The sequence below is a fragment of the Helicoverpa zea genome, chromosome 21 (genome assembly GCF_022581195.2).
Source record: "Helicoverpa zea isolate HzStark_Cry1AcR chromosome 21, ilHelZeax1.1, whole genome shotgun sequence".
NCBI classification, from domain to species: domain Eukaryota; kingdom Metazoa; phylum Arthropoda; class Insecta; order Lepidoptera; family Noctuidae; genus Helicoverpa; species Helicoverpa zea.
The window spans coordinates 7,000,697-7,137,044 of record NC_061472.1 but is presented as its reverse complement, the minus strand read 5'-3'; the positions used below and the strand labels follow the sequence as shown (position 1 = coordinate 7,137,044).

The following is a 136,348-nucleotide window of genomic DNA, read 5'->3' as shown; positions in this document are numbered from 1 at the left end:
TATTGTTTTGAAAGATTGTTATTGTTATTTATAGACCATTTTTTTCATACCACTTGTTGTTTATGTATATTAGATGTTTCTCATTTAATAAAACATAATATATTATGAATAACTACGTATTGCTATAATATTTTTATTGTTCTGTTTTGCCGAGAGTTTTTTTTTTTAATTATAATTAAAAATATTTAATAATAGATAACAGTTTCATAAAAGTAAAAAAAACGTCACTTTGAGACAGTCTATCTCTTTTCAACTCCCTTATGAAACTTCTTATGTACCTACCCACTGTACTACGCCTATGTAATCCCTTATGTATGTATTTCAAATAAAGTAAGGACACATTTTTGTTCAATCGCGTCCAATAATGAAGCTGGGGAAATTGCGATGAAACTCTACTGCCATTAAAACTGTAATCTAAGTCCTCATAAAAAGTAACGATCACTTTGAAATAAAAATAAAAACTAGCGAAAAACCTCGTCGCTGTAATTATGATGCTCAAGTGAAGTTAAAGGATGTACTTAGTTGCCAAGAGGACGTTAGTGCAGCGTGGGTGCGTTGTTGTGAAAACACTCGTTGTTGGTTGAGGGGAGAAGAGGGGAGGCTGCGGGGAGCGAGGGTGCTCCCTAACCCACCCCAACCTCATAGAACTCAACCCCTGCTAGATCTGTTTATTGCTAAAGTCAACGATGCTTTAGATATTAACATATTGTAAATGTAATTATATACTTGCAGGAATATAATAACAACCTCCTCAATATTTAAAAAGCTGGCTGAAAATGAAAACCGGAAAAAGGTTCTTTTAAATATAGAATGTTAAAGATTATCTATTTCTTTCTGGTTCTTATCGAATTTATGGAAAAGGAAAAAAAATCCTAGAACATTTGTGGAAAGAAAGCTTTTTTTTTCGGTAAGTTAAAATCATCTAAATTCTTTAGCCGTTGTGTCAATATTTCATTGTAAATAGGAATGTGATTTCAAGGAAAAAAAGTTTTCATCGAAACTGAAAATAAAATATTAACGTAGATGCTAGGTGTTAAGTATAAATTAAGTGTGTTAAATACAACATAATATAGGATTTTTTAGCAGTATTTGATAAAAGTTAGATATTTTAAAATTGAATCAGTCTGCCGTGCTTAAATAAAAATAATTTCATAGGGAGAAGATAGGCAAAAACGTATCAAAAGTTATTCGTTACAATACGATGTTGGTATAACGTTTTCATAAATGTAACAAGATCAGATGATGTTATAGGTTAATATAAAACAAACAAAATGCGCAGTAGAACGCGCGGCGAGAGTTTTCAAACCACCCCCGGCACGGTGTACTGGCGGGAAAGCGTGGAAAACGCGCGCATGGGGTGGCGGGCCGGGCTCATTCCGTGGTGAGGCGCCGCTCAATCGATACACCGCTTTTGTACGACTAAATCAACAATTTTCCTCTAAAACATCATAAATTCAACCAAACAGTTCCTTATGATTTTTGTTGTAAATATCATTTCATGTGCCAGTGATTTAGTTAAGCATCCACAATGTGTTCTGAACCATAAACAAGTGCGTCGCAAAACCGCTTCAGTCTAGGTAAGTAATAATTATTAGCACGTTGAGATGACCTAGTTATCGCCATCGGGTACAACCTATGTCTGTGTTGGATTTTCGTGTACATTTCATAGTAGTGGTCAGCTTTTAGATCGAACTGAAAGTACGTTTTAGCTTTCTACGCAGTAAACGAATGAAAGTATGATTGTTTCTTATCAGTTTATTGTTTATTATATTACCGGTACATAAATAAAAATTTCTAATAACCGATAAAGCGCAAATACATTTTATGTTTAATAGAATTGACTTCACGTTTGAGTGAAAACTACTACTACGTGCTTTCACGTAGTTTGTGTTGTGGGTTGTCGCACAATTTTCGCGAGTCATCCGAGTTAGGAGTTTTTAAACATGTTGCTGGATTATCCTAAGACAAAAAAGTAACAATACTTATATTACACGGTAGTTTCATTTCATAATCGTTAAAGGCTGTTTTATTTTTTCTAAACTTAATTTCAATTATTTAATATTGTCGCATTGTCCAATCACTGCACGCGAGCTCGTTAAGTCCACCCCCTCGGAATAAGTTCTGAAATCGTGAGTGTCATTGACCGTGAGCCTGTGGCACGCTGCCACTGCCACCCTTGTCTCCTCGCGTGCCAAATCCGTCACCTCCGGCGCTTGGGATAGGGGCGACCAGCCAAAACGACTGCTCTTGGGATCTCCAATTATCTCCAATTGTTCTTTAATTTCCTGTCGACTGATTTGTAAAAGGCCCTCGATACTTTGGTTATTTTTAAGCCATATAGTGAGATTTTTCAATTCATTGCATTCTTATCGAATTAAAAATGAAGATTGTGTGTATTGGACAGACAAAATGAATCATATGTGATCGTAAAATTAATTATTTAATACTACAGTCTGCAGCGTTGATTTACTTTCGTTCTGAAACAAGGTGATTAAATTGCATTTTTGCTTTCACTCTTGATCATTTGTTAATTTATTTTAACATATAGGACTGGTTGGTCACGAATGGTCGAAAGTCAGCGGCCCTTCGCGACGAAAGCTGTTTACCTACAGACGACGGTAACCAGTCAAACATCGATAGAACCAAGTATGACGACTATAACCACGAGAGAAAAGCTTGGCTAGGGTGACCATTAACTATTCCTACTATTACCGGATGAGTGAAACATTGGAAAACGGAAAATTGAAGTTCTCTAGCGTTTTAATGGGCTGCAAGAGATTTTACAACTGGTTATACTGCGTAGATTTTAATGCTGTCATCATAAAATTGAAGTTTCCCTATAAACGGTAGATGCAGTAGAATTTATGAGCATAATGAAGCATGGGAATTTAATTACTAGAAATGCAATAAACATTTGAATTATGATACCGCCATTAAAGTTTGTCTCGGAATTAGACTTTGATTGCTTTCTTCTTTCTAATCTCTTTGTGAAAAAAGATGACTTGCAGTCTTTGGGAGTCTCGACAAAAACGGAAAGGTGGTTTGTTTAGCCTGAAGGTACTTAACTGAAGTACCGTTAACCGTTCGGTAGGGACACTTTCACTGTCTGGCCGCACGCCCCGATCATCTGATAACTGTCAGTTTTGACATAAATACAATACGAAGGTAACTGCCTACGTTCCGGCAGTACTTATCGGTCAAGCGTGTTAATCCTGTAATTAACTATTCAAATAAATCTTAAGAGGTTTAGTAGAAGTTGTGGGCGAGCATTTTCACTAAATATTTTATGTACTTTAAGTGTAAATTAATTTGGATTGACATTACACATTATTCGGTTCATTTGTCGTTTGTCACGAACTAGCTGTTTCTAGCGGTTATATCCGTATCTGGAGGGAAATACTTGTCGCATCCGGATAAAAAACAAGGCTATGGAATATCTGTGTACCTTTCATTTACAGTGCGGTAGTTTTGGCTTGAAGACGCGACAGACTGATCTAGTTGCTTTTGAATATAGGTATAATATACAATAAAGTAAGTAAGGATATTGAAAACGTAGGATGAAAGTACCTAGGTACATACCTACGGAAGAAAATAATATTCTTACCGAATCCCAATCTACAAACAGTTGCCTGAGGATATTGTCTGTACCATCTCTACTCCCTAGTTTAGTTAGCATCCGAATTCGCAAATTTTCCAAGGGCGTCCCCTCCGCATTAGATAAGGGTGCACTTTATTGGCGACGGTTCAATTGCTATGGTGCCTATTTCAATAATTTATGAGCTTGCATGATATGTGAAATTAAAAAAAAGCTTTAGGCACTATAGTGACGAGACGTTTAAAATTAAATCGCTCATCTTATGCGCAAATAAAATCACGTAGGTAATATATGTAACTGAACCAATTAATAACTGCTACATTTAAATATTACGATTACTTCAGAATATAAGAAAGATATTTATTTATGGGATAATAAGTCGTAGGTACTGTATGTTGTTAACTGATCACTTCTCATAAGTAACGTGTTTTGTACTATTTTCAACGATATTGAAAATCCAGTTTGTGTATTGTCATTACTTTGATCGTATTTACATACAATCTTATAAATTTTCCGATTTCCGAGAAAATTGGTTATTGCTTAAGGAGTTTATATTGCGAATACTGAATCAATTTCAATACCGTTTTAATTAATGTCTGGAAACTATCTTCATTGCCCAGAAGCGCTGTAAACTAGCAAGCACAAGTAAGCGGAAGTTCGGAACGTGTTATATGAAGTTAGATTTGATTTGCAAGTACACAGTACCTACTTAATAGCAACTTTGATGACGGTCAACCGTTTGAAATAGAGCAAATCGCGCCGGTCGCCGACCGCTAGGCGGCGCATTGTAAATTATTAAGTGTCCCACTATCTCCGGTCTTGTCTATGGTAAATGTTGTACGGCATAGAGACATAGAACATTGTATGTACGGTACGGTATATTATGGAAATGCGTCATGTAACAGAGATACTTTAAAACACCATGAAAATGGTAGTAAATGCGGCGTCGAACCTCTTAACTTAATGGTTGGTGATCAATAGCCTATTTTGTTGAAAGACTTTTCAAACGGGTAATACTATAAATATCTTCTTTTTAGTAACCACTGGAAATACCATGTTCAACGGAAATTGGATTTTCGCAAAATCAAATGAGGTCAACAATTAATTAGATTTTAACGTCTCAGAACGGATATTCAGTTAGTTATAAAACGTGTTAATGTAACACTAACGAGTGTTTACGACCACTGCAACATTTAATTTCTTTGAAGCAAGTTTAGCGCTATTACTGTGACCCAAATGCTATTATGACATGCTGCACTTTTCCATAAAAACATTAACTATCGTGTAATACTTTGATAGGTTCTTGTAATAGTTATGTTATGACGAATATAACTTTAAAATACCGTTATTTTGCCACAAATACCTGTTCGTTTGTGAATTATTGTTGCGGTCGATGAAAGTATAGGAGCTTCCCAATGGAATTCTGTGAATCTAAAGATAACACTACTTGGTTTATGGCTTTGCAGTATTGTTCGAAAGAGTTGTGGCTTGTGCCAACTGATATCTAGGAATATTATTAATAGCAAGATCTGAAATGGCTCGTCTGGCGGTATTTTAAGGTAGTAGGCAATATTTAACATTTTGATTAATTTACAAAATAGTGATTGTTTTACTTTTCCGCTAGTGGTTGCTTCTTGTAAAAGAGCCACTTGTCTAATTGCGTCTAGCTAGATAGGTAATTACTACCAAAGTACCCAGTTAACACTTCGATAATGATCTCCTAGATAAGCTTCATGTTTATAATTAAGGAACTAATTGCTTACTATTATTTCAGCATTGATTCCTTTACGAACTTAGCTGTTAATTAAGTGTTATCTTTGATATATTATCATTTATGTTTTCCACAAATTCTTTGAGTATTTTGCGGAATGAAGCATAAACCAGGAATGATGCTGAAACAGGCTTTATCTGGACTGCCTAAAGATTTCGCGTCATACTAATTGACGAATTTTTAAGTCGTTCATGAGTTTTCAGTGAGCTTGTAATGATTAAGAGTGCACAACAAACATTCTATCGCTTATAGAGATAATAGGTATAGTTGAGTAGTTATGGTTGAGCAGTTATTAGTAGTTATGAGTTTCTAATAGTGTCATTTCTGAGAAACATCCAGGGGCCCGATTCTCCTAATTTTACTTAAGCAACATACGATTCACGTTCGACTGCGATCCAATCCCGACTCGATTACGATTGAAACGTATGTGGCATTCCGCTATTTTTTTTTTAAATAAACGTTTTGTATCCTTTTCTGTCATTCAATAATGAATCATTTCATCTGCAAATGATTAACTATTGCAATATGATTGTAGAGCAAACTGCCTTATAGACCAAAATCACCAAAATAGCAGACCAATCGCAAACCAATCGAATGTCTTTGGAATACGATTGGTCATATATTAGTAGCAGAATGCCCGATATGGTTAAAACTGCTATTGCGATTCGATTTCTATTCGATTTTGACATTATTAACTTAGGAGAATCGGGCCCCTGAAGTCTGGATTTATGATCGACTGGTCGCTGTTATTAATCTGATGTTCCATTTATTATATACGATATGACGACTTATCTTCTGATTATTGTAGCTATGTATCCTTGTCATGAAAATATACAATAGAAAACAAAAATCTGTGAAAATAGAATGCCTCTCAAACGAATTGTCAACACGAAAACCTCACAAGAACACCTATAATTTCACTTTCATCTCATTTCATTACAATGTTCACGACCTTATCAAATCTAATTGGCACTTTTCTCTTTCCAGAGATTGTCTTCACAAAATTGGTAGGCGTCATCATCGGATTGTGTCGGACTTTGTATGTAAGTGAAATTATATCGGATGCGAGGGTAGTGCGACATTAGTGGAACGTGAAAACAAGATGGCGACCGCGGCCCCAGCAGCTTCGTGCATGAGCACGGAACATGGATGTGTCATGTTCGACTGCCTCGTGCATCTTTGGGAATGGTGAGTGTTTTTTCTTTACATAAGAAGTAATTTAGGTTTTGTTCCGTCGAACTTGTTTTTGCAAAAACGTATAGTTTATATTAATGGCAACTGGTAGTCTAAAATGATTAGGTCTCAAAAATGCAAATCAAACATTACCGATGTTCCTGCAAAAATGTTCCTAACTTGAATCATTTTCTTTGGAAGTTCTACAATCTCTAAAGTATGCACAACAAGAATATTTTAAGAGGCTTCTTGTGTATTTTTGTAAGATTTTATTATTCTCAAACTTGATCGCACTGGGTTTTTGGGCTTTAAAATTACTGTTTTCGTGAAGGACTTTTGGCAACCCGGGCAGCCCACTACCCGTCGTAACACATGAAACATGTTTCAAGTTTTATATAACTTAATCTCTTCAAATATTTGTGTAAGGCAGCACACGTAGTAACAACCGAACAATAGGCATGATGACAGTAATCAAAAATCATTAAAATAATATATTTATTAAATTAAACTTGAAGCTTGGAATATAAAACGCGCATTGTTTTCTTTATTAATAATGTGATTAATATGTATTTTTATAAAATAAAATTACGAAATAAGGCAATCCGCCATGATATCTTGAACACCAATCAGAGCTCGTGACGTCATCTCTGAAAACAACTCGCGCGAAAGCGCGAGAAAGTCACATTTCGTTATTGTGAACTTCCACTGCGATCTTTGTTTTTAATTAATTAATTGTTTATAACACGAGTTATGGAGCCCGGATTTATCAAGGCAAACAGCGCTAATTTGCCTAGAATTGATATCATAATGCTGGGAAAGTTTTTGGCATCAAATAAAGATTTTTGTTCAGCTGAATTTAGAAATGTTAAAACTTCCATGTAAGTATACTAGTTTAATTAAACAACAATGAGAGATGAAACCTAACCTCGAAATAGTTATTTACATTATAAACTATGCTAGAATCTAGAGAACTATGTAATAACTTACATCAAAGTGATCTTCACAAAAATAAAGTTGTACCCTGGGCAATATTGCTTTTGAATCTCGCTTTGCAAGTTTAAGCCACTTGTTTCGTATTTTTTTATTGTGAGGAACGTACACAAATAACTTATCAGGAGTTGTTTTAGATGTGTTCTTACACTGGGGGACCCCACAACACCTATGCCCTTTCGAATTCATATTTAATAACACAAAAAACTTAATTATTGCACGAGCGTTGTTTACTTGCGTCTTGTAATTTCAGTCGTGACGTCACAAGTGACGACATGACACTGACAAGCGTTTTCGCGCCGGATTCAAAGTGGACAGAGAAAAATGCAATTATTTGATAAAAAAACTTCGCATTTTCTTAAAATTAATAATTTTTCATATAAAGTAGACGTATACCTACATCATACAAAGGAATTTAAAAATTTGTCATCATGCCTATTGAACACGTGTAACACTACTTATTCAATGATATAGGTGAAGATATCATAACACTATTGTAACACATACTATTTCTTTTTTTGTAACCATTTGTATTGAATAAGCAGAATAAAATGTTGATGATAGCCAATCATTCATTACGTAGGAAACAAAATTGTGAGGTGTATATTACTTACCCATTAATGAATTTGATCGACACCTTAATCTAAATTTAATTGACATCAAACCCGACTGATGTTTCGTATCCAATAAAAAAAAAAAACCCAAGGACTGTAATAATTAGGATGCATTGAAAGTAACTGCACATACGAATTAAAGTTTTTTAAAACACGTCATTAGTTCTACCACGCGGTGGCTATGAAACGACTTTTCCTATTAAAGAAGTAAAGGTTGGATCATTAAAGCTTGCTATCCGGTCTGTTAATGGCAGAAACTTGCTACCATAGACGATGACTACAGCTCTTAAATGATGTGGTTCTATGAAAAAACGTATAAAACTTCCTATGTGATATCTCTATAACGTGGTGCAGAATACGTCGAAAGCAGATAAAGAAAGTTAAAGGTCTCGCGCATGTAAATATTTCATAAGCTTTTCCCGTTACTTTCTGTTTACATATTTCATATGTGTCGATATTTCCATTTACACACAGCATCCCGGCGGAGAATATTCACATAAATTCTCATTGTAGAGATATGTTTAGGAAAGCTGAAAGCTAAAAATACTCAGACGTAGTTATCGATCGTTATCAGAGGAACGTATTTTCCTGGCAATGGTGACTGCCGCCTATTGTGTCTTCGTATGAGATATTAAAGTTTAGTGAAGTGGTTTCGTTGGCTGTGAGCTAGCAGTCTTGTCAGCTGGCTCTTGTTTACCCAGCACTTGTGTCGGGAACTGTCGTCTGTCGCTTCTTCCACCACAAAGCCACAGCTCTTTCAACCGCGTACTAAATAGAACTACATCTCACAACGTTCCTTTGTTTTGTTACGCTTACATAGGCTTTGGGCGGTAATTAATTCTTGTTTGTTTATTTTGTTTCTGTTATATTCAGAATAATACAATCAAATACAAAATGAAAGGAATTATATTTTGGTTTTCACAAAAGCTTTGAAAGCTTTTATCATATTTTGCAACGAATCTCGGAGAGTATGTATCTACATTTACTTAAATGCATATTTTAAATCTGTAAGCTTACCTCTATTACATTTTACTGAAAAATACGATGTCATTACTTCACGCGATTCCATTTTCGAAGGTTTCCTAAAATAAACGTCCGTTTCCTGTGTAATAATTCAAACTAAAAGTTTCTATTGTTAGTGCGTCAGCTATTCTGTGTCCATGGTGTCACACCACACTGTCTAGCTTTAGTGTAAAGCGAGTAATGAAAAGTCTAGACGCATTGTTAGAAAGAGCAGACTTCGCGCAGCCGGTCTAGAGTTGTGTGCAGGAAATTCTAGCGTCTACATTTGGACAGGGTGGTTTTAGATGAGAAATAGGCTTTCGGGTCCATTTGATGAATGTAATTTTGATGCTGAAGAAATTAAAAGATTTCCTAGTTCTGTTACGGAATTGTGATACTTACGTTTATTCGCTGTTTCGACTTTGGAAGTGACGATTTTCACGATAAACTTAGGTATGTAGTAATATGTCTGACGACATGCGATTAAGAATAAAGGTAACCTTTAACAACTTTGTACTTACATAAAGTGAATACTTTAAACCAAGGCCATGCGAAACCATAGAAAATGAGCTAGTGTGATATATTCCGCGTTGCATTTTATTCCAATTACTATTTAACAGCCTCATCGAGACCATAAAATGACATTATTAACTAACTCGTTATAACAACATTGCACAAACCCATTAAGCCTGATACGTTTATTTCCATCGTTAATTGTGCAAAACAGGTCGATGTGTTTCTTTTATAACGCAGTAATAATGTCACAATCTATGGCGTTCATCTAATCTTAGATCAAACGTCGTTTCGGGGAAAGTAAATGATTAAATAGTTTAAATCGATACCTTTCCAGCTCAGGTGTAGTGCACTAGTATCCGATTCCTACGAAAATGGAGGTTCGCGAAATTGTAATTTCATGTTCAATTTGAATTATCGTCTGTGAGATGCTATCCGGGTGCAGCATTTGATACCTACCTACCCCACGGTACCTACGAACTTTATATTTTCTACGCATGTTGGTCTTTATATTTTCTACGCATCTTCATGAGACGTGAACAAAGCTGTATTTTCTCAAGAGTGCTTCAGTAAGCAGACTTCTTTGCTAAGAAAGCAAAAGCTTCTTGTTTCTTTTATTTCTATTGTGGAAGTGCACATCCTGAGTGCTCCCCCTCCCAAAGGTCAAATTAAATTTTCTAAGACTGTCCTACTTCGTTGACAAAAGCTCTCATATTTGTATGTTTCAAAGAAAATATACATTTATTTTTGAGCTGAATTGCTGGCACGCTCTCCATCAGTACATCATAAACATAATATGTATTAAATTGCTTTCATTCGATATACCATTAGACAGAACCGTAATGCGTACATTGTCTCATTCGATCAATACCGGAATCTATTATATATTTATGTAAGTAAGTATTTTTAGTTTGGCTTTTGGGTTTCTGTCGGAGCCCTAAATAAACGTAGTTGGAAATTTGGAACTCGACGCTAGCCGCAAATGGCAGTATAAATGTGCTTCAATTAGGAGATTGGATCATGGCAAGCAAGCCCTTCATTACATACACGTATCGTACAAAATACTGCACGTGCGCCTTATAAGACACTAATTACATGATAAAACTTGAGTGCATTTACTTGCGTACAGATACGACGACAAAGAATTCCAGTTTTTAGGTCAAATGCTGTTGAAAATACTACTGTATCAGATTTGATTTGAGAGCCTCTACGCGGGCTTCAGCAACGAATCTTTTCAGGTAACTTTAGTAAAGTAAAGTAAAGTAAAGTAATCTTTATTGTGTTGATTGTGTTGGTTACAGGTGTTAGATATAATGATATACATACAGTACAACAATCAGCCCGTTTGGGCATACAATAATTAAGGCCCATTCGGGCAGGTACATTATTATTTATTACAAAATTATATAAATTACAAACTAATTACTTATTTTCTAAAAAATCCTTAATAGTATAATAACATTTTTGTGCCAACCATTGCTTCATTTTTACTTTAAATAATCTTAATGGAAGTTCTCTAATAGTTCGGGGTATTTTATTATATATTTTTACACACATGAACATACAATTTCTGTGGTACAGAGTAGTTCTTAGTTAAGTAGTTTTTAGCTTTGATGTTGCAAGAAATATGAATAATAAAGAGTAGTAGCGAATGAAAATACCTAACTTATAATAAAGCTTTTGAAGAGTGCCCTTGTTTAAGTGTGACTTACATTATTTTAGGAGTTGGTGTAAATATTGGTACATGAGATGTTTTTGGAAGTGTTAATGTTACATAGAAAGAACTATTTGTATTTCGATGTCATCAACTCGGACACGTTTATGACGAATCTCTTGGCACGTCGTAACCCACAAAAGCTTGGATTTGATGCATATATAATCGATATGCTGGCATGACGCACCACGAACAATCCAAGTAGGGTCATTACTATTCATCAGAGAAAGGGGTCAGGCGCTGGTTCGATTTCCATTGGCTCACTCTTATGCTGATCACGCGCTGACATCTGGCGAAAATTGGTACCCAAAGCTGACGCACTCCATTCACTCAGATCATGTCCGTTATTAACCGGCTCACGGACAATGTACGAGCCTTTTAGGCTTTAATATATTCTGACTTGAAGGTCTTATAGACATGGTTCTGTGAGAATCCGGCTAACTTCCACTTCAAATCAAATAAGACCTAAAAATATATTGTGACAAGTATCGCCCCCTTTTGTGTTCTGGTTACTCAAAATAGCAATGTCATCAGTGAAAACTGTCGACGTGACTGTCACCTATTTATCAAGCTGATTTACTTATTTGCCGCTCCTTTCTAATCGCCTCTTTGATCAATACGAAACAAATCTACTAACAAGGAATTTTATGCACGTCCGCATAGTTTACGACGGGATTGTTTTTCTTCAAGGTAATTTGGTTTTTATTCACGAAAAAAGGTGTAGAAATCCGAAAGTGAATCACTTTCACTGTTCTCACTTTGTGTCTTTCGCATAAGTAGATCATTTTCTTGTAATTTGAAGGTTGGTAGAGAAACGTAAAGGTAATAATTAGTAATGCTATCAAAAAGAAAATAACACAGATGTGTGTGAAAATTATAGTATTCCCAGAGAAGGCAAGTTTTTCAATCAGTCAACATTATGTTTCTGTGGGCAGTACCACCCAGTTCTGAGGCAACTAATTAATGTTAAAGCGATAGTAATAACACAGTAGGTGCGAGAACTGGAAGGGACTGCGAGAAACAATGAAAGCTTACGGATACGAGCCACCCGATGGCACACTTTTTGCTTCTTATAGTTCTTTGTTTTCATTTCATTTGCATTAACGAAAGATAAACATCATAGCTACTTAGGAAACATGCGTAGTTTTAGATAAGATGTCTTTTTCGATAACTTTGGAATAAAGAAGTCGGTTATAGAAGAAAACTGAAATAATTTGCAAAATCGTAGAGCAAACAATTTTTGGTTGGGAATACGTTGTTTATCGTATTTAATATTCGGATATTAATGTTATCCATGCCGTCCGTGATTAAAGATGCTTTAAGACATACAATACGTTATAACTAGCTTGTGCCTACAAGTACTTTTTTGCGAACATTATATCATTTCAGTTTTTGTGCCGAATGTTTTAAGCTTGCCTTTGAAGTGCACAAAAAACAATAAACAAATGAACACAGTGATACATTTTGACGTTACACAATGGAACTTTGCAGCCGGATACATCGAAAGTGTGCCGATGCCGATATCGAATAGATTTTCACTTGTTTTGGGAAACAAAGCCGCCTCTGTCGATCGCTCATGGGCCACTGAGCTAATTGGTAAAAGTGAAGCTTTTCTTTACCCAGAACTACGGCCCGAGTTCACCGACAGCAAAAATGTCCGTTATTCTTCAAACAACTGCGTACTTTGCAAATTGAACGTGAAAATTAGTAGTTAACAGGGGCTTTAAGAAACTGACGTTTGTGTTGTCGGTGTATTTAGGCCTAAGAAAGCCAAATAGAACTGTAACCGCGTTTTTGTGCTATGAATCATGCTTGAAGGTACTGCAACTATAACCAATGCCTTGTCCTAAGGTTTGCGTAACTATTTGGTGTTTGTTAACCGACTTCCCAAAAAGGAGGAGGTTATCAATTCGGCCGGTATATTTTTTTTTTTTTTTTTTTCTATGTATGTACATCGATTACTCCGAGGTTTATAGACCGATTTACGTGATTCTTTTTTTGTTCGACTCGGAATAGCTGCCAGTTGGTCCCATAGTCATCAGGTCAGGATCTGATGATGGAAACCCTGAGAAATCGAGGGCAACCTTCGAAAGTTGTAGGCATACATAGGGTAAAAACTTGACACTCAGGTGTACGCCTAAAAGCACTATTCAACAGTGAAGATTTGGAGCTGATCTGATGATGGAAACCAGAGAGGGTCGAGGGAACTCGACAACTGAATATGTAAACTACCTCGTGTTTGGGCTTAAATTATTTGTATTGACAAGACCTTTGCAACAGTGAAGGTTTGGAGCTGACCTGATGATGGAGACCAGAGAAAGTCGAGGGAACTCGACAACTGAATATGTAAAATACCTCGTATTTGGACTTATATTCTTTGTATTGATGAGAACTTCCCACTTGTATGGATAGTGACAACTATTCGTATCACTGAAAAGCTTTAAATAAAAAACTTTTTTACAAAAAAATTAAACCGACTTCCCAAGACACTAAAAAGCAAAAAAAAAACTATTTTTAGGTGCATCGGCCTAGAAGTCGGTGGCAAAATTAACTTAGTAACATCCATAAGACACCGACTTCTAGGCCGATGCACCTAAAAATAGTTTTTTTTTTGCTTTTTAGTGTCTTGGGAAGTCGGTTTAATTTTTTTGTAAAAAAGTTTTTTTTCAAGTAACCGTTACGTGATTATTGAGTTAACTGATTCGGAACTTATTTTGGAACATTTTGAGAAAGTATTCGTATATTTTTTTAGTTTTGTAAACTGCAGTTAGATGACACAAAAAAGGTTAGAAGTAAATATTGCGGTCGCAGTGTATTTTTATGTAGGTAAAATACAATATGCTAAAATATCTTTAGGAAAAATCTTGAGGCGTAAAACTTTTACGTAGGTAGACACTATCTATGATATCTACCTAAATGAGATGGAACCGGTTTGTTATTATCAACACTAGACGGTATTAAAACCTCTTGTTTAACTTGTGTGACTCGTTGTGACCGTTAACGAACCCAGTATTCAAATTTAATTTATTAACATTTTCTTTCCGAACTGTAACCCTTCGCGACTCGTGTATAGAGCCTTCGACACAAATCTCTGTCTTTTTCACTCCACAGGAATTCAAATTACCTTATTGGCACGCCGTCGGACACAGGTAAAACCTGTATTATACTGTTAAAATGGAGACCCTCAACTTTGTGAGTTATTTCATTTGTTTGGAGGACAGTTTTCATTAGTTGCTTTATAGATGTGGCAGTGATGACGTCTGTGGCCGTCTCTGTCTGACGCATACGTAGTCCATAGCACTGTCTCATGGTCCTCCTCCCACTCAGCGTGGTGGTTGCCGCGATGCGAGTACGTTACTACTCCAACAGTCGACGGCGGACGGCCGCGAGCGTTCTCCTAAACAATCACAAATCGAAATTAATTTAATTTAAAATGCGCTAACACAAAACAATAAAAGTGATAAACATAAATGAAAAGTAGTTGATACGTACGAAAAAAATGAAACAAAACTAATAGGAAACAGTGAACTGCAGATGGCAGATAGCAATCGGATTAAAAGTTTTTGTGTTTAGTGAAAAGTGTCAGTAGTGTTTCAATAACTTAGTGTTATTTAAAAGATTGTAGTAAATGAAGCAATACCTGTAGACCTCCGAGGCCGAAGAGTGTTTGATGCCGCCAGCGAATAAGGTACGCTAAACCGGATATTGTACTAGTTACTAGACAGTTGTTTGACTAGTTTAGTATAATTATACTCGGTATGTATTAAGAGGCTTTAGAAAAAGGATTTTGAACTTTTTATCTTTGTTAAGTTTTTGATAATTTTCTCCGAGGCGAGGCGGCTCGAATCCATCTCAAGTTTAGTCACGCGACGGTTAAATATTTGTAGATGAGATAAACATTGGTGGTGGAGTGGCCCAGTGCACGCCACCCCTGTGCGCCAGGTGTCTCGCCAACAGGTGGACTCGCTTCACTTACACGTTTGTTTTTAACATTATACCTCACCATAAACATTTGAAAGATCCTCAACAGATCACAGGATACAGTCAGAATAGCTGCACTCTTCAATGTTTTGAATGTTATTTACAACATTAAACTAAATAAAGATATAAAGATTAGCATTGAACAGAAATTAGTGCAACTGATACGATTTAAGAATGACCTACTTTACAATTAACTGAATATCAAAGGTTATCATCGTATTCGATGAAAAGTTTTAGAACGAGTTGATAAACATTAACACAGTAGAAATCTAATGGTTGCCACCAATTAACCAACATTCCATAATTCGTAATGGATTTTTTCTATCTTAGTCCAACAAAAGTATGGCAATAATGGTATTCATGAGCACATGGCCAATTGGTTATGGAATTTGTTTTGACCAAAACTCGAACAAATTTCATGGTTTACACTTTTTGCATTGCCGGATACACGTGAGGCTTCATTACCCGTATTCAAAAGAGATTCTTTATTCTGCTCATGAGTCATTCTATGTGACAATTCAGCGGTCATGTAGGCAAAATTATTTGCAAACATTTTGGGCACATCAAATCATCATCAAATATGGCCAGGGCGATGTGTCATCGACTGCGAAGTGCGGGACACATCATTTCTCATATTCTACCTCGTAGAGGCCTTTTCTTGCACCGACTTGTCTTTAAAGCAGGTAGGTAGTTGAACGGACCTTTCGCACGCAAAGATTTTTTTGTCCACAGACCTTTGTTTGGTTGAATGGCTGTGGGATATTCAACGCTTAAGATTTGTTTAGGAAGCACTTGTTACTACGAAGCTGCTCAACATTTGCATTATAACGCTATGGCTTTTCTAAGAATAAGTATGAGAACAATTAATTTAAGAAGTCCTTTACGATTGCAATCTTTTACCAATACGGTTCATGCTTCGCAACTAACATGGACTAGATTCTTCCTTATTAAAAACAGGCACACGAAATTATAAAAGCGAAAAAGCACTATTGAAAGGATTGAGGGTAGAAATATAAGCAAGGTCAGCCCCTGATTAAGACCCAATAAGAAAACCTACTATGAGAACAGAAAAGCTGCAAAGAAACAAAACATCGAGCAAAACAAAGCCAACTTACAGTTCCTAGCAAAATACTATCCCTAAAAAGGCATGAACATAAAACGACACATCCAGAAAAACTTGGTCTGTATGACAGAACATATTTTATGGAAGACAATTTCATAAATCACTTTAGCGGATGAGCCTTATAAAGGATTTATCAAAGAGAGGCAATATAGGAGGCACTTCCGTGGTTCACAGCTGAGGTAAGGTATGGGTTGTAGTGGCATGCCCCTCTCCCTTGCGTCGCACCCCGCAGGGTGAGTGCCCGGCGCGCGCGCCCGCACACCGCCTTCCACAACGATCACTGTTCAACAAAAAACTTTCTTTCCTTTCCAGTTTTGTTGCGTTTGTTCCAATAGTCATTTGAATACCTCCAGGGCACCAATTTAGTTAATGATTCAAATTAGTTTTTGATACAAATTGATTTGCCCTTGTTGGTTTGAAATGCTTATCTTTTTTGTTAGTATTGATCTGGTTTGGTTTTTTTTCGGTGCAGTTGCCGATGCAAATGTTTGTTTCCTTGAAAAGGACTTGCTTATTCAAGGTCTGATTGATCTTGTCTATCATGACAATGATCAAGGAAGTGACACTAATTTACAACCACTTAATCATTACAATTATAATAAAATATGCAGCGATTCCTTGGCCACAGAATGTCTAGTTCTCTTTACTGTAAATGATTTTTAATAAGCTGTGCTATAGATCTCAGCAAATATTCCATTCCAATATGGGTGTGAGGCCGCTGTGAGCAATCTGTTCTTCGACATTTAACCGATGGCACATTGCGCAGATTATTGCGAAGCACTCTGAAGCGTGAAAGGACTATTGGAATGCAACGGACGTCTCCGTTCTATCCAACCTTTATGTATCTTATCTTAAATTGAATTCTTGCTTGTTTGATTTATATCGTCTAGCTAGGCTGTATTGAAATGTCATGTCAAAGAGGCACAATAAACTAAATAGGTATTTTTGTTATATGACATGTCCTAAATAGAGAGACATTACCAGATTGATTTCCCAATAAAAAAAATACCTGGCTGTAGGTATACCTAGGTATGTCATATTTGTTTCTTTAGCTTATTCAGTCTCTTGTTTATGTGATACATAATTTGTTTCCGAGTTTTACGTTGGCAAATAATTAAACTCAACAATGTCCACGGTATAAAGGTCTGCTCTATCATTTAAACGGAAAGTGGATACTAGACTCGTTTCCTAGTAAAAGCTAAATATTTGAGGTCAACTGGAATAAGATATTTCCTCTTTCTAAGCGCGGCTGTGCTGTAGGAGATTAGCTTCCTGCTTCGATGTCGGATTTAACACTTTATTTCTTAGAACGAAATGCGATCTCGACCCTTTTAGAGCGTTTCGCTTGACGTGGCGATAAACAGATATAAGATCTCTGCACAATGCACATAGCTATATGAAACTTTATCTACATATACTTGTGTACCTACACGACTATTGCTATTACCCTTATCACAGAAAACAGTTTTACAGCATGTTTCTCGTAGTACTACGAGTTACTTTAAACGTCTAGCTCGATAATCTCTAACGAGCGTTGCACTCAGAATTTCCAGACACGCCAACATTTAATGCATGGAAGTTTAGTTTGTGAAATATATAATTTAGAAGAGAAGACTGGCTCTGAGTGTGGAAAATTAGTTGATTGTCCTTATACACAAGTTCACAAAACGCAATATTTAAAATTAAAACTTTAAATATGGTTGGAGATAAATCTGGCCTCATCAACGTGGTATGCAGCTAGTGACCGGTCGATAGGTGCTACAGGCTGCGTCGTTTACGTAACACCTGCAGCCGGAGGGCCAAGCCGTAGAGCCGTTTATCTCGACACTACAGGGCTTGTTCCCATTTACTCCAAACCCATTGTTTTAGTGTTAGCAAAGTGCTCATACATTCCTTCCACTTGGGACCAAAATTTGCAGAATAAAATAAATTGAAATATGCCTCCAAAGTCCTTCTACATGGCTCTAAAAAATTGTGTGTATCATCAGCAAAATATTAAAATTACGCCTCTGTACTTAAAATCTTGGAGAGGGAAGGATTTTATTATTTTTAATTAAAAAATGTTTTTTTTTTTTCACTTTGGACCCGTTGGGAAGGAATTTGTGGAGCAGGTGGGAACAAGCCGACTACGGCTGCCTACAGTTACCAAGTTTGCCTTACACCCACTAAGCAAGGCTGTTTACATTACAAACTGGGTCCCTAACATTAAGCCGGCTAAAACACACGTGACGGATGCTGCCCGATAAGGATTGTGTCAGAATGTTGCGGGAACTTTGTACCTACATTGTACACCTAGCTTTATATTGCTGGTCGTTTTTATAGAGGCAGTGATTAAGGGTTTAGTTTATATATTATCTGCAGTGGTCGTGAGTAGTTGTTTTTGTATATGAATATTTACGTTACCTGATTTTTGCATTGAGACTGGCTGACAGTCTTAACAAATTAAATGACATAGCATTTTTTATAAATAGGTACTTACCTACAAAAGTTCTACCAATTTTTAAAGGTTAATTTAAAGTCATTTTATTAAGGCAAAGGTATTGTGGTAAAATGAGTAGTTAAGCGTTATGGTCTGGGTAATCCTGACCTGCAATCGCTCGTTTAGCTAAAGCCACTTAAGAATTTAGAGGTGTAGTGTTTCGTGGAAGAATACCCAAGGGTTGGGTCACTTCATAATAATAATAAAGAGCACATTATGTTAAGATGTTTTGCTGAGATAACTAAGTACACAAAATGCTGAGTAAGTTTCGTCGGACAAAGTACCTGAAGTTTATGAGTTATTAAAGTTAATTTGTTTTGTTTAGTACGTTAGTATTCGCGTCAGTGTGAATGCCATAGTTCGCACGGAGGTTAGAAATGTCTCGGTTGTTTTTATGATCTATTTATAGCATTGCTTTGCTAACAACTGCCTATGTTTAGTATTTGCACGTTAATTCTCAAATAATTCTGATTAAAAGTATCAATTGTGTTCATAAAATTTGGTTTAATTACAACTATTACTACTTGACTTGATTAGGTACTTATTCCTTTAATTATTCTAACAAAACACAAATTGCTTAATATCTCCTATAAAAATACCGCAACAAAGATAGAACACGACCATTACGAAAAAGCGTTTTAATAAAGGAATTTTTGTAATCAGCGCCACAGAGTTGAAAACAGTTTAACCAAAGGCTGTTCGAAATGTAGATAAAGCACATTTGAGTTCCTATCTACCGTTTCTATTACTCGGAGTAGTGTATGTGACAATGACTTTCATCTCTCACGATTCTGTGTCACTCTGTTGGGCTGACGTGACGATGTTATCTACGAGAGCACGTAACCAAGGCTACCGGCTAAAGCAGTTAATTCATATATAATATCTACAGCCAGTTCTACTAGCCCGTGAAGATAAAACTGACGACTTCAGTACGAAATCTCACTACTACGAAACCAGTTAATTAAACACCCATTCTTATGCAAATAACAATGAAATGTTTAGTTTTAAACAAAGTAGATTACTTTTTGTTACTTCCTACATTATCTTAACTTGAAGCTTTAATGATAAGAATCTTTCGAAACAGTAAATAATTTTCAGGCCAGTAAAAGTTGGCATTTTATACCGGTTTTACACAAGTTTATCAAATATTACGAAATTTTTGTTACATAAGGTTCCCGCTATATAATTACCTGCCTACAAGAAATGTAATGAAGGCAGTCGGTCTCTGGTGAGACTATAACTTTCTTCTCTCACGACTTTTGTCTCAATTCGCGGCGTGTTACTTAAATTAAATACGCAATTACACATGCCTGCACGTATGTAATGTATTTAAATTATATGAATTTACATTTTATTTTAAATTGTAAGGTGCTCTAGTTTCCTAGTTTTTCCTGTATCGTGAAAGTTTCGAATCAAAATTGGACTAAGAGCTTTAAGTATATTCTTAAAGGTACGTACAGCCCGTTATTTAATAATAACTGATCAGCTTATAAACAAAATTGTAGCTAAAACATCCGCATGCAATATATTCGTGAGGATCCACAAAATTTTCGAGTATTTTCAATTTCAAAATGCAATGTAAATCTAAGCGAGCTTTCTCAACGCTGTGGAAATTGTGGAATACATTATAGTCGAGACGTGTGAATCTCAGCCTGGCAGGTGGTACGTATTCTCTATGAAATAAGCAAGACGTCTGTAATGTCCCTAATGTGATATTAAGTAGAGTGATAGCGACATTTTCTCGTTATAATAAAAATGGCCGTTACGGTAATCATCTCCGCACGTGAACGATGTCAAGTAGGAAAACAGTCAAGATTAACAATGTTCTTGACAGTATTTTAATATCACAAATTGTGGGAAGGTTGAGAAATATTAAAATAAAACACATTAATTTTATTTACGATGCTAACTGTACCTTCCGCTACATTAAGGAAAACGTTTTGTTCTTTCGCAGCATTATCTTTACATACATAGAATTGTCGTGAAAAATTACGACAAATTACCTTAATTCTTTGGAATGTTGCTATTGTCATAAAATATTGTATAAGCGAGCAATGATGGAGTGTTTAAATTGTGTGGCGTTTACGCGCATCTGCCACCTCTAAAGTACCTTGTATTGAATTATTACGAGACACTGGTTAGCCTCAACGTGCTCCGAATACGAATTACTATTCTTATCTTTGTTTACGTCAATTGAAGTCTTTGTTATTACTAACTCAGTTGTATGATCCATTCATATACTTGTTCTACCTGTAGACTATCTATATGATTAGGTATTATTAGTATCTATGAATAGTTGGCGGTTGTAACTAGACAGAGCACAGTCACGTTTTTGCAATTTATGACCACCGTGTGCAATTTTGAAGTCTATATTTTAGGTACCGAAAATATTGTTTTATTATCACGCTTCGAGTGCTAATAAAATGTTCGAATACATTTTATACATACTATTGATATGTTCGTATAATGCTGTAACATTTCGTGGGAATTGGCTCTGGTGTTTGGTATTATTGGCATGTAAAATGTACCTAACACTGTATCATATTGTTAGGGTTGTTCTGAAAAAAATATGTTTAAAACTTAATCATTCTTTTTTTCATCGTGGTCTACAAGTCTTTTCTCTTTAAGAGAACGAGCAAAAAGTAAATTAGGTAACTATGTGTGGAATTTTATTTCTAGCTCATAATTAATTTTCTTAAATTAATAAAGTGTCCGTCCCAATATTCTCGTTAAGTCATGTCATGTACTGCTGCAAATCAAACCACGATTAGAACTACGAGTGTTGCCAAGTAGGTCATAACTGCATTTTGTCACAATGTAGGGTAAAACTGTTATGTATTAACCGCATGCGATTTGGCTGCAGAATGTAAACACGAACTGCTCATTGTTAAGTTTATTATTTTGTTGCCGGTTATTATGGCACGAGTGGTTTGCTGGGATGAGATCACGGAACCTTCTTAGTACATACTCATAAACATTTACATTAAGTTTCTATGTTATAATGGTTAGTTGGCCAAATTATTTTTAACTAGCTTTGTTCCGTAGTTCCCTTGCGTCCCGTGGGAACTCCAGCCCGTAAACAGATAAAATATAGCCTATGTTACTCGGGGATAACGTAGCTTTCTAACAGTGAAAGAATTTTACAAATCGGCCAAGTAGTTTCAGAGCCTTTAAAACAAATGTTTCCTCAAATACCTACCACAAGTGTCATAGTAAAGTTTAACCGCAGTTTAAAGTACCTTTGCCAACATACTTATGATAATTTTGTTCACCAAAAATGATCTTCTAGTTTTGTTGTTTTGTTACGGTAACCGTTAAAGTTGATGTAAGTTTAATATCTTCATCAAACGCACTAGACGGTTACATTTCCGGCGGAAAGCGGGGTGGGCAGACTGCGAGGAGACCGTTTGAATACAATACTACTCTACTTAGGGTGCTATAGTATTGCCATTGTATGATTGTCGAGTAAAGGAGTTTCCGTTGCACTACGTTTTTTCCTTACTGACACTATGTGAAGTAGCAAGTAAATGTTTTGGTGTAATTAAATGCGTTGCAATTGGCAATTATTTTAGAAATAAACAGTTCAAATTAAGAAAAAGTAAATAACTAATCATTTGATTCAAAAACTGTTTTGGTGGAAGGCCCGCTCAAATAAATTACTTAGGTATGAAATAATGTGTGATAATGTATGGAGAATGAGCTCGTAAGTTGGACAAACGCCCAAACGTCCAGTGCGAGGGTACTGTTAGAATAATTTAAGTTGCCTACACAAGCTATCTTACATTACTTTCCTTCACCGGCTTCCGTCTACAGATGTAATCTCACTCACATAGGGTGCGCTAAACTTAGCTGGGAACGCCAAGTCAAATTCATTAGTAATTGAAACCCCAAGTCCAGCCATGCCCTACGACAGGCTAAATTGATTGATTGATTGAAACATTACGCTATAATAATAGATTGTTTCACCAACAAGCGATTGTTATCATTAGTTACTTTGGTAACGTTCCTTTAAGGCGTGTACTCGTTTAACTGTCGGTTTCAATAAACTATCCGTGGATTACAGATTGACATTAGCTTCATATCAATATAATTCTATCTCAATCTCCAATGAACGGATAGATCGGTTATTAAAATCCTAAGTAAATCAATCATTGTTGTTAAAAAGCACGCCCTGGTAGGCGCGTGGCGAGATCATTTTGTAATGAATTATGTATTACATAGCTTGGCAAACTTGTCCTTGCATACCAGTCGCCTACATAAGCTTAGTACGAGAGAAGTAATTATTTCAGACTAAGGACTGATATAATTGTGCACGTTGATAGATCTCGACTTCTGTGTGATTTTGATCTTATCCGATCTAATATTGATCAACAGACTTATATCTTTAAGGATAAGGTCTTTAATAATTTAGTTAGGAATACGTAAATTAGTTTTCAAAGTGACTTTTAAATTTTGAGTGCCAGGTTCAAACCATAAACTTTCTTCAAATACAGTTTAAATCTGAGCTAAAGGCAGTACTTTTTAAAACCAAGTTTTCAATAGTCTTCAACAGGACATCCAAAGCGTGACAAATTCCGCCCTATCCATTGAGTTAAACACCACTGTCGATCTATTTAAATTCGACAGCAGTTAGCACGTTCTGCGAGCCCTTCAGTAAACGTGACTGGCTTATTGCCACCTCTAACTGGTCCCTACTGATCAGTATTGATCCCTCTGTATAAATAAACCGTCGAAGTTGTGGTGGCCTACAGGTAAAGAACCAACTTCTCAAATGTGTGGATTCGATACCAGGTCAGGCAAGTACCAATGCAACATTTCTAAGTTTGTATGAATGTTCTAAGTGTATCTTGAACAACAATGACCGAGTTTCGGAGGATAAATTAATGTCCCGATTGTCATTTGAATATCTTTGGCAGTCGTCAAGAGGTCGTTACAGGTAGCCAGTAAGTCTGACAATCAGTCCTACCTAGGGGTATTGGGTGGTTCGGGTAACTAGGTTGAGGAGGTCAGATAGGCAGTCGCTCATTGTAAAATACTGGTACTCAGCCGCATCCGGTTAGACTGGAAGCCAACTCCAACATAGGGGGGAAAAGGCTAGGCAGATGATTTTGTATAAACAGACCATCGACCAGTCAATCTTGTAATCGGGACATTTAAAACAGAGTGCACTGTGGCATGTTTACTTGAGGCTAATGGATTGCATGTGCATTAAATATGTTGGTATGCAATGTGAGGATATGTCATGGCGTATATTCGCTAATGCTTAGTAAAGTCATATTACAAATTCGATATGCGAGGTCTATAAGTCTGATGCGTAGACTGGATACTTATAACTGCAGTGGTTTTTAATCATGAAGCATTTTAATCTATGGGACGATAAGGTGACCTTTTTGGTCCTAAAGTGGCCTTTCAGTTGAGATATCTACTGATGAGAAGCTGAATAGCAGATGTGGTATAATTGTGTATTTATGTAAGTTGTAGAGATTCGTTATCTTAATACCTATTTATGTTGTTTCTATTTTCGTATTTTTTAGCTTAGCACCAAGCCACAGGTGAAAGATATCAGTATAATTTAGTTTCTATATTTATCTAGCAATAGCTGCTTATTCACAAGTAACAGGTGTGTTCGATCGGGTATAGTCGTGATGCGAGGTTCGGGTCTTTTATTATTCAATACCACTACCACGGACCACGATTTCAAGTAAATATCTACTATAAATTGAATATGACTTATCTATTATTTGATCGTCACTGACTTAAATATCGTAGAACAAATATTTTTCGAGGCTACGGGATTTTCCGAAAGAGTTACCGCGGCCCTGATACAAACTTAAAGGGCTTAAGAAAGAACATGGTGGGTTAAAATCAGTAAGAGTCTCATAATTCCTCATGATGCCCCCACAGTGGGATGATTTCATTTGATGATTTCACATTAAAAAAAAAACAAGTATTTGTTCTTGTAAACAGTGCTACTGGGTCCAGTGTCCAAAATCAACTACCTTTATATTAGGAAGCTAATAATGAATTGAGTATTGAGGACCTATTCAACCGAATAAATAAATAAAAATAAGTTTATTAATGGGCACTTGTATTATTCGTCGAGATTCAATAAATCATGTTTGTTAACACCATAGAGTGACATCATAGAGGTGAGGTTGGTACGCGCTGCATCGCGAGCATAAAAGAGGTGATCCCACGCAGATCTATTCAAATAACAAACACCATACTCATTTATTATAAATAACCTATTGCCAATATTAAATTAACATAGAATCAAGTTCAACGTCTCTCTTTTATGCTCATTTTAGGAAAGTCAGTGTCGATAGATCCTTGTTATTAGTTCAATGCAATATTGAAATATCAAGGTATCAATCTCTTATTACGAGTATGAAAATCGAATTTTGATTTGAATTCTTTTGTTTTAAGCTTTTGTTAAAAAATTGTATCGTAACGCTCGTGTAATTCAGAGCCCTACTAGAACGTTATTGATAGAATAAAGCTTTTTAGCTGTCCCTTTTAGATATTAGTGCAAAATGAAACAAATAACGAATGAAATTATGTAAATTTACATTTAGATCTATCCTATTTTAACACCTGTTCTGTTGATGAAGTAAGGTCATTTACCTAATCCACAATGTGACCCACGTAGTTTGGTAATTTGTCGCTTGTTGATGAATTTGGTTATTATTATTATTGAAAGTATTAGGAACTCGTACGTATCATGAATTTGAAATAACTTGCTCATCAACATTAAATTGATGTTGAACATTTTACCTTTTTTCCTTCTATGACTAAAAAAATTAACATTTCTTAGTTTTAATTGTAAGGAGATATTTATGCTCTACCTATCTTCTTCGTCTTCGATCTCATGAACCAGTTTACCAAACGTCGCTAGTTCGGTATGCTAATGGTTTTGATAAAACTCACATAAACGTCGACGCATCCGTTTCGATAATGCTGTGTAACTTATAGAACTTAGTAAAATACTAAATAATTATGTCGCTAAAATAAAATAAAATATACTTTAAGGACGATTTATGAATTCCTTCTAGCCACACACGATGCGACGAGAAGACTTGTAGAATTTCTGAGTTTAATAGCTATGCTAATTCCCTGGTCAGAAGCACTCTTGTATGTAGTACCTATAGGTATGTGTATTTTACTCCGATCTTACTTCAGAGCATCCAAGACAATTTTATTAAGCTTCTAAATTAACAATATAAATTGAAGCATCTAGGTACTTAGAGAGTAAGAAATAAGTAATTGTCTACCTTTTTTTATTTCGTAAGTGAGATAAAAAAGGATATCTTTTTCTTATCTCAATGATAATGTCAGTAACTTATGCCAAAGTTTCGCAATGTTTCTTTAAATAAGCTCAAGGTGGACTTGCACCTAATTAAACTGATTCAATGGCTTGATTACCAGCACGGAACAGATAAAAAGAAATTGCATTACTAAGAAAATTGTGAAACGTTACCTCATTACGTAACTTTAATTAGTCAACACGCTTATTGAAGGAGCTAATGGATTAGTCCCACATTCATTGACAAGAAACCATAAAATGTCAGCTTTTAAACGTATTTTGAGCAATACCAACTTTTTAATTGTACTTACAATATAATCTGCGGATTATATAACATCATGTAGGCATCATAATGATACGGTATTAAAGTAGCATTTAATTTTATATTACGTCATTTGTAATGGATTAATAATATTATACTTCATTCGAATCGTATTACGAGTTTTTAATGCGCCACTAACCTGAAATACAGTTAACCTCATTACCACTGCAATCAAGTTACACACATTTGTGACAAACAATGATTCCAACGAAAGTAAATACTGTTCGATTTACAAAAAGACCGCTGATGGTATTGTACCTGTCTTTTGTTTTTCTTAAACAAACATTCACCGTTAATTTCTGGTTTGTCCCATTGTTTTTGGTTTAGTGAACCCGGTGGAGGCAGACTTGGCTTTTTTGTTTGAAGTTCCGACCTGTAACGCAGTAACTCTACACTGGCGGCCGCCGGGCGGGGGCACAATCGCACAACAAAACATCACTTATTGTAGCCGCACTGGGCATCTCTTTGTCAAGTTTTCATGCTCTGCCGGCCGTTCCGTGTTCACTAATGTTATTACTCTTTAACTTCTCTTTAACAACGTTTAGGCGAAAGGTGTGTAATTGCTTAATTACCGCTCACTTACAGCGCCCTTAATGGATCTTAAGTGACTCCGTCTACTGAATTTCACGAGTCTATCAAAACGGCCAACGCTGAGGCGGAGGGGAAATTTTAAATGAAGTAGTGCTATTTACCTGAGTCAGGTTTATTATTTCAAAACGTGAACAATTTAGACGACACACATCAGACCAGTCTGTGAAAAAGAATTTACAAAATGCCGAGACTAATAATTGCGAAACATTGCGAATAGCCCAGGTTTCACTGCAAGTTTTTACTTTAGAAAATTTGAAGAATGTCAGAATTTTTCCACGCTGCCTGGACTTAAAGAAAGTGGTTAGTGTGCCGTGAATATTAGCATAAAATTATAATTGTTTAATCCGTTAAATTACTGGTTTCAATAGACTGCATTTTTTGATTAAGTATTACTAAACCCTGACCGAGATTTACCTATCCAGTAACAGTTTTGTTATGCTTTGGGGATAGCACTAAGGATCTGGCAATAGTTCCTTTCAATTTGCGAAGATATGCCAAAATGTTGTACCTAAGTGGAAATTGTGTCATATTTCCGCGAAAAGCCATCCGATACTTTGTTGTGGATGTGAGAAAATTTCTTACACCGCACAGTTGTACGCAAAGAAACTTCTTGTTCATAGTCACGGTACTCAGGTTACAGGTTACCACGGACATGTGAATTATCTAACCACGTAGGGTCCTACCACCCACTAGGGTTGCCACTTTTCGCATATACAACAAAATTAATAGCAATATTGGATGGATATTTTATTAGATATCCTAATTAATAGGTATGATGCGCATCTTACTTCATCAGAACAACAAAGCTAGAAAAACATTCACAGAGTAACATAAACATCTGTCTCTTCGCTATGATTAAAACAGTTTCCGTTAGGCACGCAAGCCATTAGCCGAGCGAGTCCACACACATGTATCTATAGTAATTACCATCGTTAATTGGAAGGCAGAGAACCGGACCTATGCAGCATCCAGTTTGAACGGAAATGTGGCAACCCTTAGCGCGGGTCGATGGAGGCTGTGTAGAAAGGAGCACGCGGTTCCAAGGACGACGACGTGCGCGCCGGTTGTTCACCTCGCGCGCAAGAATGCGCGGGAACGCCGCGGGAACCCAGTGCTTGCGGTGCGGGACCGGCTCGGCCAATCGACACTGCCTCAGCATTCCACTGCGTTCAATCTTATACCTTAATATCTCACATACCTACTCCAACTGTCAATGGAATTTCGCTGGTAACACTCGGCCGTCGCGTTGTCGCCAACATTTGTCAATTGGAAACGGATGCGCCAGCGCAGACGCTCCCCAGTGACAGCTTTGATCTTCCCCACACCTTTTTTCTCGTCAATCTTTTTCTGTTACGATGTGTTGTTTGTTTCAAACGTCGTATTCATGGGATGAAGTCATTCATAGAGTTTTATTTGTTGTTTTACTGGCTTTGAAAGGCTGCACGGCCGCCAAGTGCAAGTCGCGATTATGAATGAATAATAAGTAGGTGCCCACTAGTTTCATAGAACTTGAACTAGTCATTACATTGGATGCATTTTATGATTTATTATAAGCAGCAACTATAGCTTATATTTTCAAGGAAATGCGATATGTTGGAATATTATTATTTTTTAATATGATACTGGAATGTAAATATGTGTGGGATGATATCATTTTTCAGCTCTTTGACATTTATTTATAGACTTAAATGCTTGCCAAGCATACTTACTAGTCACTAGTACATAGTAAAGTATCTACTTCTGTGCATAATATGACACGTAGGTATCATTTCTCGTAAGATAAGTTTCACATACCGAGATATTTGATTTCATGCTGTAAGTATGTATCTTATAACAAAAGAATGTTGAAATGTACCTAAGCCAAGATAATGAAGGATATTTTTTAAATTCTTTATTTAAATCTGACGTTTGAAAATTCTTAGCAAAATGGCGTTCAGTCCCGGCATTTACAATGTCAATAGGTCATTGGCCTTTTAAGAAACAACAAGAACATTGTATTTGAATTTACATTTGGTTAATATCATCGTCATGTTAGTCATAATTACTTATTTATTTCTTTTTGTTTTATTTATTGCAAAACTGAGCTTTTTCGTCGGTCCATTGCAATTGTGTCTTCATAACATAGAACAATACCTATTCTTATACCCACATAGAAAAACAAACTGTATCTACTTAAATAACCTGTAAGAATATAAAAAAAAAATATGCAACCTTGATTGAAAACTAATATTCTTTAGCCATTAACGCAGTAAGCAATTTGCATGCATTTAACAGCACTTCGACTTAACCATAATTTTGCGACCACAAGCTTGCAGGATGTGGTCTATTTTAACTGCAAGGCATTGGAAACACTGCATTATCTAGCCCAACCAGTCACTAGCTAATGATTGTCTTGTTAATTATTTCCTTTGAGGCGATACCCACTGCATACACCACGGCGATCCGTATGTATTAACTTAGGCGTCGACTGCCTTATAAATATGGCTTCATCAATGATGTCATTCGATACTCTTTTAGATACAGTATCAATTTGATTTGCTGGCATTTCGGTATAATGTGGGTCAGTTGAAGGTTTTGTATTTCTAGACGTTATTTTATTTATTTAAATCGTATACCGTCTTAGTCATTGTCTAAAGGGAAATTCTATTAAAACCCGGACTCTGCAGGTAAAGTGACACTGAGTCACAGATTTCTACTTTCAATTGGTACTGCGTTGTGAATGAAAATGGTTGTGTTAAACCAATAAACAAATGAACATGTTATTTGAAATTCTTGTTCCGTATGTGTTATTCTTGCGGCGTTTTGTATACTTTTCGTGTTTGTGGTCCATTTACATTACATATTCAATAACTCACTTACATTGTATGCCATTACAATAACAGAAAAGTTCCTAGAAGTTTTAATACCACGATTATGTTCCTTATTCGCAGAAAGTTACCTAGGATGTGCGTGCTGTGCTGTAGTCTTACAGGTTAAAGCGTTGATTACCTAGCATTTTATAACAACTATTAAAGTAGCATTAACATTTTCAAAGAATAACGGTGTTATTACGACGTGGCGACGTTTATTCGACTATTTTAGTTGCGAAAGACAGTTAATGGGACATACATACGTCAGGCTGTTGACGTAGAGTAGCACTTCGACGCTAAGTATCTAATCAACAGATAAGTGTGAAATACTGTTAGCTTGACAACAGTCGAGGATAATTACTGGGAAAGTTCATATGGATTAACGAAATGAGACTATCGCACAACACCTAAGAAGTTTAGTCACCCTCGCGAACTACCCAGCAAAAAAAGTTGATTAATATGGATAATTATATGTATTAGTTTATAAGTATTGTTATTAATAATATGTGTTTATTTGTATTTTTTATGGGCCCTAGTTGCCTGAAATAAATAAATAAATAAAAAAACCTCTTTATTATGATGAAACTTGTGCTTAGCGCACCAGGTTTAAACCCTAGACTAGGCAATGCCTAGCCTAAAACCGCTACTTTTAAACAATGTTTTATAATAAGGTTGAGAAAGTTTACAAGTGAGTCCTACATGAAGATAATAAACTAATAATTGGATTCATGATCAGAGCTTTGATCTGAGGATTCATGTAACTTCATATAGGATCGGCATTTAATGCTCATCATTTCTGTACGGTAACTGCAAGATGCTTCGCTAAATGGGACCGTGCTATGCGAAAAAAAAACAAAAGAATTATTATGTTTATGCAGTAATAAATATTACTGCATAAGCAGGCCACGAGTATTTTTTACGAGTGCGAGCGTCAATTTACTCATTTAAATTTAGTTATGGTAATGCATACGCAATTAAAATAAATAATTACACAGGTGTTAGTAATGTAAACAATGTATAATTACCTCATAATTTCACTTTGAATTATTATGTTTTATTTCATAAGATTGTTATTAGATAATAGTTGGGTGTTCCATTACACGTTAACATAAGAGGTGTAACAAGCAGTATAAAGACAGTGACTGACAATTTGAGAAGTCAGCTGTCAGGGACGTCAGTTGATGAAGCGTGATGCTGCAAAGCTTTCGTATAGAGCTTTTTGATACACAATGTTATGATTTTGGTCGTGCGTACGAATAATCCATTAACGCCTTATGTAATCTCCAAATCTATAGACTAAACAACATTAACCGTAAAAAGAGACATTACAAAAAGATTTCGAGTAGTTATCATTATGTATGCGAAAGTATTATTCTGTCATCTTTATACTCGTTCATAGTTTACCTAATCTCTGCCATGTGCCTTTCATTGTAAAATACTACTAACCTGGTGCAATTTAGAGTACCTATGTTTATCTACGTACAAGAAGTACGTAGATCTGAATACAAGCTAACCGCTGCGATGAAATTAGACATCGTATACGCGTACGACAATAGACAGTGATATCGTAACCGCATTTCTAAATATCACCTTTGATCTAACAACGAGAGCATCGTAGTACTGAATGTAGGCCACCCTTAGGTAAGATTGACATTGAACGGTAGATTAATCTCCCGTCGTCTCGAGGTGTAAACGCGGCTCAGATTGTTGGCTCGCCGCCAACTAGACCAGTTCTCCGCGCCCAAACGCAAACAATATCACCCATAATTGTACTATTTACGACCTAGACTAAGAACCGTGGCTTCCAGACTAATTCCTAGATATTAACACTCAAAATTACAAAAACTGGACGCGTCAGTTAATTTTATATTGGGACCGTCTGGGTTATTTTAAGTTCACGCAAATTTTGATGATTTGCCAACGTTTGTAATGTCTGTCTCGGTCAGTCTTGGTATTTAGTTCACATCAAACATTAATTAATAGTAACTAGTATCGATAAAGAATATCGGTAAAAGAAAGTCGTGGAATATCACTAATCAATAAAGAAGAAACCAATTCCGCAAGCACCTACTTGCGAGCTATAGATTGTAGCAGAAAGCATTTTTATGGGCCTATAAAAGCCCCAAATATTAAGAAATACGTCATTTTTCGCCAGCTATTATATATACACCAGTATATCGTTTATGCTGTTAATCAGAGACTATTTTATCTTAATCTTTCGTAATTCACTTTGGCACACAAACACGTTTAAACTCTCCAGCAAAAGTATATTTGGGTTACCTACGTCAATAAACTTATTTCTGTTTACTCAGTAATTAGCCGGAAGTTAGAGCTTTCAAGAATGCTAAATATTCACGGGGACTTATTATTAAACATGTGAATATATTATGCAGGGACGTTAGAGTGGATTAATAGCGGATAAGTTAGCCATGCGATGCATGCATCGAATGTATAAGGTACTGCAAAGGGTGATTATAATTATCTAGGGAACCCTATCTTCATTCATATAATTTTTAACCGACGACCTAAAAAGGACGAGGTTCTCATTTCAGATGTTTAACATATTAAGGACATGTCTCTTGAAACACATCAATTTAAACTTACTTTAAGTTTACCTAATATGTAGTTTGTGTTCCTATAATCACTTATTACTACCGATATGATTACATCCCGATAGTCAATTACCTGTCTTAGCATTAATGTAGGATATAACAGCTTTCGATCTCAAAGTTGTTACAGACTATTTACGTACAAACGATTGACGTGACTCATTATCGTTACATGAAGGAAGTGTCAGACTAGATGAGTACAATGACTGCCGACTTCGCACATCTTCCGGTCATTAAGACGAGGAGATCTTTCATGCCGGATGCTGCGTACGAGTCGGCGATGGATCGAATCATTATCGACTTTGATCAGGATGAGAGTAATACATCGATATTTGTAGCGAGTTGGGAAAATTAGTAGCGGACAGGAAGATTGATGAATTGCGTGTAGGTAATGAGTAGTTTCGGATATTCTTTCATTGATTGTTTGATAACTAATTAATAGTTTTGATTTACATGTCTTATTGCTTCCATTGAAGCAAGTGTAATGCCATTTTTATTTATGGCATTGTTTTAGTTTCGAGTCTTACATTAATTGTAGTGTGTACATTTGGTAGACATCAGATAAGGCTCTGAAAACTTTCTTCATTATTATATTATGAAAGTAATTAAAAGCGAGAGTTGTATTGTTTGTGTCAGACCGACGCAATATTTTGCCATTTCTAGAACTCTGATTACACCTTCGCCTGTTTATATGAATTAAGTAAATAAAGGCCATTCATAGATGTTCCCTGACACATATCCTATTATCGCCTTTTCCTCAATAAACGACATAATCAAAGATAATGAATAAGGTCGATGACATTTGTAAACGGTTTGTTTACCTTTATTTTAAGCGTTGTTTGCCAACGCACGATTGAAATCGTTTCAATTGTAATCCTTCTTAATCTGTCTTCAAGTATTCTTCCGAGTAATTTTAGGTCGCTATATTTGACACGATTTACAAACAAAAGAATGTGGATAACATTTTTCAGTTCGAAATTCGTTTGTCAATGCAAAAAGAAATGGTTTTCCGTAACATAATAACAAAAGTTGGGAATAAAATATTTGTACCTACCTCAGGATAGTGTATAATTTATGTCTTGGGAACTCGTGTTCCATTCTACAAGCTAGTAGTAAGAAAAAGTAGTTTATAAAGTTGTCATAAGAAACTAGAATATTAATAAATTCACACACGGACAAGTTTTTCAGCGTGCCTTATTTGCGTGGGAAGTTACCATAAAAAACTTAGCTTTATTTTGCGTGTTAACACTCCCATGAAAATAAGCTTTTTACGTGTGGGTATAACAATAAGGGTTGCGTGTTTACAACATGGTAACACGCAGACGGACAGACAATCTGTGTAAATATATTGTTTATTACTTTATCATGAAACATTGCTGATTTAAAGATTGAGGGAACGGATTGATATCCACAAGTAATATAGGTACATACTTTCAAAACGATGTCAGTATTTTTAGTAGTTCTACTGTGACATTGTTACTTGTCGGTTAAACTAGTTGATAAATCACTGCAAACTCTTCCACCGCTTCAAAAAGTAATCCCAAATTCGTCTTTAATGATATAAAATTTCAGAATAGGTACTTCATTACGAACTGTGTTTGTGATTCCATGGTGAATACACCTCTGTATCAGGTGGGACTTGCTCAATAATTAAAGAATATGTTCACGTCTTAAAATTCCTAAGTGAAGTACTTACATCATAACAATATTGGAATCGGAATGCTTCGCATTTGTTCGTCGGTGGCATGCGGCATCACAAAGTGTTACGTGATTCCACGCAATAGGCTTTTAACTTATACTTAACCTACCTACGTATTCAAACCTACCTTATCAAACCCAAGATATTCGATGATAACATTTCGATTCAGCGATTCAAATCGAATCGATTAGGTTTACTTGTTATCGAGTACATACATAATATTTTATAACGCTATTTCACAACATAATAGCTACATTTATGTTTTGTTTTGTTTCAGGCTTGATCCACCAGCAGCACAGAGCCAATACCAAATGGAGAACAAGAAGATAGCACCGGCGACGCAGCAGCCGCTCACGCAGCAACACCTGATGGCTCACCATGTCCACCCCGAACAGATCTACGCCCAGCAGCACCCACAACTCACCCACCTCAGCTCAACACAAACAGGCCAAATACAACCAAACGGCGTCATGCACCAGTTACTGCAGAGTCAGTATCAGTCCAACATGAATGCGCGATCTCCGCTCCTTGAAAACAGACACGATTTATACGGCACTGGACACAATCACGATTACGCCAGACATTATGGAGCAAACGATAACTATAATTACCCGCAGTCACCTCCGAGGCACGAACGGACAGAAGTGCACACAGATCAAAATGTTAATCATGAGCTACTCCACAATATCCCCAAGGGATATAATGCTGAAGTATATCAAGATTATCTAAAACGCAACCCACCGAAAGATACCAACCAAATATACCAAAATCATCAACCTATGTATAGGCCTAACGTTAATCCTAATCAGTATGGATCAAAGCCATATCTTCCATATTCCAATAGGATAGGACCACAGAGTAATACTGAGTTATTGCGCAGACAGTACAGTGAAATTCAGCAAATGAAACTACAACAACAACTTCACTATCAAAATCAGGCGCAAATGCATCAACAGCAGAAGTTTGCTGAGCGTCAATTGTTACTGCAACAAATCCACGGAGTTCAACCGCCACCAAATTTACAAAATAGCATTTACTCTGATGGTTCTTCCTATAGAGACTTAGACCGATACAGTAGTAAAAATGACTTTAAAGAATATAGTAGTCCTGATATACAAAAAGACATTGATAGTTATGCCAAAAACAATGAGTATCAGGAATATGAAAAACAAAATAGGCAATATGAAGCCCAATGGAATCAGAATCAGCAAGCGGAATACAGAGAACAGGAACAACAATATCGTAGGCAAATAGAAGCCGATAAAGCGAAAAGCCAATCTCCTCCGTCAGACTATAATAATCAGAGCCAAAAGAACAACATGAGTATCGCTTCACCAATGAAGTCTAGTGAGTCGAGTACTCCTAGCGTGAAGTCTCCGTCCTCGGAGAGCAGGAGAAGTAGTGGTGGGAACCAAGCATTACGCTCACCCATAGCGCAGCGCATACCATCAGCTCCCGTCACTATGTCCGGCATTCTATACAAACAAGGATCAGATGGATTGAAAGTTTGGCGGAAAAGATGGTTCGTGCTATCGGAGTACTGTTTGTTTTACTATAAAAGTAAGTTTTCTATCTTTTTTATTTGATTCACTGAAGATCTAGATAAGTTTAGATAACTTTTCTCAGCTAGTTTTTATACGCGGCTACGAAGTAGGTAGTTCTCACGGGACGCGTGTGCTTAGAGTTTAGACTTTGAGATTTTATTTTGAGAATGTATTTTCTGTTTATAGGTCAAGACGAAGAAAAACTCCTTGGTTCTGTGCTACTTCCGTCATACAGAGTATCAAGCTGTACTGCGGAAGATAAAGTACTTCGGAAGTTTGCCTTCAAACTGGAACATGCTAACATGAGAACTTACATTCTCGCCGCACCTGATCAGGAAGCCATGATGAAATGGGTGAAGGCACTGACCATGGCCGCACTTATGCAAAGCCCCAAGTAAGATCTACAACAAGTTTTATTTTATTCACACCTGTTACACTTTATTGATAGTTGTTTTTCTAAAATTGATTATTTCTTATTTGCAGTGAACAGCCGCAGAAACAGAGCGATCGGACAGCTGCTAAAACAGAGGTGGGTAGTATTGAAAGCACGTATAATGTACCGGTTCAGGGGATCGACAATTAGTTTACCAGAGCGGAACCAAGGACAGCTATTACATAGTCGTTATAACTGCAGATAATAGCGTCGACGACGCCGACACAAATTGATTGTACATTTAACAACCTGTTCGGAATGCACTTAATAAATGCATCACGGATAATTGTTAGGTTTCAATTAACTACAACATGCTTTATGAATGTTGATTAAAATGAAGTTATTTTGCTGCAGGATGCCGATGAAATACCGACGTATGCCAACGCGCCACCTAAGCCGAGACGCTCTAATGAAGGCTATAACTCACCAAGCCCTGACATGTATGACTTATTTATTTTGATACTGCTCTAACTAGTAATAACATACTTAACAAAATTATACCATTTCATTTCCATGCATTACAGGTACGATCCAAACTATGACTTACTCAAAAAGCCAGCATCACACTACAGTCAAGGCACTAGTCACGCACGTTATCAAGACCACGCAAATTATCCCGCCAGTCCAAACCAAGAGCCTACATACACTCGCAGCCCGCAATCTCCACCGCCAGTACAGCAGCAAACACAGTATCATACAAAACGACCACCTTATGATACGCAACATCTCTCTCTGCCATTAACAAACACAGTTACCGACAAACTTGAAAACAATCAACCCAGTACATCATCAATGTATAAGTCTAACCCGCAGTCACCTTACTTTGATAGGAATCGAAGTCAGCAACAGGCGGCACAAGAAAACAAGGATCAGATATATGATAGACAATCGCAACAGAGGAATCCATTCCTTCAAGACACGACTCCTCAAAATGAAGTTACTCCTAAAGACGATCGTAATGAACAACAAAATAAGAATTCCAGAAGTAATACAAGGGAAGAAAGAGCGAGGGAAGACCGAGCGCAGTCGATACACAATGAAATTAATTCTGAAAGTAGAAATAATGGTAAATCTAACATAGACATGAACGCTTACAACAGAGAAGTGTATGGGGAGCTAAGTGCAAGACCTGGAAGGGCGGGAAGTGCTATCAATGAGCGTTTGTTGGCTGAGAGACGTACACCTGATGCTTATGGAAGATCAACAACTATGTCTGCTTATAATAAAGGCAAAATTGGAGATTACGAAGATGTGTACGCACAATACGCAACTGAAAACGAATACGGTAAAACTTACGCCAAATCACCGAATCCATCTCAAGATCGTGATGGTGTCAGCATAGCATCTAGCCATCAGCAACAACAACAACAGCAGCAGCAGCAACAAAAGTATACAGGAAACTATGTAAGTAAGATTATGATTAGATTCTTCATCTTGTAAATATCCTTGTAAGATAATAAAATTATATTTTGTTTCTTTTCAGTCTCAAGAAAAAACATTCAGTGGACCGTCAGTCTTACGGAGAAAGAAGATGCAATCAAGTGGTATCCAACCTCCGATGCCAAGACCACATAGCGCTGATTTTCTTGAATATGAGTCCAAAGCTGAAATGATGAGCAGAACGGCACCTGCTCGATCGGCTTATGATACGTACAAAGAGCCACAACGACCCAAATCAAGCTTGGATATAAATTCATACTACGATCCTAGTTCCGACAGGTACTATTCAGAGGAAAGCTATGCTGAGAAGATGCGACAATCCGCACAATATTTGCAGCAAGGGTTAGTTCCAAGCGTGACTCCTAGAAATATGGAGATACCCCTTGCAAAATACGCCAGCGGTTTAGCAAAGAAACAACTAAGTACCGCGTATTCTCAGATGACAAATAACAATTATGAAGCAGAATTTAGCGCGGGTCGGGATAACATTAGTTATAATTCAAAATATGGTGATGTAGAGGCACTGAATTCCAATTGGACTTTGAAAGAAAAGGAGATTCAGAAAGAGTATTTAAATAGAAGTGGGAGTGTGATGAGCGATGGGTCAAATATAAGTGGATATGTGAAGGAGGCCGCTAAATATGATACTAACCCTGATAGTTTTATGAGGTCTGCTAGTGCGAGGCTACCGTCTACAGCTCCAGAGAAGGAAGGTGAAAAGAAAGTCCAACAGGTAAATCAATAATGTTCAGTTTTATTACAAAGCCGGACAGTGTGACTTACTTAATTACATCTTTGTAAATAATTCAGACCTACGAAGCTTTCGAATTATTAATGAAAAAAAAGTGACTATGTATTTTACTTTTTCAGCGTGAGGAGTCCATGAAAAGGCTGTTGGAATGGAAACAAAGAATGTTGCAATCACCTTTAACAAGGAAAAGCACCCCTGCAACAATTTCTCTGGCAAGGTCTCTAAACCATAGTCGACAGTCTCTAAGATCTGATCAATATAAGCCCAAGACTTATACGAATGCATCCTATAATAGCTACTCTTCTGACGATGAAGGTATGTGACAACAGTTGGATTTAAGTTTTCATTTCCCTTGTATATTATGATGTGTGTAGGTAAGTAGTTGCTATTTTGTAGCATGGTTTACGAAGAATGGTTGAAAATATGGTGTCCAATGCAATTGTGGAAGGAGCATGAAACTGATTATTTTATTTTTTAAATTATTATTGTATGCATGAACAAGACAGTCAGAACGTCTTTTATATTATAGAGGAATTGAAAAATATTGTGTTAAAATGTTGTATAGCATTAACATTCTAATAAAACATTATTTTACGCAACAATAAATTCAATATCATCCTTTAATTTCATAAGTGCTATTAAAATTCTAAGATCATACATTCTCAATTAATTAAAACGCGTACAGTACTGTTTTCCTTATAAGTCAAATAATGAAAATGCCATTTAATAAGAAGTATAATATATTCATTATTTAATGTTTAATTGTTTATCATATACATGGAACACCTGCAGTAGCATTATGATGACTTCGCTTTGCGGAGAGGTACCTTCCTGCCTGCGGGGATATTGTGCCACTAACTTTATACTGGTCTATTATTCGGTGGTGGGTTACAGATTATACTTTTTGTTGGTTTATTTTGAGTAGTTTGCATCACTCTAACACCCAAGCCAAATATAATACTAACATTGTGGTGACCATAAGGAACTCTATGAACCATTATTATGTATTAAATAATTACTATTGATATAGTAATTATTGGTTTCACTTTTGCACCTCAGAGGAAACATCGGGCACTGATCTGCAAAAACCCAGAGATATGCAGGCAGGAAGGTCTCGTAAAGTGAACCTAACAAGTCCTAACATTATGCGACCTATAACTCCGCACGCGTCCTCCAATGCTCAAACTGATAATTTGGAGAACTCTTCTAACGAAGAGACGAAACTCAAGAGTACCGATGAAAACACTTATCAAAATATCCTATGTACAATATCTATTCCTAAAGTAAACTTGGAAGACAATTGTAATGATTATGAAAAAACAATTTTCGAATCAGACCAAGCGGATGTGATAGAGAAAGGCCCTCCGACAGTTTCTGAAGATGGCTGTGAAACAGAAGACAGCGAAGCGGAATCTGAAACGCAAATGGAATATACTGATAACGATTTAGATGAAGTTTTGATGGAGTCTGATGATGAAAACATAAAAGAACAACCTAATTGCGACGTTAAAGTCAATAGTAGTCATACAGAAAATAATGATACAAATCAAATAGAAACTGAAGCTAAGTCAGAGACTCCTCCAGTGTGTTCTGGTGAGAATCATTATTTACCTATGAGCCCTCGTAAAGTATCCGTAGTGGAACCACCGCATAAAGCTATATTCGAAAGTTTAAGTGTATTTGATCAATCTATGCCCCAAAGTTATGAAGACAATCCATACGTAGAAATGAATATAGGAAATGAAGATGAGGATACACAAACATATGAAGTTGTTTGTGTCAACAATGGCAAAGTTGAACCTGTATACATGGAACTTAGCAACTTATCGTCAAATGAAAATAAATCTCCAGATGAAACTAAATTACTGGACACTGCATCTAATTTTGCTGATTCTAAAAATCATACTTTGAAAAGAGTTTCTAAGACTGATAAAAATTCTAAAGATAAATGTGAAAGTTCAGATGTTGACGATGACTCAAACAAAGATATCGTATCTTTGGATTCTCCCTTCAGTAGATTTAGTATATCAGATACATTCAGACCTGCATCGTATTATTTAAGCAGTAGTAAAAGTACTTTAGATGTTCATGATAGTTCTGATAGTGAAATTGTTTCACCTCCACCTGTCCCGAGTTCTTCTCCTCCTTGCGATGACTTGTCGGATGACGCTCTGTCTAAATATATTTTAGAAAAATTAGATAAATCGGATATGTCGTACGATAATTCTATATTAAAAATGTTAACTTGTGAAAATCAGAAGATGAATACCGTGAAAAGGAAAACAACATCATTAATGATTTATGGAAGTCGAACATCGATTCATGATACACTTTCCAGAGGTGAGAAAATCCGAAATAGTAGAGCAAGTTTGACTAACGATAGGAATAAAATGAGTGAAAGTTCCTGTAATTTACTAAGCAGCAGTTTACTGGACCAATATAATCAGTCAAGTAGTATTGAAACTGATTCCTTAAGAAGTTATAGTGCAGAAAGAGATTCGTCTCGACTATCTCTTGAATCAGACGTTAGTAGTAAGTTTGATTTAGTACCTTCAAATATATCATCCGAAGTTACAAGTTTAAACGAAAGTGACTTAGCTATAGATTATAGACATTCCCCAGGATACAGAAATTTAGAAATGATGATAAAAAGAAGACCTTTATCTGATGAATCGTTATTTGAACTAGTCAAGGCCGAATTGCCTTTGAGTAATGATGCTCCTACTTTTGTTGATTTAGATAGATATTTGGATAATTTACAAGTAAGTACAATTGAAGAGCACAATGTGAGCAGTCAAGGACCTCAATTGAATAGCTCAGCACCAGAAACATCGAATTACAAAGATAATGTAATTCAAGCTGCTTTACAAACTACAACACACACTCGTTCTTCGAGCACTCCCATAAATCACAATAGTAGATTAAATAGTTACGGGAGCAGAAATTCTATTGGCCAGCAATTTCGACACATCAGTGAACAGACGTCTAGCTACACAGGCTCTCAAAGTTCCTGCAGTTCATCCGGAATACCCAGGTCACCAATGTCATATTATTGTAAGAATTATGACGAAGAAAAACTATTGAGCAAAAATTTAAACAGCGACGCCCTCTCTGACAAGGTAAAGGAATTTGAAAATGAGAAGATAGCACTTCGCACCGGCAATGAGACAAATGCATCTTCTACCTCTACAGGCTTTCATAGTAGGGAAAGTTCTACAGAACACAGTGCTCCTTATTACTACTCTGATCTTTCTTCGCAAGAGCATATTAATGTTTTACCTACTTCTCATTATCTGAAAAACACTAACCTTCATCGGAAACTAAATAACCAACGGCGAAGGGGCCCATTACATAAGAAAAATGATATATCTCATATTCATAACCCTATTCGTAACAATCAACTTATATTATCAGAACCATCTTTTGAATTAGCTTCTACAGCAAGAAGCGTGTCTGTTGAGTTTTTGAGTGCAACAGATAAGGATCCTGAAATTGATATGAAAAATATATACGAGTCCACAGGTGGTAAGAATTCTAAAATTCCAGAATCAATGAATTTATCAGGTCTTGGATGTAAAAAGAATTCAAGTAGCAATCATGATAATTCCTCGCCAGAATTAAATTCAAGTTCCCTAATAAAACTATCTAGCACAAGTATGTCGTCTCACTGCAGCGGAAATTCATCTAACACTGTTTATTATGATGCCGAAGCAGACGTTGGTGCTTATGAAAATGTCGTGTGCCAAGGAGACAAACATTGGGATGAGGATGCTATATGGAGAGATAATTTAAGACGCGTGTCACACAGGCATGCCCGATCTATGGACGATTTAGACACTGTACCTGCAGGAACATCACTATCTAAGATAAACGAAGCATGTGGCATGAGCAGCATCAAAAGAGTTAAAAAAGACGGAACAAGTAAAATAAGTAGGAATGTTACTTATGTTAATTGCGATATACAAGGAAGAGCTTTAAGAAGTAGAGATTATAGAACTGGTTTCCATTGCCACTTTTTAGAAGAAGAACAAAAATTAGACGAAAATGATGTGTATGTGAGCCTCGCTGAAAGCGCGGAAATGTCGTTAAAGCAATCGGATGAAGGTGTTTATGAACAATTAGCCGTTGAACCAAATAAATCAATTATTTCGACACATGTGAGTCGACCATGCGAAGCTGATGCCAGGAATAAAAAAAGGTTTGAAATTGATAGAGAAAAGCTTAGGCAGTGGGATCTAATGTCAAGTGGTTTTATGAAAGGCAAAGTAGGACGCGTGCGGGGGTCGGGCGCGAGTGCGGGCGGGGGAGACGCTGCCTGTAGTACGGACACTGGAACTGATAGTGCAAGCAATGAAGGTATCCTCTAACATTCTATGGTCCTGTAAGGTACACTATGTAAGTTATATTTCTGTTACAATATTAAAGCAAAGCAAAGTCATTATTTAAAAACTGAATTGTAAATAATTTGGCATTTTTATGTGTTTACCTATCAGTTTAATTTGAAAACTAGAATTGGTTCAATGGAAGGGTTGAAACACGATAAGGTGTTAAGAGATACCAAGCATGCGAATTTAACATGGATTGTGTTCTATTTGTACATAGTAATCAACATGTTCTACTAATACACGCACTGATACACACTTTATCATGTTTACTTCTCAAACAAATTAAATGTATTGGATTTACTCAGAAAGGTTAATATATATTGCCATTCCATTCTTACGAGGGTCATTTTTGCAGCTTCTATGACAATGTCAGGCGCGCATACGGAATCTGGAACAAACAATAATACGACAAATCAGCAAGCATTGTCAAAGAAAGCTTTTCTTGGAAGTAACACATCTATTGGACGGAACAGCCGGGACGCCAATATACCGGTACGTGCAGTGAGCCCGAGGGTCAGATGGGTGGAAGACAAACAGTCCAATGATCATTACGGCTCACAACAAATGTCAACATCTCAGCAAAATGTAAGACCCATTCAAATCATCTGTAACAGCACATCAAAAGCTTTGGTTAAGTCCTTGTTAATTTTAATGACATTTTTACAGTTACATGCATTAAGTACGACAGAGGACTCTTGGGCTTCAGCTAGATCTCCGTCTAGAGCTTCTCAGCAACCAATCAGAGCAGTGAGTCCAAGAGTTCGGAGGAACACTGAAACAGACGACATGGTATGTGGTTATTATTTGAGTATGTAGTTTTTTTGTGTTCATTGTGTTTTAATTCTTAGTTAGCGTTAGTTTGTTTCACGATATTTATTTATTTTGTTTATTAGTGCATTTTGCTTCATCATTTGTGTTACGTTTTGTATTATCATATTAGCAAAGGGGCGTGCAGCAGCCGAATCAAAATGAGCAATTAGGTGAGATTCCTACTGCTGGCGAGCTTCTCGGTCGAACTCATGAAGAATTGGTGTTACTCTTGATCCAACTGCGGAGACGTCACGCGGCCACTCATCGTGCCATCGAACAGTGCTGTGCTCAAATCAGTAGCATTGAGGTGTTTGTTAAAGCTTTTTATTATTTGTTCAGTTGCATTATTTTATGCATGTTTTGTTTTATTCTACTATGTTTTTCAAACGTTTCTTCCAAAGATAAATCAACGTTTATAGCTACGGTTTTTACAAGATGTTATTTTTTGCAGGATTGCATCAGTTCCTTGAAAGCTATGGAACGTGAAGAGAGTCTTCAACGGCTCGAATTTCTCAAGAATCAATTGATGGAGTTGGAACACCAGTACGAGAAAAGCAAACCTCTCGTACAGTTGGTTGACAATATGGTCAAGTTAGGGTCTCTGTACAATAGGCCTGGTTCCACCATCGAGAGACTTGAGAGAAATCAGAGGTTAAGACAGAAAGTCTTAGCTGAACACGCTCTGGAGCAACAAAGGTACTACTGGACAATATTTATGATGGTCAAAGTATTTTTTTTGGAAAAGATAAAACTTTAAAATATATTTTTTGTTGTTTTATAGATGGCTAGAAAGTGTTGCTGCTGGCAAATCTTTAGAAACCGAAGCAGCTAGGGCAAGAGTAGCAGAACTCTGGGCATTAGAACAAGAACTATCGGACGAAGCTGCTATTCTGCAAGGACTTAAAACAGATAAAGATGCTATAGAAAACTTACTATCTGGTAAGATATAAAACAAAGTTGCAATAATTAGCAAAGATTTTGTAGATACAAGTGAAAATATAGTAGATAATATTCTTACATTTTCAGGTGTCCGTGGTAAATTAGACAGTGTCCACAAAGGTGACATAAATATTGATATGAATCCTGCCAACAATGTTCGTAGACCACCTCCTCCCAGCAACACCGGTGGTGGTCTCGAGGAAGAACTAGCGCGCGTGCAACAAATGTTGGCGCACAATTCTAAGGTTTATAAGGTTTTCGTCTATATCATGCACTTTTATTTTTTATTTATATATAATAGCTATATCTATTTGGTTTTCAGAGAATGATTTTATATGTTTGCACTTCTTTGTACATATTGAGAAAGCTTGATTGTGTTCTTATAACTTTATAACTTCAATGTTGATTTTTGTTATAGTGCAAAGTATATAGTGGTTGTATAATAAGACATTAATGTGTTCGTTGTAATTAAAGTGATCAGTTTGAATTTTGGGTATCTTGGTGTATATAATTGCAGGCATGACTTACCACTGAATGCTGCATGTTTGTAGATGACTTTATATTTTCTTATAATATACTAATATTTCTATGTATATTTTAACAGAAACTAGAGCAGACAGTGGCAGATAACGCTCGCTTGGAGCGTGAGTTGCAGCAACTGCGTCGTGCATTGCAGGCGAGGCGAGCGGCTGGTCATCAGCATCACGCTACCAATCCCACAGCTATGCTGGAAGACGGTTAGTACACCAGTAGACTATAAGAAACTAAAATCTCTTGCTTCTTTTTAATAGTGCACCTTCCCCTATAGCGACTCTTGGATTGAAATCTCAATAATTAATCGTCTATATGTCTTTTCATTTAAAAGGTACTTCTAGCAATTAGAAGTATTAAAAACATTCTTAACCGTGAATATCTAACTACTAAGTTAATGTTTGATTGCAGAAGTATCACGAGTGCAGCAACTGGTAACAGCGTTGCAGCGACAACGACAGGAGCTGAGCCGCGCTGTCAGGCATCTGACTCAACAGTCGCATGCACTGCAGAATACACACGATGCCATGCCTGGTAAGCACGCATACTCCTACTTGGAAATTCTGTTATAATATTAATGATGGAAAGATAGTTCAATCTTGTCTAGTCAGTTCAATAGATACCCTTACGAAATATTCATTCTCAGACAGGGCCTTAAGAAGATTTTATGGAGCATCTTTAAATTATACAAGCCTCTGTTTTTCTACTAGAATAAATAGGGTATAAATTGATTTATCTGCTTCAGGTAAACGCCGCCCAATGTCTTCATGGCAAGAAACCAACCTCGACACAGGCCACACTATCGACCACGGCCATTCCGACTACGATTATGACGTTGGACCTCTAATGCCGCCCGGACATTACGAGCCATCTAACGTCGAGACACCCCTGTATGTGGATACTAGGGGACCCGGTGCTGATGTCACATCGCCTCTTAACAGTGAGGACTTGCAACATGCTGGATTCAGTGAGTAGACCCTATAATAATATTAATTTTGGATGTTCGACCATAAGGTCTGGTCTTCTTTGTTTGACATAAGTATGAAGCATTATAGTAACGAATCATTATTTTGTAGGCAACCTCACCAATGTGGAGAAGCAAGAAATCAAAACAGTCCGTATAGTGAAGAGGGAAAGCGAAAGACGACAACGAGACAGAGAACGTTCACTCCAACCCATGTCCGACTGGCCTACAAACAACATCACGGCTAACTTAGACCAGTTCCTTGAAGAAGAACTCGTACAATCCCTGAACTATTCCCGAGCTTCATCAGTACCACGAAACGAACAATACGAACAAGTGTACGGCGTGAGAAGAGATAACAACTATCTGCAGCCAAATATGGATTTGAGCCCCAAATACGTGTCCAGTCCTTCTCTCTCCAATTACGACTACTCCCAAAACATGTCTTCCTTGAGCAGTAGCTACAACAAGAGCTACGATAGGTCTGGTTACGATCGAACGATGTCTTTATCAACGCAGTACTTGAATAGCCCTACAGATAGTTCTAGAACTTTGACGAATGATCCTTTGTCAAAGACCAGCAGTGTTGTCAGCTTGACGAGGTCACATATGGAATTGTCGCCGATATTTAAGAGTGAGGCCGCTAAGCAGATTATTACGGAGATGTCTGGGGATGCTCCGAAGAATGGCTCTTTGCATCGAAGGCAAGTTCCGAAGGAGAAGAGGCGCCACTATACTGCACCACACCATCTGAGTGCTAAGACCTTGAATGAAATGCCTAAGGATGCGTATAATCAAGATGTAAGTATAATTTATGCGCAATTGTTTTTAAAGTCACGATATGATTTGCAGTAATTATATCTAATGTTGGAAGAAAAAACAAACTTACATTAAGCCACTGGAACGACAAATGCCGATTTTTTATATTTCTTGCTTATGATATTTAAAAACATAAAGCAAAGGTATCATCATGGTATATCAAGGGTATCATAAGAATTACAAACCTTTGACACAAAAATCCTTACTTACATACAGTGGTAGGTATACTATGTACCTATACAAATTAAGTAATTTGAAATTATTTTTATTTATCAGGCATTCTCATCCTCCTCGTAGGTCGCAAACCCTGTTACAGGGCACTGTTTCCTCATTAGGATAGACTCATATCCGTTGATGTAGATTGTAGATGCTGATAAATCGATACCGTTAAACTTTCAAACATTTCAATTATGTAATCAAATTAAAAGACAACCTATGACCTGTAAGAAAACCCGACATCAAAATCCTACTTATTGCCCCAGAAGCTGGGTCGTTCAGTAGACGACGCGGACATGGAGCGCGCTCTCCGCGGCGCCGCGCCCGACGTGGTCCGCTCCGCGCTGCCGCCGCAAGCGCTGCGTCTGGCTGACAACACCATCGACCAGCTGCTGGCTGCACCACAGAAGATACTCATACCGGAGAGATATATTCCAGAGAAAGTGAGTTCTCGACTTACTACAAAAACTTAAACATCTGTTGAACACGTCATAATCTGTCATTTTTTTAGACAAGTGTTCAACAGACGTTTAAAAGGACGTCTACCAGTCTATCTTTGAGTGGCGGAGAGAAAACATTACGCTTTCACATAGCCTTTTCCCAACTACATATGTTGGGGTCCACTTCCAGTCTAATCGCATGGAGCTGAATACCAGTGTTCGCCAAAGACCAACTGCCTATCTGACCTTCTCGACACAGTTACATCGGTAACTCAATACCCCTCGCCGTCAGACTTTGAATTTTTACGACTGTCACCAAAGTACCAACTGACACCGATGGCCTTATGTCTAGCGACGGGTGTTTAATATCGTCAACTATCGGATCCTAGGCCACTTGGATTTCTCCCTTTTACTAAATTTTACCCGGGAATCAAATCCCAGGGAAAGACTTTGTCCAGCAATAGATTTAAATGGACGGATAAAGATGAAGTCTATGCAAGTAGTCGATAATTATCCATTTTATTCCCGATCATGCATGCGTAGTCGATCATGCATAAATTGTGTGTAATTAATCGCTTCAGTGAAGCATAGTTAACTAACAAGCAATATATTTGAGAGTGTTTTGTTTTTGAAGTTAATAAATATTTATAAGGATTTTAATATTAAAATTAAATACATAGATTTTATGGCTTTTATTTTTTTTTTTAGCCTCCAGAATTGTCTCCTGAAGAACAACAGAAGAGGCAAGAGAAAGTGGAGTCGATAAAGAAAATGTTGACGGGCACATCGGCTGACCCCAACAAGGTACGCATAATATCAATGTTGCATCATTTACTATCACTTCCGATGTAGATTTACGATGCGTTACTTCCTCAACAATATGAATAACGAGGAATACATTCTGTGAATGTTTGAATTATGACTGTTTCCGATTACTACTTGTAACTGTTTCAACTTTATTGACCTGAACTAATCCGTACATCTATTTTTATGTAAGATTCTCAACTTTTCTCAAAGATTTTTAAGCAACGCTTTTTCATAGTTTTCCTTCATTGTAATCAGTTGGAAATAGTTCATCATCAATGTAGTTACTTTCCTCTCCTAGTTGGTATTGTAAAATCTGTACATCATCCTCATTACTTCACTATTATATTGAATATTGCACTCTAAATTCGCTCGCTCTGCTTTCAATGTTTTCGGAATGAACTTTTTTGTAATTTTTGCATGTTCATTCTTCTCTATACGGATTTCTTAGTGTTCTATATCTATTACCTGAAAATAATGTATAGACTATAAATAGTTTGGTATTTGCTGATAAAATGGACATTTATTGTAACATCCTGTTTTGCTATCTAACATAAGTCCATATTATAATCGTTTGAGTACCCAATAGCAACATTTTATCAGCAAATACACGAGAAGCTTGTACAACCGCTTCGAATGTTGGCTGTAAATATATAATCCAGCACAACCCTACATGTGTGTGCTTGTATGATGACGTTAGAGTCCGGACGCCGACGAGAAACGGCAGCGGGAGCACTTGCTACAAATGAACCAGATACTCGCCAAGCAAGTCACTGAGATGAGCAAAATCATCGCCGGTAAGGAAATTGCTTTATACTAGTTTTGCCCTTCACTATTTTACCTGTATTTAGAGTTAGTTGATGTTTGTTTCAAATTATTCTGGCTTGTTTCATAATTTTCCGATGATCACAATATTATTCGAAGAATTTATGAAATAACTTAGGTATATTAAAAAGTCTTTTGCTTGTTTTATAAATAGGATATGATTTTTGTTACTCTTATATGGATTTTCATAAAAATTAAAATCTATTGGACAAACATAGTTGAATAATGCAAGTTGATGTTTAATACCGTTTGCAACCTTTCCACAAATTACACTGACAAAATTTTTGACTTTCACATTATTTTAATTTCTCACAGAATTGCCATTTTGATGTTTTTAGTATTCAAAGTAGCAATTGTTGTGTTTGATGTGACTAACCCACTGTGTGTCACGCCTGTAACCTTATGCTTGATGCCGTTTGTACCGTTTTGTGCAGGAACCAACACTGAGCAAGGACCGTCCGCATCCAACCACTGATTAGCCATACACTTACATTTTACACCAGCACTATTCACTTCTCCACTCTAAACATACCCACCCACTAATTTCACTTTAGATGCTATTGCATCTACAACACCAGAAAAATCATTAACTATGTAACTAAGCTACATAATGCTTAGAACTCATTCCCTTCAAATTATAATTCGCTTCGAATCCCTCAAAAATATATCATGTAAGTAAATTGGCTATCGGACGGTTCTTAGAAGACCCACTACCCCAGTGTGTTGCGGCATGGTTTCGTTTTTTGCATTTTGTTGTGAGTAGTAACACTTTTTATTTCTAGTTTAATTCCATTGATAGTTGCATTGTTTTATTTTGCATTTTGTTGTGTGAATGGTGATTTGTATTAACTGGATTTGTTTATTTTGTGAATTGTTTCTGATATTGTTCTTTTATCATCAGTGAAAGCGTTAGAAGAACTGCCTCACAACGGTAATGCTGACGACTTGGACGATCGCTCTCCGGATGTTGAGTTGCCCATCTACCAACAAAGAGACAATTTCTTTACTTAGAATTATGGAAATTTCAATACCTATGGCAATCGATATGACAAATATTATGGACATGACAAAACTTTTAAAGAACATACTAGATTAATCTCTGTATGGTATAGTTCTTTAACGATATCTACGATCACTTAAAATAATGAAATTATAACGTCTATTTGACGATACTGGTGTTTGGCTGTCCTTGGCTTAGAAAATCTTCAATGAATAAAATATTAGATACTTAAAACATACAAAAGTATGTGATAATATTAACACCTTAACCTAAATTGAAACATATAATCAAGCTGGGCTTTAAATAAAATATAAGCGGTCAATGTAGAATGTTCAATTAATAGAAATTAAAATATTGTTGTGTCTAATCGTTTTTTCGTATGTTTATAGGTGATTATAAATCAAATATTTAAATCCTTTATAGGAAAATAGTGGTATGTATTCTACTTTTTATAGTAAATAAAATTATGGTGTTTATAGTCACATAAATGTTTTACTAATAGTTTTGTGAGAAAATGAGAAAAGCTCGGGTTATAATTTGACTGCCGTATCGAACATTAAAATTGTTCTACTTTATTATTTCTTGTGAACCAGAATGGTTTGATATTTTGTGGATGACATTTTATGTATAGGACCTAGATATTTAAACGAAATTAATTGAAAGTTACTCATAGTGTGCGATCCACATATCTATCAAAATATCATATACATACAATGTTACTAACTGCTAGGAGGTAATAGGAATTGGTATCTTTTGTAGCACTTGCTCAATTTTGTGGACATTCCTTAGCGTTCTTTTCTTTAGTAGAAAAGCAAATAGAAAGGTTGTTTGGAATACTATTACTTTGGCCAGTTTACTATGTCGTTACATTCAATATATCACATCATTGCTCATTTGGATATGGTAATGGCTTTCCACCAGTTAGAGATGTATTAGTAGAAGTACGTACAAACTCGTTTATGTGAAATATTGGATCTAACGTCATGTGGTTTTTAAAGATTATTTTTGGTATATAGGTATAATACAAGTCTTCTATGTAAAGGGCCTTGAATTGTTACTTTAGATTTAAGATAATAGCGAAATGTACCTAGATGACATTATAATGTATACAGTTGCCATGTTTATCAATTAGAAAGTGCACATGATTATATTCAATATTAATAGTTTTAGATAACGAATTACAATGCGTTTTAGTATTATTTCGTTATTTTTGTGTACTTACATGTAAATATGAATTAAATACCTACTTATTTTAATACTTGTGTACTTATATCTTCATTGTGTTAATTGTATGCACATAGCTCGTCAATTACTTTTGTACCTAGTGTTGTATGAACTTATGTGAGACCATTATGTATCGACATTATGTAATCTGCTTCATATTATTTCGTAGCTGAAGCAACGAATCTGTTTGTGATTCAAATGTACGCGGTATTTATATTGTATCAAATGCTCTGGATTAAAATAGTGAGGAAGATTTGAATGTTTAAATACAGTAACATCTTATCCAATTTAAGGATGAGAAGTATTAATTTATTGGGCTATATTTTGCAGAAGATTACGAACAATCTAGGATTATACTCGAATTAACTTTGTGGCTAACATTTTTAATTACTTTCATGAGCCTAATTGGATTTTATATTGTTTAACAACTTTGGTGGGAAAGTTTAAGAATTATGAATACTTACTGCAAAATGAAGTCCTTAAGCGGGTAGGCACTCCTATGTATTATACTTAGGTAGTTACGTATCGATGTTCATAAAATATAAAAGCTTTAAATATTCCTGCCTATAATCATTTTTGTAGCCGTTTGTCGTTATAATTGCAGGTCAGATCAACATTGTGTTAGAATTTGAAGAAACATATTAATTTTGTACAGAAACCAGTTTTTAAATTTAGTGCCATGGTTTTGCATTTGTACTGTATGAGGTTATTGCTATTTTTTCATCGTTTGCTTATTAGAAGAAAATAAATATAATTAAGAGCTCACAGAGCTAATTTGTAATACCTTGCCCTGTTTACTTAGTTTTTGACAATTACTTCCCTAAAACCCCTAAGACTGTTCCATCTTCGTCAAAATCAATTTGTTTTACTGTCAATTATACACCCCTAGATAACTTTACCCTATCATTAAAATATATTAACTTCCAACAATGTATTTACTAGTAAATTTCAATGTTTATAAATATTTTGATTTTGAAAAACTGGATTCTCCCGAATTATTGTACTGTAGGAGATACTTATAAACGCATAATAATATTGGTAAAAATATAGCATAGTTCTCGTCTTATTTTGTAAGTATTCAAATTATAGCAAATATCAATTAACTGAAAAACTGCAATTTCTGTCAGATTAGTAAAAAATGATTCCTATAAAATCCTATAAAGTTATCGAAATATCTTAGACACATTTAAACTGTGTAACAAAGTATATGAAAGTGTATAAGGGAGCATTAGAGTACTTGCTATTCCCAAATAATGATATATATCGCCTTATTAGTAGACTGCCCTATTCGAGAATTATTTCTATTTCAATATTTATATATTTAGATGTAGGTCTTAGAACTGTAGCCCCTTGTATTCAACGAATGATTCTGTATACATTTTATATTTAGCTGAATGCTAAAGCTTATTCATTGACTGTTTAAACAAAATTAAATACTTAAAGACACTTGAAAGAAGCAAGCGGCTTTCTTGTATCTTAGAGTTTTTTACAACAATTTTTCAGTATAAATTACGTCTTCATTTCAGTATATATTTTTGAATATTTTAGTTCATTTTAATATATGTTTATTTTCTTGGTTTGAAGCTGCTTGCTTTATAAAATAGCCTAACAGATGCCCCATACTAGATGTACTATTTTGACTGCCTTAGAATGAGTTGTTGTGTAAATACCTACAGGGAATTGTGCATATTGTTTTATATAATTGACTCTACTATCCAATTTTACATCAATCCTTGTAATTATAGCGCGTATGTTGTTCACATCTGAAAATAAATAATATGCTGTATTATGTGGTTATTTTATTTTGTATGCCCTATAAGCCTGCTAGAAAAAAAAAATACAAACTACTGTTTAAAAAAATATGTAATGAAAACTGAAACCTGATATTAAACTGTTTTTATAATATCATTCATTCGCCTCCCGTGCGAGTTACAACGCCCAACCAGATAAGAAATAGCATGTAGCCTACCTCGGAAAATGGGCTATCTAACACTGAAAGACACATTTGAACAGTTTAAGCAGGTCAACAAACAAACGCTTTATAATATGTATTAGTAGAGATAATTAGGCAACGTATGAAGCTTTTATCAAATATTGGTAGCACTTAATGGATGGTAGAGGCCGAATGGAGGCGCACAATTATAAAGGGTGGCCCAAGGTTCCTGACCATTACATGCCCGAGAATAAAGACATAAATAATTAATTACCTTGCATACTTATTTGCAGTTTATCTTTATTCCCAGTAAGAAAGCATATGTTTATATCCTACTTGGAGCTTCCTTTATTTTCACGTTATCATAAATCGATAAAAATACCAGCGTTTACGTATTAACCTACTAATGATCGTTAAGATGCCGTTAACATCGCATATTGAATGGCTGCGATCTTGATTGATTGCACAGTCGAGAAAAACCATCGCTTATCTCTATCATTTTACTTGCAATTACTTGCACGTTTCAGTGAGAAAGATGAATTGAAAATGTACTGTTAAAAACTGTTTTAGCTTTTTTTATTTAGACAGTTAATCAATATGTAAGTATTTGCTCTATTTTTGTTGAAAGTTTAAATAAAGTTACGTTCAGAGAATATGGGTTAGTTGGTGATGTTTTAACTTAAACTGTGAATCTTAGTTTAGTATTTACCATCAGTGGCTGTTTATGGTTTATATTTCATGGCGAAGGTCTGTAAATAAATGAATATGGCCTTAAAACTTTAAGTAAATTAGGGTAGGTAGGTGTGTTGTTAGGTGGCTGTTAGGTAGATTTTATACAAATAATAGGTATCTTACTTAAGTTAAGGCGCAGAAAATAATGTGTGTATCTAATTCCATTTTATTGAACTCATGTGTATTTATAATAAAGTTAGTCAGCCGTTTCTTTTTACAGTTTCTTCTATTACAAGTTTCAAAAGAAGTTATTGTCATAAATATGTATGATCCTTCATAAAACATGATTTTAGCAGGTCATGAAAAATTGGTGGATTCTAAAAGTAGTTTTTACGATCTGTTTTTACAATTCTGCGTCTATAATCAAATTCACTTGTTACTATTTTTTTACGTTATATCTGCAGACATTTTGTGCGTGAGGACTTTTATGAATTTAGATAGATATGAAAGACCGGTAGAAAATATCATAATATTTTAGTCATCCAATCTATTTACCGCATATAACTATAAAGCTATTGACATTTCTCTGGAATAGATGCCTAAGAAGAAAACTTTTTTAGGCTTTAGTACTAGAACAACTAAAGTTATATAAAGCATAGATTCGCCGAAAACCGTCATTCTATTCTCTGCCGGTGATACGATTAGATTTACTAACAGAAAATACGATCGATACGATCTATTCGAAGTAATACTTAAGTAGGTATACATATACCAATATTCAATCTAGCTAGTATCGAGTTTATGTAATCTCAATTTGTTCAATTAGCAAGACATTATTAATTACTCTTCCGTTTACCCTTCCCTCATGAAAGCACTTTACTGGCGCACGCGCAGTTGCTTAGATTTTTACGGCCAGTGCGAAAGTGCGGTTAGTTATGGTGTGATATTATTTTCCCTTTTATCCTTAACAAATAAATCAGGTCAAAACTAAGTGGGTCTCAATATTTTATAACCTACCGGTAAATGAAATCAATTTTGTAAACCAAAGTATGAAGAATTAAGTGAGCAAATTAATAAACAAACAAACAAGTTCAAAATACTTTTAAAGTACCAATTTCCTGGTAAATCCATCAAGTAAGTATCGTACTAGCTTCTACTCTTTGTTAGCACCGCTGTGATTGCCATGCGGCGCGCGTGAGCAAGGAGGCGGGCGTACGTGAATGCAGTTCAATGGCGCGTAGTCTTCCTTCCGTTACTTCGCGGCTCCGGAGACAATCGGCGCGTGCGACGATTCATCTCAAATAATACCAATAGAATGCAAATTAAAGTTGTCACATAAGCGCCCGAGTCTCTGTTCTTTGAATCATACGGTATATTTTAAATAAGTATGATTTAGGACACAATTATATGACAATGTGTTTATTGAAATATAACTGTTATGCATTAATAAGTTGTGGTGGCTTAGTGGGTAAAGAACCAGCCTCTCAATTGTTCGATTCCAGGTAAGGCAAGTATCAATGCAACTTTTCTAACTTTGTATGTACTTTTTAAGTACCTAGATCTTGAACACCAGTAACTGTTTCCGAAGGCACGTTACACTGTAGGTTCCGGCTGTCATTGAACATCCTTGGTAGACGTTACGGGTAGGCCAGTATGTCTGACACCAGTCTTTCCAAGGGGTATTGGGTTGCCTGGGTAACTAGTTTGAGGAGGTCAGTCAGAGCAGTCGCCCTTTGTAAAATATCGGTACTCAGCTGCATCTGGTTAGACTGGAAGCTAACCCCAACATAGTTGGGAAAAAGGCTCGGGAGAAGATGGACTGTTATGAATTAATGCAGAACGTATTTCCTTATATTATGATGATAGCATTGTTTAGAAGAATTCTTAAGATTATGGAGAATGTGAATGTTTTATGTTAAGATATTTTATTGAATCAACTGCCACTGTGAGAAATAGTAAACCTAGTTTTGTAAATATAAACTTTTTCTGCGCTGATATAAATTTCAGTCGTATCTTGAAACAAATGGCTGATGTACTACCTATAATTTCATAAGACCTAAAACAAGATGGAAGGATTACCTGAAAGATGACATGAATAGGAAGGGAGTGAGTTTCAGTATGACGAGTGACGGTAAAATGGAAGAGGATGACATATTGCACCGATCCCAAATAAAATTTGGGTCAGGGCAGGTGGAAGAAGAAAACTACCTATAATTTCAATATAGAACTATTCTTGTAGCCCGTATTTACAAAAAAAGCCACATAAAAATAAATTAAGACACCATTCAATGTTAATATTACAAAGAAGTTAAACAGGCATTTGCTTGACAAGCGTTCAAAAAAATTCCCATACAACATTTTCTTAACACGTGTTAAACTTTCTGTAATAACACTTAGATTGTTTTCATACCCTTGAAAAGTTATGGTATCTCTAATCGGAGTAGGAATGTAGGTCAATAGCGCATTATCTAAGTTTTTCTGTAGACATAGACATTACTAGGCATGACATTCGAAATATAACCTTATACGAGACCATGTTTATGAAAATAATATACATAGGTACACAATTCCGAGGTGAAATCAACAAATTCTCTCCTCACAGTTCCGTACTACTAGCTCGTTCGAAACAACTGAGGACCGCACGCTGAATAAAGTACGAACAACAGTCGTTATGAATTAAATGTACCCTTTGAAAATACACCTAGTAGGCTACTTAGGCCTGACACACACCAAATAGGGTTTCATTAAGTCCAAATTAGGATAAGCGTACAAAAGTAATTATAATATTTCACATCGTAATTTTACGGTTGGCGAGAGGCGTTGTTATCATTTGAGAGGAGGTAAAAACATAATAAATGAGAGTATTAGAATATCTCCGTCCACTAGGTCATTATAAGACTTGTTTTTCGCATAAATATTTTCACTTCTCGACTACTTTGTGGATGCAAGTAGGTAATGCTAGCAGATATTAAGCTAAAAGGGAAAGCTTCTCTGAGAACTTTTAGTGCTTAAGTTTGAAGTTAGACATCTTAGTATTTATCTACCTTCCCTTAAGTAGCACTAGTGTGTCACTTTATGACTTACTCTATCATACTACTTACATATACCTCTACAAATTTAGCGGCTGAGAAGCTTACAGAGCCGGTACATTGAACTAAAATAATTTTATTATTGACATAAAAAATATATTTTTGGCAACAAAAATACCACTAAAAACGGAGTAAAACACTAACATAAACACATGTAATTTCTGCAACTGTACAGTTGTAAGTATCGTGTAAAAGCAGTCTCATTAATTGCGTGTACTCAAGCAAGGGGCGCTTTAATTCGGGAACGGAAAAAATGAACGGGACATTTTTATCATTGGCATAAATTAAATGTAATAAGGTATTTAGAGCCTTTCCCCGTGGAGACAGGTTTGGGGACCGTTGGTCGACCCGAGCACCCACCGTTGATCTCATTGTTTGATACATCGCACTTTTGGGGAGCGTCGCTTGCAGCATCATTGATCAACCACTATACAGGCTGTGGTTGTCACATTCTCTTGTTAATGTTTATCTAGAACTTTACTATTACTTCAGTAGATACTAGTAGATTTTTGTATTGGAAAGCTCATTACTTAATAAGCTTTATCAAGCTGAGTACCTATAGCTTAGCATTGATCTTATCATCATCCTCCGAGCCTTTTCTCAATCATGTTGGGGTCGGCTTCTAGTCTAACCGGATTTAGCTGAGTACCAGTGCTTTACAAGAAGCGACTGCCTATCTGACCTCCTCAACCCAGTTACCCGCGCAACCCGATACCCCTTGGTATTACCTTAGCATTGATCTTATACATACCGCAAACGTGACAGTAGATCAAAAAATATTTGAACAAATACAATAAAAGTAATGGCTTAGAATTCCTAAAACACGATTTTATAGGTAGGTACTGTATATACATTAAAGATCCAGGAATGAATATTGTGACCGTCCAATCGGCATTCATAGCACGGTCTGCTCGTTTTACGATTTTGTCGCAAAAGTAAGAAAATAAAGAAGGAAAAAAGTAGCGTTTGTTTACACCCTGTGGAGCCGGCGGGCCGGTGCGCGGGCGCATATAATCGCATGCAGCGACGACCGACACACAATCGCACGCCGGCCGCCCGCCGCAACACCGCAACTGTGAGTACTAACTTATACTTACGATCTAAATATACACGATAAAATAATAAACAAAGCTTTAAGTTTGTAATGAAACTTTTGAGCTTTTTAAAATGTTTTTTGTGTTTTCAAAATACACGCACTGAAGCTACTGTGTGAGTTGCGGGTTCGATTCCTGCTCGGGTCAATTCAAATTTGTGTTTGTAAACATTGCCATAATAAAATTAACTATCAAATCTTAATACTTCGCTCGCTTAAGTTGTGCTGTTTTTAACAACCTCCTAGTTTAAGTTATTATTTTAATTAATCGCGAATTGTAGACAAAGGAACTTTTACCGGTATAAGAAGAGGCAGTCAACTGCTAGTTTAATCAATTAATTATCATATATTTGGCAAATCACATAAATATTTATAGCAACAGTTTCTTTTGGACTTGACAGTGAACTTTAGTGAAAGTGTTGTTATGTTTGTTTTATGATAATTTTATTGACTTTCGTTAGTTATTTTAATTTAAGGCTACTCCTTGTTATGTTGTTCAGAATAAATTAGTGTGTGCTTAAAAATGTTCTGCGAAAATAAAATAAGGAAGCGAACTTTGTTTAGTTGCTTTGAAAGACACCAAATCCCAGTCGATAAAAAAGCATCGCGATTTTAAATATCCTGTATCTGTTTAGGAAAATTACAAACTGAAAATGGGAAAACTCTAAAACACCAAGAAAAACTCAATCAGTTATTCCCTTTTTTATTATTGTTTTAATTAATTATTTAAATAATATCTGCCTGCCCAAATGCAGGTAGGTACCGGTGTTTTTAATTTAATTAGGGACATTAATCTTGTTATGATAGAAAAAATACTATTTACATGTGTGTGTAACTTTTGCAAGCTTGTACAATATAAATTGTTCCGTGCGATATAAACTTATGCGATTATCCTTCTCCGTGTGAGAGGAGGCCTGTGCCCAGCAGTGGGACGATAAAAAGGCTGTAACTGTAACTGATATAAACTTACTAATATTCATTTTATAATACTTTCTTAACACAAAGGAAAATTAAATTTGTAAGATATCTTTGTAAATACAAGGGAACTTTATTTAAAAAATCTTTTGTACTTTTGCTTTTCTTTTGTTGACGGTATCGCTGCTTAACTGATCGCACACATGATTGGTGTCTTGGGTTCGATACCCGGTTCGGGTAGGTTAATTGGTATTTTCCATTAGGGAATTCTAGCTGGTTTTCCGTAGCTTATATTTTGTACGGCTAAATAACAATAGGCAGTAGACACGCACGCAGATTTTTTTTAACCCTTCAGGGAATAATAGGGTTTTTACGGCTCTTTGTAGTTGAAAAGATGAATATTTGAATGTTTGCAGTGCTGTTAAGTAGTAAGATCTTCGCCAAAAAAAATCTTTTATTTACTGAGTACCTCAGTACCTTTAAAAATAACATAAATCTCAATTATTTCAGTGTAAGACAGTTCAATCATAAGCTTCCAAATGCATTTTCAATTAAGCCTAGAACTACACACACAGTGCCTTAAAAATTTCAGAGCCATAATTATAACAGACGTAGAACAAGAGTACGACTGCATAACAAAAACACGTATATAGGACTAGATAAATAGTGCATTTCATAAATATTCTAATGAAATAAATATTTCATTGTGTAAAACAATGGATAGTATAATTTTCTTGTTTTATAAAATTTTTCCTAAGTGCAAAGAAAATCGACTTTTATATTGCACCATTGATGCTCATTACAAAACAATAGCATCGATATTTTTCTTTATAAAAAACATTCGGAAACCATATCATGTTTTGAGTCCCATAAAAGTTCTGCTCACGGCCTGCTAACACTCATACTCGTACACATGTAATATTTATTATGAAACGCACCATAATAATTGCTTAGCAGACATGTCATGGATTTTAGTGTTAGGTACGTACCGAAGGGGTAAAACGGGTCCCTATTACTGAGACTTTACTGTCCATTCGTCACCAGCCTGTGTCTTAGGAACCGTGATAGTTAGACAGTTAGAATTTTAACAAATGTTGTATTTCTGTGGCCACTATAATAACAAATATATAGGAATTAATAAAAATTATTAGAAAATTAGAATAAAATAAATATTATAGGCTCTCATAAAACAAAGGTGATTTTGTTGCTCGCTTATGCGCGAATCCGACTCGCACTTCGCTAGTTTTTGTCTTTAAATGGTAGCGAATGTTCGAAGGGTTTTCACTTTCGGCCGGTGACCTCAAGTTCAGGATAACGACACCAGGTGACCTCATCAGGTGCTTAGTATTCAGGAAAGGTGCCAATGTATCAATGCGCACTCATCGTTTTGCGGTGCAACGTCTCGCACGTGGTTAGCGTCCACTGACATGATGCTATTGACATTACTAACGAATGTTGGCAGAATAACCGGTAAAGGGGTTCAGAAAACGTGCCTAAAATATCCGAGTTGATATTTAAAAATGTAGGAAAATATTTACTCTTTTAGTTGTAAAGGAAATCGGTGCATATTGGAATTCGAAGTCATTTGAATGAATATCATTTTGCTTACATTAAAGTGATTCGATATTTTTCTGGGAAACAATGCTTTGAATATTTGTAACAATAAAAAAATCTCAAATATTTTCTTTGATTACTTTGCATGACTACATGATAGCTTTGACATTTACAAATTAGCGCTAATTAAGTGTTTAAAACCAAACAGTAGTTCGCAATAACATGCCAAACTTCAATTACACACAATCATCTCATCCTAAACCATTGTTAACATAATTAAACGTCTAAAAAGCCTCATAAAATACCACAGTACAATAGGGCGTTTTAGAAGGGCGATGGGACATTCCTGACATTTAGTATAGAAGCCTTTGGCAGTTTATTACTTCTTAGTAATTGAGTGCCGCGGAACGATTCGACTGCCAATAGACTAACGTACTTCGTGGTTACGAGTACATTGCAGACTAAATAGTGGCCCGACAGTAGACGCGATGGACGACAACTTAAAAAAAAAATCTTGAATTTTCAGTCAGTCTCTCAAAATTTTCAGTGGGTCTGATACCGACAAAATATCTGATCGTTGTAATGTGCGTTTCATCCATCCTCATACTGATTTGTGATCCCATACAAACTATCGGCCGACTAAAAGTTTGCAGTGTGTGGATACTCTAAGGCTAAGGGAAGTGTATGGTTCCGCTATCCTTTTATTGTTATGGGCGTATGAGGTCTTTGTATTCATTATTGTTCTATCCTTTAAACAATGGCGCTTGTGTACAGTATAATATATTACGAAGAAATTAAATATCTGCAGTTATATTGATAAATAGCACTGAGTATTCTGAAATAAACAGTTATATTTATGAAAACAGTATTTAAAAATATTATTAACAAGCTGCTTTTCTACGGTTTATAAAAAATATAACACTCGGGGATATTCTAGCTTCCAAACAGTGAAATAATTTTTCAAATCTCTACAATACTTTCGGAGTCAGTTAAAAAAATGTTTTCTCTGTATTATATTAGTGTGCTTTTATGAAGTGTAAGGTAAATAAGATACCTGTTACCTTTGAAGCATTACCTGTGGGTGAGGTAAATAAACACGGGTAACATGTCAACAGTTTGGCGAGCTCCTCTTGGAACACAAACTGTGGATTTTCCCGAGTTTTACCAACGTATAAATAATTTAATATCTACGGGGAATTGAATTTTGTTGGTTCTGCTACTTGTTTTGTAAAATGCAAACAAATCAACAAATACAATAACAAAAAACAAGTAATAGTATATACAAACAGATGAACATTAATTTTATTCGTATTTGTGGCTAAGATGATTTTTTATTTATTTTATCCTAAATAATATTAAATTAAGTAGATTAAAATAATTTCTACTTTAACATACATATGTATCCTTTGGAGGATATTTTTAATGCTTTATTTACTAACTTCGAAGTCACCCAAATAAATTATCTTTACTCGGGCCCTGATTTGAATTTGCATTGCTGATGGGCCCAGGAGTTTGGCCAGATGTTCAATCGGTTTTTTATTGTTCTGAGAATCAGCACCGACTCCCGATGTCACCAGTTGTCAATATTAATGTTAATTTTGGACTGTCTTATTTGCACGTGTGCCCAAGATTAGTCATATCACTTGGAAAAGTCTGCGAACGTTAAAAAAATGTTACTAAATAAAATTATTAAATGTACGATTACGCAAATGATGGGACTGTTTTAAAGTTTTCATAGGATTCCTTTATTTAAAGCTACTGAGTGTTCCACCGTAAAATGCACAAAATAACAATAAAACGAAGTCGTGTCTGAATGTTTGTTTACAGTTTTATTAGGTTTATCTTAGTTTATGGCGGAATAGACGCCACGCATGTCAGCACGCCGCGCCGGCTCTTAATGGCACTAGATGAGATCGTTATATTCCGCCCGACAACTGAGCTGATGCATTGAATACTAATTTGACAAGAATTATTTTAATCAAGTTATGTTTAATTTACATAGAATGTGAAGTGAGGAAGACGTGTAGCCGGCATTGTTTATAAACAGTTTACGAGTATGCGAAGCGACATTTTACAAGAAATACTTGGCGAGGATCGAGAATGGGATGCTCAAATAATATCAAGGCTGTACGCCTTTTAGTTTATTGCGACATAGCTTAACAAGGGACTGCTATTATTTGCTATTGTTTACAATATAATTTCACGTAACACGATGCCTCTCATTAATTCAAAATAATGTTTAGCGACTGAAAAAAATCGGAGAGAATCGTAAGATATTCAAAACGTTTTAACCTGTTTTTGGTTGAGTTAAGCGGTTTCACCCGCATCCAAGGTAGCTTTTTCCACTACCAGATTAAAGTATAGCCTATGTCAACAGGCTATACCCGGGATAGTGTAGCTTCACAACAAGAATTTCCAAATTGGTTTAATAATTTCGGAGGCTTTTTTAAGGTAGGTACACACACAGAAGCAAAAAAATTGTCCTCTTTGTAATATTAGCTAAGATTTGATGAGTTAAGGCTCTCCATTAAAGTCTACAGTATAGATATCTACCGCAGTAGCACTTCGGCTATTGTTACAAACGACCAAACAAAGAACTTAAGCGACTGGGAAAAGCTATTTTCCGCCAAGCTATTAAGAGCTTTAGCTCGTCATTGTTTTACTTTTAATGGTGCAGAATGCTTGCACCGAGTATTTGGTCCTGTTTGTTTAAATGGCTTGACCGCTGATTTTCACATTAAGATCGTTTATTTATATAAATTATAAACACGCTTATTTTTATTATACTTTCTACGGATGTAAAGTTTTCTAAAAATTTTAGCAAATAAGACTTAAACACAAGCAAGAAGGTTTGTACCAACAGACCTTTTACTACCTAGTATTATTACATAGTTTGGAATGTGCCCTTTGCGTAAAATTACTCTAGGTACATGTGCACCTTATTATCTCAATTAAGTCATCCTTGAAACATATGTTTTTCTTATATATCAGCCTTTTGCAAGAGATATTTAAGATGATCTATTGATCTATATAAAAAAAAATGAATGTCACCGTTCCAAATTCAAAATGACTTTTACTTTATCGACTAGACATTAAAGTGATAGTTGACAAAAAACTAAGATGCATTTACCACGACGGTTGTCATCCATTGTACGAAGTTAAGTAGGTATTTGTCGAAGCCTACTTTATCACAATGACTAGTGCAGGTCAGTGGGTGACACATCTGGTACGACGGCGACGGTCCCGTTAGTTGTCGCTGCGTCTGCGCAACTCTATAGGAATAGAGCTGTTTATGAGCGATTATTATTGACACTTTAACGTGATAATTGGTGTGTTACTTTTTAATATGTTTGTATGTATTAAGTAGCTTTTTGTTCGTTTGGATTTGAGATGCTTTTAAATTAAAAATTACGTTAAAAGTCACATATTTACTTTTGTATTATCATTGGATATAACCTAAAGTTTCGATAATTTGTAAATGAGGTTTGCATTTCATCGAAAATTCCTCGATTATTTCCATATTTCTCGAATCATAGGGACTTTCTGGCTTATTTATTTTCTGGCGAGATTACTCCTCACACCGACAAGCAAAATAAACTCCCTTCATTATAAAGCAGTAAATAATCCAAGGAATGCAGAACCAATGACAGGCACCCGTTATATACCTCTACTTAGTGCACAGTTAGAGTACCCGCACACTGCAGACTAAAAAGTCGGCCGACAGTTGGCCCGATCATCTTCACCAACCGTATTTTTTTAACAACGTCAAAAATGATCAAATTACCCCTCCCGCTGTGGGTTAGCAGCGGTAGGGAGTGTCAGACTCTTACTGACTAAAAACAGTCGTGTTCCGTCGTAGGCCTTTTATGTACCAGGGCCGCGGAAACTCTTTTGAACAATCCCGCGCAGCCCTTGTGATACCGGCCTAATATCTACTCTTTGTACTGTATGTATTACTATTCATCTTTGTACTGATTTATGAGCCCATAAAATCTATCGGCCGACTAAAAGTTTGCAGTATGCGGGTAACACACCCCGTCAACTAACTACCATGGGAAATGGGTAACTGTAGTAATTACGAAGCTGTTAACTCGCGAAGCTGGATCATTATTTTAATTTCTAGATATTTAATGAGGAAGATAGACAAACTAGTTTGGCCTAGGTTGTTGGAACTGGTTGGGAATCTTTTTATCTCTCGTAATATGGACTGTTTATGTTTTATTTATGAGTGAATCAGAGGAGTTGAACTGGCTAGATATTTCTAGGGCTCTTTTAAGATTTTAAGTTAATTTATCTATGTGGTTGGTATATCAATAATCCTGGAGAGTTCGTTCGTTTGTTTGAAATTTTAATGGTCTTAAACTCAACATTCCCTCAATACCTAAGTTATGCTATACCTACAATTCTGTCAACGATCGTTAATATGACCCGTTCATATTTTCTCTTAGTTTTTACTTATTTTTTGTATTTCTGTTGTCAACAGGTTCAAAATGAGAGTGATACTAGCGACGTTGGCCGTCCTGGCGGTCGCAACGACTGCAATTGAAGGTAAGAACTTAGATCCCGATTTTTTTTTTATTAAACACAAAAGTTCCTCGAATCGGCTACATAGGCTTTAGGTAATAAAAACAAATCTTTAAGGCACAACTTTTCCCTCAAGTTTTACGCGTTACGCCTATAATTTTTGTCGCATTAAGCTCTTCCTCTTTCTAGCCACGACAGAGAAACTTGCTTATTCTAGCCTATAATGTCCCATTTTTGGGCCATCTTGTTTCTACACTTCCCGATACTACAAATGTCGACTATACGACATCAAATTATTACAATTTCATTCAACTTCTTGCAAAGATACCTACAGTCACACCCATCGTCATTGAAGGTGACTTATCTGGCACAAAGCTTATCATTGTGGCTTACAGCGGCGATGGATTAACGGTCCCTCATAACAAAGGGTTAGCCGACATAAATCAATCTGCCGTTTAACCGGGTAAGTTGGCTTAACCCTGCTTATCTTGTGCTGCAACTGTTATACAAACTTACTGTAACAGCTCTGTATTGACAGATTTGGTAGCTAATTTTGGATTTGAAACAAACGGTCTAAGGATTTCAAATTTTATCACGTTTTCTTGTAGTATTGTTATCCATTGGCCTATTATTATCCTTAGCTTTATCATATACTTGTTGAATATATATTTTTTATATGGATATATCGATTAGGTTCGAAAACCTTCCTACTACAAATTCTTTTAGTCTATCGTTAAAAAACTTTATTTCTCACGTCTATTAAATGTATGAAGTATCCATTAGAACATTTATTTTTTTCATATCTCTTCTGTATGTCTCTCTTCTATTTGACACTTGATACACGAACTGCTTCTTCTCGCAGCGGACAGCAAAGCGCGCATAGTATGCTACTTCAGCAACTGGGCGGTGTACCGGCCCGGCGTGGGCCGCTACGGCATCGAGGACATCCCCGTGGACCTCTGCACGCACATCATCTACTCCTTCATCGGCGTCACTGAGAAGAGCAATGAAGTCCTCATAATTGATCCTGAGGTAATGAACCTTAGCTGCTTAGCTTAGCAGCTGCATATTATTCTTTAATTGATTCTTCTTTATGTGATTGGAGGCCCGTGTCGCGGGCTGATGATGGTGAATTTTCTTAACGGCACCGAAACAATACCATATAACCTACCAGATTTGTAGGAAGATGCAGTCCCTGTAAGGACCCATCGAGGCTCTAAAAGTACTGGCTGTTACCTTATCCTTTTCACGAAATTATTTTATTGTTCTTGCTGTAATAAATCTGCGTCTATTAGAATTTCTTGCACTGACTAATCAACAACACTTCTTCCACAGCTGGACGTAGACAAGAACGGATTCAGGAACTTCACAGCTCTTCGGAAGCCGCACCCCAACGTGAAGTTCACAGTGGCCGTGGGTGGCTGGGCTGAGGGGGGCTCCAAGTATTCGCACATGGTGGCACAGAAACAAACCAGAATGGCTTTCGTTAGGAGCGTTGTGGGTAAGTCTACAATCCTCTCTCAAAGCCAAAAATTATTTATTCGTCAAAAATCACTTTTTGAACGTCAGGAGACAACCCCCCAAAACGCCCACCCTATATGTGTTTTTGCTGGGAAGAAGTGGCGCAACAAACTCCCCAGCAACACATGTCTGTCTGTAGGTTAGAGGTATAGGACTCTCTAACCACATATGGATATGGCATTGGTGTCTCATCACATTTCTCATAAGCAGCCATAAGTATCCTTAATCATTATTACGCACAATATACATTCACCGTGCATCCATGATACGGGGAAAGCAATTTGTCCAGGAAAACAATAGGCCTTCCACAGTACAAGGACGTTTGGCAAATAAAATATATCAAGAGTGACTCACGATCTAGTCGTAACTTATGCACTGCTACGGAATATATTTCCTCATACGATACGAAGATTCTTTATTTTATTGTTAACATAGTTTCGTCGAGTCCCGCAACGAAAATAAAAGGAAATACAGAAGGGAGGAATTTGTTTGTAGAGTGGATATTTCTCAGTAGATAGTAGTTTCTCAGAGAATTGCAGTGAGCGGGAAACCTAATAATAATATTAGGAAATACTTTTATTTGCAAATGTTTCTTGAGAAACTCCAGTACTTGTTGCGTGGAAAATCGACTTACAGTAACAAATAAACATCGCTGCCGATTGACAAATGTTTGCTTTGCACCAATGAACTGTAATCTTGGAACATCGATTTTACGGTGTTGCAGTAGAACAACAACAACGATTAAAACAATTTTGTTTATCTAAATTCTTCACCTTACATTGACTGAGATTGTTTTATTAAATAGCAGACACGCAATTTGTATCAAGGGACTTGGTATTCAATCTATTTTTCAATTTACGCGTAACATCTCCCGAAGTGAGTCAACAAAATAATATATCGATATTCTTGAATCGAGTGTGTAAATATCGTATTTCGACAACATATCATAACTTGATGGTATCAAAGAAGCTTTTTCTAACTTTGGACATAAAATCTATCTGTGTCTTTTCATATTTCTTGTATTAGGTCGTGATCTTTTGTCTAGACATGTCAGTCGTTCGAACTTCTTGATTAAGTCAAGTGAGAGTTCCCAGCTGTTATCTACGAACCGCAGGACATATTATAGGAATTAAAGTCCTTTAGAATCCCTTGTTAGGAGAGTCTTGTAAAACCGTATTTAAATGAAAGATTAGACTTTGTACCGATGGTTTATTAAGAGAGAAGCTTAAGTTATTCAAACTTGGAGATTAATCCTGCAGTAGTTTGACAATATTCTTTTTTTTTATCAGACTTCCTGAAGAAATACGACTTTGATGGGTTGGACCTGGATTGGGAGTACCCTGGTGCGGCTGACCGTGGTGGCTCCTTCTCAGACAAGGATCGGTTCCTTTTCCTCGTTCAGGAGTTGAGGAGAGCCTTCATCAGGGAGAAGAGGGGATGGGAACTGACTGCTGCTGTGCCTCTCGCTAACTTTAGACTGATGGAGGGATACCACGTGCCTGATCTTTGCCAGTAGGTGTTGATTTTGATTATTTTAATATGAAGCTAGGGTGAGGAAAGGTCGTGATAACATAGTTACGCTGTCACCAAAATGCATAATGGATTATCATCTCTCTATCTACTGGAACTAAGTACGTTTCATGACATAAAAAATACATTTCTTTTAAGAAGATATATAGCTAGTTTTTAATAACCGACAAAAATATATTAAAACATTATTCCTTCTGTCAGTCGGCTAAAAACTGTCCAACCACGTTTCAAATCTATCAACTCCATATTTTGTAACGACGTGGTAACGACGAAAAACTTCAGCTAGTTTAATAGTTTGAAACAGTTTTATCGCTCCGTAGTAACTTGGCTCAACATAAATAACAGTGGAAGGAAGTGTAAAACGAAAACAAATATTGTTCTGGAGTACTTTAGAAGCTAAGACTTGTAGTTGTGAGTGGTAAGCACGGAGAACAAAATGGCAAGCGGAGGTGCCGTAACGGAAAATCTTCTATGAAAGTGGTGTAACAAAATGCGGGGGACGAGAAACGTCACTGTCCCGCTCTTACACGCCGTCTTTGGAATCCGCCCATTTTTTTGTACTACAAAACAATTCAGATATATGATAAATGTCACAAAGAACCCGAACGCTTCATAAGTTCACTTAACTGATCGTTTTGGTGACCCCCATCGTAGTTATTTGACCTAGAACAAGGCGCCTGACCTACTAGTCTTATGGCACCTCCGCTCATCTTCCCTTGCTCCGTGTTGTGAGTGCTACGATTTACGCGTTCTTGCAGAGAGCTGGATGCTATCCACGTGATGTCGTACGATTTGCGCGGCAACTGGGCCGGCTTTGCAGATGTGCACTCACCTTTATATAAGCGTCCTCATGATCAGTGGGCTTATGAGAAGTTGAATGTGGTGAGTGGCTTTGATTATTATGATCAGATAGTTTTTACATTTTTTTTTTAATTAGTAGGTCTGTATGTTTATAGTCAGAAGTAAACAAACGATAAATAAGTATTTAAATCAGATGTAGGTGACTAAGATTGCTGTTGGACTATTATACTTAAGTAAAATATTTTCGTTGATAAATGAAGGAGTTAAACTACGCAATTAGGGTTCTCATTGGTTTACTTATGCGCTGTTTAAAGCCCTTAGTCGAGTTCGTACATTCATACGAATTAATTAAATAAATTGTATAAATTCTGACTAACACTGAACTATCCTTTTCAGAACGATGGTCTAGCACTCTGGGAAGAGAAGGGCTGTCCCAGCAACAAACTGGTCGTCGGTATTCCGTTCTACGGTCGCTCCTTTACTCTCTCCGCCGGTAACAATAATTACGGACTTGGTACCTACATCAACAAGGAGGCTGGAGGCGGCGATCCTGCACCGTACACCAATGCTACCGGATTCTGGGCTTATTATGAGGTAATTTAACTTTTATAACTCTTGAATTGTTCAAGTCGGTGAGGTTTTGTTAATCCTAGATCAGAATTTGTTTTATTTGTATATTTATGTACATCTATTTAGTTTGCAGTTTTGTTATTTATGTTTTTCCTGATAATTAATGCACCTACCATATTATCTCAGCATCACCCTAAGATTGACTGGAGAGAATGCCTTTGGCATTAAGTCCATCTAGGTATACAATATTATGTTGCATAAAATTAAATAAATAAATACTAAAAACCATGTACGTCTTCTTTTGGGTGTTATGGAGCTTAGTTACAAAAAAAAAAACAATATTTTATTTTCAAAACGTTTGAGAAATCACCACATTAATCATTTTTCTAGATCTGTACCGAAGTCGACAAAGAAGGCTCAGGCTGGACCAAGAAATGGGACGACGCCGGCAAATGTCCTTACGCCTACAAGGGCACCCAGTGGGTCGGCTACGAGGACCCTCGCAGCGTGGAGATCAAGATGAACTGGATCAAGGAGAAGGGCTACCTGGGCGCCATGACCTGGGCCATTGATATGGATGACTTCAAGGGACTCTGTGGTGATGAGAATCCTCTGATCAAGCTCTTGCATAAGCATATGAGCACGTACACTGTCCCACCACCTCGTTCTGGAAATACTACTCCTACGGTAAGTGATTCTGCCAATACTCACAATAACATGTTAATATTTATTTGTGACTGTTTTAGTCTAAATTCATATTAACATTCAATTCTTCATAAGAAATTACGATTCCCTTTTATTTCATTCCCAAAATAAAACCATAATACAGCTGACTAACAAAGTTTCGTAACATTTCAACAAAGTAGACACGCGCGATTAATCGCAACAGAAACAAATGGATGGTCCATTACTCATATTGATATAAATCTCAGCCTGAATGGGCGCGGCCTCCGTCCACGACGTCCGACCCGGCCGAGGGGGAGATCGTCACTACTCTCAAGCCAACGACTGCGAAGCCAGCTACGACCAAGCCAAGTACAGCCAAGCCAACGACGGCCAAGCCTACGACAGGAAAGCCTACGACGGCCAAGCCTACGACGACCAAGGCACCCCAAGTCGTAACAATCCCAGATGATGAGAATGACATCGCTGTGAGACCTGAACCTCCGAAAAAACCTGTAACTCCAGAAACCCCTGTGGTACCCGAGGTTCCTGAATCTGCTGAAACACCAACTGTAAGTGACAAAACAAACATTTTATTTTTAAGGGAGTTTTTTGTAGCGTGGATTTAATATAACTTTTATCTTCCAGGAAAATGAAATAGATAACCACGACGTTTGCAATTCTGAAGAGGATTACGTGCCTGACAAGAAAAAGTGCGATAAGGTGCAGTACAGCTCTTTTTGTTTACACTCACCTACTTGAATTTTAAATATTCTATTTAATAGAATCTATTATAATAGTGTCGTGACAAAGACACCTGCCACTTTCTTCCTCAATTATGAAATATTAATAAGTTCCTCTGTTTTTACAGTACTGGCGATGCGTCAACGGACAAGGAATGCTGTTCACATGCCAACCAGGAACTGTGTTCAACGTGAAACTGAATGTTTGCGACTGGCCAGACAACGCCGACCGTAGTGACTGCGAGCCCTAAACTTTCGGCTCATGAACGGACGCCTTAGTGGTCATTGCACAGATACCGTTTGATTGAAATCGCATTCGCCTTGCGAGACAGCTGATAAATTATGTTGCTCCGTTGCGGGTTGCATCTCAGTTCAATCTGGCGTCTCGACCGACATTGGTATGCGGGGAAACAAGGCTGTCAATGCAATAGCAATTAGCAAATGAGGGTTCGACTAAATGAGACCAACATTACACTCGGAGACGTCTTGAAGTCTACATCTGGTCTCAAAACTTCACCAGCAAATCTAGATTTATTCGCTTTAATTAAATTCAATATAGGAGTGAACCGTGCGAGGTCCCCTCGACGCTTTGTGTGGTCTAGCTTGCGGCTTGATTTTGATAAACCGGTATCTTTCCTCTTCGCAATGAATCACAATAATGTTTACGAAGTTGTAGGTTACTGAACAATATTGTCGTATTTTGTTATGCTGCAACATAATACGCCAATGTTTTCTCGTGTCTCTATATTATAATTGGGTAGGTTTGTGATGTTTAGGCCCTATCTACTTATGTACATAGTGAGTTTCTTACGTAAATCATGATGCATTTTATTGGGAATATGATGAACGCAAATTAATCCCAGGTGAAGCATAATTTGGTAAGAAATCAGTGAATGAAAAAAATTGAGATTATTAGTGTATCACTTATATAATGCCTCAGATCGTGTACAAGACTGCATCAACTAGATTTAAATATAAAATAAGGAACTAATTATTAAGTTCATCTTTGTTTCCATCTTATATACGAACAACAGAAAACATTTGAGAAAATTCTAAAAACATGGACATTTTTATTTGCTCATTTTAGTTTGTTAAGAACTGTTGCAGTTTCCGCCGATAACTCTATTCAGCTGTTATAAAGTTATGGCAGAAATTGTGTTTATTTTATAAATTTTGTTTCAACTGGAAGCCAATTAGACTGGTCCCGGCTTTAGGAGATTTAAATGAATTTCCCCCGCACTTGTCGCGGGTGGTCGCTCGCTTAAACATTCCCAGTGTAATTTATTTATTTTAATAATTTTAAGACAATAAATTATGGTAAAAATCTGCCTGAGTTTTTGTTGTTTACCCTCAAGAGTCTGGAGTTTAAAGTAATAGATTAAATGAGACTGTCTGCATAAGCATAATTGGGAGTTCTACGGTACAGAGCTAATTGATATATAAAGCTGCAAGAGAAACGAGGTTTATTATATAGATACTACACAGTTCATTCAAAATAATATTGCTCTGATAACTCCTGGAAGACTACACTACACACAACTATTATTTACAAATTCTTTTTACATGCTTTACAAATTACCTACACTGTAAAAACCGATTAGTCAGTTGGTGAGTGTTAGCAGCTACTAAACCTAACCAAAGGTAAAATAATAATGAATACCGAATAGGTACCTTTCACATTGAACTCATAAACTAAAATAACAGTTATTATTTAATTCAAAGAAAAGAAAAACTTACTGTTCCTTTGATATACTGATTTTGAATAACTGGCTCTGCATGAAATGAGATGCTTTCTGACACATTGCTATGTGCTAAGTATCGGGCGCTTTCAATTTTACGTGTGTCGATTTAGATAGTTTGTAACTAAGCTTTTTATATTTTTTGACTTTTATTAGTTTTACAAGTGCTTACTTATTAGAATGTCGTGCCTGCGTCTATTAATAAACATACCATAATGCATTAGCTACTGTAATAAACGAAGCAGCATGTATGAAGTTAATTTGAATTCAGCGGCACAACGCCGACATTTTACGCGCCCCTGTGATAAATGACTGCCAAATATTTTTGTTTAATTTGCCCAAACTATTAATTACTCCATTCAAAGTTCTGACTCCGTCGGCAGAATCTGTGCCGAGCAGCCAATTATAATAAGTAAATGAATTCGTTTAATCAAGGCTATTTTCGTTCCCATTTGAATACCGACTTTACACAATAATCTTGCTTGTACTTCTTTCTCTTTTTAACTATTTAAAACGTTTGCTTAATTTATTTTTAAAACTTAACGCTCGATGGACGCTCAATGCTTACTATTGAAAATGAGACTTAATCAAAAAAATTAAAGTTCTCACTTGACTAATTTTAATAAACTGTAAAGCGAAATACTTTATCTAGATTCTTTAAAACTTATGATTGTCTTATTTCTTTCTTAGATTTTCTTAGAAAATAAAATGTTATCATCCTGCCGTGGGATGCATTTATGAGTATTGCCTATTAGCTATACTGGGTACCTATCTGACCTTTCTTATATGTAGTGGCAAAATCTCAGCTAGTAGGCAGCCTAATGAATTTATTATAATCATAATGAATGAACGTAGGTGGTCTTGAAATTACGTTACCTACACAGAAACATGGTCGTAGAGAAAGGCTATTTTTATCTTAATTTACATATTCTGTGGCCGTTGTTATATATTTTCAATGAGATAATAATAAAATTGGCTGATACTGAATTTTTCAAAGATTTTCCGACCTGAAATATAAGTCATCAATTAGATTAAGTATTGTCAAGATAATGTTAATTACTTAAACTAATGAAAACTTGTTTACATCAAACTGTTATCAAAAGTCAAACAAAACTGTTTGTGAAACATGTTTCGTAGTAAAAGTCTTTAACTACACATTCTCTCAAGTTGTTTCCAACACTCAGGTGTGTTGAAAACAATGAAAAGATGCCATATGATTACATCTCAAAACACCTTTTCGCGCTTCAAAGTTGCCAACTGAAGAAACTTTGACAGTTCGTCATGCATTACTTTAATGCCTAAAGGGTGTGATTCGTTATTTAAAACGTTATTTTAACTAGTTAATTATGTTAATATTAAAAGCTTTAGTGTTATTAGGATAAATGCGTGGGTTTCTATGGTGAGACGTCGGTGGGTTGCTCTTTCTTCTTACTTTCAATCATAATCTGCCTGACTTTTCCCAACTATGTTGCGGTCAGTTTCCTTTAGCTTCTGACTACACGTAACGACTGTGAAAGATGTTCAAATAGCAATTGGCACCTACTAATTTACTGTGTCTTCCGAAACCCGGAAAAACTCATCGTGACAATAGTCTTTGTCGTGACAAGATGGTCCCATCCACGGACCGACCGCGCCAAGAGTTGCTTAACCTTTAGATCAATCAGTTCGCGGGGTTTTGACTAAGCCACGAGCTCAATAAAATGCTATTATTGTCTAATGTCAAGGTGTAAGTATCTTCCTACGTTGTAAATAACATGCTTAATTAATTAACATAATGTTAGGGTATTGTATTCGCGTTATTTGCGGAAAACTTGTATATTATTCATGTCTATAAATGGCTCCGTTTCTTAGAAATGACTCGAACGTGTGGTAGGCAAAACTGACAATATATTCATTCATTCATCAAGTGCTAGGTAAGATAAACGGATTTTAACACATTAACTTTAAAATGAGTTAAAAATTGAAAAAGCACTTAATTTTTAAGTAATTGCCTAAAAATATATTCGTGCAAAAGTTTGGGCTCGTCCGGGATTTGAACCCGGGACCTCTCGCACCCTAAGCGAAAATCATACCCCTAGACCAACGAGCCGCTTGTAAAAACCGTCGAAATACCAATTGATAATACTTACGTACATAAATTTAAAAAGAGAAAGGTAGAAATCGCCCACGCATCGTTGTTTTTAAACCGTTCTGTCAGAGTATACTTAGAAGCAGAACAGTGGGAAATTATGCGCGATGTGTGAATGACCTATAAATTAATAACCAACCGTGTTTTCATAGATCATCTGTTGTGTATTGTATGATGGGCTTATTTCGTATTCTTGATTTTTATTTAAGAAAAAATGCTTTATAAAAAATATTATATGAGTAATATTATGTACCGCAATAACCACAATGAGCTAATTATTGCAATTCTTTGCAGGAATTCCTAAAAGGAAAATTTCTTAATAGATATATATATATAATAGATAGACCAAGACATAAATTTTGCTGACTTCGGTATTAAACTGAAATGATACGTAAAATAAATTCAATTCTGATTCATTCTGCTTTCTAGGCCATTTGTGACACATGGTGACGTCATAACACGTGCGGTTTTATTTTCCTCTAATATTTTATCCTTTAGATTTATTTATTAGTTAAGTAGGCACCTAAAGCTTATATCATTATATTGATTGAATCTGTATCACGTTGCGGTCAACAATGTATAAATTATCAAAGAATTTTCCTGCAGGTATTATAATATACCTACTTATCATATACGTTCATGTTTCATGTACAGAATATTGATTCACAAAAACTAATTGGTCTATAATTTAATATTGTATTACCTAAACAGCTTATGCAGCTCATAATTTTAATTGGAAAGTACTATGGACCTTCTCAGAGGTCTGTCAAAGGCTCATCGACCGGACTCTATCGAGTACCAATTAATATTCATTGAATATTTGAAAAACGAATAGAACCTTCGCCGTGTTTGTGTGTGCTTTACTTCTTTACACTTTGACCAATGAGAGCACGTTATTTATTAAAGAGGAATAATATGAGTTCGAAATCCGAAACGATAACTGGCCAGACATAACAGCTACGCGACTTTCAACCTTATGTTAAAGACGCTAAGGTTCAGTTATCAGTGTTTAAAATAATTTCTTCTTATCAGCCTTGTCAATGAGTGTTGTAAGCATCAGATAGTAGGACGAATATTTTGTTGGCTCGTGTTATTTTTAGTGTTATCTAAATGATTGGACAAAGTTGATTATCCACAATATCCATACTGATATTTGATATTTAATCCGCAAAAAGGTTCTGGTAGGAAAGTTTCTGTATGTAGGGAAAAAGCATAGGAAATAGGAGACATAAAAATATTGGACATTTTCAGCAGTAAGGCAGGTGAGGTGCCACTGGGTAATTAAATAGCCAATCCTGTTGCGGGACGCCATCAATGGCACTATCAAAATATCAGTAAAACGTTCCTAAAAAGAATTAACTGGGGCCCGATTCTCCTAATTTTACTTAAGCGACATACGATTCACGTTCGACTCGGTTCGACTGAGATCCAATCCCGACTCGATTACGATTGAAGCGTATGTGGCATTCCGCTATTTTTTCTTTGAAATAAACGTTTTTATCCTTTTCTGTCATTCAATAATGAATCATTTTGTCTGCAAATGATTTACGATTGCAAAATGATTGTACAGCAAACTACCGTATTGACCAAAATCACCAAAATAGCAGACCAATCGCATACCAATCGTATGTCATTGGAATACGATTGGTCTTATATTAGTAGCAGACAGTCCGATAAGGTTAAAACTGCTATTGCGATCATATTGCGATTCAATTTCTATTCGATTTTGACAATATTAACTTAGGAGAATCGGGCCCCTGTATAGAATGATCAACTGTATAGCTTGGTTCAGCCTACTTTGAATAAATGACTTTTGATTTTGATTGATTGATCTAGGAATTATATCAAAACACCTGGAGCCTGGAGCACATACAAGCAGCGATTTTTTGATTGGTTATCATCGGCCTATTTATCTATTTATTATATTTTTCGTAAGGGCAAGTAAACCCATAGCATAGACCCCTTTTCCAATATGACACAGGTCACGTTGAACACGCGTCGTCATAGCTTTGTGCCGTCAGTCAGATGCGTGCCACACTGTTGTCTGTCTGTAATTGCTCTGACATTTGTATCACTCGACACGGACAAAAAGTGAACATTCTGGTTGCTGTTTGTAAGGGAATAGTGAGAATATAGCTTCTGTCAGAAACTGTCTCATTCAAAATGCTTTTGGAAAGAAGTTATTCCCAATACTATGTTGAGAGGTGTGTGTAAAAACGTTACATTAACCTAATTGAGAAAACATCATTTAGGTTCACTTTACATAAGTCTAAAATATAAGATGAAAGATAAAAAAATACGAAGTAAACCGTCTTTTGTTATTCCGAATTAAATTAATATTAGCAACCTTTACTTTATTCCGTCCAACACGGTGGACAGACGACCTTATAAAGGTCGCCGGAAGACGCTGGATGCAGGTCACCTACAGGTTTCTGTGGAGATCTAAGGGGGAGGCCTATGTTCAGAGTGGACGTCCTATGGCTGAGATGATGATGAACCCTTACTTAAAAAAATATTTGAATTTAGAATTAAGCAGCAAAGTCTACCATATTTCTATGTCTAAATCATTAAAAAGGGTAACCCCTTGATCGAAGGTCTAGCTTCCTAAGCTACTTACTCATATGTAGGTCGGATGACTATGTGAAACTACTGAAAGCCGTTTTTAGCCACTAAAATGGCCTGAATCACTTCTGAACTTAGCGGTACAGTCACGCCGTCAATGTAGTCTGTGGTTTGAGTGAAGAGTGACGTCAGCACAATGCCATAGACACGGAGTAAGGAAAGATGAGCGGAGATGCCATAGTGCAGGTAGGCGCCTTCTTCTAGATCAAATACGTACGATGGGTATGACTAAAACGATCAGTTATGAGTGAAACTAACGAGACGTCCGGATTCTTTGAGATATCTTCTTTTTTTAACGACGCCAAAAATCATCAAATGATGAGGGAGTGTCACACTTTTACTGACTAAAAATCTGTCGTAGGCCTTTTATGTACCAGGGCCGCGGTAACTCTTTCGAACAACCCGCTGCCATTCTTTGAGATATCTGTCAACGATTTTTGGTATTACAAAAAATGGGCCGGTTCGAAGGCGTTTAAAGGTGGAGACAGTAACATTCCTCGTCCCCCGAACACCCGCATATTGGCGCGCTACATTCTTAAGAGGTTTTCGCTATGGCAGCTCCGTTAGTCATTTGGTTCTCCATGGGCATAGACGATTTGTCATCGCACAAGTTCAGGGAACAATATTACACAAAGCCTTCCTAAGCCTCGGCGCTTGAAAGTAAAAATATGAGTAGCTATGGCTGTGCAACTTTAACAGCCAATTTCTTCATCAAAAGTAAAGGCCAAAGTAAAAGTCAAAGTAATGTCTAAAGTAAAAGTAACGGTCAAATTCATTTTTTCTATTAGTTTTGCTGTCACTTTAGCCTTGAAAAAACGAATTTGACCGTTACTTTTACTTTAGACATTACTTTGACTTTTACTTTTGATGAAGAAACTGGCCGTAAATCTGATGGTTACACGCATGTTTACGGATATTGAATTAATTTTGAACCAAACTCTTTAGAGAAAATACTGTCAAGGTTTTATACTACTTTTCGTAGATATACATATTCTGCAAATAAAATCTATGTAAATACTCCTTTTGTAAATTAAAAGGTTATATAAGAATGTTTGCAACTACTATTATAATGTCTAATTTCAGAACTCTTTTATAAGTCCTAAATGTAACACGGAGTGATGACTTTTGAAAACTTGTAAAACGTTATCTTTCTACACTAGAAATATAGACAAGTAAAATGCCTCCAGAACTCCGAACCTCCACGAATCTCAAATAAAATAGAATATTGTAATATTTTCAATACACATCAACAAAAATAAGGTTTCTTTTATCCTTATTGCTATAAATATTTTTTTCATTAAAGCCTACGATATCTAGATAAGATGTCAATGCTATTAATAGAAAGCAATTAATGGCTGACTAGCAATACCTGCCACTACACCATGAAGCTTCGTTATGAAATAAACGCAACAGGTAACTGAATAAATTATCATATCAACGTAATTAAAATAATTAATTTCGACCCTCCTTTATTAAGTATTTTTATTTTTCGCTAGTAATGGAGATAATTTAGAAATAATAATTAACCAATTAATTTCTTTTAATTTTTGAAATATTATGACGGATACCCGACTTATTGGTACCTATTTGAGGTTTTGTCAAGGAAAATGAACTTACCTACATTTTTAGTGTTCGCATTTATGATAGTAATATTAGTTTTGCATGTAAAACTGTAACAATTTATACTATTATTGCAATTTAAACGTTTTTCAGAAGTGCGTTGTAAAAGTGCAAATGTTATGTGAATCCGCGCATCGTGGCGCGCACAGGCGAAGCGAGTTGGCTCCGCTCCTAACGCTAGTAGGCTCGAGGAAAGCGCGGGTGCCGACCTCACGCTACCGTTTGCCGCCACCGCCGAGCTTTCCCGCGAAAAACTTATCATAGACAAACATTAAAAATCGAGGTGGTATAAAACCTCATTTGAAAAATGCGTACTGGTTGAACACATTTTTTTTTATGTTTGTAAGAAAGTTCGACAGTATGGGGTGAATTTATTTGTGACAAAAATGAAATAAGTATGCAAAATGTTAAGAATTATGTGAAAAGATGATTTATGGTTTAAAAGTTTTTATGCCACGGACTAGTGCATTTTGTGGAAGAAAGGAAAATTATACAAAAATGCTGTAAGAGGTAAGTTAAAGGTAGTTATTATTATAGTAGAGTGCAGTTTCTGTAGATTATTTATTATTTTAAAATAAAATATAAATACCTTCTGTATTGATTAATAATTATCTCTCTAGCGATTAGCGATATTAAGTATCTCTTCAGTAAACAGAAGAAAACCTAAATATTCATGTGCCATTGATTATAAATTTTTAAACACTTTGTTAAATATATAGGTATAACAAAAATATATAAAAATCTATTTTATATATTATTTAGGCAGAAACCTTAGATTATTTTATAGATTTCTATTATATTGAACTGTAACTCCGTAGACACAATCGCTCGCTGCATACAAACTCATTTCGCAACTCATCTTGATTAAAATTTACGAGACGACATTTATGTCGTCTCGTAAATTTAGTTGTAACTTTAGTTAGGAATTATTTTCGTAAAAATACAGCTCAGTATAATGAATTAAATTGAAATTAATTTACGAAGTAATTAATCAATTATGAGAGAAAAACCCACGGATGAAGCCGTAAAAAGCAAAAGTTTTGGACGCAAACGCAAAACAGTGGGCCCAGAGTATACCCGATGATGGAGCACGTTGAGCACTCACTGAATTTACAGTTCTAATTATTCGACCAATGGTTGTTGAAATGAAAACTAGAACAACGAAAACAAGGCTGAGTTATGGCGTTCTAATGGTTAAAGTTAGAGAGTTTAGGAGCGAGTTAAACGGGCAATTGTATTGGAGTTAGCTAACTATAATTTAGACTCCGTCCATCGCGTCAGTGTCTCAAATTATTTCGAAGTGCGATTGCTTGACAAATTGCTTTAGTTGAACACCTGGAGTTTGAGGGCTTCGATCGCAATCATAATTAAACTCCTGAGGTAGACTATGTTACGAATATATCGTCAGTTTTGTTCACAAAATTCTTTTACTATCCTCGTTTATCATTCATGGTTCGACTCTTGAAAAGAATTCAAGATTGAGCTTCATTTTATAAAAGGTCTGCTCTCTGTGCACGGCCACTTAAAGTATTGGCAAATATTTTCACTCGAATTGGTTTATTCCGCGTTCGAAATTTCTCAATCGCTTTCGCTTCATTGAATATGGAATCTATTTGACTAGTAAAAATATAAGTCTATAAACTGTTTATATATTATCTTTACTATTTAAGTTTAATTTTATCTACGTTTTTAAATGGCAATAATGCTCTTAAATTTTATAACAGCCTTTTATATCTACGTTCATAATTGAAAAGCAATATTACTTCGTCGAAAATTTTATTCAATCACAATGTCTACTAACACCGCAAATTCAAAATAAAAATCCAATTTTACTTTTATAGTCGTGGCCATATCATTTACATTAAACTGTCTGGTAACGTCTTAAAATGGCTATAGAGTGACTCACAAAAATAAAAGACGAACAAATGCGTTTTATGGCCCGACTCCGGTTGTCAATGGCCACCGTAATGTTCGTGCTGTAAGTAACTCTAACTAAAATCTCAATAATGTTTCAAATTCCCAACGTACCTTCTCATGTTTATGTAATAAGATTTTTAAATAAAAACATGGAAAGGGTCTTACAAAGACCGTAACGCATCGACAATTCCAGTGTTGCAGGTGCCGTAAATGGTAATCGTTCTCGCGTACCTTAGAAGCGTATAAAGATTTTCATTTTTCACAAGAAGCCGTTAATTTTCCTTCACATTTTCCCCTCGTCGAGTATATTCTACTCGATTATGTATTTGTTTCTGATCGAAAATCCACCATCGATGCTGATCAAAAATGAAATTTTCACTTAAACGATAATTTGATTGAGGTTAAAAGATGAATCACAAGAAGCAATATCTTCGCGGAGAAAATTAAAAAAATGGGGCGGCTCTTTTGTTACGTTCAATATTATATGGTGTCAGCCCCGAAGTGATAAGTCTGACCATAAATCGAGTTCGATGGTGCATTGAATAGAAAAGTGTGGGGTTTTAGAAAAGTTTCTGTACGATATAGATCTTATTCAGCGGTTAGCAAGCGGGGTGGGTGTGACATTGTGTACATCCTTGACATAGAGATATAATAATGGACCTTGACATATAAAATAACCACCAAACAAATCAGTACATAAAAACTCATTTTTCTAATCTTATCTACATCCACAATAGATACAGCAGAAGGTCGTGTATGTAACGTCACTGGAAGATTTACTGTTCTTTATGTAGGCATGCGTGCTGCTTCACTGGCTTCAAGCCAAATTTTTTGCCAAATCTGCGAGAATCGTACTAACGAATGAATTCGACGAAGGTCGACGGGTCCCTTGTATAAAATTATAATACTGTAATTTTACGCTGTCTTGCTTATAAGGATCCGGAAGAGGCTATTTTGTGGAGTAATTTAAATTTAGATAGCCAGACATACTTAGGAATATTCAATGATTACTTTTTGTTAAAGGGAGGTTATCCAGCCTCCCTTGGAATCGATTTTTCCATGATCACCAATTTATCTGCACGCTGGTGGGTTAATGGAATTCCTCTTTGACTGTTAATTGAATCGGCCGTTAGGACGCCTGTGACCAGTGCAGGATTACTTTCAAACGTAACCGTCCATTTCAACTGAAATTAAAGAAAAATTGATGGGGCAGTCATTAAGAGCTCTATAATTACAGAAATTATGACATTAAAGAATGCTAATGGTTTTATGAAACTACTGTCGCCTGACCTCCATAACTCATTTAGTTTATTTCCAAGTTGTTAGGAAATAAAGAGAAACAATTAAGTAAATTGTCATACGATATAATGAAATTGCGCTTTCCCATGTTTTTAATTATTGGATGGTTGCTGCGTAGCATATTAATATTTCTGTCACAAATCGAATCAGTCATTGGTGACTATTCTTCAATAAGAAACAAATTAACTTCGCTCCTATACCACATTAAAATCTGTTGATCTGAGACATACAACTTTTTCTTGGAAAAACCAAAGTTTGTCTTCCGGCTTTCCTTCAATAACGAAAGGAATGTATTTATTTTCCATAATTAGGTACGCCTACGACAAACATACATAAACATGAGATAAATGTGTTCCGCAAAAATATAATTATACATTTTTGTACGTATTTGTTTACGCCCACACCCTAATCTATGCACCCACGGAAAATGTGGATATCCAATGACTCGGAAAAGTTATTTTTTCGACTTTTATGTTCAGCATTTTCTTTGACTTTCCAAAAAGGAACACATTTTTTTCCTTCATAAATTATAATTTAATGATATGTACTGTATAAAGACGATAGTTAACCTCTTTACAGTAACAATTAGGTACACATTACCAAATATTGTTGTGAAATGTAACTAGCTCTAAAGTTATTGTAATCAATATTACTTATCGGGAAAGTGTGGGAGTAAAGGATAAGTGAGGCCGTCAAGATATATACGGTGACCTTTAATTATTGTAACAATGTTATAAACTTAATAATTACTTACTGATGTTATGAAAAATTGCTATAAATAAAATTGTATACTTTTTACGTGAATGATAGAAGAAGAATACAGTATTTTGTAGTCTTTTTCTAGTAACTAACTTTGGCACACTTTTTGAGTAAAATAAAGTGATTTTTTTTCTGTATCTAAGCAAAATTATTTTGACTTTTCCTCTTCTGCTTTACTAATCAAATAAAATTCCTCACACACCATAAAACGTATAGAAAATAGAAGAATAACAAAAATAACATTTCTATTATTGAACGTCGAATCCTCATCTGTTGCGGTGTTCCCTATTGTCCTACCACAAGTACACTTCACCCCTTGACAAAATGGTGGCGGATAAATAGTTCGACCTCGAGCAAACACGAGATCTGAGGATCTAAAGGTGCCCCCGGGACATGAAGTGTGTACTGGCTTACGAGGAAATACACAGTATCCCGCACAAATACTCTAAGCACATACTTGTTCCTCTTTGTTGTTATACAGCTTTGTTTGTCTGTTTATATCTGACCCGTTTTTTGGCGGTTAAAACTTGGCAAGGACGTCAGATTTGAAAAGAGAATTTGTGTTTTTTTTTCTTTGTGCTTGCTAGTGACATAATGCCAATTGCTTCTATCCTATCCTACTTGCTATTGCTACCAATTACATAAGAAGTGAAAATCCTCCTTGAACTATTTAAATTAGGAACCAATATTTAAGGTCGGAATTCGACCTTGCCCAGAAGTAGAAGACTTAATACACTTATGATACATAGTAACTACCTAGATACAGTAATCCAAAATATCGAGCTACATAATACATAAACTATACTAAACGTAACTACATCAATAAATAACAATCTGACATCATATAAGCTAGTTTATGTGAGCTTTGCCAAACAATGCAAGCGGGCACTAATACGTACATTATAGTACGTAATAATTTAATATAGCGGGACCTATCGCGGTTGTTTGGCGGGGACCCAGCGGGGTATCGGTCTGACCAGTAGACTAACAATATTGATTCAGTTAGAAGTGCTTGAGAACTTGTTAATCACGTGATGAGATAACTTAATGAAGAACAAGCTATTAGTGGCCGGATAATGGAGATAGAATTAGCGTTCGTGCTGGTGGAATATGAAGATATGTTTTGTTTATTATAAAAAATATTACGGTGTAGAAAAAAGCGGTCTAGATTGGGAGTTGCCCAAGGTTATTGGGAAAGCCTTTGCGCAGCCGTGGGACAGTGCGGGCTAAAAAAAGGAAATATTACCAATGCAATTTATCTAAGGAAAGCGGTTGGTACTTTTACATTTTTTTATAACATTCTGTGATTTGAATTGAACCCATTCGCTTTACATAGGTAAATGGGAATTGAAACACTTCCTCAATAGCTTTAAACTGATACACTAAGGCAAAGCATGCTCTATAGTCACGCTAGTAACTCCGAGTACGAGAGCTCTAATAAAAACAACGGATTAATTATTAAAATAACATCCATTTTTTAGAAATAAACTTATTTAAGCTCTACCAGAATGACATTAGCCTTACAAAAAAGGTAATGTCTAAACCTTTTTTGTTACAAAACAAACATGTTCAGATAAGCGTGTGTTAATCGGAATAATGAATTTATCTTCGGGCAACTATATTTGGAACAAAATAGTTCAGTAGCTCGACACAGTTTTAATTCAAGTAAACAACTATAAAGGCCTGTCCTCATTATTTGCTCTAGAGATTTAGATCTCGTTGAAGAACGTTTGTTTGAAGGAAACGTTTTCAAGCACCTTACAAATAACCGTCATTTTGTTCCCTTGGATGTTTGGCAGCCATCTTGAATGATCACCGACGAATGATGTGGTCGCACCTTTATAAATATTTCTTGTGGAAACTTCAGTTGAATGTAGACTCTTTTCAGTGATATTTTGCCCACCGCTGATGTAGTAACTCAAGTAAAAAAGACTTTTTTCAAAATATAACGCCTTGACTTGATTTTATCTCGTAACCTGAAATGAACATAAAAAACTGTGCAAAAGAAAAATTGTGTATCACATGACAAAGGTGCTGTTTTCTTCGCTAGGCTCTTGATGAAAAAGACCTATATATGTAGAGGAACTAAGTAAGCATCATGGAAAGAGTTCACCTTATTACGGATTTTTTTTCAAATTAGGTATAAAAAAGTATAGCAAGTTTTTACTAAATGTATGCTCTGTTATAGGTAACAAGTTATAAATTGATTAATTACAATTGAAATTTAATATGACTAAGCGGTTTTCCTTTAATTTTAATGCTATAAGTTGCCAAAATTTAATTCCAATTTAACAAACTTACATCCGCATTAAATAATAAACTGACAATGTTCGAGAATAAAGCTCTGGCACGTGCAATAAATAATAATTATTAAAATTAATGATCACTTTGTATTTCAATTTGTTGAAGACAGTGCTGAAAATTATGGTATTGTTTATTCTCACTTAATATAAATTAAATGTGAAAATAGCTCTGTCTGTCAGATGTGCTTTCACGACCCTGAAACGATTTACATGAAACTTGGTCCACGATAGGTGCCTTGGGTGAAACTGCGGGGATCAGCTTTATTTTATGCTTTTTATTTGGGGAATTAAGCTAAGAGCCTAATTATAGTGCAAAATTTATTAAAAATAATCCTTAGTTAATTTATAAGTACCTAGGAAATCCTGGAAATGATAAGCAGCGAATGAACCAAGTTAGATGCAATGCTGTGTTCACATACATTCGAAAATTTCACCATATTAAGTGTGTATTAAATGTCATCATAAAATATGACATACATAAATAATAAATAATACACAAAGACAGTCTTGTAGATTTTATGTCCCAAAATAAATTCTTATGACGTGTTTATGAGTCATATTACCTTTTACCGGCTATTTTGTAGGTTATTGTATTGTCGAATTGAGCACCTTTCAGTAATTAATATAGAGGTTGCCAACTATATGAAGACTTATTATGCTTTTAATGGACATACGTCCTGATGATACATGTGTGGTTATTTTGGGAACAATAGATACGTATTTTTGGATGTGCATTACTTCAGTAATGTAATGTGAGACGGCTGGTACAATTTTTATCTTATTATTAGGTATATTAAAGGAATCCTTTTGTCAAACTATTTTGGGATCAGCTTATAATCTAACTGGATGCAGCTGAATACTAATGTTTATCATGGATATGGGACTGTCTATCTTATCTGACTTCCACAATCCAGTTAATTCTGCCTATATTTCTGTGCAATTTATGAAGGCTGTTACAAGAAAATGTTTGTTAATTATCGCTTGATATTTTCACGTAGCATTAATAGGATAGGTACTTCTTCAACTATGCTCGTATACTTAAAAGTATTTCTACAATAAAAAAAAACATTAACACAATTATCCTAGTGTTAAATCGATTTAGAAGTATATATTCCGTTGAAAAAGTATTATTCGCGAAGATAAAGCGGGCGGTTGGAAATGATAAAATCGATTGGAGTCGCCGGGCGCCTGCAAGACTAATGGCGTTTCTGAGAATGTGCGCCTTTCGCTATCGAAGCCCGTTTGTGGCTTTCCCATTGATATTTTGTTTTGAATGTCTAGCATTTTTTATAGAACCTTACAGTAGGATCCCTTAGAAGTCCCTTATAAGATTCGATTTACAATAACTATTTGAAATACCCGTGATGTTACAATTAGATGTTTGAACTATCTAAGCTCCATTTTCAAATGACGTACTGTCAAATAATAAAAACACTTATTTTTTTTACTAAAATATTTATTTTTTCAACAGTACAACATTGTAAGGGAATGACTATAAATTAATACCTAACTTTGAATCCTGGGTAAGACAGAGTCGTATTTTAAGAATAATTATTCAGCTTTTTAACGTAACTTTTTAAGTAAGATGGTTTGGCTAAAAGTTAAACTAAACGGGACCGCTTTAGCAACGACCAACATGGTGCCCTAGATACATAATATGTGTCAGGTGTAAGATTTTTGACAATATTTATAGTCATCGGCAAGGATATTGAGCCCTGACCTTCAGCTGCGCAGAAGCGATTTATTGGTTTATTGCCTTATGTGTACAGTGCGCAAAGCGATCTCCACTCTTCCGCCGAGAGCTCAATATCCGTGCCGATAACTATAACAAAGAGACAAACATGGTGGCTTTGTAGATACATAATATGTGTCACGACAGGTATAAGATTTTTGGTAGGTATTTTAAAGTTAAACAAAAGAATAAGATTTTGCCCATAAAGCTTCAAGGCAAGACTCATTTCTTTTGCAAGGGAAAGTTATGCCTATTAAGTTATTAGGAATATGACGTCACTTGTCTTGTAAGGTCATAGGAAAGTAAAGTTGACGTCAGATACTTACATGAAAAGCGAGTATGTAGATAAATTGTTGGATAAAATGAATATTAAAATCTACACTTAAAGTCTAATATTTATCTCATCTATATCATATTTATTTATCTTTTTCATATTTATTTTATATGATATTTATTTATCTATCTTATATTTATCTTTATTATAACAAAGAGGAAATAATTTTTGTTTGTTTATACCCTAAAGGCTCCGAAACCGACTGAACCTGCACTTTTTCCGAGTACCACGTGCCATACTTTATTCCGGTATGTGCAGTAGTTCCCACGGGATGCGAGTGAAAACGGCTAGTAATATTATATAATTTGAAGTAGGTAGATTCCAAGCTAATACCATGCCACGATATGGTGTTACTCAGTTAATCACGTCTTTTGCAGTTTTTTTTGTTAGACGGAACAAGAAAAACAACAGAATTAACGACAAATAATAAGTTAGGGAAGCCACCGACAGAGGGCGTTGTCTATAACTCTTTAAAATTAAAACGCCAGCGCTCACCAACACCACAGCGCAGGATTTATTGCGAGCAATAACTGCGCTCACAATACCCTCAAATGTTGATAAAACAGTCAATTGGCGTCACTTACGAGAAATATCACGATCGCTTTGTACTGAAATATCACCAATGTTGGAATAAGACGTTTCGATTCTTCATTTAGGTAAACCTTGAAAACTAGAAATGTTCGCGAAAACAAAAACTTGTAATTTTTAACCGACTTCCCAAAAAAGAGGTTCTCAACATGAACATGTTCACTATATTTTTACTAAAAGAAACTACGTATTATGTTCTGTGTTCGAGTTTTTACCGAAAATGCTCATAAAATCAATCCTTATTGCCTAGTGAAGATTTATCAGCACCCTTCGAAGAGGGTTTTCAATTTAAAATGGCCGTGCTCAGAGATAAATCTCCTTTCAAGCACTAATCACTAAGACCCAAATCGTATTTTTTCACAGCATTTATTCATAAAAAACCTTAACCGTTTTTTCAGTTTCCGGGAGATAACTTATTATCGTATGGCAACACTGACAGTTACCCTTGGCCCCTTTTGGGACTTTATCCAATCACGTTGAAAGATTATGCAAAGGCCTGCATATAGAGGTTATGTCATTTTTCTTAACATTGGTCGCATCGTTATATTCTCTTTATTACCCAACTGCGGAAGAAGGGTTGTGTTTTTCGAGTGCATGTGTGTACATAAATATTTTTAGAACGCCTGGATTTTAGCATGAAAGGTGATATTATTTAAAAAGCGCTCTTCGTCCTCTCCTCTAAAAACTAACTTTGCTGTGCCCGACAGGGTCCATAATTGTTTCTTTTAATTTTACCCACCAGCCTGTACACATTATGGAATGCAATAAAGTCATTGAGTATTGAGTATTTATATTCGTGAGAGCTCCATTAGTTTCAAAATAATGTACCTACTTAAGAATATGGAAGATTATTGACAAACACATAAAACTACCAATAGATGGCAGCACAGACCATTGTCATTAGACGCGATTAAGATCAAAGTTTTTACTAGTACATCGGATTTTTCCTTAAAAACGAGTTCAAAAATGGAAATAGGGGCTTAAGACTCGACTTGGCAGAGTTAAAAGTCACGAAGAACCCTCGCTAAGTCTGTGGAAACTTCATTTGTAATAGGAATTATAAAAACCACGAGAGCGTATGATTTACACAAATTATGCTGAAACTGTGGATGACAGTTTTATTGTTCAGTCTCAATTCCCGGAGTGAAGCTGTGGTATGTACGATTTATTTGTGATTAAAATTTTGATTTTGATTCAGATATTAGTTGCTAAAATAAGTTGATTTTTAATTTCTTATTCAATATAAATTCATGCTAAATGCTAATGTAATTCATGCTAAATAATAATGCTATGGGGTAATTCGGTAGACATTAATAGAGCATTTATATCCCAAAAAAAAAGTGTATTCGGGCAATAAGTGGTATTAGTCTAATGGAGTCCTGTAGACCATTCTTTAAAAAAATTAAAGTGCTCACGATAACATGCCTTTACATTTATGAAGTTGGGGTATTCGTTAAAAAACATGGTAGGTTATTCGAAAAAGTTAGCGAAACCAGAAAGTATTTGTCTCGAGACCCCAGTAGGTTGGTTCTTCCTATGATGTCGACTACTTTGTTTAAAAGAAACTGTTATTGTATGGCTATCCAAATATTTAACAAGCTACCTAAAACTGTAAGAGAACTAGCACTGTGTAAATTTAAGAATGTACTCAAGAAATGGCTTTTAGAGAAATGTTTCTATTCTATGGCCGAGTATATGGCTCATAAGGAAAAAACTATTTAAGTTAGGTACTATAAATTCTTAATATTGTATTAGTTTTTAAGATTTTAAATTGTTATTTGTTTTTAATTTTGTTCTAGTCGATAAATACCTTTTTTATTTATATTTGTATGCCGATGCTACGTCGAAACATGCAGAACTTATAACAAATGTTACATCTGTGTACCCCGTGTTTCATACAAATAAAGATTCTTATCCTAAAAACACCTAACTACTGAATTCGATTCACATACTTGTTAGTATGTATTACTTTTTCTTATAATAAAGAGGAAACATTTTTGTTTGTATAAACACCCAGAAAGTACTTAACTGATTCGAATATTTTTTCCACTATGGGGAAAGCTATATTTTGCCCGGAAACAGAAAGAAGTTCCCCCGGGAACGCAGGTGAAACCACGAGAAATACTGCTAATATCTCAGGTAGGTATAGATTACATACTTGATATGCAATTCCTTACTAAGCAAATTGTGCGCAGATTTTACGGGTGCTGAAGCCTACGTGTTTGCTTCTCACTAATAAATCCGGCCATTAAAGTAGACCGATGATCTAATGGCGTACGTAACGAACGTGAGCACCTGTCTGAATATTCGATTATCGCGATAATTATTTGTACACAGTCAGATAGACTTTGTTAGCTGTTAGGTAATGCTGTTGTTAACCGACTCGAAATATAGATGCTCTCAGTTTGACCTGTATGTAAGTATGCTGGTGCGCGATTATCTCACGCTTGACTGAATCGAGTTTGTTGCGGTTTTAGCATAGTAATTGTCTGACTTAGGAGAAGGTTCTAAAGGTATATCACCGAATTAGTTTTTTTTTTAATTGTCTAGGTAAAGTTCGCGCCAATTGCAATTTTGAGGTTAGCCATTTGACGTCTCAAGCAGACATAATATAATTTTTTTCGTTCATAGTATATAGTTCAGTTCATATTTTTTTTGGCTATTGTTAGTTTGTAAAGACTGAGAGAGTGAACTACCTACAGTAAAGCCGCGATTTTCGTTAGTTTAAAGTACATAAAGTATACTTAGAATCGATCATGTTTACAAAACATGATATAAGACGATTACATGTTACCTTTTACAACAGACAACATACCCGATTTTTCTTTCAGACATGTGAAATGTACACTTTTATCGAGAAAACAGAACCAAAGCGGTCTGACATTTATTTACGACATCTCAAACTGTTCATATGTATAACATTTCAAGTGATGTTCAATAAAACATTTTATATTGTCAGGATTTCGTGAAATATGGCCGCTGTGACCTTTACGAGTTATGAATATAATTTGAAATCAAGGCTGCCTGAAACTTGTGTGTATCGAAAACACAAAGTTTAATCGGTTTACAATAGGTAAGTAAAACTGGTAATAACACTGTTAGTAGTAACTTGAAACGATGTAAATATAGGTAGTTAATGTTAGTCTTCGTAATATTTATGAACCCTTTTTATGAACATTAAATTATTTTTAATAGCTGTAGGGAATTGGTGACGGCAATGATGATTTCTAAACCAATATTAGAGATTTTTTTCCTTTCTGTTTTTAGATTATACCGAGCCGATTAAAAAAAAATCTTTCAATGTCGAAAAATAAACTTATCCTCGGGTGACATAGGATATATTTTATCCAAGTACGGGAAGAAGTTCCCTCAGGACACTAGTGAAACAGCTAGTAGTAAGATAAACGCGAACCATCATAGATCTCATTTATTAGGTACCCACAGTAAGTGTTAGAACCTTTGTTCCCAGCAAAACGCTTCTCGCGTTAACTAAATTAACCACAAACAGGTTTTATTTAATTCCAAAATTCTACTTGAATAAGTATTTTTAGTTCATTAAAACCACTATTCTTTTTGTTTGTTTCATTTGTTTTTGTAATACAACTTTCGTCGTACCAATAAAAAGGTTGATAAGAAAACTTCTATTGTTTTTAAAAGTAAAAAATGTAACGCTACTTTTTATTTTTGTTATTTTTTGTCGATATTTTATATTAACTTTTGTAAACAAAAACTTTTAACTTGGACAAGAGCTCGATCACTAGTAGTAGTGATTAACAATTATTTTTAATTTCATGTTTGATATACTTAGTTTTTAAGTATTTTTCCCCTGCTCGTATTCCAATTTCTTTTTAGGGTATCGGCATAGCATGTCTTTTTCATCTCATCATCTCCGCTTCTAACCTATTATTTCTGCTCACTAGTGTAATATTGATCTCTCTAGGAGTACGTTTGATTTAATTTTGTAACATGCAGTGTTTGAGAGCTGACTATTAGTTAATCCACACGCGTCGACAGATTGCTGGCTCGGCACTCATAGTTTGAATTGCATGCAATTACGGAATCCTGAGCTTGTAATATGAAGCTAACTTACTCGGGTATATTCCTTCCAAGCAATGGTAAATTTACTTACATAGTAGACATGGGCAAAATGTGTCATTGAAAAGAAAAGATAGATATGCATCTTTTAATCACTGGGATATGAATCACTCTTTCATATCTTTATATCAGTAGCTCAGTATAACTCAGTAGCTCGTTTAAACTCGCAACTCGTGTGCGGCTCACTCATTCAAATAGATCATTCAGATATAGTGATAGGTTGGTTGTTTGCATCTTTCTGATATATTGAGCGGTTGCGATTGAACAACTTTTTTCTAATTAAAAAAAAATACTATTCTTATGACTGTAGGTACAACCTACTTCTTTTATGTTAATTAGTTCAATGAATAGTCAATCGCAATCTAGTATTGAGTATAAGCATTAGTTTAGTAAGTATTAGAAAATAAAAATAGAAATAGCCTTCTGATTTCCCTTCATACTTTACACAGGCTTAGGACTGTCTACCTACGAAATTATTTACGTGAAAATTAAATTTTAGTTCAAAATGTGTATTTCGAGTTAAAAAATGTTTGTTCGGTAGGCGTATTTAAAAATCAGTGGCTATTTACAATAATTATTTTTGATTATATATATATTTTTTTTAATATCTGTACCTTATTTACGAAAATAAATGATTTATTATTTATTACTCCTCATTCTGAGTTGCAACTTATGAAAAGGAGTTGAGACAGTTTCTTGGTGGTCAATCTCATTAAGGGTATATCCGGCTTTAGAAAATATCCGCTCGCACGGCACAGATGTCGCAACCAGACTTAGTCTTTTTATTACATAATTAAATAAAAGTGGATAAATATTTTTCCTGGTGTGCCACCACTTTAGTGGGTCTTCTGTGCGTTTTAAAAGCGGTTCCTGTAGATATTTATCCAGCTCTACAATTCCTGCTGCCATTGGGTTTTCGGGCGTTTGTCTGGCTACCTCCTGGTCAAAATCAAACCAAATCGATGTTTCACTGGTACTTGGAACTTGTTTCACCGGCTCTGATGTTGCCGTTGTTCTTGATAGGACCGAAGAAACACGTCCAATTTTCAATTTCAATTGTTGTATGGCCTTATCACATAATTTTTGGTCACGAAAGCCTTTTTGTTTGAATCGTGGATCCAAAATGGTTGACTCCGTATTCAAAACATTTATTTCAGTGTTATTAAATCGATGGCTGAGCTCCTTGTGTAAATTTTCAATTAGTAAATACAACCAAGTATAACATATATCATATCCTTTATTCGAAGGAAAACAAAACACGGATCGTGTTAATGATATTAATTTAATTTTACCCTTTTCATTGGAATAAACCGGAGTTTACCGCGGAAGTTGAAACTTTGTCAAAGCAATGTTACAGGTAATTTAACAGTCAAAAGTGTGTTTCGAGAGGAAATGTTTAGGCGTACGGTTCGTACCCCAGTTATATCGAATAACATTTAAGTAACTGTATTCATAGAAAATGGAGTCATTGACATATTTTAGGTACTTAGTTAAAGTCAAATTGGGACAATTTGGAAGTTATCTAGTATATTCTTTTGACTTACTTTTATGACTTATTTATTTTTCCTTAATTTAATATGACCCGTTTTTAATCAGGAGACTATTCATATTCGTAAATAACTAGCTGTTTCCCGTGGTTCCACCCGTATGTCCTTTCTCAGGCATCTATGTAGGTTACCTTAAAATCGGTTTTGTAAACAGACTTTCTATAATACTAGGAAGGATTATGAGGTCTTCTTAATCCTCATAATATTATCCTTAGTCACCGAAATACTCCTTAGTAAATAAGACCAAACTTTTAAAGAAAACATAAAAGCTCGCCTGATTAATTTATTACAGGAAAGAGGTTTCTATAGAGCCAGGGAATAAGAGACGATATTCATTCATTTTTTTTCTCGGATCCTTTAAAGATACCGTTAATCGGAGCCAAGCCTCATTAGTACGAATACAGAGAGCCAGCCTTCACGGTGCCTCGGGGGACAATAAATCTAAAGTACATACACGTGTGTGTATGTATGTTTTCCTCTACTTAATCTTGCCTTTGACAATGATGGCTTTTTATGCTATCGATTTTCAGTTAGAGCCCCTGTAGATGATTTGGTTTCTATGAGGAAGATAGTTTCAGCAAATTATATTTAGTTTTGCCCGCGACTTATTCGCGTCCCGAGGGCGCAACTAATTATTAGCAACTAATAATTATATCTGTCTCCAGACCAAATTGTTTAGATGTTTTTTTAATCTACATTTAATTCCAAGTTAAACAATTATTGAGTATTTTACGATTATATAATCTTCGTCCTAAAAAAGAAGGAGGAGGTAAGTGTGTAGATCCTTTTGTCTAAAACCGATGATCAAGAACATCAAGCGTATCCACACGGCCCAACTCAGCTAACATTAGTTCCAAATATTTTATTGTCCAAAAGAAAAACGCAAGTAATTGATTGGTTTATGTTCTATCGAAGATAAAGCGGGTGTTTTCAACAAAAGTGGTTTGAGCTAAGTGCGGTTTTATGTAATAAATATATTATTGGCCTATTTTATCGCTTTTTCGACAATCTTTACTTTGTTTCACGTCAGTTCCAATAAAGTGTTAAAAGTAAAGAGGATAGGAAGGGCCATATCCTAAGTTGTTATGATCGTAAGAGTACCAGCACATTGCAGACTTTTAGTCGGCCGATAAGTTTGTTTGGGCTCATAAATGACAATGTATTTATAAGTACACAAAAATTACCGACCGACTGAAAACTTGGATTGGAAATAGAAACATCCCAATTATCGTCGGCAGACTACAGTGCGCTACTCTAGAGGTTCCGGAAACGATGTACCTAATATAATCTTGCGTCGGTTAATTACTTTTCTTATCATATTCGTTATACATTATACATGAAATTTTCTCTAGATATATTCTTATTTTGGTTGTTTTACTCACAATTATTTTGTCACATACAACTGTGAATGTCTAGTCTAGGCTACGATCTGCTTGACTTGATGAAAACATTGCCATGTTTACAATATTGCTGCCCTTGCTTACCACGTACGTTTGTTTTTATATGACCTACAGAACTAAAAAGAATTTGTGCCAAGGGTAGATTCATTAAGATTTACTAGATTTTGTTCTAATACGTAAGTACTGCAGTTTGTACATAAAGTTACTACTCTTACGGAAATCCCTTGACTAATTCTTCATATAAGATTTCTACTTAATTACTAGTTAGTTATCAGCGCAAGGAAAATAGGCAGCCACAAATAGACTGGCTTACTTATTCGTAAGGTTTTAATAAGGCATGCATAACAAAAACTTGCTTACACGAAAATACCTCATATTATCTCATGTTCTCGTAAAAAATATCTAAGGAAGATTTATGAGAAGGTGTCCTATAAAATAAACATACAAGATGATATGAAGTGCCACGTGGGGCGTAAGGATGATATGAATTCCTGAAAGCTGAAATATACATGTATTATAACGGCCCGTAGTCGGATTATATTAATAGAGAACGTATTAAGTAACTACATTTCTATTTATGATATAAAATCTTTACTATAAATAACCTTGTTAGGAATATTATAAACGTGAAAATAGCTCTATCTATCCCGCTTTCATGAGATAACTGACGAACTAACATAAATTGAATGTACACAAATTAGGGTTTGAGAAAAAACAAAGGCAACTTTTTACCCGGCTGCAGGAAGTGATTTTCTACGTGGATAATATCGCAAGAAACAGCTCGATATGTATAATTTGTGAAAGTTCACATACATTTCCCTAGAAAACCTATTAATAGAATTTCTCATACAAGTCTTCTATAAGATTTCTTTAATTTATGAAAAGTCTTCGTAAGTCTTCTCTATACAGATTATTTGATTATTTGGCTAAAGTTCGACTACTGCAGTGCAGTGAAACTGATTGTGTCAGAAAACAGATGGACCAGCTTTATCTCTTGTGTATAAAATGAGGATGCCTAATGAAAAATGAGCGAAAAAACGTGGCTATGCAGCTTTTATTTACACTTTTAGATTGGCCCATTTTTATAGATATAAACAAAGAGAATAAAATATATATCTTAAGGGATTTGATACAGTTATATTATCGACAAAAAGCACTGGTGCTCAGCAGTTAGGAAGCCGACCCCAACATAGTTGGGAAAAAGGCTCGGAGGATGATGATCTACAAAAATAGTTTTGTTGACACAATCATCAGTCCTCTTGCAATATCATCACTTTACAAAAGATAAAATTAACGGTTTGAAATTAAATAGGAAAAGGCATCATAAACTTCTACGTGACAATGTAATCCCAAGTAGAGGAAAACCTGTGACTTAGGAGTCAGTGAGCAAAATGTCATTAACTTCTAGTCCAAAACCTCGTCTTACTCAGAAAAACAGATATAAATATACCTACTAATATAAGTAGGTACTTCTCACGACAAACCATTTTATAAGAAGACGACACGCGATATAAAGCCTACTACATGTTTTCCACACACCTACTCAAGAACCGAGAGAGGTATAAGATTGATAAATTATAATAATCTAATATTCATTCGCTTCGTGGAATTTTCTTAGCTTCATACACGGCTACTGGTAATGTAATTATTATCATAAGCAGATTAATGGATTAAATCAACTTGTGACTGTTGTCTGTCTTAGTTTGCTTGATTTTAGTTTAAGAATTCATGACCCTTTTTTTTTAGGCTTTCTTCTTGATATACTTACATTTTTAGGTACCTACAGCACGCTTTTATATAAACTTCATGTACCTATCCAATGAGTAGTAAACGTTCATAAAAAAAAATATATATATTTATGAGATTTGAATAATTTAAAAATAAAAATTAATTCATTATTATGATGCATGATGTAGATTATAACAATACCCTGTTGTGAGCGCTGCCCGAATCTTGTATCAATGGAGCGCGGTGCGTTGGGAAGGTACCTACTTTCTACCGTTTAATACGTAAACATTTTTTTGTCAGTATTTTTCTTTGCACCTATTATCTTAATTAAGTAAGGCTATAAAATTAATAATCGTGTCTAGTGGTATTTTATGTCGGATAGATTGAGTAAACCACCTTTGTAAGACGACTAAAAAGTCACGGTGTATAAATGCATGTTGGACTTAAGCTTTGGTGATTTTGTTTTGTTATGTCTCTTTTTACACCCCTATTTAGTTGTAGTCCGGATATTGCGCGCACGATGTTGCAAGTTTAAATAAATCGCTTTCTCCCCACCCACCAGTCTTTTTGTCCTCCCCCTTAGTTACACTGTGATTATAGCATCGTGACCAATGAAACGGTCATAAAGTCACAACATTTGATAAATGTTACTTCTAACCACACTACGAACACCGAGTTTACTTTAAAACCAGAATAAACTTGTATGGCATATTTCACATTTATTTACAACCACGACTGTAGATTGCGAAACTTTAAAACGAGTTTGTAAATAAAGGAAATTAATATTTGAACGTGACCAGCATAATGCTGGCAACTCTAACGTAATAGCTTCTTGCGGTCCATAAAAAGAAATGTAATGCTCTTATAATTTTATGTAAACAGTGGCAAAGGAAACTCCATGTAAGTCCCCCGAGGAATTTAATTAAGAGTAATGTACGGAAATATTTAGCACAACGCCCGAATAAATAATTTTGAGACGATGTTGCTTTGTACTTTATGCTTGTATATGTAAGCATATAGTGGGGTATTGTGGAGGAAAACTCGCTGTTTCGGGACGGAATGCAACACAAAAAACCTATTACTGTGGAACGACACAGTTTTGTTCACGTACACGGATACTGAACGACTTTTGTCCTTTCTTTGATCAAGGTAAATAGCCTTTGCGAAAATACGTTCAATCTACCAAAACGAGTGTTTCGTAAAAATCGATTTTGTTGTGTGGAAACTCATAAAACTATAGTGTTTCAAATCTACTGATTGAATGGTATTTTTTATTACATTTACACTAAAAGTGGTTTACAAACAAATGGGAGTGAGGTTTTGTGAATTCCTAAATAAAACTGAAACCGGAGAGTTTTCAGTGTGAATGGACGAATAAACGACCAGCGCTAGCTCGGTCATTTATTTTGATTTGTGATTTTTTACTCTGACAATTTCGTACTGTGATTTTGTAGTTGTTACGGACTAAAAACTGCATTTGAATAGTTTTGTATGGCGCGCTATTTGCAGGTTAGGAAATGGATGGTTTTATCACCGTTTTTATTATGTCCATTTATTTGATCAACTCTCATAATGTGTCGAGTATCCACAAAAGTTATAATGTTGTAAGTAATATCAAACAGCTTGGCCGCCTATAAACTGCTCTACACCATCTTATAACAATATTTTCATCCCACCATCTCGGAAAGAGTAGTTTTACCCTTTGATATCTGAGCGCAAAAGCCGTTTTTATCCTCTAGAGCGGCAAAGTGATTTGAATTTAGAACATCGTGCGCAATACTCCATTTGTGACAATCTTGATAAGATAATGAAAGATAATAATTATTCAATTAATTAAGTAATTTTTATTATTGTTTTTACATAGATTTTTAACCTCGTTTCATTTTTAAACTGAGTTTTCAAATAAATGAACTTTAATAGGTAATTCTTTTTAATTTGATACTCATATGTGCGCGCCATTTTGTTTTTTTTGCATTAAGTAATTTCCTCGATGAAGTGGGATGAAATTATTATTTTTTTTTGTTTTGAGGTCGATTTTAAACCTCATTACATTTTTAATCTGAGTTTTTGCATAAATACATTTTAATAGGTACATCTTTTTAATTTGCCATGTGTGACGAGCGTGCCATTTTCTTCTTTTGAGTTAAGAAATTTCCTCGATGAGGTGGGATGAAAAGTTACGTGTTGCACTCGAGTGCAAAGATTTTTCACCTTGTGCTCTTTTGATTCCCTCGCTATCGCTCAGGATTCTAATTATTGAAACACTCGCTATGCTCGTGTTTCAATTTTAGAATCCTTCGCTTGCTCGGTCATCAAAATTGAGCCCGCGGTTAAAAAGCAACTTTGCACTCTTGTATAACAAATAACTATTGTGACATTTTATTGCGTGTAACTGTTTCTTTATGGTGTATTTATTAGGTGTAATCTGATCATTTTGGCAGTTCATAAGACTTTTTCGTTACATGTAATTACACGCTTTTTATTAGCTTCACCTGTATGTTTGTATGTTTGTATGTTTGTAGGTTTGTAACCGACTTCTTTGGGCGCGATTTTGACCCACTTTAAACGGCCAGATTTCGTTCAAACTTTGTAGATTTATTGAGGACCGATGACAATACACTAATTTGATAAAATTATTCCATTTTTAACCGACTTCCCAAAAAGGAGGAGGTTACACATACACATCGATTACTCCGAGGTTTATAGACCGATCTACGTGATTCTTTTTTTGTTCGACTCGGAATAGCTGCCAGTTGGTCCCATAGTCATCAGGTCAGGATCTGATGATGGAAACCCTGAGAAATCGAGGGCAACCTTCGAAAGTTGTAGGCATACATAGGGTAAAAACTTGACACTCAGGTGTACGCCTAAAAGCACTATTCAACTGTGAAGATTTGGAGCTGACCTGATGATGGAGACCAGAGAGGGTCCAGGGAACTCGACAACTGAATATGTAAACTACCTCGTGTTTGGGCTTAAATTATTTGTATTGACAAGACCTTTGCAACAGTGAAGGTTTGGAGCTGACCTGATGATGGAGACCAGAGAAAGTCGAGGGGGGAACTCGACAACTGAATATGTAAACCTCGTGTTTGGGCTTAAATTATTTGTATTGACAAAACCTATGCAACAGTGAAGGTTGGGAGCTGACCTGATGATGGAGACCAGAGAAAGTCGAGGGAACTCGACAACTGAGTAAATAAACAAATAAACTGAATATGTAAAATACCTCGTTTGGACTTATATTCTTTGTATTGATGAGAACTTCCCACTTGTATGGATAGTGACAACTATTCGTAATATCACCCGTGTCGTCACGTTACGCACCAAATCCTCAACCATCAAGAGACCAACATCCAAAATATGTATTTTACCCGTAGTTGAATAAGCTTTATTGTTTTACGCATGTTATTTTAGAAGAAATTTACACTTTACATATGTTTAAAATCAAGTAAGTATACAACAAATATTTACTAATTTACGTTTAGATCAAATGTACAAAATAGTCCAGGCGCTAGAGGTAGTTGAGTATGCAAAATCCGAGTGACGGGAACTGTGACCGGATTCTTATACCTGAGACCCTAAATAATGACAAAACACATCTTGCCGCCAGGTGTTATGGTCCCTTCTCGGTCCCTTCACATCCCCTCTCCGCCCATACAGTAAGCATAGCGCGCTCACTTGTTTAGTGTGTTTCTACATCTATTGACGTACAGACGTTGCATTTTTAAGTCGTTTTTTTATATACCATATTAAATAATAATATTTTGGTAAATTCTTAGTGTCTGTTCAAAGTGTATTGAAAAACGTAAAAAATGTCGTTAGAAGTGGTTAATTTGAAAAGAAAAAAACCTAACGAACAATTTTGCTTATTCTGCGATAATTCAAGTGATTTCGTGAAGAACCCAAGGCCAAGTACGTTTCTTCATATCAAAGAAGCAGCAAATAGGAGAAAGGACAGCATTAGTGAGAAGTTTTCAAAACTATATGATCCAGACTCCACAAAACAAGAATTTTCATGGCATCAAGACTGTTTAGCCACTTATATAAGTGAGGAGAAAATAAGGCGTCGAGAAATTGCGTTGCATAAAAAAGAAGAAAAAGAAGTGTCTGCTTCAACTTCCAAAGCAAACGTGGAGGAGCTGACTCCAAAATCTCGTTCGTCATCAAGGGAACCGGCAGCTTTGAAAAAATCGTTGAAATGCATATTTTGTAAGAAGGTAACAAGAAACAAAGATAAGCAGCTACATTTATGTTCGGAAATTTCAGCAGCGGAAAAAAATTTTAGTACTGCACGTAGGAAAGAAGATCATATTTTCACTGAACTGAGTACTTGTCAACGGCCTGAAGATTTATTTGCTATCGGAGTGAGATATCACAAACATTGTTACCTTGATTATTTAAGATTACCGAGAAGTTCTGAATTGCCAGCTGGTCGACCTTCAAATCAAATCCCTAAAGAAATACTTATCGATGCATTTGACAAACTAATAGATGAAATTTAAGACCGGTTACCAACACATTCTTTTTACACAATAAACACAATTACCACCCATTGATTATTGTTCATTTGGTTACGAAAAGCTCAATGGTGGCTTACGTCCACGACAAATGACGAAGCCGTCTTTACCAGAGTCATTAATTCCACCATGTAAATGTGCTTCAAATTGTCGCACAATGTCTTGTAATTGCAAAAAATCGGAATTGTTTTGTATTTCATTATGTAAATGCATCAATAACAAATGTGAAAATAAAAATGATTAATTTTTTACCTACTTTAACTACATGTATGCTTTAATTAGCTGGTTTTCATATATAACTTTCATTTTTTTATCAATAAAAAAAAAAACTGTAATTTTTGTTTTTTTTTATATTATTAAAGAATCCATCTTCACTTATAACACGAGAAAATACTATAAATTATTACAAAAATAATCATTAAAGCGATTTTATATCATGCACTAAATACATTCCCTTTATTAATAAGAGAAGAGGGGGTAAAAAAAAAATGGACCAAAAAATTGACCGGCAAGATCCACATTATTATTCTTTGACCTTTTCCTCACCTAAATCCGTTGGCGAAATTTGGTACTCACATTTTGCATACTCACTTACCTCTAGCGCCCGGTCTAAAATCAGAATATTGTTAAATTGTCTTTCCATATCTATGTTAATTATTTTAAGATAATATTGTTATTCATATTTAAACTTTGTTAGTATAAGGTCAAATTGTTATATTTATTATGTATATATTCATTGTATATGAGTCATAATGTGTAAATTTTGTTCGAATTTAATGTATACAGTACAAGTGCAAATTATGTAGTTCAAATGTTTTTAAGTATAGTTCATCCTTAGTTCATTTTCGCCCACCAAGGACGTTCCTTCAGTAACGTCCTTGGTGGGCGGTATGTTTGCGACTAACATTTGAATGCTTCCTACTCGCTCGATAGATGGCGTTGTCGCGTTTAAATGCGCGCTATGGTTTCGTTACAAGCGATACTCTAAGACAAAATGTTTTTTTTTTTGTAAGACTTTAATATACCAGCTTAGAACAGTGCACAGAAGAGGTTTTATTTATCATCACCCCATCTTGTGTACTAGTAGGTCAGCAGATCACCTAGTAGCTTAGCTAGGAAACAACAGTCGATAAGGCAGGAATCGTTGTTAATTTTTATTTCCAATAATTATCTTTAGCCGTTTTCTCTAATATTGGCAAAGTTTTGTATACTAAAGAGAATTTTAATTCTACAAAACAAATAATAGTTAAAAAAAAACACGCTTTTATAAAGAAACCAAAGTAAAAAATAAATAATAATTAAAAAATTAAAAAGCTATTATAAATAATCCAAACTAAAAAGTAGAAAATAAATAATAGTTTAAAAAAAAAACTAAAAAACACGCTTTTTATAGAAAACCGAACTAAAAAATAGCAAATAAATTTTAATGAATTTAAATTAAGAAAATAGTGTTCAAAATTTCAATGAATATAAATTAATAATAGTGTGAATACAAAAAAAATATTTAAAAATGCGTGGGGTGCATGGTGTCATCAGTTATAAATATTTTATTGACAGATATGAGTAGAGTGATTTTCATTTCGATATGACCTTAAAAAGCACCCCACGCTTTTTTAAATATTTTTTTTGTATTCACACTATTATTAATTTATATTCATTGAAATTTTGAACACTATTTTCTTAATTTAAATTCATTAAAATTTATTTGCTATTTTTTAGTTCGGTTTTCTATAAAAAGCGTGTTTTTTAGTTTTTTTTTTAAACTATTATTTTTTTTGGTGCTAAATGCATTTCAGGCTCGTGCGAGATGGTTTAAAATTATAAATAAATACTTTAAAACTGTGTGGTAATACTTGAAATGTTTTAAGTTAGTGTCTGTACCTAAGTATGAATACACAAACATAGACGTTACGGTCATAGAAGGAAAATAGAAGGAAGTTCTTAGAAAGAGGTAAATAAAGAAAAAGACCGTATACTCATGCAAGTACTTTTTTTAAGAATATAGCTAATATTTTTTTATGCCATGTTTGTTTTTTCACCACAAAGTTTGCCACCAAAAACTTCGTAGTAGGGTCTCGTTAATGTTTTTCCCAGTCCACTAAAATTGTCCAACGCTACTCGCGCAACTTTCCTTGTTCCAACGACTTTTTCCATCATAATAAATTGATGAAGTTTCCGACTATCATTGGATATAACATGGAAGCTATCTCCTGGATTGTTAGTTCATTAATATTAATTATGTATGTAGTACTTAACTGTTATTAGGTAGATAGTTATAGGTAGTTCGATAGTAGATAGTTATAGTAGTACTGCCTCGTTGGTCTAGCTGTCGCAAGTGCGGCTGCTAAGCACGAGGTCTCGGGTTCGATTCCCGAGTCGGGCCGAAATCGCTTTGTGGGTTTTAGAAGACTTTCACAAAGCAGCCCGGAGCCTGGAAGCTGGTGATTGATACACCCGTGCATCGGAGAGCACGTAAATGTCGGTCCTGCGCCTGATCTCTCTCCGGTCGTGTCGGATTACCGTCCCATCGGGCTATGAGAGTGAAGGAATAGGGAGTGCACTTGTGTCTGCGCAAATGCTCGTGCACTATAATATGTCCTGCGTAGTTGGCTAATCTCCTTACATGAGAACTGCCACCGTAGCCGATAATCGGCTAGGAGGACATCATCATATAGGTAGTAAGTGGGGCTTATAAAAACAGCGTTATTTTGGAAACTTATTTTTACTGAGAGATATAAGTTTACTATAGGGATACTGAAAAAAATATCTTCATATTTAATTAATCTATTACTTAAGAAAGAAAGTACATAAATTGTTTCCTATTACTTCTAAGATCCAAACAATCACAATTTATTTCGGCCAAGTTTCAGTATCCCTGACTGTGTCGTCGACAGTTCATTTGAAGGTTATGAATACCAATCAAACTCTTTGGTCGTTCCGATATCGACTGCTTACCTGATTATTGTAATACCAACTTACTATTCATCTCCATACTGATTTGTGTCTTCCTTTCTTTATGCAATCCTTTCCAAACTGTCATAAAATTTACTACCATTCAAATTCAAAAGACTACGTAATAACGTTAACCTCTTCATAACAGCGTCGCTTATGGGTATAAAAATACATTGTTTTTTACGGTTTATCCTTAGTAAGCGTCGCTAGTTTCGTGGCTCAACTGTAAAATGAAACTGCGCCGACGTAGCTACAAGATTTATCTAACTATTTGTTTGAAAGCTGTAACGCCTATAAAGTTTCCCTAGAGATACCTACTTACGTTAAGGTGACGTGCTCCGTAAACATTGTCGTTTGTAAGAAACTAAGGAGTTTAATATGTGATGTAATTTAATCTATGGTATTATAATAAAGAGGAATCATTCTTTTGTTTGTTTTTAAGGGGCAAAGGTTCCGAAACCATTGAATCATTTGAAAAATTCTTCCACTGTTGGGAAGCTACAAACCGCGGGAAAACAGCTACTATGATATCATCATTAAATATATTATTTAGGTAAGTAGCTTGAGCCAGCGGTTTCATCCGTGTTTTGTAGTGACTAGGTACTTCATGAAAATTAAATGTATATGTTATGGACCAAGTGATAAATTGAGCAGTATACATAATGCCCGGTCATTATGAAAAATGCCCAATATGAGAGCGCAATTTGATAATAATTATTCAAATAATCAAATTGACCGGGCACTATACATATTGCCCGTGACCTTTTGGGCAAAGTAATACAAGCAAAGTAATAACATATTTATATTCATTTTTTTATTGTTATTGCCATTTAATTTAAAATAAACTAAATATTAAACCACTTAAATAATCAGCCTCATGATTTGGATTAATTATGAAGGACTTCTGCCTTAAAAATCCACTAGTTTTTGCATTTGAAAGTTAAGGAAAGTCATATTTAAAGGGTGCTTATTAAACAGGCTCCTTTTAAATATAATTATTCGCCCCGAATAATGTATGTTGCCTTCTAAATTACTAAGTCAGCCACAATTAACGAGCATCTAAATAATACTATCTCAGCCACTCGTTATCTTCTAAGTAAACCGCTCTAAATACAACTCCGCATGATGGTTATTTTTTAGCATCTAAATTTGTAGCATGCATTCTAACAGTAAACTTCTAAAATACTATTAAATGACATCATAAAATTTATTTATTTAGCTTCTAATTTTTTAACTCAGTACGTTTAAAATGTAAGCAAGCAACATGCAGCAAGCATGGCTTCTGTCACGGCTCCGGTGCTGCGGGGCTCCGGCGGTCCCATGCGAGCTTATCGTCGCAGATGGTTTTCACGCTCACCGCCGCAGCTTCGGCTTGCTGGCCGGCTCTGCCGGCCAGCCTCAGCCGCGTCGGCGAGCGTTAAAACTACCTGCGCCTCAGCTCGCAGGCCGCCTCGCCCCTCCACACTTACGCGGTTTTGAATTGCACTCTAGGGGTAGGACAGACAAGACTACGTGGAGTCACATCATCCTCCGAGCCTTTTTCCCAAACTATGTTGGGGTCGGCTTCCAGTCTAACCGGATGTAGCTGAGTACCAGTGCTTTACAAGGAGCGACTGCCTATCTGACCTCCTCAACCCAGTTACCCGGGCAACCGTTACGTGGGATACGTTTTCGTCACTAACTTCAATTTTTTGCTTTATTATCAAATTGCCCAACTGTCATGTAGCAATATAATAATGCCCGTGCAATGTGATAAATAATTAAGTTAAGATAGTTATTAATCACTTGGCCCGATAAAGCTAGACATTATTCATAATGCTCGGGCATTATTAATAATGCCCGAATTAATCACATGGTCCATAACATATAGAATTCAATAAAATCGACCCGTGCTAGAGTAATAGCCATTTTTAGTCACAAATGTAGTCTTTATATTAGGGCATAAAAACATATTTTTTTAAAAAGATGATTGAGTTTTTAAACGCGTTAATTGCCTAACACATAGCCGGGGTGAATACAATCCCCTTAAGGTACTTAAATGCCCTTAAAACAAGGGCCGCAATTATCTCACTAAAGTATTCTGGCCACAAGACTTTGTGTACAGTTATCTTGTTTATTCATGTTGCCTGTTTATTCGCTATTTATGTGGGCTCCGCTAAATTATGGAACAAATCTCCCGATTATCTCACGCGCAAAGTTATAGCGGGTGGATGCTGTCTTTATTTGACCTTGCTTTTGGGCTTTTGTAGGTATAGAGTACTAAGGTCTATTCTGGCCCCTATAATGAAAGCACTGGTAGAAACCTAAAAAATATATATGTTAAAGTTTTTCATAAAACTATTTAAGTTTTAGAGAACTCGCACACTGCAGACTTTATTCGGGCTCGTCAGTATGAAAAAAAATATACGCATAACAAAGATCAGGTGTCTAGCCGTTATTAAACCTACTGAAAACTGTGATTGGATCAAGCATCAGCCGACTGTTAGGTTTGCAGTGTGCGGGTACTCTTAGTCTAGGCGCCGATTATACCTGTACTCTCATATTGTCCTTAGGATGGATTTTGGGCTTAGGTATTAGTGCTTCTAAAATAGACCTATGAAAAAAAAGATAAGGGCTGGCCATGCATTCCTCTTGTCTCTAGAATGTGGTTAGATTCATGAAAGTCCGTTTTTCACGTCATACTTTTTAGTATCTAAAAAAATCATAGGATATTTGTTACACAATTTTTAGGTCTTAAAAGGTAAGTACCTAGTCGAAGAATTTTCTTTTGAGATCTACTTTTGAAATATTTGCTTTGGATAAATGTTTACCTATTTTGTTTTTTGTTTATTATTCACGAGCAAGCGGTATTCCGCCGGATATTTGTCAAGTATGAGCTTGGAGAAAACGTTGACGTTATTCCACAAAATAACATTTTGTTTACACTTGTAATAGAATAAAGTATGGTAAACAGGTAAATAGTGGGATTTTCGCTGTCACATATATCAAATATCCTACATGTATTAATTTCATTGTAAAATTCACAGTTACCAGGTGTTATATTCTTAAACGAAATAATGTAAAAGTTAAACAATAATCGTCTTCATTACCAAAGCGAAGGTCACGGTAATTAATTTTTAAACTTTTTTAATTTTCCCAGAGACGTCCCAAAAATAATATCAGCATAAAACAAAGAGATGATAAGGAACATTAATTAACAGGGAGCCAGAGACAGGTATTCATTCGTCTCTGGGCAGAGATAAGGCATCTGGCGACCCCTAACAATACCAATGACAGCTGATTGACGGGGATTGACCTACCGCAAAATTGATTTTTGGGTAGCGACCTTTGTACGCTGGGAGGAAACTTTTTGGTTAGATTCAGCACCTTCGAGTATTATATTACTTGCAGAGCTACCGAAAGTTTTGTCATATTAGTCCAGATAGCTTTGATTTACACATTACTTTTGTAATGATGCATCCATAGATTTGTTAATCTTTGTGATGCAGCACAGCTCATTTGGTAATGTGGACTACAAAGATTGGTTTGAATTTATAAGTTATAACACTTTTTCTTTATTTAACTTCAAAGACTCTTGTATATTTTTTTTGAAATTTTATCTAGCCATGAAAAAAAAAATGTCTTAGGGTTAATTTTAGTTATTGATATGCATGAATGCCAGATAATTTTGTAGGTACGAATAAAATTTAAATTATAAAGGAACCTTAATATATAGTTTCTACGTAGAAGACGCAAAATGGATCCTATTCTATAAAACCATAATATAAATCAGGAAAGCCCGACTCAGCTCTGCGGTCTTGTAAACATTTTTGTTCAGTACAATCCAGACAGTAATATTAGGTATAATAAAGAGAACGTTCGGCATAGACAAGAAATAATTTAGCATTCCCTTTTAGCCGTAACAAATGACTCTATAAAATAATACTGGTCCCTGTGTAATGGCAATTTAGCTTGTGACAAATACCCGCAGGATTTGAAACCCACACTCCTGTTTCACCTTAAGATGTTGTGCCTGTCCTTACTCATATGGAACGGATTTGTATGGTAAATATTTTACAGTAAATCTTGAAGATATTCTACTTATATTTTATGGGTTTGTGTTTATGGCAGAGCTTTGAGTCTTTGACCATATTATGGTTATGCAAATGTTTTGTTTTTAATAAAGTGCTAAGATTTTCTTGTTAGGTATGTATACATGCAATGAGGTTTTTTATTCCATATTAAGATATTATTATAAAGTATTGCAAAGAACGTACATTATTATCGAAGATAAAAATTCAAAACAATAAAATCTTTCGTTCGATAGGTATACATTAAGAAAATATACCTACATTATTTTATGGTATCATTTAATACTTTAAATCTTTGCGCAAAATAAACTTTCTTAGTACTAAGAAGGGCAAAGAATTCTTTATCTCTTAAATACACAGAAAAAAACTGATCCTTTGCGGATGACCTTTCCTTAATACAAAGCCTAACGAAACACGGATATAATTTAAGCTAATAAATTATAATAACCGGAATGGGTTTCCTCCACGGAGAACAAAATGATTAGCGGAGGTGCCATAACGGAAAATCTCCTAAGAAAGTAGCGCGTAAATATGCGAGTGTGCGGGGGACGAGGAACGTTGCTGTCTCCGCCTTTTTACGCCTTCTTTGGAACCCGCCCATTTTTTGGAATAGGTACCGAAAATCGTTGACAGATGCCTCAAAGAACCCAAACGCCTCGTAGTTTACGCCCACCATTCATATTTGACCTAGAGGAAGGCGCCTGACCTACCTGCATTATGGCATCTCCTCTCATCTTTGATCACTCCGTGGTTTCGTACAGAAATGAATTGTTTAAACCATGCCTCTAGGGAGGTTGAGGTGTGAATACGACTAAACAAGCCCTTTTCACGGCTGTTGGATATTGTCAGTAATTTCCTTCGGGAAGCTCATTATAATACTTATCAGGCTACTGTTTGCTTGTTATCTTTTTAATTTTATGGTGCGTGCTAGGTTTGAAGAAAGATAGGACTAAAGTTGGTAAATATAGACGTATTTTGTTTTGCAAAAGCAAGTTTGAACATGGAAGGGAAATATTATTTTGCTCGCCTACACAGGTACATATTTGAGTATACTTTAATAGCAGTACCTAGTAAACTGTGTTTTCTGTTTTCTGATAGGCAATATTTTTGACCTAGGTACATCTTGAATCTAGTCTTATCTAAAGTAAGATAAATACAAAATTGTTTTGACCACTCTAAGAGTTTAGACCTAAGGACCTGTTCCTCAAGGCATTTGAGCCCGACACTTTTAAATACCCTAAAGTTTTACAGAGTTTCAGCTTTTATTTATGATCAAATAAAAGGGTTTAAATGATGTAATGAAAGACCCAAGAACGTATAAAGGTCCTAAAGTTATTGTTTTAGTACCAAGTCAAATTTTTAGGCACAAAGAGCATCAGAATAAAAAGCGAAGTTTTCTCATTGTGCGTAAAAAATATTATATTTGAGCCCTAGAACTGAGTTAAGAAATGTCCAGGCAGGAGAAAAATGTATTCTTCGTGTCAAAGTTTTTATGTGTTTTGTCCGTTTATCAACATATCGCACTAAAATGATTAATGTGAAAGTTTGTGAGAATGTATGTTTGTTATTCTTTCACGAGAAAACGGCTAGACTGATTTGGTTGAAATTTGGTTTGTAGATAGGTGATACCCTGGATTAACACATAACACATAATTTTTTTTTTCGCGGACTTAAGTATGGGTTGCAACTTTAATTTCACCCATTGTTAAAATATTGTCAACCATATTTTTTTTCTAAAAGTGTTTAATCGTAATCGTGTGTCTAAACGCTATGTAACTCTTCACTTATCGCTACCCAATAAATCGAATACAGCATCTATCAAGCGAAATCCCAATTTAACAGAGGGCGTTATCGCTTGAGATATACGAATAGTCCCTCAGAAATACTCGGGATAAATTGGATGAGACGAGTGAAGGCGACAGGGTTCTATAGCTCATGTATAGCCATGTCATCCTCCGAGCCTTTTTCCCAAACTATGTTGGGATCGGCTTCCAGTCTAACCGGATTCAGCTGAGTACCAGTGCTTTACAAGGATCGACTGCCCTAACTGACCTCCTCAACCCGGGCAACCTAATATAGTTCCCGGCACGTAACTTGGCAAGAATCGTGAGATGAAAACAGGTCCTATTTTTTTCAAGCAGACATAATCGCCAATAAATGATGTCAATAACCATAGAATAATGCACAAGCAATAACAGGGACCGCTTTTTTGTATAATTTAGTGCACTATGAGCGAGCTCACACTTATTAAAGGTCCCAAATCCTTGCCAAGTTATATGCCGGCTACTATACCCCTTGGTTAGACTGGTGTCAGACTTACTGGCTTCTGACTACCCGTAACGACTGCCAAGGATGTTCAATGACATGTATAGCCATGTATAGCCCTGTATAGCCTGCTATAGTATCGGGATATCCTTTACGAGCATGATCGACTGAGGCGTCGTCCTAATTGGCAGCGATCGCACGATGGCGCGATGCGTTTTTCATCTCACGATCTCACTATCTCACTTGCGAGGTTCAAATAGGACACTCTGATGAAATCTGTATGTTTGAACTCATCGAACGACGAGAACGCATCGTGTCATCGTACAATCGCTGTCAATTAGGACGACGTCTTAGATGAAAAACGCATCGCGCCATCGCGCGATCGCTGCCAATTAGGACGGCGCCTGAGAGCGGATTAAGAATCGCTCCAACTTCCTTCGTAAAGTCGATGTTTTGTAATTTTTTTTAATTTTTTTTTTATATCACGACACCTTCACACTCGGTCGGTTAGCCCCATGGAAAGCTATTTATTAGCTTGTGTTATGGGTGCTAACACAACTGATAAACTACATATAGCTACATATATACATAGTTATAAATACATATTATAACACCCAGACCACGGCCAACAAGCATGCTCATCACACAAATGTCGACCGAACCGGGAATCGAACCCGGGACCTCAGGTCCGGCAGTCCGGCATGGTAACCATTGCGCCATCGAGGTCGTCAAAATTGATCGTTTTGCAAGGTGAGGGAGACATTATCTGGATAAATGGCTGCTGTGAATATGCTAGGCTGTTCGATCGGGTATATGTTACATAATTAAGGTATGCTAGGGCTGAGAACTAGCTTAAGATATATCTACTGAAGCGGTTCTAAACATTACTTAGGAATCCGTTAATGAATGAGTATGAGCTACTAAGTAAATAACCTATTAAAGCGTCTGACAAAGATTGAATGAAACAAAAGAAAACAGACTGGCAGCTACTGATAAATAAAATAAATTGAACACTTTCATCAACTTTGCTAGTTACAGCTACATTACCAAACTTGCACTGGTTTATTTATTACAAGTCTAACTTTCAGGCTGTATATGATGTTGAATCAAGACTTCGTTATTACTTTGCATTAAGGTCCACAATTGCGTGCTTATCTCCCTCAACCAAACAAACTCAGCTAATTTAAAAAAGAAAACATTCTGGAACTCATTGTGTGAAGTAAATGAGAACGAAAATATATCTTGGACGCAATTGTGCATAGAACGTAGATAGCGACTCGAAGTTATAGGCGCTTCGAAGAAACTTCCAAGTGCTAATTAAACTTTTAATTTTAACTGTCTTGATTTTATACTAATAGAATGCGAGAAGAACTAATTATGAGGAGGAGATTCTTGAGTTCGACATTGCCGTGTTCTCGAAGTTTTGGGAAAACAATCTTGGAGTCGAAAGCAATCGGATGCTTGTCGGTTTTAAACGGTTTGTGGATCGGTGCCTTTTGTAAGATAACGCTCGTCAAGAGTTACTTTGGGTAATGAACAAATATTCAGGTTGTTTCAAGAGTGTTGGGTAGGAATTTTGGATGCGACAGCAAAATATGTAGAGTATTTTTTCAACAACATAAATAATTTATGAAACATATTATACATGAAGTTTTATGACTGTTCTTTTTTTCTTTTGGATTTTACATCTGTTCAATTAAGTAAATACTTTTTTTGTATTGCGTCATTCGTAATAATTTTTAATTTTAATTTCAAGATGAGAAATAAATAAAAATTGATTAATTATTTGGTAAAATAACTCATCCTCTAGTCAGCTTAAAGTATCGATTTCTGACCTGTTTGACTCGGCCAATTAATACATTTATCTGGAAATCAAAAATAAATACATAATTAAGACCTTTACTTGATACATATCTTATCAGTTACTCAAAAAGCCTCCTTACTGCCAGAATTCCAGCATTGAAAAACTGTAATACAGGCGGCTATTTCTTTTCAACAAAGAGCCATAGTGCTTACAATTACCCGTATTAATGTGCTCTGTACATTATTCTACCGTGTCTATGGTTTACAGAGCGCAACGGATTAATATGGTGCGTACAGGCTATTTGCTGGTCAACTGTCACTATTTGTCTATGGTTACTGCCGTGGCTCGACGAAACATTTTGTGTATCCTGCTGTGCTACATAAATAAAAATAGTATGTTGTAGGGTTACAAAAACCTTTTATTTGCACTTTTTTTTTGAACTAAGGAAATGGCGCACAATATTATGAAAATCAAAAGCATTATATCAAAATAGGGTGAAAATCACCACTTTTTGAACGTCAATAAAATATAGGTACCTACTAAAACAGCCAATACGCCCAGTCTTTACTATTTCCTATGTGTTATTGCTAGGAAGAAGAACGGCAAGAATAGTAGCGGTCAATTTGCACTGGAGTCTGATACTATACGAGTTCTTATTCGAGTTTAAATCGAATAGTAAATCATCACACAAAATTTTCATTACAGGAACATTGGAATAAAACTCAAATCACCACTACCAAAAAGTGCATAAAATATACGGAGCAAAATCCACAAATTTTCATGCTCGAGAATTGAAAAGCTCTGACTGATAACAGCCGAATATCAACCCTCGTTATTTTGAGTACACCCCTATCAGTTGTCCACCGCTGGGAATAGTGTTGTGGTGACTAACGCTTTGATCAACTCGATAAAATTTATCGACATTACTAATTGACGTTTCGTAGTGATAATAATTTTTGCCGTAAAATATCAAATTTTCTTTGAACGAGAGGAAGTCGTAATTGTTGGGAATCTAATCTTTTGTTATATCTTTAGTTATTTTGTGATTTATTACTATTCTCGCACGGAATGACTAAACATTCATTAATTTTGCCACGAGTCATTACAAAAAAATCCTTGGTACGTGTAATGCTTTTAAATAAACAAAAAATTACCGGTTCATCATTATTCGTAATTCAATATCGATTCCAATTATAGCCAGGGAATGAATTACATAATAGAAGCGAAATAAAAATAATTGCTAAAGTACGGACTCAATTAATGTACTTTCGGGTATCGAGTGAATGCCTATAGCATTACACAATTCTGATAGGTAGATCAAAGTCTCAAAAAGATTTAAAAGTGCTACAGATGGTACTAGTCGTATAGGTGCCTTTAATGTTTAGCATATTCTCAAAAAGGAGGAGAATAGAAAAGACAAAAAAGAATTTTAAGAAAAAGAATTCCTAAAAATGCCATCGGCGTTTGTCACGCACAGCGAGGCAAAGATAATTATTTCACGCATTCCAATCTTAATTTATAGAAATAGGCTTCAGTTAGGGTTGCTCATCCGAAGAGTTTCTGCGTACTTATAATCGCAAATTGCGTAATGAACGAAACTTATTTCTAATCATGGAAATTTCTCGAAGAATTTTCTTAATTAGATTTTTATTAAATTAGGCGCCGAATGAGAATGTTATAGGATCCGTGTTACTTCGTAAATTTTTATTGAAGTACTCTTTTATTATTTATATTCCAGCTTGCGCCCGCGGTTTCACCCGCCTCCCGAGATAACAGCGGCAAGCAGTTACTGCTTGCCGTAGCCGATGGTGACAAAAATGTTAGTCTATATCCTTCTCCCGGGTCGAAGCTATCTCCCCTGTAATTTTCAGCTTCATCGGCCCAGCCGTTCACCGATGTGTGATGGCGTGACCAAGGGATTCATTTTTATATATGTATGTAGATTCCTCAAGATTTTTTTATGTCTATTGGATTTTTACATATGTATACTTAAAGTTTCTAGTAAAAGGGACTGCAATGTGTGACCTTTGCGCGTAAGACAGCACGGGTCGTAGCTTGTAGCCTGGTGAACGAGTGCGACACGCTAAACGGAATCAATCGCATTTACATGACGTCGACATCACAAGCACGACACGATTACAGATCGCCCACGACAGCCAGCTGAGGGAAGTTGTCGCTTTTTCCTTATGACGCGTGCAATGTTATACAAAATAGCATTTTCCTGGTATCTTTATATTGTTTAAAGATTTAGTTACTAATTGGATGTGGTAAACATTTTAATTGATATGATATCGTTTACGAATGAAGTTGCTTTTGAATAGCAAAGAAACATTTTATCGAAACAAATGTGTATCTTCGCTATTAAAACATATAAGTATTTAGGTGTAAAATATTAAACCTAAAGTACAAGAAATACACACAAAGCGTACCTGTATCTAAGAACACACATTCACCACCATTTCACCACCCTTACATAACTTCCAAAGACACCTTCATAATTGTTGTAATCTGTATAATGACGTAGAATCACAAAGTTCATAATGTCAAGTACTCACAGACAGGCGGCACAGGATTAGGGAAGCGACGCGTTTCACCGCGTTCCCAACTTTTAATCCTACACAGAAGGACGAGTAGTCGAGTCTCATATCGATTTTTAGTGATGTGACGTCGATGAGTATTTTTTGCTCATTACTCGTCTGTGAGGACCTCGCGAGATATGGCCTTAATGCATTCGGGTTTTTTCGGGTTTTTTGCACGAGAAGAGTAAGGACGAGCGATTTTTCTTTCAACATTTTTCTTTGACGTTAGGTGTGAAAAGAGCGTACCTATTTTGTTTTAATTAATGAATCTCATTATAAATAGAAAGAGTTGGTAAAGAAAATAAAGCATACATTTTTCTGGGATCTATCGTGAGCTATTTATAACCACGGTTTTAAAATAAATCCAACTATACACAAAGTCAGAGGTAAAACATCGATATCAGTCACTCAAAAGATGTCGATATTTTTTATACTAAAGTTGACATCCCTCAAAGTATCAGTAAGAAAATGTATACGACACGAAAATTATTTGTAAAAATTATGGAGTAATCCGATTTGGAATCCCAAAGAGCGAGTTTTATTTCGTATTCGGGAAAATTATAATTTATTATATTTCTAACACCATGTGTTGAATATAAATAAATACATTTAAAGTATGAAAAAGAACGTGAGAAAAGTTTTGTATTAAGTTAACAAAAACTACTAGATTTAGAAGGTCAAATGTTCGAATTTTTCCGAGATATTAAGAAGTAATATAAATAAAAAATAAAAAAATCTTGTTTTTCGCTGCTATTAAAGTTAGAGAATATGCCTATGATATTAAAGAGCGTTATTATGATATAATTGAACTTAAAGCCTCAGTTCAGACTAGTTGTTAATTAAATGTCCGTGCCCTTAGTGAGGTCGTCTGACCTAAGGTCTGACGTCTGAAGCCAATAAATGTGGTCTAAGCCCTAGTTTCAGTCATTAATCATAAAATACCTACGATTGTTTTTAGGTTTATTCTCTTTGAAGTAAACAAACTATAGATTTATCTTTGAAAGCATCTTTTATTTATTTATTTTGAGATCGCTTGAATTTTCTTGCACACGATTTGAAATATGATGAATGCTTGATTCGGTTTGTAATAGGTACATAATGTTTTACATTAAATGGAAATGGTTCTCAAAAGATAATCTTATTTGAAAACAACTTTTTTGTTGTTTGATGAAGCGGTTACACATTTGGTACCTAATGACAAAAGATATAGTCCCCAGGCCGGCGAACAATATTTTTTTTTGATACATATACATTTAAGACTTTGTGAGTGCCTTCCTTACGATGAGTCCGACAAACTTTTCAAATGCGCAAATTTTGGTGCCGCTGCGTTTTTTAATGCTGGACTCCTGGAATTGTCGATATGACGTCACTATGACTCTTCGTACATACCTGTTTCATTTTTTGAGATTCGTTTAATAAAGTTAACTAGAAAATGGAAGTCAACTTGTCCGATAAAGATCATTATTTTGGCTATATCTTCTAAAATACTAAGAATTGATAAGTGGTATGTTGAGACAAAATGTTGCGCTTAAAAAGACCTTTTGATTGATATATAGTCCATTAATAGATGTGGGATATTATTCCTTAACATAAAATAAACTATCAACAATACGTCTTAGTCAGGCTACTTTTTCTAAAATAGTAATTAAAATTGGTAAGTAGTATGCCAATTTAATATACTTAAATCATCATCATCCTCCGAGCCTTTTCCCAAACTATGTTGGGGTCGGCTTCCAGTCTAACCGGATTCAGCTGAGTACCAGTGCTTTACAAGAAGCGACTGCCTATCTGACCTCCTCAACCCAGTTACCCGGGCAACCCGATACCCCTTGATTAGACTGGTGTCAGACTTACTGGCTTCTGACTACCCGTAACGACTATAATAATAATTTAATATACTTAAATAATGCACGTGAATATTTAAGTCAGAAATTGACAAAAAGAATAAACTTCTTCCAATTGTAATATTTTTTTCTCATTTTCTTGTCGAACTGACTATTTAACTCAATGTATTTGTCGGGCAAGCCATATTTGCATTTAGAATAATGTTATCTATCATTGTTATTCTTGTCCGACATGTATGTATGGGGAGACACAGTGACGTCATACCGACATTTTCAGGATGGTGGACACTCCAAACGCAGCACGATCTTTATCGGACAAGTTGACTACCATTTTCTAGTTAACTTTATTAAACGAATCTGAAAAAATGAAACAGGTATGTACGAAGAGTCATAGTGACGTCATATCGACATTTTCAGGATGGTGGACACTAAAAACGCAGCACGATCTTTATCGGACAAGTTGACTTCCATTTTCTAGTTAACTTTATTAAACGAATCTCAAAAAATGAAACAGGTATGTACGAAGAGTCATAGTGACGTCATTTCGACAATTCCAGGAGTCAAGCATTAAAAAACGCAGCGGCACCAAAATTTGCGCATTCGAAAAGTTTGTCGGACTCATCGTAAGGACGGCACTCACAAAGTCTTAAATGTGAATGTATAAAAAAAAAAATTTGTTCGCCGGCCTGGGGACTAATAGTACCTAGTCGTCACTCTTTTTTTTTTGCTTTTTAATGCATTATTTTAATTTCTATTGCAACATTGTCTTCATGAATCTTGATAAGATGGATTTTGGAGAGTATTTAGAGAAAATGTCAGCTATATCAACTTGCATAGAGAATTATGAACATTTTCGGCCTCTGAAGGGTCGTTGAAAAGCTACAATTATGTTTAAGGGATAGGCAAGAATGTAATAAAGTGGCTATTATCCTCAAAAGTATCCCTACTATCCCTTACAAGTAATAATAATATGATACAGTTATTGCGCTGGCATATTTATATATCTATCTATCTATCTTCTATATAAATAAAAATGAATTGTTGTTCGTTAGTCTGATTAAAACTCGAGAACGGCTGGGCCAATTGAGCTGATTTTGGTTTTAAAATGTTTGTCGTAGTCCAGGGTAGGTCTAAACGGTGAGCAAATAAGGAAAAATAAGAGTGATTCCCGGGACGGGAGTGGTTAGACAAAAACCAACTTACGGAATGCCGCAGAACCACAAAAGTAAAGTACTAGGATAGCATAATTCACCGGAGTTTAAGTATACCAATAACGAAATTTCGATGCAACTGCTCACCATGTACCAGGGTAGCATAACTTATATGAGTATACCAATACCAAGTGTAGACGCTACTGCTCACCATCTACCAGGGCAGCAAAAAATAGACCGGGACGCGGGTAAAACCGCGGGGAACGGCTAGTCTCGGATAGTTATATCTATTATTATTCTATTTCGATTTTCCCCATCTAAAGTTGTGAATGAAGATTGCTTCGTAATCTCGAAGAGACAGATTTAGGTCAGTATTGGAATAAGTATATTCGGGGTAAATTGATTTTACTTGTGTATGTACGCATCTTGTACGAATGGCGTCATGTTTTGGTGATGAGAGGTCACGAATTCCTAATATGTCATCAGCATGTCAGAAGGTACGAGTACGTTCGTGCAAAGAGCTGCAAACATAACTGTTTATCGAAACCATGTATTTTGATTTAAGCCTAGTAACAGATTCTCAATATCGCGAGAACATACCTATTACGATCATTGCAGACTGTGTAGACAATGGCTCCTCAAAATCACGCTCGCTGTGGAAAACTATTATCGTATATAGGTACCTCTGTAAATACAACTTGTTATTTTCACGATTTTCTGCTTTCAATCAGAAAAAGATATTCTATAGAAAACATAAATTATCTAGTATGGTTGGATAGAAGCACTCAAACGCGACATCGAACTTTCGTTAATTGGTTGTGTCATTAGTTTTCAATATTAATAATAGTCTGAAGTGGCTCTTGTTCTACACAGACTTTTCAAAATTTCTGTAAAATAATTTAATATTTTTGCCTGTGCTACTTACCCATAATATACAACCCAGGCTAAAACATTTCTGTGAATACCCGCGCAACATAAATAATGACAGTACATTCTAAGCTTTGGTAAGTAAAGGTACGTTCACACATCACTGTGTTTACTCTAAGCTCGCTTCTTCAACATAGTTTTTCATAGCCTGGTTCCTCCGTCCTAAGACATTAATGGGCTATTATGTGCCATAATACGGCTCTAAATTGACGGCACGCGTGTAAAACGGCTCGACGGAGGCTTACTTACGTTTAACGCGTCTCCATTATTTCCTTGTCGAATAAACGCATCGTCACCTGCCAGCCATTAAAATTAGCTTTCATGGTTTTAAGGACAACCTGTAAGCGTAGTTTATGTGATTAATATTTGAGCAGTTTTACTAAGCAGCTGTACTTTTACAAAGAAGGTTGTATATGCGATGTAAGCGGCCCTATTTGATATAGTGCAGGCCATAAAAAAGGTTGCCATTAAATTCCATTTCCTTAATGAATTGCCAGTAAACCCTTGGGGTTAATAAAGATCTGCGATCCGGAAGGTTCTGGTCTTGCTAATTGATTGTCATTCTTATTACAAAGTTGGCTATTTATCGCTGTTTGTGACGTTCGATTTCATTATTGTTGGTGGCAAGCTTTGGGTGTCAGTATTTTTAATACGGTTTAACTACGAGTATAACCAAATCATCACCCGTGTATGTTTAGTTTTCCTTGGGGCAAAAATTAAGATTAAGAACACAGTTAAAACTGTTCACGATATGATATAACTTGTCTTTTAAGGTGCATGGTATATTTAAAATGCGGTACTGAGGGGCGTCATTTAAGTTCAGACGAGCTACCTAAGTACTAAGTCCAAGAACAGTAAAATATTATAACGAAGAAAACAGAACACACCCTCGAACAAAAGCCTTCGCGAAAGTACCCAGAAATAAAGCACATACATGATGGCACAAAGTTTTTGCCGATTCCAGTTGCCGGTCGAACGGACGAAATGGCGCATTTCATTTATCAGATTTTGCTTGTAGTCCGGGAGCGTGTGTTTTTCATCGAGCCCACCGGCCGCCATGAATTGCCAATAAAGTGACGAGGCGACACGGGCCGCGCCAAATGTCGTAGCCAGAATACCCTCAAAATCCAAGCCCCATCTAATATCGGAAATATGTGAAGTTATGACTGTTTCGCCTGACTGTTTTTATCGGGTTGGGAAGTGATGAATTTTTTTTTGTTTATTAGTACTGTCAATTGAGATTGAGTAGAATAGCCGATTGCCTTTTTTTGGAAAATTTACGTTAGGTATGCAAATGCTTTGGATTACTATGTGATATTGTCAATAAAAAAAAAATGTATTTTTGGTAAAACACGATACAAGACAGTGAACGATGAAATAAGAGATATTTCAGAACCAGTGTATTGCATGAGTAAAACAGATACACGAAGGTTAAACGTTAATTATCATAATTAATAATAATCGCTGCACATATATAAGTATATAAGTTATAAAATAAAAGCGAGCTATTAAGTATGACTCAAACTTATAACAAGTTATTTTCATAGTTTGAAGAGCTTGTAGAAAGTCTTTTAATGTAAAATATAAAAACCCAGTATCGGATCGCAAGTTTTCTTAAACTTCTCAACATTGTAATAATATTGCAAACGTGGGTGTCAGAAGTATATAGCTTGTCCTTTAGAATATTAATAAGTTCAATTTACACGTGTTTGCAAAAAGTAGGTACCTACAAACTGCCGACTAAAAAGTCGGCCGACAGTTGGCATAATGATTGTCAAAAATATTTTTTGAAAGAAGATCTTGTTTTCAATCAAAGTTTTCAGTCGGTCTGATGCCGGCTAAACACCTGATCTTTATAATGTGCGTACTATCATTCATCTTTATAGTGTTTATGACCCCAAATAAACTATCGGCCGACTAAAAGTCTTCAGTATATGTGTGTGTAGACTAATAGGTGTCTAGGTATAAAGAGCCGACATTTATCATGTTGGTCTGAATGTAGGAGACACGTGTAAAGTATTTGTACATTCCAGACACAATCCTTTCGGTTTCTGCATTAGGAACACGACATGTACTAATTAAATAAGTGCCTGTAATCAGTTTTGGAGATTTAGACTCATATAATAAAGAGATCACAGCTTTCTGTTTGTTTGTAAAAATTATAATAATGGCGTCCACGGCCGATTTCGGCCACGGCGGCTGTTCTCATCTAAGGAGATCAGCCAGCTGCGCAGGACATATTATAGTGTACGAGCATTTGCGCAGACACAGGTGCACTCCCTGTTCCTTCACTCTCATAGCCCGATGGGACGGCAATCCGACACGACCGGAAAGAGATCAGGCGCAGGACCGACATTTACGTGCTCTCCGATGCACGGGTGAATCAATCACCAACTTCCAGACTACGGGCTGCTTTGTGAAAGTTTAAGAAAACCCACAAAGCGATTTCGGCCCGATCCGGGAATCGAACCCGAGACCTCTGGCACAGCAGCCGCGCTTGCGACCACTAGACCAACGAGGCAGTTTGTAAAAATTACCGAAATTACGGAACGATTTGAAAATTGTTTTCCACTGTTGGAAAGGGAGTCAATTCTCTAGTAACTTAGGCTATATTTTGCCTCGGTACGAGAAGTTATCCCAAGACGCCTGTACCTTAATTTTATCCGTAAAATTCTTTTACAAAAGTTTCAGTCTTATATGTTAAAGTGCACCTTTTACCTTCGTTCCTATTTATTTCCACGTTGTCCCAGTGCAATGAATATGACAAAAGTCAAAGTTCAGGTTACTGAAAGTGGACGGCGCACGTGGTATCCGTATATCATGTAGTTAGCGCCTTTTGTGTCGCTCGCCTTTTAGCCTTTGTCAGATTTGTTCGCAAATAGAAGCCTGTAATGGTTGCAGTGCAAAGCTGTGGTCAGTATTTTGTCAAAATTTTGCGATGTGCACAATGGTAATAGCTATGGCTTGAATAGAATACTATCTTATAAATATATTACATTACATATATGTACATTTAAGGAGTCATAAAGCCTGTTCAGTTCATGTTGGCTCGGACCTTTAGTGACGGAGATTTCTTAAAATGCGTTAATATTTTCCAGAAGCTTACCACCCGGAATCGGAGGATTTATAAAGTAATCAGCAGTGAAATGAATCTATCAATCGGTATTTCCATACTTTTATTTCGTTAATTTTACTTATGCATGGTTCGGTTAAAAGTTTTAGGCTCTTCCAAGCGAGAATATACCCAGGTATTGTTATCGCATACACAGATTACTTATTTGTTCAGCGGATCAGTAGTGAATAAATTAAACTAACAGCCGGCAGCTTCATATTGCTAGTTGTCAATATCGAAAGATTTCGCCTGCTAGCGTTCGCGTTGCTAATTACAGACAAAGCCAATCGTTTGTTTGTGGACGAATCACGATGATTTGAGCTTCTGTTGAACACTGTTCGATCATGTTTCGGTCAAATATCGTCAGAGAGATTTTGTGTCATCACAATAGTCATGATATCGAACAAGCATAATGAGATTCGGACACATAATCTAGCATTGATTTGAAACTATTTCAAAAATGGAATTTTGGGTAAGGCTTGAATCTTGAAACAGCATAAGAATGTCTATGTTAGATTGGTTTTAGATAGATCGGCGGTCTTATGGCTAAAATAGATCTCTTAAGGACAACCATTGGATGGATTAGGTATGTTTTATCGCCCTAAAAAACTTTTTTCAAAACCGAACATTAATCAGGTTTATAATTTTATGTACCCAAGTTCAAGATTAAGAAAATATGGGTATTACAAAAGCGTTTGTTGATATTTACGTAAAAATACATTAAACGATGTTGGTATTCACGGATCATTTAGCGGCTAATTTTGGTGAAGGGCTGCTACTAACCTCCTTCAGCAAAAGTTAAATAAATCCTTTAATTCATAGTGTGGGGCCATTAATCTACTTTACCTATTAAATATAAAAAGGTTAAATGTCAAACTTATAGGATTATGAAGAGTCGTGGTGGCCTAGTGGGTAAAGGACCAACCTCAAGTACGAGGGCGCGGGTTCGATCCCAGGTCAGGCAAGTACCAATGCAACTTTTCTAAGTTTGTATGTACTTTCTAAGTATATCTTAGACACCATTGGCTGTGTTTCGGATGGCACGTTAAACTGTAGGTCCCGGCTGTCATTGAACGTCCTTGGCAGTCGTTACGGGTAGTCAGAAGCCAGTAAGTCTGACACCAGTCTAACCAAGGGGTATCGGGTTGCCCGGGATACTGGGTTGAGGAGGTCAGATAGGCAGTCGCTTCTTGTAAAGCACTGGTACTCAGCTGAATCCGGTTAGACTGGAAGCCGACCCCAACATGATTGGGAAAAGGCTCGGAGGATGATAGGATTATGAAAAGTGGTAGAAGGTGATTGTACGTATGCATATAGTAATATAGACTAGAACTAGATGAATAAAACTTAGTGACCACTCTAAGTTTTATTTTCTAAGCTAATAACAATTGTGGAAAATATAAACTTAGTATAACTTAGTAGTTGTATTTGTTACATACCAATGTAACAGCAGGTGATTTTATATAGTTATATAGAATTTTAGCGTTATGATATTACAGTCATCCCGAAGCACCTTAAATACTGCTAGAACCTATTTATAGCTGGGATCATATCTAGATATAAGCTATAGGTACCTCTGGTATGTATCATATGCCTGTACGCAGCTTACCAATTTATATTTACACAGAGAGAAGTACCTACCTATACCTATAGTTACATATCGATTCAAGGTTTTACTAGACCAATCAAAATGCCTAACATTCTCTCACAGATACCACTCAAGCGTAGAAACCATTCTAAAGCTATTTTATTTTTACACAGACCCTCCATTGGCTGTCAAAATATTCGTTTAAAGTGATATCCGAGCGACCGCGGCGGAGTCGCGAAAGCGTGGCAATAAAAATATTTTGTTTCCATCACTTTGTAAAATCGACTGGTCTGTAGGGTCTGTATCACGCACATTAAGAGTACCTACCGTCACTCTGTGAACTTTTAGTCGGCCGACAGTTTGATCTGTATGAAAGCAATTGGAAGCAACTAATGGTAGCTGGTAGCAACTAGGTAGCAACTCTCTATATCTATGTCGAGGATATCGGTGATGAGTGACACACATTACTACGATCAGATATTTGGCCGGTATCAGACCGACTAAAAACTTTGATTATGATGAATTCAGGATTTTCTTAAAATATATTTTTCCAACCATCCAGTGATTGTCGGCCGACTGTTTAGTCAGCAGTATACGGGTAGTAGGACAGAACTCAAATCCCTTCTAAAATTGGCTGGCTATAAATTTCAGTTAATGTCTGTCGAAGTGATAAAACACAATACAAGTGAGATGTTTCGGTGAGGCAGACAGCTTTTTCCTACGTATAATGTTCAGGAAAGCGCAGAGTTTATGACTGGCTGAATGTTAACCTCCTTAAACTGTTAGTTCGGTGCCTCACGTTTGCTAACGAGCTTCCTCAAGCCTTGTAGCTGTTGACTATGTAAACATGCTTGTTCAATTACTTTATCAGGCTTACTGAGTTTAAAATAAAATACGGGACATTTTTCTTGAGCCGCGCCTCGACGAGAAAGCTGAAGTGATAAACTGTGACTGGTAATTTTGTACCTTGGTTTGTTACAAAATAATAACTTATTCTCAGAATAATTTAGAACGACAAAAATGTCATATTTTGTTGATAGCCAATTGTTAAACTTGAACGCGTATTGTACCATGTTGTTCAATTTATTATTCTATGAATATCTAGTAACTATCTATGCGTTTAATTTTGATCATGATCTCATTTGCGAAATATAACGATGTACCATCCTCCGAACCTTTTTCCCAACTATGTTGGGGTCGGCTTCCAGTCTAACCGGATTCAGCTGACTACCAGTGCTTTACAAGGAGCGACTGCCCTATCTGACTCCCTCAACTCAGTTACCCGGGCAACCAAATACCCCTTGGTTAGACTGGTGTCAGACTTACTGGCTTCTGACTACCCGTAACGACTGTCAAATTCAATGACAGCCGGGACCTTCAGTTTAACGTGCCATCCGAGATGATGAATAAATATTTAAAAATATTGGTCGGTCCCTGTGACGTCAAGATCCTTTTGTGCAAATGTCTGTGTCGTCGTTTACAAGCGAATCCCACGCATTGATATCCCTCTTATTGTATTATAAACAGAAAATATCATTCGTCTCTTGATCGCAAAGATCGGAATAAACTCAACAAAAGAAAATGAGCTTCCAAATCTAAGGAACTCGACCAAAATCCACTTTCAATTTTAACCCTTATTAACCATTGTAATGGTACCCGTCGTTACTTTTCAATTTGGGCGGATTCAATGGGAATCAAGCAAAATAACTTGAAAAAAACCGGCCGAGTGCGAATCGGATTCGCGCTCGAAGGGTTCCATACCATTATTTAGAAAATTTGAAAAAAATAGCGTTTGTTGTACGGGAGCCCCCCAAAATATTTATTTAATTCAAGTTTTCAGTATTTTTTGTTATTAGCGGCAACGAAAATACATTATCTGTGAAAATTTCAGCTCTCTAACTATCACGGTTCATGAGATACAACCTGGTGACAGACGGATGGACGGACGTTTTACCGTTTTCTATTTTACCCCTTGGGTACGGAACCCTAAAAAACTAAATAACAATAGTGGATGGAAAATTTCAATTAGAGTGGAAGACGAACAATGGAAAATGGCGGAATAACTGTGGAAAGAAAAGCTGAAACTGCAGGTATAAAGATATTCGTCTTGTCTGTACTTCGTCTGTCAGTTATGAAACTTAATTTCCAAGTTTCGAATGTGGTTATCGCAAGGTTTGAGCTCATATTTTATGGTAGATGATTGTTATATTTAGAATCTCTTTTGAAATAGACACAAAATGATAAAAACATTGTTGACATTAAATTAATGTTGACCTGGTCAAAAAGTTCTTTTGTTTCTATCATTAGAAAAATATACTCAGCAGACAGAACATAATCTGATGTAAAAATGGTCTGCGTTCTACAGAAATTAAGTACCTAAAATAATTAGAACGGCATTTTTTTGGATGCACAAAAACGAGGTCTCTTTGAAGCGCTAGACTGTAAAATATTATCTGATTTTGACTTTTTACTCTCAAAATGATAAAATAAATGTGAAATATTTTATTCATAATTAATTAAAACTTGCTGAAAAATGTTCAGTGAAGTAATCCATTCGATAAAATGAAACCTTTTTAAGCTCTTTTTGAGGCTCAACTTGGTCTCTTGAAAAATACGCGAAGTGCCTCCTGCAATTCAAAATGGAGGCAGGTTTGATTGCTCCACTAATTAATGAAAAATATTTTAGTTTTTCTACCATTTGGCTTGCGTATTTTGATGACTGCATCATCAAAACGTGAACACATTTAAAAATATTAATGGTGGCATGATGCTACATTTTATAAAGGAGTAAAAAAAGTAATAAAATACGTACCACAAATACTTTGATATGAAAGCTTTAGCTTTAGAGTAAAATATAATATATTCTACAAGGATCAATATATTAAACCTGGGTAACTAACTGGGTTGTGCAGGTCAGATAGACAGTCGCTCCATGCAAAACACGGGTAGTCAGCTGCGGTTGGTTAGACTGGAAGTTGACTCCAACATAGTTTGGGGAAAGGCTAGGCGGATGATGATGATCTATAAATCAGATTACAATAAGAACATTTTTTAAAATAAATCACGACAAAAAAACTCATAAAATCTCGCAACGCACAGAATTAATCCTCACATGCAATTTGTGAGAGGTTTTAACTAATTAAAAACCCTCTTTCTAAAACTTAGTGTAATATAATTAAACCCTTTGGTCCACATTACCGCGATGCTATTAGTTTTAACCCTCTCGCCGCTTGAGTTTCGTTACGCGGTGAACTGCAAAAATTGTGACGTTCCATTACAGGCTGGATCGTGATTTACGATGCGTCTTCAGGACAGAGGTTCTATTTGGTTCGAGAAAACTACAGTTTTTTTAACACATAAAAGAAGATAACATAGAAGAGTTGAGAGAACTTCGATTAATGTCGAATTAAGAAGCAATGAATAATAATCTCATTGAAATTACTTATCAAGTTCCTAACAGTTGTGTTATCAACGAAAGTTATTTAATATTGCTTAACTATAGTTTATTAGTTAATCATAATTAAAATCGCTTACTTCGTAAGAAAGAAAGAAAGAAAGAAAAATATTTTTATTGGCACAATACATACACAGTATATAACATAAATTAACAGTAAAATAAAAGTATCACCGAAAACAATTCAGATAAAAAATAAATAAAAAATAATAATAAAATAGGCTCAACATTTAAAAATATAATAATAAAAATTGTGCCAACAAGGTCACAGCTCAGCATATTGTCAAGTGACCACACTGTACAACAGTACTGGCCACCCGACGCTGGTTTTCAGCTGCAACCCACGAGTGTCGTACGCTCGAAATTATTAAAATCTACTGCTACCGATACCGTCTTAAAATTCACTCCTTATTCCAAGATTAATAATAGTTAGTAAATACATATTATAGATATTATTATATAATGATTAGTGTGTGTGTCAGTGAGTGTGAGTGTACCTAGTGTTTTATAGTTTTACACGTGCAGAAAGGACAAAAATAAGACAATATAAGCCACAACAAACAGCAGCCATACGAAGCCTGTAAAGGTTATATGGGAGAAGAGGTTATACAGACATTTTCATATCGTTTTTGATGCAGTAGTAGAAATTCTTTTAATTTCACCTTAAAAGTCACACTGCTTTTTGCTTTTTTAATGGGGGGTGGAATATTATTCCAACACTTTGTTGCTGCATAGCGAAAACTCCCCCTGAATGCTGCGGTCCTGTGTCTCGGGATAGAAAGTTGTGGAACACAATTCCTTCGTACTCTGCCAGTGTAACCATGTGTCCATTCAAGCTTATCATACAGATATAGGGGTGTGCGTGAATGTATGACACTAAACATTAAGCTGGCTAAGTGCAGTTTTCGTCGTGCATTCATTTTTAACAAGTTGCGTTTATTAAAAAATGGAGTAACGTGACTTCTAAATGGTATGTTGAAACAAAATCGCGCACATGCATTTTGAAGTCTCTGTATCATACGTTCCGTTTTGGATAGTAAGCGCGGGCCATACACAGAATCAACATAATTGAGCTTAGATAAAATCAAAGACTCAACAAGTAAAATACGCAAATCTTCAGACAGATAGGGACGCGCTTTGTAAATCACTTTTAGCCTGTAGAAACAATTTTGGATTGCCTCAGTGACATGTTTCTCAAAACGAAGGTCCGCGTCCATAATCAGACCCAGATTACGTGCCTCATAAACACGATCTATAGGTTCTCCCATTACTCTTATGCAGAAAGTGGCGGCGTTAATTGCGCTTAGCTGGGTATTAGTACCAAAAAGCATGTACTTAGTTTTTTGTGGGTTTAAGACCAAGGAATTGCGCTTGGACCAATTTACAATTCGCTCCAGGTCATCATGCAGGTCTTTCAGTGCTCTTTCGTACTCATGGGGTTTAAAGGAGATGTAAATTTGAGTATCATCCGCGTAAATGTGGTAACTACATTTTTTTATATTCGTCGTTATGTCAGCGCAATACAAATTAAATAATATAGGTCCGAGTACGGAACCTTGCGGCACGCCTCTACTAACCGAACGATAAGAAGAAACATCTATGGAACCGTCTGTATGTCGTATTTCTACGAACTGAGTGCGTCTGTTAAGGTAGCTATCGAACCATTTTACTGTGTCCACGTCAAAGCCATAAAAAGTCATTTTAGATAGTAAAAGAGGAATATTAATACAGTCAAAAGCACGGGAAAAGTCCAACAAAACCAACAGTGTGCACATCCCGTTGTCTTGTGCTGATAGAATATTATCTGTTACATCCAGAAGCGCAGTGGTAGTGCTACGGGCTTTCCTAAATCCGGATTGCATATCGGGCAGGATATTATTTTTCTCTAGGTAATCAACCAGTTGCGAAGAAACCACTTTTTCCATAACCTTGGAGAGCACAGGCAAAATGCTAATCGGTCGTAGATCCTTAATATCTGCGGCATTAGGTATTTTAGGTAGTGGACGAATTTTTGCCAATTTCCACACCTCGGGAAAAGTTGCTATTTCAATAGATCTATTAATTATAGATGTTATACATTCTAATGTTGCAGGCAATGTCAAAATTACCATGTTTATATTAATATTATCACATCCCTCTGCGTTAGACTTAACACTATTCAGAATTCTCGCGATATTTGACTGCGTTGTAGGTTTTAAAGTAAAACTTGAGGAGTTGTGTCGCGAAAATTCGAAATAGGTCAGTTCAGAAAGACTGACTTCATCATTACCTGGCACATTTAAAAAGTGGTCACATATAGCATCTGGATTATTAAGATGCAACGGTAATTCAATGTCATTTTTAGGTGGAAGCAAAGTATTCTTTAAGTTTTTCCATAGCAATTTGGGGTCCCGTGCCTGATGGTTGATATTGTGCGTGAAATAAGCAGATTTCTCCCGATATAATGACACATTAACCAGAGACTTAAGCTCACTGTAGCAAGCTTTCTTGCCTTCAGTTTTATATTCCCGGTATTCGTCATTAGCCTCGTTCCTCAAGCGAATCATTAATTTAATGGTGTCAGTTATCCAAGGATAAGAACGCTCTCTTATAGTACATGTTTTCTTTGGTGCGTGAACATCAAATAACGCAACTAGAAATGAATTAAACGTATTAACCATTTCATTAACGTCACGTAATTCAGTTATAGCCTGCCAGTTGAAAAGATTCAAGTCTTGTTCAATTTCTTCCTTTGAAACTTGATTTAAAGGTCTATAACAGATTGTCTTAGGAAGTATTTTTGGTCTTTTGAAATTCATCTCACACGTCACGAGTGCGTGCGCACCCAAATCAGGTATAGCTTCCACAGCCACAGAGCGGGCCTTAACATTTGTGCAAATAACATCAATCAGTGTGTCTCCATGTACCGTGGTATGTGTCGGTGTAGTCACTAATTGTTTTAGGTTCATACAATCTAGAAAGGACTGTAACTTGCCTGTTTTTGGGTCAGAGTCATTTGTCAAGTTAATATTAAAATCGCCCATCAATATTATAAAGTCACACTGAGTTACACTATTTAATGAGCAAGATATGGCATCCAAAAATAAATCAACATCCTGCCAAGGCGGGCGGTATGCTGTGCCTATTGCGAGTTTAGCCCCACAAACGCTGAGCGTGAGCCACATTTGTTCCACAGAGGCATATAATGGATCAGTAGGATGCGTATGTCTACGCACAGTGAGACCGCGTTTGATATAGAAACCAACGCCTCCACCCCTGCCCCCCCTTACCGACAATGGTCGTGGTATATGGCGTAGTCTATATCCAGGAATCACGGGTGCACGCCCCTCTTCACCGACCCGCAACCAGGTCTCATTAATGGCCATGATGTCTACATCGCGCTGTAGCACAGCCACCGTAAGCTCATCGTGTTTAGTTCCCAAGGAGCCAGCATTCCAAAGCCCAACTTTGAGTAATTTTATTGTCATTTTATTTTTGCCCTTAAGACTGTAAATGTGTTATATAAATATATACAGATTTTGTGACGTGTAACTCTTAACATAAATATATTATAAATTAAATCAGAACAAAGAAAGCGATCAACACCGTGGGCTACATACAGTAATGGAAATACACAATAGTTAGAACAGACAGCAACAGCAAACATAATAATGCAACAGTACCTATAAGCAAATATGCGTGTACACACTAGGCAAATACAAAAATAAGTTATTTTGTGCACATACAATATCATAAAAATATCATTTAAAAACCTAAAAGTAGCAAAATTCACGAAACATATTGCAAAGCATTTAAACAAAGTTATAATTCTAATACACTGACAATATTCGAGAAGTACCACATAACTATAAATTCCGGTAATTATGTTAGAAGATGATAGCCAACTTATTTGACGGGGAAAAAACGTTCAATGTCGGATTGCATTCTAACTTGCACCACCGATTTGCCCTCTTCCTTGCGAGCAAGTATACGCCCATCTCTTGTCCACGAATATTTCCATCCGCAACGAGTCGCAGCCTGACGTGTCATGTAGAACAATTGCCTGTTAGATTTTGTCAGGCGCTCGTTCACATAGATCCGTTGTGATGCCCCGGGCAACTCAATGTCAGCAGTGCATAGATTCCGACGAACACGCGCGGCGTTCAGGATACTGTCACGAGTAGTGCGCCTTGCCAACCTGGCAACAATAATGCGATGGCGAGAAGCATCCTCTCCCTCGACGCGGTCTCGCAGCACATTACCCACGCGCCTTACAAATACCACGTCACGCTCATCAAGCGACACGCCTAATTTAATGGCCAGGACGTTCAGTAGCTGGGTTGTGTTCTCCCCCTTAGTCTCCGGCACACCGGAAACTTGCACGTCATTGAGTAGCGACTCCTGCTCACGCTCATTGAGCTGCAGCTTAAGTTCACCAACAGTCGTTTCTAACTCTGCAAGACGAGGAGAGACCGTTTGCTCGATTTTTTCCTCCACCGTAGTAACTCGGACTTCCAGTGCGTCGACTCTGCCCATCAACTCCTCGCGGAACTCACGGACCTCAGTCCTTAACGCATTAACTTCGTTCCGAAGACAACGTATCTCTAAGGCAATTGAGAGTGAGTCTTCCAGGTTATCACGGCCTGGTGAATCACTCGCCATGCGTTTGTAAGCGCGAGATTGGGTATTTACATGCGTAACGTCAATCGCTGCTGGTGTAAAAGATGGGCAGACAGGTGTGTTGGTGTTATGGAGTGGTGTTTTAGCCCAACAAGAAGGACAAACCCAGTTTTCATTTGATTTAGCGGAGTCTGGTGTTACATATACGCAGACCGGGTGATAGTTTTTCTCACACCGTTTACATTTAATTGATCTGTTCGAAGATATATCTTCACTACAAACATCACAAATCATATTCATTTTGAATTATCGCAAAACAACGTTAGCGTTCGTGAACAAAGGCAGTGACTCAGCTAGCAAGCGGCACGGCGAGTACATGCGCCGAGTGAGTGGCGGTGCGTGATATATGAGCAAGCAGCGCAGCAATAGGCCGTACGTATGGAAGCGGCGGCGACAGCGATAGTGTGACCGGTAGACTGGACGGCGCGCGCGATGACTCACCTGTCACAAGCAGCTGATCACTGTTTATTAGATTTCGGTATCACTAAAAACAGCGATATCTTCGTAATCCGCTTTCGATTTAATTGAACAATATCACAGAGCACAGAACTTTGATCGAGCTTTAAACTTATGTAACTTTTGTCCATATAAGTACACTATAGACTTCTTCTATGAATTTTAAAGACGGAGAGCGTAAGTAGTAATGCACACACGAACGAGTCGAGCGAACGAATCAAACCTAGATTTTGACTTTAAGAGATTTTTCTCCAATTTCTGAAGATAAGAGAGTCATGAGATGATTTTGATGAGTGCATTCATGATAAGAAGGTAAGATAAGTAATTCATATTATAATTATGAATGAAAAGTCTTATACAATTATTACTAAGACCCGATATTCCATAGCACGTGCAGCATTAGCTATCAAATACTAATAGAGTATACAATTTCTACTTTTCCCTGAGACTATCATCGCTGCATAGTACGTGCACTGCATTTTCTCTCAGTAACACTTATTGTCAATTACGTAAAGTTATCTACAAGTTGCTGTGTTCGCTCCGCTCTATATTGTAGAATTAATTTATAAGGAGATGTTTATCGATGCAGGTGGCTTTGTGCCGTTTTCTACACATGCATTTATTGAATACTTTATAACACTTTGCCAGTAACTAATATTTGAATGTAAAAAAGATTCTTTTTGATTGATTGTTTGTTATATTTTTACGTTTTCGGTTGAACCAGGCTAAACAGAAGAAGATTTATTTATTTATTCAAACTTTATGCAAAGCGAACTATGTACAAAGTCGGACTTAATGCCATGATAGGATAAGACTTTGATATAGAGATACAGCCTGGAGACAGGCCCACTTTGCCTAGTAGTTCCTTCAGGAGTGAAACCGCTGGACGATGCTTGTTTTTTTAATAATCACGTCAGATGGTTTCCTAGCACAAAAATAAGCCTTCATGTTTTCCTAATAAAGCGCTGAAATCATAAAGTAAAAAAGTTTGGCCTCAAGTATTTCATTTGATATAAATTATGGAAGTCCAAATATATTTATAGAGAGACAGACATTTCGGAAGGAAAGATACATGATATTAAACAATCTTTCCTACTTTTTATAAAATTTGTCTAATAAGTAATTGAAATGAAAACGATGGATGTGTTGGTTATAAAGAAATATTACCTTGAATATTGTAATAATTAAATCTGTTATACTTCGGCCGTTCAGAGAATGCGTTCCTGACACCTATCAGTTAGTCACGACTAGTGATGGGCACAACATAACACTGAGTTCGTTACCGTTCCTTCAAAATGAACCGCCGCATTATTTTAAGATTATTTTCGTTTTAAATTGGCGGAATCATTTGTTTTATATTTTAGTTATTTAAGTGGAAACCAAAAAAAGGTAATATTCATATAATAAAATTGTTTTATTTATTCTTTGTTACAAGTACATTGAATTGAATGTGCGAACAGAATATTAATCAGACTCCGATTTGCTTGAGGAGGTGGTGTCTTCATCATCATCTTCGCCTACATGTATAATTATATTATTATCAATAACAGAATCAATCCTGATATCTCGGTCTAACAAAAGCCGGGTAATCAAATAAAAACAGATCGAAAACACTTGAAAAACGTGGTCTATGCGCACGAAACGACAACGGACGACTGTTTTAGCGTCACAAAATGGCGGCCCATAACGCCATTTGGGGTTACCATTTTTAATCTAAGTATAAAAATGCGGTTTGGTCATAGTTTTATTTTTATATTTCATAAAAGTTATAATTAAGTCTTATAGTCCATTATTTTCCAATTCTTAAAAAGAAAATCAAAACGTATTATTTTATATTATAACTGTATAAGAACAGATTACGATACTTGCCTGTTATTTTTAGCACAGCACTACAAAATATAAACCGCTGACATAACCTTGTAATAGCGCAGTATAGATTTAGAAAAATATTGTTTACCAAGTTATTTGACACTCAGTTTGGCACAAAATTATAACATTCATTGATTATTGATATAATAATGTTGTTTTAATGCTCCTCAATTGTTAAAACGGTAAACAACCAGCAAAAATATTTTTATCGTAACTGCAACGCCATTGCAAAGTTACGTCGTCAGTTCAATCGCGACGTGTCAGGAACGCATTCTCTGAATGGCCGAACTATAGAAAGTTATCGAGAAAAAATCTGTATTTGACATGTGAGACTCGGGGAAATGAGCTGGCGCGTAGCAAATCGGTAATTTGCTACGAATTGATATCTAGCGTAGCCGTGACGTCATCTGCTACGGCGTAGCAACGTAGTAGTTTCACTTTGAGAGATTTAGAAATAGCTGATTTAAGAACAATGTAATTTATTAATGGACTCAAGGTATAATAATAATAATAATCATTTATTTCGGATTTCATCCATATAGTGTTAGTGTTACAAAAGACTTACAGCTACGTTAGTACAATTAAAACTCTAAAATAAATATATTAAATTAACACTTCATAGAAATTGATTGGAATTGGAATTGGAATAAATTACATTAAAATTATAACTTCATTGAACAATAATATAAATATCATAAAAATAATCAAAATTATATTCAATTCAAATAAATTTAATTTAAATACCTGTCCTCAGCCCCTAGCCCGCGGCAATGTCTACGTGACCAGTGCATTAGAAAAGGGCAGTCCGGCCTCTCAGCAATAGCCCTCAGGATGCTATTGGAGCTACCACGTGTCCTACGCATCAGAGATGCCGTTCTTTTGCGCATAATAGCCTCAAAACTATCTACACCAGCCTGAGCAAACATGTTTGACGCGCTACAGAACCGAGGAAGCCCCAGCAGCATCCGAAACGCGTTATTGTATTGAATACGAAGGGAGTTGTCGGCCTTCTGCGTATATCTGACCCACAGGCTACATGTGTAGAATGTTTGGCAATACGCCCTAAATAGCGTAATTTTTACACTTCTTGTACACCTTGCAAACCTGCGAGCCAGCATATTACATCGAACCGACAACGCCCTACGTTCCCTCTCAATATCCTCATCATCGTTCAGATTGTCGGTCAGAATGTGCCCAAGGTATTTAAACCGAGAAACTCTCTTTAGCGCCACCCCATATAAATAAACTGGAGGCACTGTCGCTGGTTTTTTTGAGCCTGTCCGAAACACCATAAACTCACTTTTTCCAACATTGTACAGTAGGCCATGTGCCACCGCGTATCCTTCACACAACCCAAGTAACTGTCTAAGAGCATCAATCGAGGGACTCAGCAGCACCATGTCATCAGCATAGCTTATACTATTGATAGTCATGCCATCAATAGAACATCCAAGACCAGTACTGGCAAGATCCTCAACTAACTGATTTATGTATAAACTGAAGAGTGCCGGTGATGTCGAACCTCCCTGCCTTACACCACACTCCAGTCCATACTCACCAGATAACGCCCCAGACCATTTGACCTGATTAACCTGGTTGTTGTACCAATACTCCAGGAGATTAACCATCTCATGAGCTACTGCTTTTTCCCGTAATTTAGTCCATAAGATCCTATAATTAACCAGGTCAAAAGCCTTGGAGAGGTCCAGGAACGCGGCATACACTGGAGTCCTCCTATCCACATAATACCTTACAGTATTTTTGAGCGTCAATATAGCTGTCTCCGTGGAAAGTCCAGATCTAAACCCAAATTGGGAATCATGAGGAATGAGCTGTCCAGTCACTCTGCGCTCAAGCACACTGTCAAGCACTTTAGCTGCTATAGTGGCCAGTGAGATAGGCCTATAATTGTCCTTATCCGACGCATCCCCAGTCTTATTTTTGACAATAGGCACTACTATTGTCCTCATTAAGTCCTTAGGTAGGTAGGAGTGTCTCAGGCAAAAATTATACAGCATTGATAAGATCCTGGGTAAATGCGGACCAGCATACTGAAAGTGTTCAATGCTTAGACCATCATGTCCCGGAGATTTGCCTCTGCTCATGCCTTTAATAATGCTAGTGATCTCTTTGGCCGAAATGTTTATTGATTCTCCGGACATGATGCCCCCAGCACCAATACGCTGCTCATCAACTTGTCGCGAGGTTACAGTGAAATGCCTCCTA

The 136,348-nt window shown here is 36.0% G+C and overlaps 2 protein-coding genes and 1 non-coding gene across 7 annotated transcripts; 2 read left to right on the top strand and 1 right to left on the bottom strand.

Annotated features, from left to right (window-relative positions):
- Positions 1-14,748: 14,748 nt before the first annotated feature.
- Positions 14,749-53,242, top strand: LOC124640683. 5 transcript variants are annotated; one of them, XR_006985581.1, is made up of 23 exons: positions 14,749-15,060; positions 34,606-35,888; positions 36,059-36,266; positions 36,356-36,401; positions 36,660-36,745; positions 36,830-37,709; positions 37,789-38,478; positions 38,616-38,811; positions 43,237-43,466; positions 43,548-43,670; positions 43,822-43,998; positions 44,143-44,387; positions 44,473-44,630; positions 44,718-44,884; positions 45,235-45,367; positions 45,573-45,695; positions 45,907-46,128; positions 46,238-46,926; positions 47,427-47,603; positions 48,309-48,404; positions 49,105-49,201; positions 49,664-49,984; positions 50,131-53,242. XR_006985581.1 is itself a non-coding variant. In XM_047178569.1 (22 exons), exons 2-22 carry the CDS (start codon positions 34,640-34,642, stop codon positions 50,238-50,240), a joined length of 6,093 nt encoding a protein of 2,030 aa, XP_047034525.1. In that variant the 5' UTR covers positions 14,749-15,060; positions 34,606-34,639; the 3' UTR covers positions 50,241-53,242. The 5 variants fall into 5 exon arrangements, 4 of the variants coding, with proteins under 4 accessions (XP_047034525.1, XP_047034524.1, XP_047034523.1 ...); XM_047178569.1 differs by lacking the exon at positions 49,664-49,984 and having other exon boundaries at positions 44,718-44,875; XM_047178568.1 differs by lacking the exon at positions 49,664-49,984 and having other exon boundaries at positions 47,430-47,603.
- A 4,948-nt stretch (positions 53,243-58,190) lies between these two features.
- Positions 58,191-72,387, top strand: LOC124640958 (endochitinase). Its single transcript, XM_047178942.1, has 11 exons — positions 58,191-58,222; positions 65,193-65,257; positions 66,096-66,265; positions 66,569-66,734; positions 68,044-68,266; positions 69,043-69,166; positions 69,482-69,679; positions 70,046-70,342; positions 70,588-70,890; positions 70,967-71,041; positions 71,190-72,387. Exons 2-11 carry the CDS (start codon positions 65,200-65,202, stop codon positions 71,310-71,312), a joined length of 1,737 nt encoding a protein of 578 aa, XP_047034898.1. The 5' UTR covers positions 58,191-58,222; positions 65,193-65,199; the 3' UTR covers positions 71,313-72,387.
- A 2,430-nt stretch (positions 72,388-74,817) lies between these two features.
- Trnap-agg lies at positions 74,818-74,889 on the bottom strand. The gene has a single exon. It is a non-coding gene; the product is annotated as a tRNA-Pro (tRNA).
- Positions 74,890-136,348: the final 61,459 nt, after the last annotated feature.

What these genes read in the sequence shown, in the direction of transcription:
- LOC124640683 (XM_047178567.1), top strand. Translation starts at nt 34,640, where the DNA reads ATGGAGAACAAGAAGATAGCACCGGCGACGCAGCAGCCGCTCACGCAG. An exon ending in GCACTTATGCAAAGCCCCAA is followed by an intron (nt 36,267 to 36,355) that starts GTAAGATCTACA and finishes TCTTATTTGCAG; the next exon opens with TGAACAGCCGCAGAAACAGA. An exon ending in TATAGAAAACTTACTATCTG is followed by an intron (nt 44,631 to 44,717) that starts GTAAGATATAAA and finishes TTACATTTTCAG; the next exon opens with GTGTCCGTGGTAAATTAGAC.
- LOC124640958 (XM_047178942.1), top strand. Translation starts at nt 65,200, where the DNA reads ATGAGAGTGATACTAGCGACGTTGGCCGTCCTGGCGGTCGCAACGACT. An exon ending in CACGTGCCTGATCTTTGCCA is followed by an intron (nt 68,267 to 69,042) that starts GTAGGTGTTGAT and finishes GCGTTCTTGCAG; the next exon opens with AGAGCTGGATGCTATCCACG. An exon ending in AATCTGCTGAAACACCAACT is followed by an intron (nt 70,891 to 70,966) that starts GTAAGTGACAAA and finishes TTTATCTTCCAG; the next exon opens with GAAAATGAAATAGATAACCA.